Source organism: Bicyclus anynana, chromosome 10 (genome assembly GCF_947172395.1).
Source record: "Bicyclus anynana chromosome 10, ilBicAnyn1.1, whole genome shotgun sequence".
NCBI lineage: Eukaryota > Metazoa > Arthropoda > Insecta > Lepidoptera > Nymphalidae > Bicyclus > Bicyclus anynana.
The window spans coordinates 12,189,036-12,333,214 of NC_069092.1; the positions used below are offsets into that span (position 1 = coordinate 12,189,036).

A 144,179-nucleotide genomic window follows, 5' to 3' on the forward strand; every position below is an offset into this window, starting at 1 on the left:
TACATCCCTTTATGTGGGTTACTAAAATTTATATGTGTACCAAATTTCAACTGGATTGGTCCAGTACATTCGGAGAAAACAGACAGACATTAAAATGTGCGCAAGTGAGATTATAAGGGTTCCGTTATTGTACTACGTACGTTCGGAACCCTAAAAACTTACCCAGAGTACTGCCCTGTGTCCAACTGTCCATCAACTTGACGTGTAGGTGCCTCATTACACCAGCAAGCTCTTCAAACTGGAACACAGCTGGCTTGGTGACAGTACTACAACGAACGATATACGGCTCACTGCTGAGCTCGAGTCTCCTCTCAGAATGAGAGGATTAGGCCAATAGTCCACCACGCTGGCCCACTGCGGATTGGCAGACTTCACACACGCATAGAATTAGGAAATTCTCTGGTGTGCAGGTTTCCTCACGATGTTTTCCTTCACCAATTGAGACACGTGATATTTAATTTCTTAAAATGCACACACCTGAAAAGTTGGAGGTGCATGCCCCGGACCGAATTCGAACCCACACCCTCCGGAATCGGAGGCAGAAGTCATATCCACTGGGCTATCACGGCTCACAGTTAAATGTACCACGTATTAACACGAACAAAGATCCACGCATCCACTAGTTTTTAATATAAAAAATTCACTAGATTTATTTCTTGAAGAAACAGCAAGAAAAGTACCACAAAAAACGGATGATACGCGAGTTTTGAGAACCCTCGAAAAAACTCGACGGATCTCAAATCACAAAGGCCCGTGATTGGATGTAAAGGAATTACAATCTGGCGTTTAGAAAACTTATTCCGTGATTACTTTTAGTTTGTGCGTGGTCCGGGGATTTTGTGGTTTCTCAGAGGGTATTATGTATTCTGGTGAATTTACTACTATTTAATTGTAAGTAATACCGATACCTACGTACGTACGTATAAACGATATCAACTCTAGTATTATTACCATTAACTCATGATGTTTAAAGTGCTTGTAAACTATGTCTAATTGAAATAAATGAACTTTGACTTTGATTAATACGAGACAGTAATATACGGCCAATATGAGAAATATAATTCAGTCAATAAGTTTATTGTAAGTTGTTGCACTGTATGTTTATTACATTATAGCGAACTTAATTAATCATATTTTTATTACAAGTAGGTACTGTTAGGAACAAGTACGGATAAAATAAATTAAACAATCAATATCCCTGTGTAAAAATAAATACCTAAAGCTAAAAATAATTTGCCTTATAGCAAAAAGATGCACTTACAGGAAACCTCGATTTTTTTACAAATAAAGAATAGGTATTAAATAAAAATTCAAAAGTTTTTTCATTACTCATAAATAATTGATAGATTTGTATGGATATTTATAGCTAGCTAATAATAATATTTATAGCAATTCATGTAATCAAATTAATAAAATACTTTTTATCTGTTATCGTTATAATAAAAATGGCGATATCGTATGCAAAGAATGATTCATGTAAATGAATTCAGGAGCAAAATAAATTTTACATGGACCGAGATAGAGAAATTCACCCGGACAACGCTGGTCTTCAGCTATAATTTATATTTCCAACAGAATTCTAAAGGAGACTATTTCTAATTCGACGCGTATTTTTACAAGAGCACCCTTTCCATTAGCGCTTTTCGTTTTATCGCTAGCGATCATGAATAGAGAATAATTTAAAAAGTATCCCATATTGACTGTTCAGAGGCGGCTTTATTAAGGCTAAAAGCATGGAATAACTAAATTTTCATACATTATGCACTACCGGCTTATATTACAGCACTTAAACGTTAACCTATGTTCATTTTTCAGTTCCACTTTTATTTAATAGCCGCTATATTTTGCAAAATATCTCAGCTTTAAAACGTCGGTTTCGTGAGAGCCAAGTATATGTGCTCCCTCTAAGCTCTCTGTAGATTAAATTTTCCTGGATACCGGTAAGTAAATAAAATTCTTACCAAGCGGATAAAATGCAAGGTGGATTATTAACTCTCTATTATTATAAAATTTTTAGGCAAATTATATAGAAATTTAAAACATAAATATTTTTTCTCAAATAAGCTTGGAAATTTTAACATTATTTTGACAACCTTCTCCGACATAAATCGAACTATTGCCGTAGCAGTAGTTGTAATCCATATCTATCGTGTTTAGCGGCCAAATAAATTATTAGGTAAAACATCGATCTCCTATAAAGTGGATGCACAATCAGCGACCAAAAAAAGTCCCCACTCAATGAGTTCCAAACACAACTTCTTGGCACTCAATTCAAGTAGTCGCATTTTGCAAATTCAACCTTAAACTCAATCCTTAAGGTTGAATTTGCTCTGAATTAGGTATTTCATTGAATATTGAACTATATTTAAAGGCCTTTAGGTATAATTTTCTTTACCAACAATTCTAAAACCGTCAAAGCAAAAGTGGCCAGTTTTTAAGTGAAATTTTCTACATGATTGTGCATCCTTTTATTATAATAGGTCAATAATGTAAAATCATATTTGTCGTGTAATTTAAAAATGGAACGATCTTCTACTCCACAACATGACGATCAAAAAGGTAAAGGTGGACAAACGTATATGTGCCTCGGCTTCGCCTCGGCCTACATTTACACGTTCGTCCATAAATGTCTCTCTTACCGGCTGCTGCAGTTATGTACTATTACATTCTACTTATTGGTTGTGGTTTAATTCGTTATTATTATCATCCTCCATATAGGAGAAGGGACATAGGTCCTAAATCCACACAGCTCATTTGCAAATTCCTTAAAAGAAAGAAAACTCAGTACTATTTCTATCTTGTGTTCTAAGCCACAAAGTCCAACTACTGTACGGACTAGGACCTTCAAATCGAAAAAAATACTAATAGAGGTATTAGGAGTCTAAGTAATATAGAATCGCAAAAAATTCAAGAGCGTCTCGAGAAGGGGTTAAAGGAAGTTCGTAAGTGAACGTTTTTCGAGGAAAGTGATACATATTCCCATTTGCCGGTCGCTCCGGAAATGTATAAAAACTGGGAAACGCACTCACAAAAACTACAATATTGAAAGATCCCAACTGTATAACAGGCAGATTTATAGGTATCTTCGGGAATTTTTCCGGAAACTTTTTGTACGTACTCGTTTCTGACTATTATTAATTAAGATACTGTAGTAATTTTATGGCACTATTTCATCATTAACAACCCATGTTCGGTTCACTGTGGAGCACGAGTCTCCTCTCCGAATTAGGTTATACGTGAAAACAATAGGTGCCGACCTCGATCATAAACTTCAGCCAGCTCAGTGATACATAATTATTATTAACTTTATTACAAGTACATACTATCTGTTATTTTTATAACATAGGTACTTTATGATCTAAGAGTCAGAGATTGTTCATTTTATATAAGCTATGGTAGAAGCATGTAATATCGATACGTGTAGATAGCCCATGCTATTCGCGTCAAATGCCGTTTTTCATAAATCCCACAGGAATCATGGATTTTCCAGAATAAAAAAGTTATGTGTAATCCAAAATATAATCTACTTATTTATAGATTCATGCAATTTTAAATTTAAACCAAATTGGCATTTGTTGTGGCAAGTAGTAATAAATATACTTAGACACAAACTTGCGCCTCAATAGCTCAACGGTTAAGCGGTCGGAAAAAAAAACTTTCATTTTTATAATATATCTGATGCCCCGCGGTTTCACCAGTGTAGTTCCCGTACCCATAAGAATACTGGGATCAAATATAGCTTATGATACTTACAAATAACGTGGCTTTCTAGTAGTAAAAGAATTTTCAAAATCGGTTCAGTAGAACCAGAGATTACCTCTTACAACACCACAACTTTACCTTTTTAATATTAGTATGGAAGTTTGATGTGATCTTGGTACAAATAACAGTATAATATAATCCAGTCTATAGCATTATGTGAAGTGGATAAGTAATACCTCTCGAGTTCAAACCCGTGTATCCAAATCACAGGTTCCGGATGCGACAGGCAAATGAAAATGTATCGCCCTGTCGGGAATCGCCCGTAATGCCACGCTGCCTCAATTGATTTCTTTACGCTCCCTTGAGAATTTATATGAGCGAATAATATTTTGGTTAAGCCCTAATCATAAGGAATGGGGGCGTAGGGTTGGGAAAAATATTACCTGAATACACTTAGCCCCAATAAAGTAGATATTCTTATCTAAATATTTTTTGACATTATATTTCAAGAACTATTTGAATAACTAGTATTTAGCAACAATTTTTTATTTAAATGCAGCTCTAGTATTAAGTCCTATTGCAACCATCTGACTCCATCAGCAAACCTGCTTGATTGGTTAAACCACGCTAATAAATTATATGATATTTTTACAGAAGATACGCTAATATTACATGTCCAATTAATATAGATAACAACAGGCTTAGACCTCAGAACCTTCCTCGCAAGACGTTACCCCTCTGTCAAAAGTATAAGATCACAATCTAACGTGTTTATAAAAACTGTTTCTATTGAATCGATGTTTCATTGTTGTAATCGTATTGGTCGTGTAAAGAGCTCCCTAAAAATGCCTATTTGTGTATTTTAATGACATAAAAAACGGCAACAAACGGTATTTTACTAAAAGATGATGTTACCTACGTTTCATTTGTTACATCAAAATTGTGTTAAAACAATATCAAAAAAGAATTGATTCTTCTGGCGGAACAGCAAAACATTCTAATGAAAGGACACAGAATATCCTTATTGGTGTTAAATATTTTCGATGTGTGAGTTTACCTCGCCCTCATAAATTAAGAAAAAAACGACACAAAATTTTGTTGGTGAATTGTTGGGTGCAATGCATTTCCATATATAATTGTAATAAAATAATAATTTGGCAAACTAACAGGCCATGTGGTATGTTTTTTATTAATAGCAGGATGAAAATCCACACCCCTTTCTGTTTCCAGACGCCATTTTACCGGAACACTAAATCACTTGGCGGTACTTTTTTGCCGGTAGGGTGTTAACTAGCCACGGAAGAGGGCTCACACAAGCTAGATCTGGACCAATTAAGAAAAACTCAATCGGCCCAGTCAGGGATCGAACCCAGGACCTCCGTCATGTAAATCCACCGTGCATACCACTTTGTCACGGAGGTCGTCAAAAGTGTCTTACTTATTAGTATATTAACAAGTACGATATAATGTTACCCCAAAATTTTCTGTCAGAAATATAAATTCGTAAAAACGAAATACGAAAGAAAAAAATCAAGACAAATTAGGTACGCGAATGTGTAAATAACACAAGGAAAACAAAAGCCAATACGCAAAATGGCATGTCAAATATTCTCACCTCACAATCTTCACAGCAGAATTCCGTTTGTACAACCTACCTAGTAATAAATCTTATTGTAACACTTTACAAAGCAGGCTTTATGTGTTAAACAATAAAGGTTGTGCTGTGTAGCTGTTTGATGATTTGTTGTTTTGTAGATGGAGTATGCTAACTCATCATATCAGTATACGGCATGGACCTAGTCGCGAGCGGACGTCTACGCCGTAGCGGCTCGTAGCTCTCACCTCGTAGCACGTAGCTGTAAGCTCTACGTAATCCGTATTAACCTTATTTGTAGACAAATTGAATTTAAAAACCACTCCGCTCCTAAAAAGTATTGGGAATTGACGTTTTTGTGTTCTTAAGAGTAAAGTTTGTTAAAAGTTCACCGCAGTGTTATTGAATTTGTTTTGTTTGAAATACCTCAAGAGACTTTAAAAGTTTGAACCAGGCTAAGTTATGCTTATTAATTATTTATATATAGAAGGTCTTGATGGTGAATTTCTGTGCAGCAAATGGTAAGTAGTTATTTGTTGAAATAAGTTATTTACACAATTTAAAATGCTACTGTCTACTTTAATTACATTTTAGAAATTAAAAGTTTAATTTAAAAAATAAAATATTTTTTTAAAATTAGTAAATGGTTGATAAAATAATTGTATTTTGTTTCTAAATCAAACAAAATATAATCTAATTTACATTTAAAGCAGGTTAACGTTAATTAATAACTTTGATGAAACAATAGTTTGCCGATAGTGTTATGATTTTATTGGTTTAATAAGTTATATGTAGATTGTAAAGTTTTGTTTTTAATTTTACCGAAAGTCCACGATTACATTTACGCTAAAAAAAATTTACTAAAATTTTCATATTTGATAAACCGACTCGAAGGAGCCCTTTTTTCTTTTTAAATTCTAGGAATCCTTTCTTTTAGTTAAAAAATAAATAAACTTGAAATTATATTTTGTGTTGAATAGAAAATAATAAAAGATTTTTATCAGAATTTATTACTCTATGCTATTTAATTTTGATTTTTGTTATTCTAATTTTGAAATTACTTCCTAAAATGAGTCATAAATATAGCTACTTTCCGATATTAAAAAAGAAAGACTTAAAAATACCAAAAAACTAATTTAAAATATAAAAAAAAAATATTTGTTAGAAAAAAGAAAAAAATCACGTAGATACAATAAAAAATGTAAAAGAGCAATTAAAGCAAAAGTAAAAAAGTTTACTTAATTTTATTCAAAAGGAGAAATGACTTAATTTCTTTCATAAATGTCTTACAAATTGAAAATTTCGGTTCACATAATAATGATAACATTATTATTTCTGTTAATAAAAACTTTTTCGTTTCATCTCAATTAACATCGTATTAAGTTTTTGATTATACTTACCACCATTGATACAATATAATCTTACGTTTTTTTTAATTTCATTTATTCTTTACAACTTTAGCCCTTGTCTACAATCTCACCTGATGGTAAGTGATGATGCAGTCAGTCTAAGATGGAACCGGGCTAACTTGTTGTGAGGAGGATGAAAATCCACATCCCTTTTGGTTTCTATACGACATCATACCGGAACGCTATATCGCTTGGCGCCGGTAACGTGGTAACTAGCCACGGGTGAAGCCTCCCTGCCAGCCAGACCTGGATCAACTAAGAAAATCTCAATCGGCCCTGCCGGAGATCGAACCCAGGACCTCCATCTTGTAAATCAAAATGGCCACGGAGGCCATCAAAATTAACTAACTTAAAATAAATGAATTTTGACTTTGACTTGGTGATACACATAATATGCCATGGTTTAACCAGAATATGGCCATATAGTTCTATAGTCTATAGTCCATATGGGTATTGTGACCAATGTTCAGCAATTTAGAAATAATTCTACAATTTTTATCAATAATACTATATTTTGTTAATTGTCCCAAGTTAAATAATACTTAAAAAGTTGACAGCAGTGTCACCTCACTGGCCTCACTTCTTATTCTACATAATGTTTAGGTGTAATAGCTTCTGTTATAGGGGTTCGGACTTAAATCGTAGATATGTCTATACGATTCTATTACTTACGAATACCTATTGAGGGAATATTAGTCATATTAAATAATATAATATTATAAACAACTGGCGGACTTTAGTCCGGCCCTGTCTCAAAATCCGTTCTCAGAGGATGTCAGCAAACTACTCGTATAATCTACCTCCTTGCCAAACTTCTTTACACGTTAAGTGGTTTTCGATATATTTTTTTTAAATATGCCTTTGTTATACCTTTGCAGCAAAAATTCAAAATTCAAAATTAATTTATTTCAATTAGGCTTACTTTACAAGCACTTTTGAAATGTGAGGATTATGTCATAATGTAATTTAATCTAATGGTGGCAAATAATAGTCGAAAACTAAACATTAAATTTACGAGGGTTCCGAACGCGCCTTGGTTCGAGAAGAGCCCACAACAAACTCAGCAAAGGCTTATTTTTTTTCTTTACCATCATTTTAAAAACTAAGCACACAGTATAATACAGTTTAACACAAAGCTTTTTTATCAACCACCAGCGTAAGCACTTGGCAAAGATAATAAGACATTAAAGTAATAATAACAAACGAATGGAAAATTCAGAAAGTAACAATGAAATCATTCCCGCGATGAATACAACAATCCCAAACCCCAGTCGTGCTTTAATGAACAGATTGGCTACCGTCTTATTTCCGGGAAAATAGTTTTATAGCACCAAGCGGTACGGTTTTTCTTCCTCTCATTTTCCGGTGTAAGTCGTTAAACTTAACTTATGCTATTTTATCTACTGTAGTTGCAAAAATAACTCAAGTTTATAGTAGCTAAAGTAACTAAAACAATTTAGTTTCATTTGAGACTGTATACCTACAATTTGGAGCTATACAAGTGCAAAATGTAAAAGCAGAAATAATTGAATTTTGATGGAGTATTTGTGTTACAAAAATTGGATTATAAACTCTCACCAACTAGTAGGTACTACAGTTTGGCACTATTCAATGATCGTTTTGGCTCGTGAAATATTGTTAAAATCTAAAATTTTATTAAGAAGTTGCAATACTTCAATTATTTATATTATTTAAAACAACACTACTTCGAGTATATTATTTAATGCAGGTCAGTAAATAATTAAATTTCAATTAGCTTCAGACATATGTCGTAATCGTAAGATAATTTATTTAACTTATAAATTTCAATATTGTTTTATTTAATTAAAGGTCTTTGTATTGTTTTATAAATATTTCAAACGCGAAAGTAAATATAAATATTTTTTTAAATAAATAAAAAAAAAACATTTCATTATATTCAGCAATATCATAAAACCCTTAAGTTGGAAATTCAGTAGGTAGTTGCCAAGATTAGTTATATAGTTATTAAAAAAGATTCAGATTTATTTTATTTTCAAACCTCTTTGGTTTTTCTAAATATCCTGGTATTTTTATCGCATACCCTTACCAATTGCCAGTTTAATGGTATTTAACTTCAACTAAAACCTTCCACTGGAGCAAACTCGTTTTTAGAAAATATAAAAATTTAAATTAGCCACCATTGAAAAATTAACTTAGATATCTGAATCTCGTACAAGAAACATTTTTAATAATATAATTATTATAAAATAATAATTTTATTAATAAATTCGCTTCCGCTGTTCTGTTCTGTTCACTTAGATCTTTTAAACTATTCACTGGCTTTTAATGCAATTTTTAATAATAGATATGCCGTGATTGGTATGCCGTACAATATTCTGTATAGCTTGGTTAATTCCTTCGTAATACTCCCGATGGTCCGCGAGGGCCGGGAGGGGGGTAGTATGCCTCGCGCGCACGGTTTCATACCCGAGCAATCCTTCCCTCTGCCCCGCGTGCAGGACTTCACACCCGCTCAGTCCTTCCCCTCGTCACCCGCATATCATGGCAGTGTTATCAACGAACTTGCCAAGCTATAGTATAGATTATTCATGATAGTACCTACTTAGCACCCGTGCAAAGCTGGCTCGGTTCGCGAGTGTGTAATCTATACTTATAATAAATCTGTAGAGAGGTCTATTCTGTACATGAAATATATTACCAAAATAACTATCAGGGGGTGATTAGTGGTCGATACTGATGCCAAAAATGCAATCAGTAAAATTTTTGTCTGACTGTCTGTTTGTATGTTCTTTATACAAAAACTACTCGACGGATTTTAACGAAACTTGGTACAATTATTCTTCATACTCCTGGGCAGGTTATAGTATACTTTTCATCACGCTACGATCTATAGGAGCAGAGCAGTGAAGGGAAATGTTGAGAAAAAGGGAGAAGTTACTCCATTTTTTAAGCTTCCGTCGCCATAGCATGGTCCCTACCATAGGGGTAGAGTAAGGATAGGGTAGGGGTAGGGTAGGGGTAGGATTGGGGTAGGGTATGGGGCAGGGTAGGGGTAAGGTAGGGGTAGGGTAGGGGTAGGCGTAGTAGTAGAGTTAAAAAATATTGTGTACTCTACCTTAGGATAGTACGTCATTTTATAAAATTGAATTTTGCTATTTCCATTGTGTTCACGCGCGTGTAAAAATATACATTAAATGCACGACGAGTTAGAAGATAATGGAGCGCATAGAAATGCGACACGATTCAACATGTCCTCGTTCCAATACAATGAAATATAGGACACCCGTGGAGATAAAAAATAATATGCTATTTTTACTTATGTATGAATTAACAATTTTAATTAAATACCTAACAATCTTATTGAGTGCAACTTTCATGAAGCTATTTTTTTATATAAACTGTTACTTCCTACAAGTATACAAAGTAAAAATACTAGAAAATTAAATTGAAAAATGAAATAATTCACAATTTATTGTGTGTCACCTTAAAGTATAGACGTTATTTTTTCTTAACACTATTGTTTACGTGGAGTCTCACAGGCTCCAATATGCAGACATTTTTTTTGAAAAAAAACTGATATAAGATCGCTTTCAAACTTATAGAATATTAAAGTAATAGGGGATTTAGCAATAAAATAACGTGCTTATAAAACTTTTACTTCAAAAATTATAGAAATTTTGAAAATCAAAAATGATGGTAGGTACTTTTCAGTCTAAATCTACTTTTTTAGGTATTGAAAACAGTGAAACTTATTTCTATAACAAAATGAGTTTTTTTCTCAAAATATGATATATTTAGCAGAATCCATAAACGTAAATCACCTTTTACTGGTAAAAATTATATATTAAGGTAAATTAACTGGCAGTTAGTGCACAAAGGTTTAGTTGATGGTTTTTACTTACGGGATATTCATCGGAAGATGCAAACTCCTACCTTGTTGGTAGTTTTACAACAAAAAAGCTACTGAGCCGCTCAATCACAAAAAGTGGGGCGAATTAGGTAAAACTAAGAAAACGAAAACATCGAGTAGCCTGTAAGACTCCACATCCATACTTAAAGGTTAAGGTATAGGGTATTGGATTACCACTACCTCAGTGTTCACGTAGTACCTAGTTTTATGATAGTTTAATAAATTTAATATTAGTTACCTAAACTATAAATAAATAACATAAATTATAAGATTTAGAAAATAAACAAATAGGACTAACTCTAGAGCTCATAATACCCAAGCAACCGACAGTTACCTAGTGAGTAATCCTATCATTTGCAGTAATCCATAACTCAAAGCCTACTTTAAACATCCAAGATGTCGTTCGATGCTTTTTATTTTAACACCATTAAATAAATAAATAAGTATATTAGAACAATACACACATCGCCATTTAGTCCTCCGCTGTTCGTCCCATAGGAACGAGAAATTCCTTTTTTTTATCACAGCGAAGCGTGGCCCAGTTTAGCAAATATTACATAAAAAGTTTTGTACTAATTAACGTTCCTTATTACCGTAGTATGTACTAAAAAGATTCCCCATTAGCGCGCTATTCAATCGATAGGTAAAAAAACGTTTTATTATGAGAGTAAAAAAACTTTTCTTCCCGTTGGTTTTACAATTAAAATGAAGATGGTAACAGCTAATTAACATTTCACTGCCGGGGAAAATTTTGCTTCATAACAACTGCAAGGCGGTGGACAGTTGCGTAACATTTTTTATTGTGTTCTTTTGTGTTAATGGCTAATATAAACGTTAGGATTTTCCTATCTACCGTCTTTTTTGTGTATACTTTGTATTTTACGCTCTCATTGTTCCTTTACAGTTAATTAGTTTAGGCAAGCTAAATTTTGTACTAAAATACTTTTCGATACCGAAAGCTTTAATGAATGGTTTATTAGTTTAGGACAGTGAAAGCCTCTAATTGAGCGTTAAGAAACATAATTAAAATATGAATTTACATTTTTATTTTAACCGTAAGTCACTAAATATTAAATGTTTTAGACCTGGTTTAGAATCTTCATCAATGTTATTTGTTAACATTGTTGCTTAAAGCCCTACTACACGGCCAAGTTATAGGCGATATGATATGAAGCTTAAGCCCATCATTCCGCAAAAATGCTCGTTGGCGGTCTAAGGGTATTGTTTTACTTCCCGGTATCGGAACTGAGTACGAATAACTTGACGTGCTCTTCGAGGCGAGTCATGACACCATTGACTTTTCAACTCAAATAAAATAGTCTTAAATTGTTTATTATCGTTCTACTAGATTAGAGAAAAAAAATAATAAAAATTTAATTTTTAAATATTTTTGACAATACGAGCCAAGACCTTTTGTAGGGACTTCCAAACATCACGATACTGAGCCACCTGCATCCAGCGAATCCCTGCGACTCGCTTGATGTCGTCAGTCCACCTGGTGGGGGATCGGCCAATACTGCGCTTACTAGTGCGGGGTCGCCATTCCAGCACTTTGGGACCCCAACGTCCATCGGCTCTTCGCACTATGTGCCCCGCCCATTGCCACTTCAGCTTCGCAACTCGTTGAGCTATGTCGGTGACTTTTACAAACAAATAGGCCAAGTTAAATAAAACCTTTTGAAAAACTGTTCGTATGACAATAAAGTTCAGCTAATGGTCAAGTACAAATGGTCGGTGTCGAGTGACCCCGATATCCGACAAGTTTGTTCAGTTTCATACTTTTGGGTAACGGTCACACACGTCAGCGTAAATCACGTGACGTATGCCCGATTTCTGATAAACCCAATTGGGTTTTCGGATGAAAGCTGACGACCAAGTGCGTATCCGATACAAATATCACAGACTGTACACTTTGTATCGGTTATGGTAAAAAATTACCTTTGTTTTCTCAAAAAAATCATCTTACTCAAGTCCGTATGCTCGTAACTTCGTTAGAATCAAATTATGTTAAATTAATTAAAAACGAAGTCCATACAAAGCTTGGAATTGACTTTGAGATTTGGTCGCTAACTATGGGTCTCATAAAAAGGCTTAGGGTCACATAGCGAGCGATGGAACGAGCTATGTTAGGAGGATCTCTGTGTGATCGAATCAGAAATGAGGAGATCCGCAGAAGAACCAAAGTCACCGACATAGCTCAACGAGTTGCGAAGCTGAATTGGCAACGGGCGGGGCACATAGTTCGAAGAGCCGATGGACGTTGGGGTACCAAAGTGCTGGAATGGTGACTCCGCACTACAAAATGCAGTGCTGGTCGACCCTCCACCAGGTGGACTGACGACATCAAGCGTGTCGCAGGGATTCGCTGGACGCTGGTGGCTCAGTATCGTGATGTTTGGAAGTCCTGCAGTGGACGTCCATCGGCTGATATAATGATGATGATGATGATGATGATGATGATGATGATGATGATGATGATGATGATGATGATGATGATGATGATGATGATGAAGTAAAAACGTCAAATTAGCTTATTATTAGTGATAAACCATTCATTGTTTTGGGATAAAAGTATTGTTTTACTCCGAAGTCCTGTAGAAAACCTCTTGAGTAATAGATGTGAATGTGTGTGTGTGTGTCCATATCGTAAAATATTTGTTTGTATATTATGTCAAATATTTGATAATTCCAATTTATTTAATATTAATTTATTCTGCCTCTAAACTAAAATAACGGTTAAGACGCAAAAACTCGTGACATACTGAAAAAGATAGTTGATTTCGTATTTAAAATATTAGTACATACGAGTACTAATATACGGGTTTGGTCTCAACATCCAAAACAATCAAAGCAATGAAGTGCGAGTATATAAATGAGACTAACCTATGCAGAAAGTTTACACAGTAAAAATTATGTAGTATGATTTCACACTGAAGATAACCCTAACTTTATCTATAAAACCCGTAATCTATTTACACTATATTAAGAGATTTAACCATATTGCTTAAAACAGACCGGATAAAGCAAACACACACTTTTTTTCTCAAACTTTTTACTTTTTACTCAAAACAATAATTGATAAAATATCATTAATATTTTGACTCATCTTTTACTTACTAACAGAGTGCTTCATCCAAATTGCTTTCGAACCTAAAGCTTACAGTATTAGGTCGTTGTGTATAACTTTGCCTAAAGAGTACCAGGTAATTTTTGCCCTAAAATCACTTTAAATATACGATAAATAATGTTGAGGAACTATATGCATTTCAGCCGTTAAATAATAGTTAATATCCACTTTACGTCACGTGGGCTTTCCCTTTGAAAATGCTACAAATTTTACTTGCAGAATACCAAAGTTTTATTAAGAAAATGTTTTCAAAGGCAGCTCTATTTCAACACTGTAACGTTTATATCTCTATGGCATACCTGCAGGCCGGATGTGTGAGCTATTTATAGTGCTAGAGCACTTTGCTAAGTGACCATAGATAGCGGTATCTTGCTTCCAATGAGCCAATTTAGATCGGAAATTCTGTTTTGTTAATGAATGTTATCAATATTGGTAATGTTGGAGTAAGAGCCGTGATAGCCCAGTGGATATGACCCCTGCTTCCGATTCCGGAGGGTGTATTGAGTTTGAATCCAGTGCGGGACATGCACCTCCCACTTTTGTGTGCATTTTAAGAAATTAAATATTACGTGTCCCAAACGGTGAAGGAAAACATCGTGAGGAAATCTACATACCAGAGAATGTTCTTAATTCTCTGCGTGTGTGAAGTCTGCCAATCCGCAGTGGGCCAGCGCGGTGGACTATTGGTCTAACCCCTCTCATTCTTAGAGTAGACTCAAGCTCAGCAGTGAGCCGAATATGGGTTGATAATGATGGAGTAACACAAACGTCAATGTTGAACTGCTTTGGACATTTGAGTGATTTTCAAATGATCAAAGTTGTACTCCAAATCATTATCATCATTATCAGCTTATTTTTAAAGTAGAATAATTACTATACAGTAAAAGAACATTACAAGGCTTCTTCTTTCCTGTAAAATTGACGGCCTCCGTGGCGCAGTGGTATGCGCGGTGGATTTACAAAACGGAGGTCCTGGGTTCGATCCCCGGCTGGGCCGATTGAGGTTTTCTTAATTTGTCCAGGTCTGGCTGGTGGGAGGCTACGGCCGTGGCTAGTTACCACCCTACCGACAAAGACGTACCGCCAAGCGATTTAGCGTTCCGGTACGATGCCGTGTAGAAACCGAAAGGGGTGTGGATTTTCATCCTCCTCCTAACGAGTTAGCCCGATTCCATCTTAGACTGCATCATAACTTACCATCACGTGAGATTGTAGTCAAGGCCTAACTTGTGAAGAATAAAAAAAAAAAAAAAATAGTGGGATATGGAGCTTAAACTCAACGCATTGCTCCAATTCGGGTAAGCGGGTTAGAATGAATATGACTCTAACTATATCACTTTTTAAAGAAATATCAAGTTAAATGTTTTAGATAGTTTGTCATCAAGGTTCGAAGGTTGTAATCAATAAAATATGAGCATTCTTCAGCACTGGTTTGCCGTGATTGCTAATGCAAGAGTTTTATAAATAAAACAAATTGGTACACCGATACAAAATATCCGCTCGTCACGAAGAAATTAGAGCAAGCTGTAACGTTATTAATGAATTTCCGATATTGCTGGCCAGACCCGCGAATATAATATTTCCTACGCCTATAACTTGTCATAGATAACATGAAAAAGATAGACGGAATAGTAACAATCGAAGATTTTAATTTTAACTATTTCATACAAACAAGATACAATACAAAATTATATAAACATCCACAGGCGGCTTTATAGTTGCATTTTAAAGTTGATTTTTTGACAGATAAAACTTAAACCATCAATAATTTACCTAGTAATTTATAGCTTTGACGAAAGAGTTGGCTAAATTATGAAATAATTGAATTTCGCAGCCAACACACGCGAAACAATCATATTATATCATTCATACAGGGCTTTCACTTATTTTGAGAAGAGAGAAAAATCAAGCCCTAAAAACAAATTGTATTTGAAAGCAATATGTTATTGATTTCAATTTGATAAAATAATACCAAAGTATGACAGATATTTAAATGAGTTAATTAATTTGCCACCTTTTTTTACTTTTTAATCTAATGATTTTATTTTTAATTTTTAACTATTAATCACTCACAATTTTTTTTTATAAGAATATTTGCTATATTTATAAATATGACCAATATTCCCATTTTCCTCCAACTAGTCGGGAAAGGCTGTATTAGGAGTGGGTACGACAATAGACCAACGGGGCGGGGATTGAACCACCCCTCGGTGATGAGTCTGACCTTTCTTACCGTTGAGCTATTGAGGCTCTTTACATTACATAAGTTACGGTATTAAAATATAAAAAAACACGCTCCGTGCAGACTCTATTACAGTAATTCAATATAATCCGTGTTTGTCATTTTCTTCAAAATTTATACCATTCTTCTTCCACATAAGCAGAAACTAATATTATCATTAATATTTAAAAGACAAAATGTGAGCCATTTGTTCCGGTTATTTTTGTATTTCTTCCCGTTCAGTTTCTAAAAGTTCTGTCTATTTATTTTTTTAATCTTTGTACGTTTTCTTATTAATGTGTGTGTGTGTATTGCATACCCAACTCTGTTGTCCGAGATTATGAAAGAAAGAAAAGTAAAAGCTTTTCTATGCTTCACAACAATCGAACTATACGATTTCATAACACTATTCTTATATGCATATAAAAATATGATTTTGCGTTAAAAGCTAGTTAAAGTAAGAATTAAAAAAAACTATACTAATAACTATACATATAGTATTAAGTACGTCTACTTGTTAACTAAAGTTACTGCCTCGAAGATACAGTGGTTAGCCTATGCCCTACATGACTTTGAAACACCTGGTCCTACATTAGGTCGGTTAGGTAAGGTATTTCTTTTAATAAAAATATTTATAGATCACTTGTTTATGTTTACAATTTAAAAGTAGTTCATGAAATTGTTATACAGACTGAAAAATTTGATTTTTTTCAAAGAAATTCCCAGATAAAAAACAGAGTCTGAAAATTGGCGCTGCTCATCCTCGTCCCTTGGAGATCACTTTAGTCTGTCGGCCCCTAGTCTTAATTATATTATTAACATCTAAATTGAAGCAACTAGGTGAATCTAAGATCCATGATCCTCTCCGATAAGGACGGCAACTTGGCACTGTAGTGTAATAAGCTGATGAATAACCAGCCGTTGTTCTCAATAGGAAAAAAAACCCCGATTTTTAAACATTCTTCATTGGTGCTCCTCTCCTATTGGTCTTAGCGATAATACATATACATATATAGCCTATAGTTATCCTCGATAATTGGGCTATTTAACACTGAAAGAATTAGTTACATTGGTTCATGCTTTCTGCATACAGCACTCTATTAATTAAACCATTTATCTGTCACTCATAGAGGTAACTGGAACAAATTGTAGTATATACTTACTTTTGACAAAGATGACAATATAATTTACTTTGCGTGGGACAGAGAGCGCTATGTAAAGCAAATATACTTTTTTTTTTACATGAGGGTAGTTGTGTATTTTGCGGGTAGTGTGATATTATAGTGTTAAGTTGTATTATTCGCCTGTCGTGGCTGGTTGCGATGTGTAAATATTGCCTCGAGGCAGAAATTAAATAAAGATATGTTCAATTGTTCAAATCGGGTTAGTAGTTCCTGAGATTAGCGCGTTCAAGCAAACAAACAAACAATCTCCTCAGTTTTATAATATTGGTATAGATATACCTACTGAAGTACAAGATATGTACTTTAACAGTAACAAGATGTTCCACATAAGTGCGGTGAATACGTAACGATCATTGCAGTGCATTACATTAAGACTCACTTTGCGTTTAGGATTGCGTTCAAGATTGTTGCGTTTTATACATCACCAGCAGACGCCTGCGACTTCGTCCGCGTGGAATTCAGTTTTTCACAAATCCCACGGGAACCATGAATTTTCTGGAATAAAAAGTATCCTATGTGTTAATCCAGAGTAAAATCTATTTCCATTCTAAATTTCAGCTAAATCGCTAGTAGCCGCAGCGTAGGAACAAACATACATACACAATAACACACAAACTTTCACCTTTATAACTAGTGTGACAATATTAGTAAGATCACAACATTGTTAGGCTTATTTTAACGAATTGACGTTTATTACGTCATTTGACGTACATCAAGTGGCTTATAGCAGTGGTATTGGCAGATGGTAACGCAATTTCAACGAAATAACTTTAATTTACGACATTTCGTTGAAATAATCATTTTAGATGAACTTTTACTCGAAACGACGACGACTCTAGACGAAATATCACTTGATATAGTGGCCCTTGATTTGAATCTTTCACCAAGGTACATATTGTTAAAATAATACGTTGCTTGCAGTTATCTACCTCTTGCGATAGTTTGCGACCACTATCTCAAATATAACACGTCGTGTCATTGTTACTGTATACTTAGAATACGTAAATGCCATTCTGCACTGACGCCTAGCTTACAATGTCCGGCGTTGTAATCTCACTTGGAATTATACAATGACATAAGACAATGCTCCGTCTGTGTGTTTTCATTACTACTGTTACAGTATGTCATGAAACTAGGATATTCTGTTCCAAAAACTAATCTAATAGAGTCTGGCAAATGAAAGATGATAATGAGTTTTTTATGGATTTTTTTTATGACAACACCAGCTGAATTGTCAAACGTCATGCAATGTCGTCGTTTATAGATTAGTATGAAATTTAATTTTTAATACTTATGTTTATCTAATAAATTTACTCGTCGTTACTCACTATCTTCACCATCATCATATCAGCCGATGTACATCCACTGCAGGACATAGGCCTTCCAAACATCACGATACTGAGCCACCTGCATCCAGCGAATCCCTGCGATTCGCTTGATGTCGTCAGTCCACCTGGCGGGGGGTTGGACTCACTATCTAATACGCATATGATAAAATTACGCGTGTGCTTATGTCCGGTTAAGATAATATAGTCATTTTCTTTTTAACAGAAATACTGGGGTATTTCAATTTAGATAATATTATATGTAACATCCATATTTGGGGTACTTTTTAACCCATGAATCGGCCAGGTTCATGTGTCATCGTACCTCAATCGGACGAATAATATTTTGAATTGTACTATGACAGACAAATTATTAAAGTCGTTTTAAATTTTAAATATATTACATATCAAGACTGGTATTCGCGTTATACCTCAGGGATACCACACTCTGAATTTTTGAATTTGCCGCACTTTCTCATAGTCATCTTTCATTTGCCAGACTCACAAGAATGTCTTACTGCATATTTTGGCACATGACTCTGATTGTCCAATAGATTAGTAATTAGCACACCGATGAAGGACCGAAGGATTATTTTTGATTGATGATTCACTTACTTCTCGTATCCAGGCTGTTCTTGAATATAAATAGTTGGTAATCATTTTGTCATTTGCCATTTATCTGAATCTAAACTTGGAACCACAGAACAGACTGTCCTAAAAGCTAGCTTGAGAACACACAATATAAAATTAAAAATTTGTTGACCTTTTCAAACCGAGACAGTAAAGACTTACTCATTATATTCCATTAAATTAAAAAAAAGAAAGTATAACGGATATACTTTTGTTTCTTTTTTAAGATCAACAATCAAAATTATGTTTAGCAAATACCCTTCCAGAAATTGTACTACCCATGTTTCATAATATTTTCTTAAGAATTATAAAAAAAAATATCATCCACTGAATATGCAGTGTATGTTGTTGCTATATAAAAAATAATAAAGAAATATTAATATTCGTTGTCCCACCACAACATCGCAAAGTATTCAGAATATGAAAGTTTCAAGTCATTTTATTACGCCGGCTATCCTAAGTATTTCTAGCCGCAGAATTATTGGACGCTCGTTCACTAAACAAAAGCTGTTCGCACATTTTGTCCGCAATTGACAGTTTGATCACGTCATGTATTCCATGCGAGCTAAACACGTAGCGCGCTCCAAAATTGAATTTACTCAGATGTAATTCTAAGCAAACGTGGCTCGAACCGTCATGTAGCGTGTCTATTGGATGATTTCATTTGAATTTTTAAATATTAAGTGTGATATAAAACACAATGCTTTGTGACATATTAATCAATGATGATTCCTGTTTGTAGGCTCTTCGTAGGCTGCATCTTTGCTTAACATTATGACTGCAGCCAAGTGGTGGCATGAATAATGTAAGAAAAACATGCTAAATTAAAAAATCATTGATTTAGATAATAATTTCAACTGAAGAATGTAGAAAATCGTCATTAAAAGTTAATTTGTCCTCTAGAATTTTACCCTACACCCTAAAACGACGAGTTCACACCCTCGTAGCTCGTAAGTTGCTAAGATAAATTATACAATAAGACATCAAACGTTGCGGCTTGTTCCGTGAGTCCTTGGCATATGTGCGATCAGCTTTATTATCATAATATTTTCACAATATAATGCATATTTTATCGAGAATCCACAGTAGCTCAATAATATTTCTCGTGAGTGAAAATTCTTCAGTTTTATTATATAAATTTCCAAGTTACAAGAAATTTTCATGAACAAATTTTCATTACATTTATGGAATACAAAATTTTAGGAAAATTTGGTTATTATTAAGATTTTGAAGTACGGAATAGTATTAACGCGAGGACTTAATTACCTTAATTATTAAATAATTTAATTTGAACGGTTGCAAACGTAATATTAATAGAACATGATTAGATTAATAATTTGATTGACATTTTAAGCGCTGCTTGTTTACGAAATGAGTTTATTTATTACTAGCCTCGTGGTTTTACCCGCGTAGTTCTCGTTCCCGAGGGAATAAGGGGATAAAATATAGCCCATGACAATTACAAATAACGTGGCTTTCCAGTGGTAAACAAATTTTCAAAATCAGTTCAGCAAATCCAGAGATTATTCCTACAATACCACAAACTCTATAATATTAGTATAGACTAGCTGACGCCGCGCGGTTTTACCCGCGTAGTTCCCGTTCCCGTAAGAATACGGGGATAATACGAGTATACAGCTTTCCTCAATAAATAGGCTATCTAACACTGAAAGAAATTTTCAAATCGGACTAGTGGATCCTGAGATTAGTGCGTTCAAACAAACAAACTCTTCAGCTTTATAATAATATTAGAATTAGAATAGATATTGGAATACCAAGATAGCGTTGTGCAATTAGAGATAGTATAATTATTTATCCGACTGTTCATTTATGGTGCCCTTCATATTGGCAAGACGATATATTGAGTAGATTTTCCCATTTTCTTGCCGCAACCAATTTCGTCTATACGGGATGATAAAGGCGATTTTATCGTAGGCACGAGTTCTTGAACGTGGAAAATGGTTCTGTATTATATCTCCCAGTGCCGCCTAAGTAGACTATCCCGATTAGACCAAAATTCTGCAACAGCCAGACGTACCTCATTTTAATAATAAGTTTGTAAGCCTACTTAATAAATAATAGGATAATCTATGTCTATCATACTTCTAATGTAATAAAGGGGTAAAGTCTGTGTGTTGTAGGGGATAATCTCTGGATCAACTGAACCGATTTTAGAAAGTCTCTTACCACTAGAAAGTCACATTGTTTGTGTGTCATAGCATATATTTTATTCCCTTATTCTCATGGAAATTGGAACTATTTGGGTGAAGCCGCAGTTAGTCATCAAACAAAAGAGATCATGTCCCTAATCACTACTCACGGCAGCTTTTCAAAAAGATCGTAAATTATTTTTTCAAGAGAACTTTAATTTTATTTATAGCTCTGGTGACTGGAGGAATAAACTTGCTTGATATCTTAGAAATAATATTTCATTTTTCAATTTCTTAATTTTATTTTTTTGACGACTTCAAAAAATTAAGTTATATACTTGGACAATTAATGGTCTCCCTTGAAACTTCATCATCATCATCATTAACCGCCGATCCCGAGCCTAGGCCTCTTACATGGAACTCCAAGCACAAAGGTCTCGAGCCGCTAGCATCCAGCGGCTCTCTTGAAACTAGCTACCTGTCAAAATACCTCACCTTATCTTATCAGCCGATAGACGTCCACTTCTGGACATAGGCCTCTTGCATGGAACTCTAAGCACAACGGTGTCGAGCCGCCAGCATCCAGCGGCTTCCTTCACTTGGTGGACCGAGGATATCAAGCAGAGAGCGGATTGCCAAAATACACCACGGTCACCATACACCATAATTGGCTACCTAACTAACCTATAATAGGAGAGTAGGCTGAGAAACTTAGAGCCTTTTTAAAATGAGTTATGTCTAGCGACCGCAGGCTCTTGGTCTATATCATTCAACCTAATGGCCCGTCTTAATGTTGATATTATATTTGTGATAGTGGCTCCTTTGTCTGTCTCTGTAACAAACGGAAAAATTTTGCTGATGACGTCATTATGAAACCGAGGAAAATTGCGCGCAGTCGAGAATATATTTAAATGAGTCCACTGATTGCTATATGAAAATAATAGGTATTCAAACAAAAGATAGAATATGATCTTTCTTATTCTTTTTTGTCACTGATTTTTGTTGTGAACTTTTCTTCTTACTTGCTGTAAATAATTTCTAAGTAAATACAATCTTGTACATTGATTAAGTGGAAATTCAAGTAATAATACTTGATAAAGTTAATTATTTAAGTAAATTCAAAAAAATATGCCATTGTTTTAATCATAGTACCTAACAATGTAGGCGTAACCTTTGGCGTTTAATTTCCATAGTTAACATTTAAGAAATTTACCTGCAATCACATTTTAAATCCAAAAACAAAATGGAGTTTTTGATGATGATTAAAGTTCTATACTTTATCAGGCGTTCTCCTTTACTCTTTCATTGAACATACATGACCTATAAAAAGACTGTTGGAAATGCTTGAACGCTTAATCGCAAATTGTAGGATTTATATTTAACTTGAAGAGTCAATTAAAATATTCGGCACTTAATAATTTATCAATTGTTTGATTACAGATTCGCAATGCAGCAAAGGGGATTTAAAAATATGAAGGTAATTATTTTATACAGCAAAAACTTTTATACGATTTTTACTTCCGTTGTCATTTTATACATAAAAAGTTAAAATAAATTGTTTCTGTATTTTACAATAAAAGTTCATTTAATTAATACATTTTGCAATCAGTTTATCATTTCAAAATGCACGTACTACGTGATGTTAAAAGAACAACAATTTATCACTATGAAATAATGTAAACATCATTCAGAAAAATAAATGGTTGTATAACTTTAGTATGTGTCATACGATTTCAATCGTTATGCTTGATAAATATAAAGGTAAGTTTTCCGTGTACTGTATATTTTTGACATACACGCTTCCATACTAGGTGGTATTGACATATTAACGGGTGGATATCCGTAGATAAGGTAGAAATAAACGTTTTACTTATATAACGAAAGTCTGTCACAGCCAGACGTTCCTCATTTTGGGAAGGCATTACAGATAAGTATCGCAAGTAAGCCAAATATGGATTCACAGTGGTTGCTTTTGAAGGTCGCAGGTTTAAAGGGTCCAGCAGGCTGATTCGCTTACTTTGACGTGTGTTAGTTGACAAAAACAAAATTAAGATTCTATGTAAGAAATGTCATACTGTGGCTACTGTGAACTCGTCGTGGATATCATACAGTAGGTAGATGACATTTCTCATCTAATCTGATGTTTATTGTAATAGGGTGTTAATAAAGACTTAATTAGTGAATAGGCCAGCTGACCCTCAAGTGTCATCTTCTAAATATATACGCGAAAGGTACTCATCCCGAAATATTGAAAACTGATTGAAAGTTGAAATTTGGCACAGAGACAGTTTATAGTTAAAAGACATCCACTAGATGTCATGTCCTCAATCGCCAGACATCACTTAATTTCGAGGCAGCCCTTCGAAAATAACAGTGAAAGATTAAATTTAAGAGAACTTTAAGGGTCTCTAGTAAAGAGTTGCCACGAATCTAAGGGTCTGGTAACAAGAAGACTGATTCCTCGTGATATACTGGTAGACTGTGTTAATCCAGAGTAAAATCTAATTCCATTCCAAATTTCAGCCAAATCGGTTTGCAAGCCGCAGCGTAAAGGAGGAACAAACATACTTACACACACACTAACTTTCGCCTTTATAATATTAGTGTGAAGTGTGATAGTGTTATGTAATAGTATCAATTTTAGACTGGTTTAATTTCAGTTTGATTGACAGTCGCATAATCAAGATAATATAGACAAGTGCCTGCATTATAAAATGCACGATTTAAACAAAATACACACATTTCAAAAATACTACTGTGAATTGTAATGATTTTTGTTGATTTTGATTTATTAAAAAATACAGGATTTTTCTTAATTTTGTTTTTTTCTGTAACGTGCTGGCCCAAAATGGTCGGTCTCCTTTCATTCGTTATATGAGGTATGTGTGGCTGTGACAGGCTCAAGCACATAACAAGATATCGCGTTCTGGCGCGCTGTATTTTAAAATGGTTCTGTAAAGGAAGCCGCGGAAATGTATTTCGAACTGAACCGATATATTATGTGACACGCCCAATATGTATGTGACACAATTTATTGTTGTAAGATTGTATTATTAATGTAGGTACTTGTAATATGTTAAAATATATAGCTGTGACAGATTTTTCTCCTGCATAATGCAGTTTTTAAATTTCGATTTGAACAGTGAAATTTTATTTTTGCGAGTGTATCCTTTTGTCTTTCCATCCTGACAACATCGGTATTGAGCCGATTGATATCGGCTTAGAGCGATGTTTGGAAGACCCTACAAAAGGTATATCTCCTGCAGTGCACGTCCATCGTATATTCTGATGATGATGGTGATGATGGCGATGATATTGACGGTGATGATGATGATGATGATGATGATGATGATGATGATGATGATGATGATGATGATAATGATTTGTTTATTCTTATTTGGCTTTCTAAAAGGTTTTGATTTAGTTTTCTTTATTTATTTCAAACCTTTACTACTCCACTACAGTTTATGGTACCTTAGCGATGTCGCACGTAGATTCTCTTACAGATTCGATCAACAACTTGATCGTGACCTGTCGATAGTGAATGTCGATACCCATGCATTTTTAAATTTTAGAAGCGTTAGCGTTTGTATAAATAGAATCGACGTACCTACCACATGGCAACAGGCCCAGTTCCCTTTAGAGAGATAGAATATAAGTAGAAAATCAAATTTTTTTGATGCTTTGTAGTGCAAAAGTTTGCATTGTTCTAGAGTTTTAGCGCTAGAGTAAAGCGCTTGACTGCTGACACAATGTCACCAGATGTTAAACGTTGAAGCTGTGACACGAGTTTACCTTGAAGGTGCCTAATATTTATCATAGCTATAAAAATCTACGATATAAAAATTAGTCGGGTTTTCCTTCCTGACGCTATAACTCCAGAACGCACGAACCGATTTCCACGGTTTGGCATTCGTTGGAAAGGTCTCAGGCTCCGTGAGGTTTATAGCAAAGAAAATTCAGGAAAAAGTTGGGGTAGGATAGGGGTAGGGTAGGGGTAGAGTTGGGTAGTGGTAGTTGAAAGTTTACATCGAGTTTCACGCGGACGAAGTCGCGGGCGTCCGCTAGTATTATATATAAATTATATAATATTTTATCATAGCTATAAAAATATTATATCTATTGACGGTTTAATGACCTCTTTGGCATATTAGGTAGTTTTGGCATATTATTATGAACATCATAATAAATTTCTAATATAATAACTGGTTAATAGGATATTTAAAAACCCTGCAACGGGAACTGTCTTGTTTACAATCTTTGAATAGTGTTTTGTATTTTATTAAAAAACCAAAAAGTGTAAATAAATAAATGAGAGAACAATAAAAGTTCCCAAGGTTACAATTCAACCGTGTGCCAGAAACCTCCTCACAATTACTAATGTTCACATTAACAACTATGTAATTATTTTGTTAAAATGTGTTCTTTGTCATAAAGCAAATTAACATGCGTCCCTCTTTACTGAAATGACAGTGTCAAGTTTTTGAACTAATGCCTGAAAAAAAATTTGATAACTTGTTTTCTGAATGCGTATTTTTTTAACTTATAATAATCCATATTCATAAAAGTATAGAAATATTTCATTTTTTTAAATGAGTTGCTCGTTAAATTTTCTTAAATACATAATTTCGTCATTTATTAACCAATTTTTAAAATTATTTTTTTGTTAGAAAGAATATACATTCAGATTGGTCGTCTCATATCATTTTCATGAAAATCGGTTAAGTGATTTTGTGTTCAAATCAAAATAACTGAAATACGTCTTTGAAGTCGGGTCCATTTTTTGTATTAAAATATTTGATAGGATCCGCTATGGTGACTTATGTGCGAGTGTTCTTAGACACGTTTGAGCCGTTTAAAAGTTGTGGGGGGGTGAAAGTGGGAAAGAATAACCGAATGTATGCAAATATACTCGAGCGGGGTCTAAAATGAAAGCGCACTGAAAGAGAATATTGATGATTTGATCGAGAGTGTAACTAATAATTTCATGACTTTCGAGGATTTTTAAAAAATTTCAACTTACTTATTTATTTTGTTGTCTTCTGTGTATTTGTGTGTGTGTGTGTGTGTGTGTGTGTCCGATACAATGACTTTCTTTCTTTACCAGCCAGGGCCAGTTTTCCCTCTAAGAGAGAGGACATAAAGACCCACCACGCTTTTCGAAAGCGGGTTGGTGGGCAACACTAACTGTACTCTACTATAGTAATGTTAATTAGTAGAACCTATTAAGTAAGCAAAGCAGTTACAAATAATACATTTTAGACACATTAATAATACATTTTACACCTCAACCGAGCCTGTTTTGAAAATTGTTCCCGTTGAATTTTGCTAAAATGTATGAAACTCGTGACTTGTTTTGAAAGTGTTTGTTTAGGCACCTACTTACCTCTTGTTTGGCTGGTTAGATGTAAAACGGCGAAATGTTTAAGTGTTCAAAACTAATTTCGGCTAAAAGGTTTTCGTGGTCACTTTCAAAGTACAGTGTTATCTTTTATATTAAAACGGCTAGTTTAGAATGTTATACCGTGTAATTATGTGCCTACTAATTCACATACTCGTACCTAGTGCAGGTTTATTACTTTATTTGACGACAAAATCTCTGTGAGTTGAGATACAACATGTTTTAAAAGTTTTGTAGTAAATCTCATACATAAAAGATATAGTTTAGTTTTTATTTTATTTTATGTTTTAAATCTTTTGTTTTTTTTTTAAATCTTTATTGAGGATCTTTATCACAGAGTAATCTTGACGCTTCATAATTCAATCAATAAATAAAAATTTTAAACTATAACTAAACACACTTAAACATACAATCCAATTAAAAAATATTATATGATAGATAATAAAGTGTAGGTACATACATCATATAAAAAGAGAGAGCCTCAATAGCTCAACGGTAAGAGCATTTTAGCATACCATTTCTTAATTCATCATCATCATCATCATCATGTCAGCCGATGGACGTCCAATGCAGGACATAGCCTTTTGTAGGGACTTCCAAACATCACGATACTGAGCCGCCTGCATCCAGCGAATATCTGCGACTCGCTTGATGTCGTCAGTCCACCTGGTGGGGGGTCAACCAACACTGCGCTTTCTAGTGCGGGTGGCCATTCAAGGACCTTGGGATCCCAACGGCCATCGGCTCTTCGAACTATGTGCCCCGCCCATTGCCACTTGAGCTTTGCGAGACGTTGAGCTATTTCGGTGACTTTAGTTCTTCCGCGGATCTCCTCATTTCTGACTTGATCACGCAGAGATACTCCTAGCATAGCTCATTCCATCGCCCGCTGTGTGACTCTGAGCCTTCTTATGAGGCCCATGGTTAGTGACCAAGCCTCGGAACCATAGGTCATCACTGGCACTGTTCGAAGACTTTTGTCTTCAGGCACTGAGTAATTTAGGCTGAAAAGATATTGCGAAGTTTCCCGAAATTTCTTAATTTTATTTAAACATTTCTTAATTATAATTCCTAATTATACAAGTGTTTATTCATTTCTAGTATTTACGTGTTTATGGTTTTATTATTTCTATATAGGATGTTCTGTGAAACAAATTCAATGAAAAATATATAAACAAACCTAAGGATCCATTAGAGCATCTACTATTCAAATATCATTATTTGTATAATCAATTTGACTAGGTATTTGCACAAAGAGCGCTCAAGTTACGTTGTACAGCGGTAAACACACTTTGGAATTTGGCATCGCAATTTTATTTGAGAAAAAAATATCCAAAGCATTTTGTAGGTAAATCATTCGCCAAGATATATATCCCCAGTAATATAATTAACACGATTGGGTGTAAAAATGTCTAAATAAATATATAAAATTAGGAAATTTACCAATTTTCGTTTAAATATAAATTAAACTCGGTATAAATTAACTTTGAGCGATTCTTTTCGCATTACAATCTGAAGAAAGAATCAAAGTCAATTAAAATAAAAACGAATTCCACCCGGGTTATTCTAAATATTTTTTAGATAGATAAAGTGGTTCGAATCCGGTTCAGGGCATGCACCTCCAAGTTTTCAGTTGTGTGAAATTAAATATCACGTGTCTCAAACGGTGAAGGAAAACATCGTGAGGAAACCTGCATACCAGATAATTTTCCTAAGAGTCTGCGTGTGTGAAGTCTGCCACCGCATCCGCATCCGCAATCCGCATTGGGACCACGTGGTGGATTATTGGGCTAACCCCTCTCATTCTAAGAGGAGACTCGAGCTCAGCAGTAAGCCGAATATGGGTTGATAGCGAACGAAATAAAGTAACTTTTACTTAAGTATATAAAACCTCAAGAAGATATCTTCAGTCGCAATCTTTCAATTTAGATCGACAGGCCCGATTCCTCTTCGTTTATTTGTCAATCTCAATATAGAGGCGACATTAATATTTGAATCGAGATGAGATGAATCTTCGCGTTTAATATTTCTTATTATTTGTATTGCCTTCAGTTTTAATACATTTCAAATATTAAAAGGCATTGGTGTTATTAACTGTCCCATGGTAGTGTTTGTTTAACTACAAATTATGCGGCACAGAATTTGAATCCTGTGATGAAGCAAACGAAAAAGTTTTAATGTATTATATGGGATGAAGCAAACGAAAGTTTTAACTTATTCTTAAAAAAAAACAGGTGCAACTTATAATTGGGAAGTCCATGGTGTTGGTATCTGTATCATTCTCTAATGTTTTTATAGGTCGATAGTTTGAGTTTTGATTTTCATTAGTCCCTTTCTCTGTCTTACACCATACCATAGAGGAAAATAGAGACGAATTCAATGGGTTTCCATTTAACATCAGGTAGTTCTGCTGTCTGTTAGTAATAACAAAAAAATACTGGTCATGTGGCGCTAGATCTACTAAATTCAATTAAACTATTACTAATTATGATGTTTCATCATCACCGAAACGTCTCCGAGAACTTTAAAAAAGCGTTACGTTGGCACTTCAGGTTTGAAACACATATAGCGCACTTTACACTAGCCACAAACGGTCATTTATTCTCACGTTTCTGTAGCACCCACGACTATAATTTATCGTGTGTTGGTCACTGCGTACACGACTTGTATAGTATGCCGTGTACTGCCGTTTGCTTTTCAGAAACCTGAGAACAATTGACCGTCAATGGCAACCTTTAGGTTTAAACACTGTTTACTGAAGGCTGAACAAATTCTCTATAGTTTCATGACTTGACCATGACCTAACGCTGCAGGGAGGTCGGCTTACTGTTGAAATTTGCTTATACCCACTTTTAATGGCTTTTTTATAGTTATAGTTGTAGTAAGTAGCATATTAGTAGTATTATAAAGGTGTTGTCGGAACAGAGAACCTATTTGGTAATCTCGGTTGAGTATTCGATATAGAGAAGCTATAAACGTATAGGTAATAATAGATCGGTATAGTATGTTTGTTTGTATGTATAGGTACAATTTTTGTATGGATGGATACAAAAAATCCAAAAATATTTTAAAGCCAAGGAAGGAAGTAAAATGAAGTAGATACAATGAACAATTTATACCAAATATTCATGGCGGAAAAAAGAACAAACATTAACTATTTTTTAAAGAATTTAAACTATCGTGAGTGTTATTCATATTAAATGATTATGAAACACGGCTAAAACTCACGTGATATTACGTCGGAGTATCTTGCATCGCGGCACGATCCTAACTGCGAAGCGGCTGCGCGACGCGCTGCTGCACGCATTGCGCGCGCGGAGAGGGGTTGAGTGGTGGGGAGTGAAGGTTCCGTTACACTCTCCGACGGTTCATTAATGTCATCTTCATTAGACTCGTCTTCTTGTAAGCAAACCGAACTAATGCTATCTTGTTCCAAGTTTGTTGTATGTGACAATGAAAGAAATAGCGGTTTCCACGCTGTGGGCAGCAACCATCCATGATCCCGATTAAAAGAACCAGCTCATGACTAAGGGCCCCGTATGGGTTCGAAACTAGTCGGGCATACTCCGACGTAATATCACGTGAGTTTTAGCCGTGTTTCATAATCATTTAATATTTTTTAAAGAATTTATTTTTACTGTTAAACGTTTACGTTTGTTGTTACCACTATCACTAAACAGTTTTATAAGCGCTTTTCTAATGATCTACGTATAGAAAGTATTAAACCAAATTACGAGTTACGTTAGTAATATACCCAGTTAACCAGATATTTCTGACTTTAAATCGGATTGGAATTGATCACTATATTATAATGTAAGGGAAAATATCTGGAAGAAGCCCCACTAGCTCAAATCAAGTCATTCGAAGCGAACGCAACGCGACACCACTCCTAATCCTCTTATCCATATACAAGATACGGCCTTTTTACGTAGAGCTTATATTTATACTTAATATTATCAACCTTATTCCATTGAAATAAGGTATAAGGTTCTGGCAAATGTTAAGCGATATTCTTGTAGAAAATTTTATATGGGATCTGTTTCGACTGATACGCCTCTTGATGCGTCTGGCGTTCAATGTTCACGGATCATTGAGTCTCTTCATAAACAGAGCCAAGATTCGGCTTATCATATCGCATACGTACTCATTGTATATAATCGGCATACCTATTAGGTTTGTGTAACAATATTGCACAATTATATTATTGTGATGGTTCCGAGACTTGGTCACTGATTATGGACCTGTGACTATGCTTATGAAGCAAGCTCAGAGGACGATGGAACGAGGTACCCTCGGATTAACTCTGCGTGATCGAATCAGAAGTGAGGAAGAACAAAAGTCACCGACATAGCTCAACGAGTTGCGAAGCTGAAGTGGCAATGAGCGGGGCACATAGTTCGAAGAACCGATGGACGTTGGGGTTCTAAGGTGCTGGAACACGCACTAGAAAACGCAGTGTAGGTCGACCCCCCACCAGATGGACTGATGACATCAAGCGAGCCGCAGGGATTCAATGGATGCAGGCGGCTCAGGAAGAAACTTATATTCTCCTACCTACCTGTTATATTCTCACCCCGGAGTTGGGAAGTTGACAATGGTTACAGCCCCGCGCGCACGACTTCACATCCGCGCAGTCTTACGCCGTCTCCCGCATATCATGGGCGTGTCATCAACGAATTGCCAACCTATAAGAAGGGAAGTCTGGCCCCGTAGTCGGAAGTTAAATAGACTGATAATGATTGTATAACTGTACTTGTTATTTATTAGCGTGTATACAGTAGTTCATCTTTTACTATAAGTTCGCACTCTCACCTTTAGCCTCACAAACTTCCTGAAGGGCTTTCGCATGACCGGAGTTTACCTACCGTGTTATTGAAGCTATAACTTAACCCGAAATGACAGGGCTAAAGTCATACCCTCATTATCCGCAGGAGGTCTGTGAAATGGATGAAACTATTTTTCTATACCCATAAATCTTTACTGTAAAGATGAGATGCGGACCGGATTTATAATAATTGTTCAGATCTTATGTATAACTCCGTTTGCGTCTATTTCTGATTTTTCAGATTCAGATCTTCTTGGTATAAAACTTAAAATTATTTTGTTTAAGTCTTTTCTTAATCAAACTTCATGAAATGATTTGTTAATATTAAACTGTTCCTTTATTAATACAAACAGACAGAAAAAGAATTATAAAAATTGTTTTCTGTTGCATTTTTGGTAACATTAGGCAACGTATATTTGCTTTTATTTTCCTAATAAACTATTTACACCGTATATCAGATTTGCAAATACATTAAGTATTTTGAATAACATGTTGTTTTAATAATTTTGGAAAGCTTATTGATCAAAGATAAGATAAGATAAGACACTAATAGATTCAATATATCGTCGTCGTCATCAACCCATATTCGGCTCACTGCTGAGCTCGAGTCTCCTCTCAAAATGAGAGGGGTTAGGCCAATAGTCCACCACGCTGGCCCAATGCAGATTGGCAGACTTCACACACGCAGAGAATTAATATAATTCTCTGGTATGCAGGTTTCCTCACAATGTTTTCCTTCACCGATTGAGACACGTGATATTTAATTTCTTAAAATGCACACAACTGAAAAGTTGGAGCTGCATGCCCCGGACCGGATTCGAACCCACACTCTCCGGAATCGAGGCAGAGGTCATATCCACTGGGCTATGACGGCTCTATTCAATATATAATTATATAAAAAACACCAGTAATGTATTAAACTTGTTAGCAAAACAATTACTAAACATTTCTAATAGAATTTTAGGAAACTCAGTTCAGAAACAAAACTTATTCAATTTGTTTTGTTCCACGTCGAATAGGTATAAGACAAAAGTATTTGACAGACAAAGTTTATTTTGTTTCTCGGTGAAAAAGTCCAACTTTTACAATCAAATAGGAGCTACTTTGCTAATAAATTGGAACTATACTTAATTAAATTTACAACGTGCAAAGTTTCGTATCGATTATTCCTTTCAACTAAAAGGACTTAACGTAATTTTCGAATTACCTTGTACTGTTACGGTGCTATGTGTATTTTGTATATTATGGATCAATTAACTACCTAAGCAAATAATGGACAAAATTGGACGCAATATGGTTTAGAAATAAATTATTGTCTGGTACTCTTCCTCTTCCTTTCCTTAACTTCTTAGTTAAATGAAGTAGGTAGTCAAAATCATCAATTTATACCGGAAAAGTCATTGTCATCAACTAGTAATCAGTAGCGTAGCGTGCTTTGAAGGGGCCCTGTATCAATTAGTTGGGGAGCCCAAATGAAGGGTAAAGATTTCTCACAAAAGAAACGAAAATTCTCGCTAAAAATAAACATGACTTATGTAGAATGTTTCCAACTTTTGGGCTCTCGTTTAATCAGGATAAAAAACTGTAGATTACCTACATTTTATTAATTTTGCATCCACACGTAAGGGGCCCTTGTAGTCCAGGGGCCCCATATCATTGATACGGCGGTAGCTACGCCCCTTCTAGTAATGTAACAAAAATAAACGGAGAAGTTACAAGTACATGGGGATTAATATCTCTGCCTCATTTAGATAGGCGTATGAAAGTGCACTGTCGGATAAGTTCCTAGTGCAACCTAAAAGTCCTTGCTATGTAAAAGGCAATGGATTTATATCAAAGTCAGATAACCCAACTGCTTGTTCCAACAATTATTACAAAAGTATGACGACGCAATAAATGCACCTTTTTGGTTTAAGTTGAAAATGATGTAAAAGAGGTTTCCTTGTAAGATCAACCTTCATACATCTGCTTTATTGAATAAAATAAGTTGCTTAGCAAAATATCTCAATAGGGTTGTCCTTTTTTATTCTCTACAAGTTAGCCCTTGACTACAGTCTCACCTGATGGTAAGTGATGATGCAATCTAAGATGGAAGTGGGATAACAATATGTTAGGACTGTAACATGTTCTACACGACATCGTACCGGAACGCTAAATCGCTTGGTGGTACGTCTTTGTCGGTAGGGTGGTAACTAGCCACTGCCGAAGCCTTCCATCAGCCAGACCTAGGTCAATTAAGAAAACCTCAATCGGCTCAGCCAGGGATCGAACCACTGCGCCATGGAGGCCGTCAAAATATCAAAATCGTCTTTAGTCAGCGCAAATGGCAGCGAAGACGTTTCATAAGTCGAGCCGTCATGCACGCAGTGACCAATACACGATCAGATATAGTCGTGGGTGCTGCAGAAACGTGAGAATAATTGATCGTCAATGGCGTGTATTTGGGATTTTATTCCGTTAAATACCCTGATATTCAAGTTTAGATAGTCAAGTGAAGTTAAACGGGCTAGCATCTAAACAACGAGACATGGTCTCTCTCGTACTTGGGTAGCAATTAAACTTACCTTTAGAGCTGAGATGTTAGTGGTTATAATTAAACAGTGAGATATATTAATGCGTTACTCAAGGTAGAATGAGCCGATTATGTTAATATCGAGTGAGCTGTGTAACCCACAGCGTATTAATCATCTATAACGACCTGTATGTATGAATTTATTATAATCTATATTTTTTATATACCTACTATATAGGTGTAAAAGAATTTATTTATTGATTCTATAATAGGTACTACAATTTGTAGAGTTCTTTCAATAGCGTCCCATCAGTGGTGGAAACGTTACTTGCCGATTATAAAGTTTACATACAATCTACATAAAGAAGTAGTAGTAGTAGTGCTTCCACTAAAGGTGGAAGCACTATTTACCACACTACTCGTTCTAATGGTAAGAGATTTGATTATTAATGATATTGAAACTAGAGTTGGGTGCTTTTCGCCGAGCGACATCCGATAGCGTAAGTTAATCTACCGTTAGCGCCATCTAGTTTTGGCGGAGTGAATTAATCTTGTTACAAAGGTCAAAAAGTATTTATAAATGACTGTGTTGTAGCTTTAAAGTTATTGTTTTGTTTTAAAATGAAACTATATTTTTAATGGCTTGTAAAATTAGTCCACAATTTCTTTTTTATTTGTATAGTAGAAAAAGAATTTTGAAAAGTAATTGGCGAAATGTTTTGTGACGTAACATTAGATAAAGTCGTAGACCATTAAATGGTACAAGCTTCGTGTAATTTGGATAGTTTACAGATAAAAAGCGATGATATTTCGATTTTCCTGAATTCGGTAATGATGGGTTGGTTCTCCGTACTTATTAAATTCCCTATTTTTATGTTACAAAATTAAGTGAGAAGTGCTACTACGCAGTAAATGACTACATAATATATGATAAAGGAAATCAAAAAATAAAATCGGTCGTCCTACCACTCACTCGACAACTAAAACTACGCCCAAATTGTGGATGCTCAGTTGGATGGCTTGTGTATAATCCTACTTAATATTATAAACGCGAAAGTTTGTATGGATGTTTGGATGTTTGTTACTCTTTAACGCCGCTACTACTGAAGCGATTTGGCTAAAATTGGGAATGGAAATGGATTTTACTCTGGATTAACACAAAGGCTAGTTTTTATCCCGAAAAAATCCATGGTTTCCCGAGATTTGCGAAAACTGATGATTTTAATGATATGAATGTTTGTTACTCTTTCACGCCTCGACTACTTAACCGAATTAGCTGAATTTTGTTATTGAGATATATTATACCATGGCTACACATACACATAGGCTACTTTATCCTGGAAAAATCCATGTTTCCCGAGGGATTTGTGAAAAACTAAATTCCACGCGGACGAAGTCGCGAGCGTCCGCTAGAATTATATAATGTAAAATATTTGGTATTGCTTGAATAATAAATGAAATGAAATGAAGTATCAACCTTCACTGTAGTGGTAGGGTAGGGTAAGACTAGGGGTAGGGTATATAAAAAAGCATCGATACCTCCATAACAATTAAACAAATCTTGATGAAAATTCGATAGTGGGATTTACTTAATGAAACCATAGAACATAGCTAGTAAAGTTAACCTACTAAAGTTCCACGCGGTTGTAGTCACAGGCGGAAACTACAGATGCGTAAACATGCTTACCCCGAGATGCTTAGCCTGAGGGCAGCAACTAGAAACCGCACAAAGATTATGGCTTTAAGATTTTTATTATGTCAACGAGATCCTCTGACGTTGTTATAATTTGCATAGTCCTTTTAATTAAGTAAGCTGGCGGTGTCTAGTTATTCTAAAGAAAAAGTTTTAAGACTCTTGTGGCGTAGTTTTTAAATAATTTTTTATGTATACTAAATAAGGCTGATAGTGTTAATATTAACATCTTGTAAAATAAAGGATTTTCAAAATTTTAAATTTACTGAAATCCTCATTGATCAATTTTTCCATCAACAAATCAACGATCGATTGATTTGAGTAAAATGTCCATGATAGTCACAAAAGATAACTACTTCATTCGCCCAGTGGTTAGTATATGTGTGACTTCGGATCACGAGGTCCTGAGTTCGAATCCTGAGTCGGGTTATGTTATACTGAGCTTTCCTTTCTTCAACGAAATTTTAATTAAAGATCAGTCCGGAGTTGAAGAGTTGGTGGTGTGATATTACTTCCCTGTGTCTATGCGAGCACGTTAGAACACGAGCACCGTCGAGCCCTGTATTCATAGTTATTAAATATATAGTGGTCGTTAAATTAATTTAACACCCTAAGCCCTTCAACTAGCATTGGAGCAGCGTGGTAGGTCTAACTCCATATACCCTTCCATACGATTGGAGGCTTAACCCTGCTGTAGGTCGTTAAAAAAAGCTGACAATGGTGATGATTTGAAAAAAAAAACCGTTTATTTAACATAGGCTTAGTTAACAAGCAATTTGAAACTTCAGGTCTGTCCGTTTGTATTGACGTATCACAGTAGGTACAACCGGTTCGAAATTCGGGAACTGTTGATAAGAGCCGGCAACAAACTCAACAGTTGCTCTTTGAAAATTACAATTTCTTTTATTAAACTATTGCATAGCTTCTATCGCGGGCCTTGAGCGCGGGGACCGAATCCAGAAATTCCGTAACGAAAAAACCTCACGCTCCCCACTCCGACGAGCACGGAGGTGTGGCTTGAAGTCGTGCATCGTCTAACGTCATTTCAGTTCGGTTTTATGTGAAGACTGATCAAATGGCCTTCAAGCATCTTTAACATTAACGAATTTATCAATTTTGTAGTAAAATAACAAGACCGTTTTCAAACGGCATTATTTAAGTGCTATCTTTGAAAAATCAGAAAAATTAAATATATAGCAGCGACAAATAAGACATTATAGAATATATTTGCAGTACGAATGGCTCTCAGCAGCGTCAACAGCAGTACTGGCGCGCGGCCAAATGTGGAACACTCTTTAGTCCGACATAAATAATCGCAATTGTCAACATTACAACACTGTACTCTGTAATGTTCTTGTGAATGATATATTATGGGCTCGTATAAACGCTAACTCGTTTCAAAATGAACGTTTTAAAACAATATTAATCATAGAGCCAGTGACAGTCAGACTTACCTAATTTAAAATGTTCCAAAACTATATGATATCTTAAAGCGTAACATCACCAATCACGAAATATCAAACACCGCGCGCTTGACGTTCGAAGATGAAATTAAGCTACGAGGTAGTTTAGTTAGTTGACGTTCACTAAGAACGGATTTTGCGAAGGGGCCGGATTAAAGAGTTCTAAGGGCGAACGAAGACGCGAGCGTATTTTTGTATCTTCCGACATAAATAATAGCAATTGTCAACATAACAAAACTGTAGTCTGTAATGTTCTTGTGAATGATATATTATGGGCTCGTATAAACGCTAACTCGTTCCGAAATGAACGTTTTAAAACAATATTAATCATAGAATGTAAGCCTGTGATAGCTAGACATACCTTTTAAGAAAGAAGAAACCCAGTCTCAATACAAACTCGGGCCCAAATTATACAAATGATACAGAGCTGAAAATTTGACCATATTGGGGATAATTAGGACAAATAAGGAGGACTCATGGTGCCAAATTTTAATTTTATTTGCCTAATCAGTTAAATTACTTGTTACATGTAGGCAATAATTCGAATCCCTTTATCATACAATTCATTGAATTATCTGTGTCTAACTGACAGACTAACAGTTTTAAGGATATGACAGTATAGTCCTTTTCATGAAAGAAGTCCCCAGACGCGGCGCTAATGTCTTAATGCGCCATTGTAATTTGGTAATGGCGATCTAATTGTCATTTGAGTAAGGCGATGTCCATTTTAGTTCAGGTTTTAGCTGACGCATATCTGGCAATCGCAAGCTCTCGGTCCATCATGTTGAAATTACATTTTTGTTCCACCGCTCTAAATAGGGAAACAATTTTAGTTTAAACTCTCGTGAGTGCTTTTATAATGAAATAAGTCATGTGAACTGAAACGTTACAAGTTACAAATTATAACGAGAATTTGGTGGGATATCCTTGAGTAGATCTGAATTCTTCCGGTGTACTTTATCATGAGCTTGTTCTTTGCGTTTTATATCTTGTAAGTCTCATTTCGATTTATCTTGGCTGATCTTGAGAAACTATTAATTACGATTCCACGATAGGGTCCGTCAAGAAGTAGATTTAAATTTTATTTTTATTAAAGCTGGCATAATAGATTCGCCGCCATTATGATTATCTTTTCTGGAACCAAACCAAAGCTTTGATGATCGCAAAAAAGAAAATACGATGAAAAACGATGTAGTGGTTTATGTTTTGAATCGTACACCGAGATAAAAAAATGTTAGGCTGGACTAGTTTAAGTTATAGAACCACAAACATGATAATAATAATAATATTATGCTCCCGACCGACTTTCCGGTCACGGTGGCTAATCTCATGGTGAGACTAACCATGTACGCAGGAGATATTATAGTGCACAAGTGTGTGCGCAAGCACAGGTGCACTCTCTCTTCCCTCACTCTCGAAATCCGATGGGACGGCAGACCGACACGACCGGTGAGAGATCAGGCACAGGACCGACTTTACGTGCTTTCCGAGGCACGGGGGCGTACTAACACCGCCAATGTCCCAACTCCAGGCTGTTATTAAGATTTTTGTTGTAAAAAAATCACAATAATCCCTTTTTTTTGTTGGCCTGACCCGGGATTCGAACCCTGGACCTCATTGTCCGTAGCTGAACCAGCTAACCACGGGACCAATGAGGCAGAGGACCACGAACATAACTGGCCCGGTGAGGGTGTCACTGTTGTCGCGCTTTAAGTATTCAGACCAATTACCATAGGACCTACCTTGCTAGACGTTACCCCTCTGTCAAAAGTAAATGATCACGATCTAACGTGTTTATCAAAATGGCGACCGCCGCGACGTTTGTTCGTATTCTTTGCGTTAGTTCCAGTTTTGGCCACCGAGTCAGAGAAGGTTGTGGCTTATACAAAATACAAAAACATATCGTCAAAGCACTTTTGCATTCAAATGATGCAAGCATGTCGCGTCATTCAGTAACGTGACAATGATGACAAGTAGGAGAACGTCAACCGCTGCATGAAAATGAAGTGTAGAACGTTGACCCGTCCAAGTACCTATACCGCTATATAACAACGACACGTAGAGCTGTGTTGTTCAGCTTAAGCGTTAGCATTTTCAATGATCTCTGGATCGTTTTATAAACCTAAGAGTTTTTTAATGTAGCCATACGGTTAAGATTCGGAAAGATAGGAGGATCACCAAACCACTAAGACTTATGAGGTGTCTTGTCCTTCCAATCTTTTTCTACGGTGTGGAAACGTGGTCCTTGTGTCTACAAGATCGATGTCCTGGACATGTGGTGTACGAACCAAAGATAAAAGAAAGACTTTCGTCTACTGTGCTTTTACGGATTTTTAAGTACTTAGGCCACATTTTTGGAAATAAGGGTTCAATTGAAGTTGGTAGTGCAGGGCCAAGTCGAAGGCAAAAGATCCAGAGGCAGATCCAACCCATTGGACAGATTTTGTCAGACATGCAATACAATCATCCATGGAGAAGTATTCACATAACGCAGCCAATAGCCAAAAGTGGAGCATTGCACATAAAGCGTCGATCATCGATATTCAACCGAATACAGAAATCGCAATTTTCATATTATATGTTCGTATCGCAAATTACTGTACGAAAAATTTTAGCTAGCTTTCTTAAGTCAAATGTAAGCCACGCGTATAGAATATGTGGCAGAAAAGTCTATAAGATAAGCTTATGTTAGAGTTTCATTTTTATTTTCGGGCGGTCCGGTATACGGATTATTTGTAGCGGATTTTCCTTCCTTATTCTAAGTTGTTTATGTTTTCTTAGAAGATTTTTGCCTCTAGGATTTCACTATAAAACTATACTCCTACTTACAATATAATATTATATATAACTAAATATATACTACATTTTTAGCATTTTTGTTAGTTATGTTTGTAACTTGAAGGAAAAGTGTAAAAGGGAAAATTTTAAAATATTTCATAATCGAAAACATTGATAAGAAAATTAGTTAAAAAAATTAATTAAAATAATGCACATATGTTTTAAATCCCGTACTTAAAAGCTTTAGAAGTGAAATTTCATAAAATATTGTGAGCATTGCCCTTTACATATATTTCAATGCTCCTTGATCTGTCTATGTAATGGAAGTTCCTACGATAGGCCTATGTCCTGTAGTGGACGTCCATCGGCTGATATGATGATGGTGATGATACTAAGAAATTAAATTAAGATAATTAAATTAATAATAAAGATATAAAGAAATTAAATATCACGTGTCTCAAACGGTGAAGGAAAACATCGTGCATACCAGAGAATATTCTTAATTCTCTGCGTGTGTGAAGTCTGCCAATCCGCATTGGGCCAGCGTGGATTATTGGCCTAATCCCTCTCATTCTGAGAGGAGACTCGAGCTCAGCAGTGAGCCGAATATGGGTTGATAACGACGAGTGAATTAGCCTGCTGGTAGGTTTCCAACATTTAATTATATATGCCTGAAATATTCGTCGATTAAATTACCTTTTCAAATTCAACTAGTAGATATTGGTTGACATAACCAGTAAGTAGGTATGCATGATCAAGTTTCCAAACACGGGTCCCGAGTGGTTTCAGAGCTAGTCAGAACACACGTGAAACTAACGTACCTGCAGCAATGTAACTGTTATTATAAATTTGAAACTTTGGATGGATGGAAGTTTGTTACTCAATTATAGCTCAAACGCAAAACGATTTTTTAGGTTTGCTTTATGTAACTTTTCTGATCACCATTACTTTGTGTTTACATTTTGTGACAATTCAAAATAGACATAATTAATGTCTCTTAAATTAAATCAAACGAAGCTAAAGTGGCAATGGGCGGGGCACATAGTTCGAAGAGCCTATGGACGTTGGGGTCCCAAAGTGCTCAAATGGCGACCCCGCACTAGTTAGCGCAGTGCGGGTTGACCCCCCAACCAGGTGGACTGACGACATCAAGCGAGTCGCAGGGATTCGCTCAGTATCGTGATGTTTGGAAGTCCCTACAAAAGGCCTAATGTCCTGCAGTGGACATCCATCGGCTGGTATGATGATGATGATGATAATGATGATGATGATGAAATTAAATCAAAATTGACGTTGACTTTGAAAAGCTGAACGGAATTACAGATGTGAAAAAGAGATTAAAATCTATAGTCTAGAATAGTAATATGTTATTTTTTTATCTTATACTTCCATGTGACAAGATTTAAACGGGTGAAACCCGGGCACAACTAGGATATTTCAATGCTTTTGTGAGTTAGAAACAGTGGTAAGTGGTTAATGGATTCACGCAAATGGAAGCGACGAAATCGTTTGAAACAGATCGACAGACAAATGACAATGGAAATGCATTAAAATTTTCACATTTTCACTTTTTTGTTCATACGCAGTGAACAGTGCATATCTATTCAGTTTTTGGTGCTGCAACAAGCTTTTGTCCAAGCGTAGATTTATTATAACGTTTTGCATATAAAACGCCACATGTAAATATTATAAATGTGAATGTAAATTTGTTTGATGCTCTTTTTTTCTCTTTTTGTTTAAACAACTTTAACGAAACAAGCTCTTGACTGTTATTTTGTCAGATACTAACCGACGCCCCGCAATTTTTACCGCGTAGTTCCCGTTCTCGTGGAAATACGAGGATGAAACGTCGCTTACGACATTCATAAATAACGTAGCTTTGTATTGTTAATGTTTTTTAAAAAAAGGTTCAGTGGATCGGGAGATTAACACACAATGTGAGATGATTGCAAAAACGAAAACACGATGAAAAATCGGCCAAGTGCGTTTCGAGCCACGAGCAATTTAGAGTTCCATGCATTAAATGAGCGCTTCAAGGCCTAATAATGCAAAAATACTGATAACAATACGCACTATCTCTATGACACACTATGGGAAAAACTAATAAAAAAAAATCATCCCCACTTTACATGTAGGGGTGGGTACCCTAAAAAAATATTTTTCAAGATTTTATTTTACGACTTTGTTCACGTTTTTAAAGTCATGCTCAAGCTAATTTCTAGCTTTCTGGTAGACAGACGGACATGGCTAAACTATAAGAGTTCCTTGTGGATTACGGAACCCTAAAAACATCGTTTTAGTGTTAAATAAATAGAATATTAGCTGGCCTATTCACTATTTTGGTCTTTCATCAACCACCCATATTTGGCTCACTGCTGAGCTCGTGTCTCCTCTCAGAATGAGTGGGGTAAGGGGTATTGGCAGACTTCACACACTCAGAGAGTTAAGAAAATTATCTGGTATGCAAGTTTCCTCACGATGTTTTTCCTTCACCGTTTGAGACACGTGATATTTAATTTCTTAAACTAAACATCAAAACTAATTAAAATAAACATCATATCAATTTAGAAATGTCATCTACCTACTGTATGATATCCACCAGTAGGCACCGGATGACTTTTTGTTACATAGAATCTCAATTTCCTATATTACGTAAGCTAACATATTACGTCTAAGTTAGTGAATTTCCTATATTACGTAAGCTAACATATTACGTCTAAGTTAGTGAATTTAGCCTGCAGGCCATAACAGACAATTTTCGTACGCACATCTCATTCAGCCGGTAATGATTTTTCATTTTGAAACTTTTCACAATAAACATTAACGCGGTGTGGAAATTAATTGAAATTTTATCAACTTCAATTTTCGGTGCAAACAAAGTAATTAATATTGCGAAAACAGGAAAAAGTTTATCATGAAAATGTATGTTTGTAATAAATTAATATTTTATAAATACTTACATACATACAGCCTTCATGTGTTCTGACTAGTTGTTTAGTTTATGATTACGAGTACAAATAAAATAAAACCTTGCTTGGCAACTTCGTTCGTAACACTCCCGAGCCGGGGGCCGTGTGGCGATGAGTGAAAAATCTACGACTGATGCACCTCACTTCCCCGCTCGCACGATTTCACACCCGTGCCCGCATATCATGGGAGTGTCATCAACAGACTTCCCAGACTAAAAGTTGAGTGAGTGAGAGAGTGAGAGAGTGAGAGAGTGCTTGAAATAAATAAACTGAATTTCAACTGACGGATTAATAAAAAGAAAATGCAAAAACAACATGGAAGACTTCGTTTCATCCGAAATTGCAAACCGAACTATCCTGTAGGTACTTCTAAACCATTTGATAACGTGTTATCCTCAGAGCCTATGAGGGTCAGATATTTGTCACTTTATAAAAGCTGAAAGTTTATCAGCTCATGCTCCTACCAAAATGTAAGAAGAAGAAGAAAAACTTTATTGCACACAAAACAAATTATTACATTACAAAAGAAAACAATAAGAAAAAAAAATTAAGTAAAACGTAACTGAGTAGGTACACAAATACGGTTAGACAAATACGGTTTTTGGACCACGGTGTTTTTATATGTAAGTTTTCAAGTGTCTAAATCCCCAACCACCCAAGTTTTAACCCAAAATTTGTATATTTTCTTCAAAATAATAAGAATAATTTTGTCCACAGTCGCCACTCATTTAGCTTCGTGGCAACCCTTCATAAAACACTTTTGAAGATCTTTACGGGTACCTAGCGAAGGGTTGCTCTAAAGCTAAGTAAATGACGACTGGGGATAGGTATTCTCAAAATATAAAACAAAATGTGTTTTATTCCTATAAAATTCTGTCTGTACTGGAAGTCTGGACTCTTGAAACCTGCTACCTTTTAAAGCATGGCCCTAGCACTATAATAGCCTACAGTATTTACCTGTGATATAGAAGCGTAACCAAACGACAGTGGTTACAGTTACAGTGGACCTATTCATTTTTTTGGTTTTATTATGAACATATTAAAAAAAAACATCAAATCAATTGAGAAATGTCATCTACCTACATGATACCAGTAGGCACCGGATGACATTTGTCTCTTATAATCTCATTTTCCTATAAGTCAACTGGCACAAGTCAAAGATAGTGAGTTAGCCTGCAGATTTATAAAATGAGGCAGGTCGGACTGCTACAGGCGCTCGTTCTAGTTTGAAAACGTGTAACAAACGTCGGTCACGGCGAGTTGGCAACAAATGGACTCTCTACGCAAGTAAATGACGAGGAAATTCACGATGAATTCAGGTCTCTTGTCATGCTAATGGGCAGGTAGTGAAACGTTTGCGATAGCTACGTTTGCAGAAATATGACTTGAAAGACTTTAGGACTTAAGCAAAAAAGAAATATACTTTGTGACAGTTTTTTAGACTTTGTAAGTTCTTGGAATTAATTTATATACGTCTCCCAATTTAAATGCTTCCCTAAGTTGAAACTTGGCTTTTCGAGGGTTCCTTACGTAGACTCCGTGCTACGAAAAAAGTCTCACGGCTAAAACCTGAACTAAAATTGACAGCGCCTTACTCTAATGCCATTATGATGGCCATTACCAAATGAGAATGAGCGTCATAGCGCCACGTCTACGGGACTTGTTTCGTGGCGCGGAGTATAGGATCATTATAATTAATCCAATCGAATTGCGCAGTTTTTGCTGAACTTTTCCCGAAATTTACCCCCTGTTTTTATTATGATTGAATTAGAAAAGTGTGGTCTATAATGATGTAACCTGCCTGTAAGTGTAAAGATCACCCTTTAAGAACATTTATCGCAGCTTTGTCAAGAAGCTAAGAGTTAACTGAAAATATCTCTAAACTTCGTGATATCACGTACAATAAGCGTAGAATATATCAAAAAATTACGTTTAAGACTGCTAGTCCACCGTAGCGGAGCGAAGCAGCGGAACCGAGAAACAGAGAAATATTAACCAATAGGATTGCACAAAATCTCCGCTTCTCTTAAGTGGACAGGGATTATCCTCCTGTAAGAGGAGCGGGGTTAAATTAATTAAATTTTTACATTATTTAATTAACATAGTCTGCAACTCCGCTCCGCACCCTCGCTCCACTCCGGTAAACAGCACGCAACTCCATTCCGCATTAGTCCGTTTCTCCATTATGCTCCCTCGCTCTTCTCTGATGGACAGGCAGCCTTATATTTTAACACTTGACGGTTTGGACCGTTAAAACATGCTTTCTTTTAAGCTACCACGGTACAAACTTAAATATTGGCTACCGTTCTTACCTATAGTAAGAACTTGACATACTTTCAACCTTCATATCATTCTAGTAGTAATAGTCTCTGCATTAAATCGCGGACGGATGGAGAGACAGACATGGCGAAATTACAAGGGTTTCTTGGGGACTACGGAACCCCAATGAGGTACGTCTGGTTATCGCAAGATTTTCTTCTAGTAGAACAACGTTTAACGTCGATTAATTTGACAAGTAATTTTTAGGCGCCTTTTCCTCACGAACGACTCGCGCCTGTATTAGCATAACAAGTCTTGAATTTACCATGAGTTTCTCCGTCGTTTAACTGCGTAGAATGCTCATTTGTTAGCAACTCGTTCTCAACTACCTTTGTTACACGCTCCGAACGACTTTAGTGGTGCAAAGTTAGTTTTACAGTTCAGAGAGTTGACTACGGATGGAAGGACGTCTTTGTTACGTACCTACTTTTTTCCGTCTTTTTGAGTTACTTTTATGTTGCCAGTTTCGAACTTTCGACGTTTAAGTTTTGGTCTTTGAAATGTTTTGTTACTTTGCACGCCTCAAAGACTCTGTGCTATAATGCTTACTTACATTGTTGTGGTATTATTGTTGTGGTGTATAGTGAATAGCATCACAAATCAAATAAATTGTGTTTTTATTGATAGCTTAGAATCAGATCTTATCTTTTATTTCGATGGTATAAGTAAGTATACTGCGTTCCCATACCTACTGCCAAAAGATAAATGATTGTATGATTAGTAGTATTTAGGTATACCAACATTCATTATCATCATCATCACCATATCAGCTGATGGATGTCTACTGCAGGACATAGACTTTTTGTAAGGACTTCCAAACATCACGATACTGAGCCACCTGCATCCAGCGAATCCCTGCGACTCGCTTGATGTCGTCAGTCCATCTGGTGGCGAGTCGGCCAACACTGCGCTTACTAGTGCGGGGTTACCATTCCAGCACTTTGGGACCCCAACGTCCATCGGCTCTTCGAACTATATGCCCCGCCCATTCAACTTCGCAACTCGTTGAGCTATGTCGGTGACTTTGGTTCTTCTGCGGATCTCCTCATTTCTGATTCGATCACGCAAAGATACTCCTAACATAGCTAGTTCCATCGCCCACTGTGTGACTCTGAGCCTTCTTATGAGGCCCATAGTTAGCGACCAAGTCTCGGAACCATAGATAGATCATCACTGGCAACACGCACTGTTCGAAGACTTTTGTCTTCAGGCACTGAGGAATTTCGGACGAAAACCAACAACAAACATTAGCAGACACAAAATATGAGGTAGGTACTTATAAAAACTGTACCTCCATATACGTTTTAATAAATTGAAACCTAGTGGTGGTACATCGAATAAAATTAGTAGGTAAGTAATTAAAGAGGCTAAAGTTCTACCTACATTTAGGCATACTCACATTTAGTATTTGCAATTTAATTAATCCGCGTGTCAGCTTACTCAAATATTTACCAACGTTATTACCAAATCTATAATTAATATCGAATTGTATTACTACTGTCGTCAATTAGCAAATGGATTGTTTATTCAATTTAATTTAACCGCCATGGTATAGCGTCACAAACTACTTACGAGGTTTTGGGTTTGATTTTTAGCGCTTATTAACATATCCATTGTAATAATACGTTTGTAGTGTTTGTATCTACTAAATAGATACCTACATTAATACATACACTATCTCATGTACATTGGTAGTGGGGGCATGGGACCAGGGTTCTTAACTTAGGTTTTCCCCCCAGATTTAGGGGGCAAATAAGTGAGATGGGATTTTTTTAGGGGTCTGAAATTTTTAGGGATATTTTCAGGGATTTTTTAATATGTATTTTTAAATTTTTAATATTAATATTTCTTTCTTGACCTAGCGACTTAGAACGACGTTTTACGTAATTCTACAACCTGTGGCAAATGGCTGTAATTTTTATCCAATAAAAAAAATGTTAAATTCATTCAATGTCGACATTGTATGCTTTCAAAAAATCTCAATCTTCAGATGAAGACGTAATATTTTATACATATTAAATAACGACTTTTGAAACATATTACAGCATATTATTTTCTTAATCATTATAAATTTATATTTTTTAGGGAGACAACTCAATAACTAAGGCGATTTTAGGGATTTTTGACTTTAGTGATAAATATTTTTACAATTGGTAACACTGCATGAAACAGTCTATTACCGGCGCTTGACCGGAATGGTCGTGTGCGGTCTGCTTGCCATACCAGTGTAGGAATAAGCTAGTGTATGTAATATTGTAGGTGTCTATTTAGTAGACACAAACACTACAATGTTCATGTGTCTATCTATCTGTTTGATATATTTTACGATTAAACGTCCGAAAAGATGTATTTTCAACCCAGATATTCACAGTTTAAAGAATGTGAAAATCATCATGTAAGCTACCTTCGCTCCTTTGAGCATGTTAAGCTATCAAATCCCTATCATCAACCGATAGGATACTAATTACACATTCAAATATAGCATCCTAAACTTGCCAATTATTTAAAACTAGTGGACACCCGTGACTTCTTCTGCCCTCCTTAATTCGGCCCTGTCGCAAATCACGTTCTTAGCAGACATCCACTAACTATAAACTACCTCCCTGCCAATTTTCATATGTGTACGTCAAACGGTTTCCGATATTTCGTTATAAACTCGTATGTGTAGATAATCCAAAGAACGTCATTGGTTATCTTAAAGTAAAGAGAGTCGTTCTAAGCAACTGCGTTATTTCGTAGGTGATATCATCTTCCATTACAACCAGGCTTAATTGCGAATTAAATAAAAGTAAAAAAAAACCTCCACAAACAAAAGCAAAAACAATCTTTTATTAAAAAGTTAATTAAAACAAGCGACCTTTTCATTAGTTAATTTAGATCCGTAAAAACAAATTACCTAAATAAAAAAAGCGAGAAAAGTCCCGATTAAAATTTTACCTATTACGTCACTTTGATGTCTTGTCTTACGGGCTACTAATTACAAATGGAGTCGATAGGAATTTCCCGTAGACCGGCGACAAATAAAAAACCGCCTTTGATAAAGACAAAGTTAAACTCGGGATCAAGTCGAGCCGACGGATCGGTTTCAATGTTTCAATGTTTGTCCCCGGTCGTTTTAGGGTTTTCTGTAAAAACAGAAGGTTATGAGTTTATTGGGTAAACTCGGAGGGATTTGGGCCTTGTTGCTCGGTCTGTTGTATATTCAAAGTTATAGAAACAATATGATATTTGCAATGAAAAACAAATAGTTTATTTAAGCTATTTGCATGACTTTGAGCGTGGTGACCGAATCAAGAATTTCCGTTACGAAAATAAACCTAACACCCAAGCCATGCATCAAGTTTACACATTTCGACGTTGTCATATCGACTCAACTGGACAAGTGGTAAGGGGCTAACTTATTAAACCACAGTTCGATTCCAGCTCAACGTAATGAGGTTTTTTATTATTTCTTTATTCTTCTATTTTTCATTTTTTAAAACTTTTTAAAGAAAAAAAATCTTAACTGAAATAAATAAATAATTGCACAAGTTGATAAAATATTATATCTAATAGCTTTACCGCGACAGTCTTCGAGTAGACTTGCGCTTGACTATAATCTTGCCTGGTGGAAAGCAATGATGAGGTCTAGGTTGGAGCGCGCTTGCCTAGAAAATGCCTAGTCTTGAAGGTGAAAACACAGACGGCGGAAGAGCATTTCTCATCTTCTTAAAAACGTCTATGGAATACGTTTTGTGCAAGTCTACAGACTGCACATCAACAACAAAAGGATGCCAATTTGTACGATGTATTGCGCTTGACTAAAATCATGCCTGGTGGAAAGCAATGAAATGAGGTCTGGGTAGGAGTGCCTAGAAAATAGCCTTGAAGGTGCACATGTCAAGAAACACAGAAGGCAGAAGGGCATTCCACATGTTCGCTGTTCATAAAAACGTTTTGGGCGAGTTTATTTTATTCGGAAAAACAACGGCTGATTACACAAGTCAATATTTAGGCACGTAACAGATAGCTATTATATTATAGACAAACAAACAAACAATAATCTTCCCTCTTAATAATATTAGTATAAACAAGCGCTATTGATATATAACAAATAATAGTTCTACCTCCTTCTATAATAATAAAGAATTAAGGATTACGTTGAACGTAATCCAATAAGAACCTTCATGACATCCTAATTGAGTTAGGAGTGGGTGGCTGACGCGACGTATATGCTAATCTTTTTACGGGACATCATGACTGCGTTGTATAGTTTTATGGCCATTAGGCAGACGCTTTTACTGTAATACCTACTCTTGAAATTGCACTAAAATGGGTTTAGTGATATTGTTAAGTGACCGAAGGAGGGTAATGTTTTTCAAGCGTATCAATAGTTTATACACATGTAGTTGTGTGAATGTTACGAGTATTCTTACATCATTATCAACCCATATTTGGCTCACTGCTGAGCTCGAGTCTCCTCTCAGAATGAGAGGGGTTAGACCAATGGTCCACTACGCTGGCCCAATGCGGATTGGCAGATTTCACACACGCAGAGAATTAAGAAAATTCTCTGGTATGCAGATTTCCTCACGATGTTTTCTTTCACCGTTTGAGACACGTGATATTTAATTTCTTAAAATGCACACAACTGAAAAGTAGGAGGTGCATGTTCCGGACCGAATTCGAACACACACCCTCCGGAATCGGAGACAGAGATCATATCTACTGGGCTATCACGGCTCTGTTATTCTTACGATGCGCTAATACGGGAAGTTTAAAAGCAATTTATTGCCTGGCAACAACTGGATCAATGTGGAGCTATCAGTGGAGCAATTTCTTTAAAACTCAGCAATTATTTCTATAATATTCTGAAGGCCGCGTGGCACAAAGGGTTGTACTGCTTTCTGCATCCATGGCGGTAAATTTTAAAATGATGGTGTGATGAGCATGGATGTTTACCCGTGTTTAGGTGGTTTTATGTATAAACCCTGCAAAAGAGTACGGTTAGCCCTCATCCCCACGAGAATTTGTTTAATTGACATTAAAAATGCGTTCAAATACAACAAATGCATTCCCAAGTATAGGTTGACACGACAGCGTTTTTAAAACACGACGCTTTTTTCGAGCAGTGTTGTATTTCAAATTTTGGGCGTTGGAAATAGTTGTACTAGGGCTTGCTTTGAAGGTAGTTTCTCTGCGTGATCGAATCAGGAATGAGGAGATCCGCAGACGAACCAAATTTACTGATATAGCTCAGCGAGTCGCGAAGCTCAAGTGGCAATGGGCAGGCTACATAGTTCGAAGAGCCGATGGACGTTGGGGTCCCAAGGTACTAGAATGGTCCTCGTACCGGCAAGTGCAGTGTTGGTCGACCCTCCACTAGGTGGACCGAGGATATCAAGCGGGTTGTAGGGAGCCGCTGAAAGCTGGTGGCTCGAGATAGTTGTGCTTGGAGGTCCATGCAAGAGGCCTACGTCCAGCTGTGGACGTCTTTCGGTTGATAAGGTAAGGTAATGTTGAGGGTAGTTAGAGTTTAAGATATTGTCAATAAATATTGATTTAATATTGTTTCAAACTGCTCCGTACACATATCGTTCATTCATGCCTATCACAGACATTCGCTCTATTATATGCAATTTTAAAGTGACAAATGAAATTGAGCAAAAAATTAATAAAAAGCCTTTATAAAACGTTAAATAACACAATCAATTTTCGTCTTTTCCAGACGTCGACGGCTCTGATCCTCCTCCTTCACTTATCTGTGCACACGGTCGATGAGGGCCACGCCATAAATCCCAGTGAGTATCTCCTGACACCATCTATTTATACTTACCTTAAGATAGGATAATAAAAATCCATTTAAGCGTGTTTTTTTAACCTGCTGAAAGAGAGTTATGTTTTTTGAATGTCTATGTCTTTTATTTGGTAGTAGGCATCGGCCGTTGCTGGTTACTACTTGACGAAAAGACGTAGCTTCCGTTCCAGTATGATGCTGCGTATCATAGGTATGGGTAGAATAAAACTTGTACGCTTGTGGGGTGCACCTCATATAGGCATCTAAGTTATGCTACCCCTACGGGTGATGTATATGATGCATGATGATTAGATCCAATACGCTACTACAATGTAAAAAACATACTTTAAATCACACTAATATTATAAAGTCGAAAGCTTGTGTGTAAGTAAGGCTACTTTTCATCCCGGAAAAATCCATGGTTCCCGAGGGATTTGTGAAAAACTGAAATCCACGCGGGCGAAGTCGCGGGCGTCCGCTAGTATAATAATAATTTAAAATATTTTATTTTCTTTCGTTTCTTTTGCCGGCCTCCGTGGCGCAGTGGTAAACGCGGTGGATTTACAAGACGAAGGTCCTGGGTTCGATCCCCGATGGAGATTTTCTTAATTGGTCCAGGTCTGGCTGGTGGGAGGCTTCACCCGTGGCTAGTTACCACCCTACTGACAAAGACGTACCGCCAAGCAATTTAGCGTTCCGGTACCATGTCGAGTAGAATTCACACAAGGTGTGGATTTTCATACTCCTCCTAACAAGTTAGCCCGCTTCCATCTTAGATTGCATCATCACTTTCCATCAGGTGAGATTGCAGTCAAGGGCTAACGTGTAAAGAATAATAATAATAGAAAAAAAAATCCTGTATCCATATTTTTATTCTTTGGGCCATAAGCTCTTGGGTCAGTCACTTGTAAAGTGTGGATCACTTTTTCAGATATCACATTAATAAAATATAGGAAGGTTCATCCAAAGCTCTCAGGGAAAACAACGTGTAGTATATATTATGTACACGATCGCATGAATTTTTCTTTTTGTATGTTTTCCATATTTTTCCTTGTTTCACATTACGTTTAGGGACTACGAAAACAAATACGGACCCAAGGTAATTTTTATTCCGCTTTTCCATTAATATACCTATTTTTGTTACGGCTCATGAAGTTAATAACATGGCAAAAGTTAAATAAAGTTAATACGATGAAGTTGACTTTTGTAACCTTTATAAATATGTGTATGTTAACTTAATATAGTTTCATCATCATCATCATATCAGCCGATGGACGTCCACTGGACATAGGCCTTTTGTAGAGACTTCCAAACATCACGATACTGAGCCACCTGCATCCAGCGAATCCCTGCGACTCGCTTGATGTCGTCAGTCCACCTGGTGGGGGGTCGACCAACACTGCGCTTACTAGTTCGGGGTCGTTATTCCAGCACTTCCATATTGACCAACCTGCATGCGCAGCGTGGTCAGTATCGGGCAAAACTTTGTATGGACCGATTATAGTTTCAACACATTTATTGAACACGCCGTAAAATGCAATTCTATGGCCTCGTATGCCTGAGGCACTAGTGTTGAGCCTCATGTGCCTGTTTCACTGGCAACCATACTCTTTAGTCAGTGTTCTGCTTGGCGGCAGAAATATCTTTGGCAGTAGTTTCACAAACGAGCACTTTCACGAAGAGCACAGATCAAAATAATAAAAGTTTATTAAAATAGCGTTTTTACTGTTCCGGTAACTAGAAGTATGTCTGCTGCCAAGCAGCATTGCTGTTCTCAGACTGAAAGGTTTTAGATTGCCGATATATTTTGCAAAAATGGCCCTAAATCTATCTATACTAATATTAAAAGCTGAAGAGTTTGTTTGTTTGAACGCGCTAATCTCAGGAACTACTGATCCGATTTGAAAAAATCTTTCGGTGTTAGATAGCTTATTTATGGAGGAAGGTTGTAGGCTATATTTTATCTCCATATTTTGACAGGGAAGGGAACCACGCGGGTAAAACCGTGCGGCGTCAGCTAGTGCACTGTATACTCCTTTAACCGCGCAAAGCCGGAGCGGGTAGCTAGTTGTTCATATACGATACATTGTCGCTTTGTTGTCACTCGTTCTTTGGAATCTGCCTTGTAACGAGAAACTGCGGTAAAAAATAATAATAATAAAAGCCTTTATTTACTGTTATTTTTTTTACATAATATCATTGACACTGATTGTATTTTCTTCAGCCTGCCCTCGGGCATAGGCCTCCTTCAGACACTTCCATAGTACTGTCTCTTGCTTTTCTTCTCCATGTGCCTTCTGCTGTCTGTCTGAGGTCGTCCTGCTGGGGCGACCTCTTTTTCTTTTTCCTGTCCTAGGATACCACTCGGTCACATCCCTGGTCCACTTATCTCTTTTATCACGCAAGTGTCCTGTCCGCTTTCACTTCAGCTTCTTAATTGTTACTGACACATCTCTAACCTGGTTTCAGATAGTGGTGAGTCTAACTTTGTCTTGCTTTTTCACACGCTTATATTACCTAGTAAGAACATCTTGGAATCTTAATTTGACCCACTTCCTGGTCTTTGATTAGGATGAAATTTTGCACACGCTCTGAGTTTTGATGACAATACATGACTAGCTAAAAACGTCATTACAAATCCAATATGGCGGACGTCCAAGATGGTGGACATGCTATTTGAAATGCACCCCCATGATATCAAATGAAAGGGTTTGCTGTTATAAATAGGAAAAAAATCCATTTGAATTTTTAGTGCTTGCTAAAAGCGTGTTTTTTAAACTATTTTATTTTTGTTGAACCATGCTTCTTTTCCTTCGAAATCTTCGTATACCTACACATAAATATAACGTAGGTACCTTCATAAATTGTTCCCGTGGCTCAGTCATCAGGCGGCGAGTCGGAACACCGTGGGGTTTTAGTTGGTTGAAGTCCGACATAACCTTCTTGCCTCCCCGTGGCGAGAAGGTATCCATGAGGATTTCCCCACGTAAAAAAAAAAAAAGGTACCTTCATAAATACGGATCATATTTAGCACCACCCATCTAAAAGTCGGCAAAAAGGTAATAATAAAATTGAACAGCCCTAAACACTGGGATTGCCATTAGTCCTCCATTCAATAAAGAACTTGTTCTGAGCGATTTGTTAGAACCAATCTCCGCCGGAGCTGGGATATCTTTGAAATATTTCAGCTTTTATCTCCCACCATTTCCTCTCATTGTTTCAAATAAATTAATAATGGAAGGGGCGAGTGATGAGCGGGATAGGCAGCGATTTGATTATTATTAATGGTGTTTAATGTACCAACTCTTCCGTAACGAATCTATTCTGTTATATAGAGTAAAAAGTTGAACTTTTGTTGAATGTTTAAAGTTCTCACCCAAGTTTAATGTTTTCGTTAATAGCGAGGCCTTTTAGGGATGATGATCTCCTAGTACGACTGCGTTGACATCTTTTTTATGGGCCAAGAGCCTGTGGACTGACGACATCAAGCGAATCGCAGGTATTCGCTGGATGCAGGCGGCTCAGTATCGTGATGTTTGAAGTCCCTACAAAAGGCCTATGTCATGTCGTGGACGAAATTCCAAGCATAGCTCGCTCCATCGCCCGCTGAGTGACTTTGAGCCTTCTAATAAGGCCCATCATAGCAGCCTCATGTACCTACATGTAATTACTCTGGCAGCTACTGAGCTTACACCAAATGTATGCTGCTCAACAGCAGTAAGCTAAAAAAAGATCATTCAACAAATGTAACAATGAGAAACGAAATCGTAAAACCAATAAATAGTGGATATATAATAACGACCGATTTACGAGCGTATAAAGTAAAAACGGCGTTCGAAATGTGTCCATTCACATTCTAGGGACCAATATAATACTTTGACAGGAGAAAAAGCTTTTATCGAATATCAAATGGCATCGCATCCAAGCATGTTATCATGCGGATTCCGCTTTAAAAATTCCGTGCTAAAATTTTCATTTTACGCGACGCGAGATTACCCGAAGAACTGGCGCATTCGCAAAAGATTTCCATATAAAATATTCATCAGGGTGGGCCGTGTCGCAGTCGGGCCATTCCCTATCTTTTTTGTGTTGCTTTATTTGTTTGAGTGTTAACGTTATGATTATGAGTGCCATTATGCTTTGGATTCGCCCCAGTTGTGTTTTATTGTCGTATTTTCATTTACAATCATTTCCAGTGTTGATTACGCTTTTGTTGTGTGTGATTAAGTTGATTTATGCTCCGTTCGGGCATCAGAAAACCTTTTTGTGTCGAAAATTAGTACTATCAATTCTTGATTGGTCTCATTTATTTAATAATCAAGAGACGTGATAGCCCAGTGGATTTCCTGTAGGTTCGAATCCGGTCCGGGGCATGCACCTCCAACTTTTCAGTTATGTGCTTTTTAGGAATTAAATATCACTTGTCTCAAACGGTGAATGAAAAACATTGTGAGGGAACCTGCACACCAGAGAATTTAATTTAAACTAAATTCCTAATTCTCTGCGTGTGTGAAGTCTGCCAATCTGTTTTGGGCCAGCGTGGTGGACTAGCCTAACCCCTCTCATTCTGAGAGAAGATTCGAGCTCAACAGTGAGTCGAATATGGTTTGTTAATGATGATGAATGCTATAATGAACAAGTAGAAATAGTGTTTCTTAATATACTAGATAGGTAGGTAATACTTTACTATCAAAACTTTTGAGGGGGCGATAAAGAATACCAAAAATACGGCCTATTAAGTTTTGGTGAGATAAATAAACAAAATTATCTTATTATCTACTATCTACAACATATAAAAATTATAAGAAAATGTTTAAAAATGTTGTAGGAAAATGTTTACAAAATCTTGGGTCACCTGACGCATGGATTTGATCAGTGTATTATTTACATACGAAATATGTTTTCAAGCATTTTAGTAAAATCAGCTTCCATCAACCTGCCTTTTTTCACTCACTCACTCACTACCACAGAAACCTTTAAAAAAATCAAAATCGAAATTTATTTATTTCATGGAGGCTTTTACAAGCACTTTTGAAAGGTTAAGTTTCACTATTAGTAAATACTATACCAAAGGTTACTAAAGGTTATTAGGTTCGGAAGGCAAGTTTTGAATCTGGAAAGAGCCGGCAAATATCAATCTTAATAACAAAACACTGTTAAAACGTACTTTCTTGGTCATACAAACAGGTAAATCTGAAGTTTAATGGTTGAAGTGTGTTTGACCACCTCCGTGGTGCAGCGGTATGCGCGGTGGATTTAGAAGACTGAGGTCCTGAGTTCGATCCCCGGCTGGGCCGATTGAGGGTTTCTTAATTGGTCCAGGTTTGGCAAATTAGGTTTAGCGTTCCGGCACGATGTCGTGTAGAAACCAAAAGGGTTCGCCCCCTCCATCTTATATTGCATCATCACTTTCCATCAGGTGAAATGTGGTAGTCAAGGGCTAACTTGTAAAGAATAAAAAAAAAGTGTACCAATAATACAGTTCATACTTCGAATTATTACACTAGCAAACGCCGCGCGGTTTCACCCGCGTGGTTCCTGTTCCTATTGGAATACGAGGATAATATATACCCTATAGCCTTCCTCGATAAATGGGCTATCTAACACTGAATTAATTTTTCAAATCGGACCAGTAGTTCCTGCGATTAGCGCGTTCAATCAAACAAACAAACAATCTCTTCAGCTTTATAATATTAGTATAGATTAGTCTGTATTAGTGTGCGCAGCGTAGGACGCCCTCCATTACTAACAGTACAGTTCATAGTTCGGATATTAGAATTTAAACTATCGTGAGTGTTATTCATATTAATTGATTATGAAACACGACTTATTTAATTTTTTCTAGTTAACTAATCGGGCATACTCCGACCTAATATCACGTGAGTTTTAGCCGTGTTTCATAATCAATTAATAGTTCGGATTAAACATTTTTTTTTTACTAGTTAGCCTTTGACCACGATCTCACCTGTTGGTAAGTGATGATCTAAGATGGTAGCGGGCTAACTTGTCAGGAGTAGGGAGACAATCCACACCCCTTTCGGTTTCTACACGGCATCGCTCCACGCTAAATCGCTCGATGGTACGTCTGCCGGTAGGGCGGTAACTAGCCACGGCCGAAGTCTCCCACCAGCCGAAAATTTCATGTATCTCGCAGGTTGTTCATGCATACGCTTCACGTCTACCCACGGCAAGGAACGCGGCACCTTCAGCAGCCCAGACTACCCGCGCCCGTATCCACGCAGCGCCTGCCTGCTCTACACCTTCCTCGCCGAGCCACACCAGATCGTCGAGCTTGTGTTCACCGACTTCGACATTTACAAGGAACATTTGGAGTAAGTTATTTTTATTCTCATTTATTTATTTATACTTTATGCCTCTGCCTGACCTCTGCCTCCGATTCCGGAAGGTGTGGGTGGGAATCCGGTACGGGACATGCACCTCCAACTTTACAGTTGTGTGCATTTTAAGAAATTAAATATCACATGTCTCAAACGGTGAAGGAAAACATCGTGAGGAAACCTGCATACCAGAGAATTTTCTCAATTCTCTGCGTGTGTGAAGTCTGCCAATCCGCATTGGGTGTGGTGGAATATTGGCCTAACCCCTCTCATTCTGAGAGTAGATTCGAGCTCAGCAGTTTGCTGAATATGGGTTGACGATGATGATTTTTCTTTATACATTTTAAAAATGTTAAAAAAATACAAAATATAATTCAAAACATTATAAAAAAACTAACCTTTAATTGTTACGTTTTAGGGCATTTGCCCAATCGGTGGTACCACAAGACGACACAATCCTTAATTCAACATAGTGAGGGCACCCTGCCTCCACTGTAGTTGAGCTGGTGAGTTGTAATCGCGTCTTTGAAATGGATAGTCGTCTTCCATTTGTTAAATAGTGTAATAGTGATTCAGAAGTTAAGTGGGTGAGCTATTCGTATAGTCTGACCATTGCATTGTTAGTTAATTAGCCGGGAGCCAACGAGCGGAGAATGGGGAGTATTAGTATACTGTAAAAGACGTCTTCAACCCAACTGGATCGGTTACAAGTCCGACATCGGCTGTTGGCTGACTACTTGCTATAAGATAGTTAATCCTGGTTTACATGCGATAGTATCAGCGCTGTACTGTAACTGTATTAATTAGTTAATTCCAGTAATAATTAATAGTGTTATTTTGTGTATCTACCATCCTTGACACGTAAAGCTTAGAACCTGCTCTGAGACTACGGCTTCTCCGTTATCAGAAGTACAATTCAGTATGCTCCTTCGATAAACACACTAATTTTAAACACTTGAGAAAAACAGTTACTTCAAAATCACAAACAGACGTCCCAATTTTATTTATATAGATTGATGAACATTTGTATTTCTGAGCAAGTTAACTTTCGATAACGTAGCAAACGTCACAGATATAACGTTTATTGCCGTAGGGCGACGTAAGCAGTAAAATCTCATGGGGTGTCGTAAAATCGGACGTCTCCATTCTAACTACACAAATACACGGCGATCGGGTGTTTGTTCGCTATTAAATGGCCATGACTTTTCTGTCCCATCGTTAAAAATGGCCATGAAAATACTCTCCGGACAGTGGATTTATTATTTGTGAGTGATTTTGTGCAGCTTCGTACGATTAACTTTATACCTCTAGCCTGTAAATTAAACGTTGCGTGCATGAAGTTTTTAATTAGGGTAAACACTATACTTACTAATCACAATTTGTATTAGCTTATTATCGTTCACGCCCCCATAACTATAGAATGGCTGAATCAATTTTCACTAGCTTAAAACACAATTGAATAAACAATCTTTCAAACAAAAGCAAATACTGTTCGAGAGTCAAGGGTTCGTAGTCAGACAAACACTTTAAACACTCCTCGTTTTACCGGTTTGGTAAAAATAAACTTAAAATTGAATTAAATTGCAATGTTCACATAAAATTGTCATAAACACACTAATAAGTATACGTAGATATTTCTATAAATATTTTATTTTTATAAATAGACAAACTTAAAAACTGAATTAAATCTCAATGTACATTTCCAGTTGTCATAAATACACTCTCACTAAATAAAGGTAGCTGTTTCATTGCGTAAATAAATAGGAAAATAAACTAAAAATTGAATAAAATTTCAATGTTATACGAGAATTTCATTTCTCGTAAACACACGTAATATGTAAATTATTGTGTTATTTGTATCTCGTTATGTCAAAATAACCAGATGAGTGGCACTAAAATCTGCATTACTCTCGGTCCACAATTTTGTCACATTTGTACCCATAAAGCAGTCGATGTAAATGGCCGGAGGCAGCTATTGTGAGCGCAATAAACTTCATTCGACTATAAAAGCCTTTTACGTGCTTTACGTTTGGAGGTCGTTTCACACTCGCAATCACTGGACGCGGCTGTTTTACATCGAAAGGGAATATCTTAGCACTCACAGTCTTTATAGTTTGTTTTAGTAGTTCCACTGTTGTAGCAATAAAAATCGGGGTTTATTTATGTGTAAACAACAAACTCAACTTCCATTCGCTGTAAGCAATGCTTCTCGGTAGTTTTTTGAAAATAATTTAGTACTTGTTGAGTAGTGTAATTACAGTTTTTAGGATGTAGGACATTGAGGGTGATTGCACTATCAAATTAATGTTAGGACGTATTCAAATGTTTAAAGGTACATTGCAAGCAAAGCAGTTAAAAATAATATTTCCGAGATATATTATGATAAAAATATACGCTATCGGTGGCAATAGCTAGTTTAAAATAAGCTCATGTAGTATTATCCGGACGCCGCGTTTTGTTTTCATTGTGAATTATCTTTCGGGCCGAGTATAGACAAGCGAAACGAACGCGGGTGAAAATAGCATTTTGTATATATTGTAAAATTTTGTAAAAGGCCACTTTGTATATCCGCTTGGATACCCGTTCTAGCATAGGATACGAATTTCAACGATATTGTAATAACCCGCGAATAGTATTGAATACGATGTTCGAACGCTACGTTTTATAACATCACTATGAAACAACTCTAAGGTCGAGAATAGACAAGCGAAACGTACGCGGGTGAAAATCGCTGGTTGGTCACTTTGTTTGCCCGTTCGACACAGTGCATGACATACGAGTTCTAACGATACTGTAATAACTGGAGAATGGTATTAAACAAAGTTAAGTGGTGTTCATACGCAGCGTTTTATAACCTCACTATGAAACAACTCTAAGGCCGAGAATAGACAAGCGAAACGAACGCGGGTGAAAATCGCAGGAAAGCCACTTTGTATGCTCGTTCGACACAGTGCATGGTATACGAGTTCTGTTGATACCGTATTAACCGGAGAATGATATTGAACAAACATAAGTGGTGTTCATACGCAGCGTTTTATAACCTCACTATGAAACAACTCTAAGGTTGAGAATAGACAAGCGAAACGAAAGCGAGTGAAAATCGCAGGAAAGGCACTTTGTATGCCCGTTCGACACAGTACATGGCATACGAGTTCTGTTGATACCGTATTAACCGGAGAATGGCATTAAACAAATTTATGTGGTGATAGAACGCCGCGTTTTATAATCTCACTATGATACAACTCTAAGGTTGAGAATAGACAAGCGAAACGAACGCGGGTGAAAATCGCAGGAAGGGCACTTTGTATCCCCGCTTTAGATGCCCGGTCAACAGAGCATGGCAAACGATTGCATGGGATACGGGTTCGGACAAAACTGTAATAGCCGGAGAATGCCGTTGATTGCAACTGAGAATGTCTTTGTGAATCGTTTAAAAAAAAGGAGTTTATTTAACTCTTTGACAATTTCGATCGGAAATATTTTAAGTGACTTTCACCTAATTGATATTGGAGTACCAGAGTAGGTAATATAAGTAACAAGTATATAATAAATCTATGTTTAATTATTACTTTTTAATTTTTTTTTTAATAGACATAAGTTTGAGCGTTGCTGTTTTAATCTATATTAATATTATTTGTAGGGGGTAATTTTGAGCCCATTTCTGAACTGATCACATTTATCACTAAAAAGCCCCCTTATCAGCGAGAGTCATAGGCTATACTTTATCTTCGTATTCCTACGAAAACGGCAACTACACTGGTGAAACCGCGGTGCATCGGATAGTATATATATAGTATGTAACTATCAGTTTTCCATTAAAATATCATTTTTTATACTAACATTTAATGGACTCATCTGATGGTGAACCATCCCTTAACGCATGCAATTAGTACATCTTACAAAGTGCCGCTATGATAATGCCAATACTGGGCTTAAACATTTCAACTTGTCAGTTCAGTCAGTCAGCTCAGTTTGTGTTTAGTGCCTAAAATTATAAATTTGGATTTATTAGGATCAGTTCAGTCAGTCAGCTCAGTTTGTGGTTAGTGCCTAAAATTATAAATTTGGATTTATTAGGATTTAGATTCAGGGAATTTATATCTGACCAATTAGCTATGTTCTCTAAGTCCTGACGGATGTTAGCTATCGCCTCTGGTGTATTTTGAGGCCAAAATGAGTAATATAGCTGATCGGCATAACAGCTCATCGGCATAACAGTGGTAATTGCACCACTCACGTATCTATTGACGTATATATTAATAATTTATACATATTCATATACAGTACTGGTTTCAATTTGTTTCCATACATATTCTTACACTTGTGTGTTCGTAGCTCCTCCAAGTCCTCTCCGGGGATACTACGCGAACAGATTTCTCATGAATATCATAACACACATCAAATATTTAAACATAGCCGAAACTCTATGTATATCCACGTATTATGTTATTTTATTTCTTGGAAACACCCATTGGGAATTGCAAATTAAGTAATAACTCTTGGCTTTATGTTTACCATTACACTTAAGTACATTAATTTTGTGGATATTATATTACATTCTTTTGCGGATTTGTATTTTACCTTGAAAATATAAATTATATTTTCCTGTTCCCTTTCAATTTCTCGGAAAAACTCTGTTAGGAGTGGGTACGACAATAAACCAGCGGGCGGGAATCGAACCAATTACCTCTCGGTGTTGAGTCTGACTGCTTAATCGGAGCTTTCGAAGCTTTAAACTCTTCTAAATAGGTACATCGATTTAGAATTTATCAGGATAATGTTTTTAAAATAATAAAAAGAGAAAACGTGATAGCCCAGTGGATATGACCTCTGCCTTCGACTTGGAGAGCGTAGGTTCGAATTCGGTCCGGGGCATGCTCTTTTAAGAAATTAAATATCACGTGTCTTATACGGTGAAGAAAATAAACATCGTGAAGAAACCTGCATACCTGAGATTTTAACCAACGTGTTGGACTAAGGCCTACTGAGGTTCCTCTCATACTGAGAAGAAACTCGTGCTCGACAGGGAGCCGCAATTGGGTTGTTAATGATATAATATAGAATAAAAATACGATATATAGAATAAAATACGATATATATTATATAGAATAAGAATACGATTTTATATCTGCAATATTCGACTCGAACGCCCCTCGATACGTGGTCATTATTAATCAATCAATCCGAGTCTACGCAAAAACTGAGACGGCGCAACACCCACACTCAGAATACAGAAAAACACCAGAAGCCACGTTTAGATGTCATTATATAGCGCGCAGTGTGTCCAAAAATTGTAGCAACATCCCGCACTCTTCGCACTTCCCACCCGCGTAATGTTGCTAGTACATGACGCTGTTAAATTTTTCCCTATTTTGTAGTAAAAGTTTATAATGTTAGAAGGAAAACAATAAGTGTACAGTTCATCACATTAAATGTTAACTTATATGTTAAATAAATAAAACAGTAGGACCGGTTTTCTAGTGATTGCTAAGAGTCAGCAAGAAAATGAACTCTTGCTTGGAAAATTAATATAATTATTATTTATCTATACCTTATAAAATTTTTAAAGCTTTAAGATTATTTTACACTTTCTTTATCTGCGCTGATTACCGCAATTTTATTTCAACTTACTTGCCAAAACCTATGCCTACCTATTTAGTTGATTAATATTTTCCTTGAATAGAAATTAAAAGTAGGGAAAATCATAACCATTACATTGGCAACACTTACAAAATGGAGGCATCCGTTTCTATGACAACTAAATTTACGTAAAAATTATTCATTATTATATCATAAGAATATTTATTTGTGCTACTTACACGTGAAATGTGATCCTATCCAGTTTCTTTTTTTTTTACCAACGGCATTTTTACACGAAGGAATAGCACAAGATGGCTTAATTTAATTAAATTTGTCACCTGTATAGCACGTCAAACAACACGACAAACACAGAGTGAGTAATCGCTTGGTTGTGTACTAACCCATAAAATGAGTAGTTTAAATGGCTTCACTTCTTTGCGCTATCACCCCTTCTGGTGTTTTTCTGTATTCTGAGCACCCACACATCCGGGAAATAGCGCCGTGGCATACACGCCCGCCCGACCGTTTGGGTCTCCCACGGGAAATCCTCTTGGAAAGAAGAAACCAAGTGATTCCAAATTAGAAGACAGCACGAAACACAGAAATGAAGAATAAAAAACCCTACCAATGGGCTATCCAAGGACCGCTCTACATTAGTAAAAGTGCGAAAGAAATCGCACCCGACCCGACCCGTGCGGATCCAAGAGAAGAAGTATGAGGAATATTCGACTACTCATTAAAATACATCGTCATTATCAGATATAGAGCGTATTGATGGTACCTTTCTGCTCTTATTCTTATGCGATTCGGCGGGCTTATGGCGATAATATTTAAAACTTTCACGAACTCCATCGGTTGGTAACTAGAACCGACGGCTTAACGTGTTTTCTGAAGCACTAGGGTCAGATCATCATGGCTTTCCAACTACGGGCTGAGAATTTATACTAAGAATTTTTTGACAGAAAGAAAAGCTCAATTTATTATAGCCAAATCCAAGACTTGAACCCAGGACTTCATCATCCAAAACCACATAGTACAACCACAAAAACAACTAGGCAGTCAATAATAATAATAAATAGGTTAGCTTTTTACGTATCACCGAGTCGTACGGTAACATGGAAGCCAATTGACTTCCATTTTCATGCACGAGGCAAATTAATCATACAAGTAAAAATCACCTGCTAGATTTATTCCAGTCCATAAAAAAATATTGGAAATATTTCAACCGAGTTTTATAAATAAACCTCAAAGAGAAAATGTACAGGTTGATAAAGGTCCTTACACATCTGACGACTTTAAGAAACCAGCTAAAAACCAACAAGTTTTTTTTATTATATTTTTTTTATACATTTAACTGTATAAAGAGTTACACATTTATACTAACTATAGTACTGTAACAAAAACTTCTCTGAACTATAAGAGCTTGTAAGAATCAGTTTTATAGTTCTCTTTTTTATTGGTTTGCTAAACTGGCACAATGACTTAACCTAACATATATTAAAAATAGCTTCTATTCATCCTCATGTAATCGTGCCTACTTGAAGCAAACAACTTGCTTACAATTGGGTACATAACACAAAATATTAACATACTCTAAAAAAAAAACCAAAAAGGCAAAAAGACATGTTCCTAAAAACATCTTATTAGTATCAACTCGTGGTATTTTAACTTCAACAATGTACATCGTTTTCCTAGCATTCAGACTAAACTGAAACCTACCTAACAATAATAAGCACCGACAATGTCTTTGAATTAATTTATACTTAGTGATTAAAATAGAGAAAAGCATGTTTCAATTATATAAGCACGTAGAAAAGATGAGTGAAAGGACACAAACAGGATTTTAAGGCGAATGTGAAAAGAATTCTTAAATTGGAAAGTCCCAGACAAAACTAAATAAACCAAATCTAGGGCATTTTCTTTATAGACCATGTCAAGAGATTGACGAGTTTGTATGAAATTATTGATGAAAGAAGCAAGAGAGATATGCAAGAATCATACAATTGAAAGGGTTTCCATCTACCCCTACGAGAATGGAGTGTATACGTCATAAATTGCAATGGCGAGTTTTTCAGGATTTGAGCATCATACAATGATGATAATCGGGGTTCTGTTTAATGGCTATTATACGTACTGATCGTGTAGAGCTTGCATTCACGCTTTAGCCATTATACAGCTTATAAAAGCTGTTACAGCCATTGTTATCCTTTAGCTATTGTGAAAAACAATATATTATTTGTACGAACCAACTGCCTCACAGTGAATGGCTTGCTTATTCAGTAAAATTACTCATTTTTTAAAGCTTCATAGTCCTCTAGCGTTTCTTCCATTGATTCGAATAATATAAAATCCTAAATTATTAGGTAAGTTATTATAGCTTAGCAAGTTCATTGATGACACTCCCATTATATGCGGGCGACGGGAGGGTGGGATTACACGGGTGTGAAGTCGTGCGTGCGGGGCAGAAGCTAGAAGTGAGGTGCATCAGTCGTGGGTTGTGCTGTTATCGCTACCCGCCTCCCGGCCCCCGCGGGCCATTGGGAGTGTTACGAACGAATTTTTCAAGCTATAGTTAGTATCATGATGCTATCTTTTTTTTTTTTTTTCTTTTTATTATTCTTTACAAGTTAGCCCTTGACTACAATCTCACCTGATGGTAAGTGATGATGCAGTCTAAGATGGAAGCGGGTTAACTTGTTAGGAGTAGGATGAAAATCCACACCCCTTTCGGTTTCTACACGGCTTCGAACCGTGTAGAAACCGAAAGTATCTAGTGTTTAATAAATTGTAATTAGCATGTGAAAGTTTGTACACTAAAATATTAACTTGATATTAAATTAAGTTCAAAGATGCTGCAAATATTGGGAGTTGTCATAATAGTAAGGTAATAAATAGACACCTAAGTCGGATGTTCTTAAGTCTGATTTACGTATTCATTGGGCAGGTAAGTTTAACCCTCAATAATTTAACGGTTTAAGGACGTAGTGAAATATAAATGGTAATAAGTTCAAACTTGATTTGTTATAGACTATATTTGATGTAGTTTTAGTTCACTTTTATGTCAGTGTTCGCTTACATCAGTTTTATGTCAGTGTTTGCTTACATCAGTTTTATGTCAGTGTTCGACAAACGTAGGTACATATTTTGCATCGTATAAAATATGCACGTATGTCTAACTTGTTTAGTTTAGGATGGTTTAACATAAAAACTAATTTAGTTTGTTTATTTAGGTACAATCATAAATTTTGTCAGTATCATAATCATGAGAAATAAATTTGTCGGCAGAAAAAAATAATAATGTCTGTTTTCTGACATCCTCATTATCTTGATGATTGGTTATCATTCACTAATCAGTTTACCATTAATTTCACGCATATGATATTTGGGAAACCAGCTTCGAATAATTCTAATGTAAGAGGGTTTTTGAAGGGTCAGATAAAGAAATACTACCTCCCAGACAAATTTCATATTTATTAACCGACTGCAAAAAAAGGAAGAGGTTCTCTTCCTTTAATGTTTCTTACCTCAAAACTTCGTCTTTTTTTATGAAAGATCATTTGGTCCCATTTCATTTTCATGGAAATTGGTTTAGTAATTTTGTGGTAAAATCAAAATAACTGAAAAACGTCTTTGATGTCGGTTCTATTTTAATGTTTAAAAGATTATATTATAGGTCAAGCAGTTTTCAATATTTAGTGTTGACCTTTCGCTTATATACATCAGGTTATTGCTGTTTAATGTAGCTGCACCTTTAGACGTTCCTGTTTATAAAACGTTCCTTTACAATACATTATATCGCGCGTTTCGCTGACGTTCTGGAACTAATCGTGTGGAACTAACAAACGGTATAGCGCGAAGGTGTGCCTTTTCTATTTAAAAGCGTTGCTGCAAAAAGATCGACTACCTCGTTGGTCTGTTGACAGCATATAGCGAACCAGGGTTCCAGACGCGGGCTGAAAATGAGCTATTGGCATTTTCTTTCTGAAAAAGTCTCAGTAGAAAACTAGAAAGTTTTCGTAACCTACGTAGTAGTTTGTAAGGTGTAGGCATTACTTGAGAGCTGAAGAGCTGTGATAGCCCAGTGGATATGACCGACCTCCGATTCAGGAGGATGTGAGTTCGAATCCGGCCCGGGGCATGTACCTCCAACTTTTCAGTTGTGTGCATTTTAAGAAATTAAATATCACGTGTCTCAAACGGTGAAGGAAAAACATCGTGAGGAAACCTGCATACTAGAGAATTTTCTAAATTCAGCGTGGTGGACTAAGGCCTAACCCCTCTGATTCTGAGAGGAGACTCGAGCTCAGCTGTGAGCCGAATATGGGTTGATAATAATGAGGCAATACTTTACCGTACGACACACAATCTTGCAATAATTGGTACAGAATTAAAAATAATCCCTGTAATTGATTATGAAACACGGCTTAAACTCACGTGATACAAGGTCGGAGTATGCCTGACTAGTTTCGAATCCATACGGGGCTCTTAGTCATGAACTGGTTTTTGCAACGCGGCGCGATCTAAACGTTTCGATCGCCGCGTTCGATTGTTGGTTCGTTGGGTTCGAAACTAGTTGTTGATTCGTTACTAAACTAGTCGTCGGTTCGTTGATCGTTGGGTTCGAAACTACTATACGTACCTTGTACGTGAGTTTTAGCCGTGTTTCATAGTCAATTAATATGAATAAAAGACAGTTTAAATTCTAAAATAATCCCTGTAAATGCATACAAGTAACTACTTTGCATGAGCGTGATAATTTTAGGTTCCAGTAGAGATTGACGATTAGTTTCTTTGCTAAAGCCAAACTCAATATTTATCAACAAACCCCAAATCGTAATTGACTTTAAAAACATCAAAATACAAAATATGAAGTAAGGCGTAACGTAAGTAAATAACTTTACGGCGTAATTTTCCTTACAAGGTCAAAAAACATACCGTTGGTCGTTTTCGCAACGCTAAAGGCTCTTAGTTTAGTGGTTTTTTTATCCTCAACGCTGTAAAAATGGTGACGACTTTGGAACAACGCAAAATAAAACACAATAAAACATCCCTCGGACAGTTTAAGTCCACTAACGCAGCAGTAAATTCGGCCGCATAAAACACAGAAGGTAGTTTTGTGTTCTAAAAACCAGCTACTGCTTAAAATATTATAAAAGCTGTAATATGAATATTGTTATACAAGTAATTATGTATTTTTTATTTGAAGCTTTATCTTGTAGGTTTGATGGCAGGTAAAAAAAAATACGTTATGTGTATGTATGTGTTTTTAACCTCACACGCAAAAAGAGTGTTATAAGTTTGAACACTGTATGAGGCACCACAGGTCTTAGACGAATGAACCGGATTGTATGTGTTTTTTTTTCATCTCTTTTATTAAATTCGTTTCAGCCACTTATGGGGATGAAAACTAGATTATCCTATGAAAGAAAAAAAATTGACAAAATTGGTAAAATTATCAATGTTTTTCTAATTGTCATAATTGGTCAGATTGATAAAATTGGTCAAATTGTCAAAATTAAACGCAGTACATTGTCTAAATGACTGGTTTGCTAATAACTACGAGTAAATGTAAAATTGAATAATCATCTATATCATCACAATACCGTTTATAGTTTTCTGTTGTAGTGATTACATATTGTTATTTCATTTATCTTAAGGGCAGACATTGCCTTCTTAATTAGACATTTATAATAATTTTAGTATGAATTAACCAGGGTACATTGCAGCAATATTTATTATAATATACCCCTTTGCCCTCAAAATAAACAATGCTCGGGATGGGAAGGTCTAAATCCGGGTGAGGCAAGAATCCTTTAGACGGTATAGTTCCCGTCCTCTTGTAACTAATTAAGCTGTTGTATAATTCATGGTACCTTCAATTTAAATAAGTTATGTAACATTCTAATTAGGCGAACTAATAAAACTTTGGATGCAAAAGATAGCATTATATTTGGCCATCTTGTAAAAAATTTTACAGTGAAATTTCTTGCTCAACTTCTATTTGGAAAAGTAAGTACACCCCAGTGACTTCGAGAGAACGATAAGCTGTCGATCCCGGTTTATTAATCATCGATAACAACCCATTCGGCTTACTGTGGAGCACGAGTCTACTCTCGGAATGAGAGAGGTTAAGCTAATAGTCCAACACGCTGGCCTTATGCGTATAGGCAGACTTCACACTAGTAGAGAATTAAGAAAATTTTTAGATATCCAGGTTTCCTCAAATTTTGTTCTTCACCGTTTGAGACACGTAAAATTAAAGTTCTTAAAATGCTCATAATTAACGAATCTACAGCCTCAGAAACGAAGGCAGACATCATATCCTCTGGGCTATTACGGCTCTGAACTGAACATAAATTGTTAATACCTTAAGCTTAAGCCATAACAGAATACATATGTACCAATCCGTATATGTCATTTAATGAGAGAGACCTAAAGCAATGACCATGTAGTTAACCTTTAAAAAGGTTGATAGCGTTGATGAATGTTTACAATTTAACAATAAATGTTAATGAAAAGTAAAACAAATGTAAACAAAGCTTGTTTAGTGTTTTAGGAAGTGTATTTTTCATTGCAACCGAAATGAGAGCAATAAATTCCAGCCCGTGACAGTTATAGATGACAGCGTAATAACACGACTCACCAGGCATTCTAATTGAAACCAAAAAACTACGCCGCAGGACATATAGCTTGCGATAGCCAGACCTCCCACATTTCATTAAGGCTGAAAATTTGTCAGCCTTTGCTCATAACACATTTTATGAAGGCTGAAAATTTATCAGACTATAATCATACCTCATTTTATGAAGGCTGAATGTTTGTTAGTTTATGCACATACCTCATTTTATGAAGGCTGAATGTTTGTTAGTTTATGCATATACCTCATTTTATGAAGGCTGAATGTTTGTTAGTCTATGCTTATGCCTCATTTTGTGAAAGCTGAATGTTTGTTAGTCTATGCTTTATGCCTCATTTTATGATGGCTGAATGTTTGTTAGTCTATGCACATACCTCATTATCTGAAGGCTGAATGTTTGTATACCTATAATCATTCCTCATTTTATAAGGCTGAAAATTTGTCCGCTTACGCTCATAGCTCATTTTGACAGCCTCCGTGGCGCAGTAGTATGTGCGGTACATTTACAATACGGAGGTCCTGGGTTCGATCCCCGGCTGGAACGATTGAGGTTTTCTTTATTGGTTCGGGTCTGGCTGGTACTTGAACCGTCCGGAACCCTCGTAACAGCATTACTTGACGTTTCAAATTTATTGTAAACTAAGCCTAATTGAAATAAAGAATTTTGACTCTGACTTTGACTTATTCCGTAGAAAAAATTTAATTAAATACTTGGGAAATTTTGAGGATCTGGAGTTGATACCTTCCAAAGCAACCACGGTTCAAACTCCATAATTGGCCTGTGTGCTTATCTAAGGTAGTAGCATGGGTTGACAAACTATGTAGCCCTTCATAAAAATAAGTAAGTCTGGATGACATCGGCTCTCAGTTTGTGGTGTAGCCAGTGGTCGTAAATTCGAACCACGATTGTTCGAATTCAAAACCATTTTCATTTGTTTTATTTTTGCATGGTTAAACGTTTCGTTACTCAAGGACCTATTGGACCAAACTTCAACTTTCTTTGACTTTAGGAAGTATATTAACTGTTTTGTTAGATTACAAACTTTAACCCCTACTTTAAGTATGTAAGGCAAAATGTACATTTTTTTAAAGTTATGTGTGTGCTAGGATAAATTTCAGTTTTCTATGACTTCTGGAAGTACCTATAAGGCTTTTTACTTAATAATAAAATATAAAGTATATAAGTTGTACACTTGAAACTTATTACCTACGAGTATACTAATATTATAAAGCTGAAGACTTTGTTTATTAGAACGTGCTAATCTCAGGAACCACATGTCCGATTTGAAAAACATCTTTCAGTGTTAGATAGCCCATTTATCGAGGAAGGCTACAGGCTTTGTTTTATCCCCATATTCCCACGGGAACGGGAACCACACGGTTGAAACCGCGCGGTGTGTACTACTGTGTAATATATATGTATAAATAATTAATAAATTGTCAAATTAATAAATCGATTTAAGAAAAATATATATATATACTAGCAGACGCCAAGTGGTATCACCCACGTAGTTCCCGTTCCCGTAGAACTAAGAGGATGAAATATAGCCTATAGCACCCGGGAATAGAACAAAACATCTAATATTTCCTCTTTATAATATTACTATTCAAAAAACTCATATACGAGTACAATATAAAACGAATTGTTTTTTTTTTTTATTCTTTACAAGTTAGCCCTTGACTACAATCTCACCTGATGGTAAGTGATGATGCAATTTAAGATGGAAGTGGACTAACTTGTTAGGAGGAGGACGAAAATCCACACCCCTTTCGGTTTCTACACGGCATCCTACCGGAACGCTAAATCGCTTGGCGGTACGTCTTTGCCGGTAGGGTGGTAACCAGCCACGGCTGAAGCCTCCCACCAGTCAGACCTGGACAAATTAAGAAAACCTCAATCGGCCGGCCGGGGATCTAACCCAGGACCTCCGTCTTGTAAATCCACCGCGCATACCACTGCGCCACGGAGGCCGTCAAAACGAAATATACAACGAATACAGACATACATAACGAAAAATAAAATAGCGATTTTATATTTATCATGAAACTACGCAAACAGTTTGATTAGAACACACAGAACCATCTAATCAAACACAACACGTATGGGATAGAAATCTGCAATCAAAAATTCTACTCTCGTAAAAAATTCCGAAACGAGCCCAGTTTCGTTTGCGAGTATACACGACTGAAATTGGTATAACTTTAAAATTGACCGCTCTAACAAAATTTGATACGAATTTTGTGGAAAAAAAGTGGTTTACCAAAATAAATACGTTAGTTCAAAGCCATAGAACATCCCAGTTTGAAAAAGTTGTTTAGTCGGAAATTTTTTTTTTTAATTTGGCACTATTGGTCTGATACAACTTACAATTGAAACAGAAAACTCTTTGATTAAAGAAAAATTATAACACAATTATTTTATTTGCGACTAAACATCAAGTAACTTTTGTTTTTGTTTTTGTTTTTGTGTTTTTCAAAATTCTTTATTAAACAGAAATATATACAAGCATGTTTTTATATAAGTAACATACAGTCAACATAACACTAAATTACTAACTAAGGCTAACTTATACCTATTTTAGTTAACGGTTATGTACTTAAAACTATTTAAATTTTAACATGAAACAAACGTAATAAAAATTAAATGGTATATTTGGTAATATGTCCGCTATTTACTAGAAAAAAATTGTAAAAGGAAGGTAACTGTTTCTTTTACAGTTCTTGTTTTTTTTTAATTAAGCATGATGGAAGTCAAATTTGAATTTAATAATTTAAATCACCCCAACCTCTGGACGACGTGGTAGTTAAATTTCTAAAACATACCATTACCTAACAGCATGAATTCTTGAATGTCTAAAATAACAACTCCATTATTTCGCTTGTGGACTTTGTGCGCCAGGAAGGCGTACGTATATTGACTTAAATAACAAAATTTAATTGAGCTGAAACCCAAAGTTTACAGTAGTAAAATGGGCGAGATCCTTACACCAGTAGGTGAACGAACTGGCGAAGAACAAAGAAAATTCTCTGATTACTTAGTGACAAATGTGAATAATACACATACTAATATTTATCTAGAAATAAGAAAATTAATGTAGGATTGGAAAACGGAACGTAGCATGGAGAGAGCGAGCAAGTGTGTGTGTGTGAAAGGGATGCAAAAGAGGTTTGGAAGATGGCGGATTACAAGTGAACGACGACAGAGTGCTGTGCATAATTAAAATTAAAATAAAGTGCCTAAGACGAAGATATATCCCGTATTTCTTTTAACCAATATCCCACATTAATTATAATATTTTTAACTGAATATGATTAAATTAGGATAGCGATTTGCGCGAGTTACTTTTCATTTTTCAATTATACAATATCCGGATTATGTAAGTAGGTATAATGGTAACCTTCTACTGCAAATATAATTAAAAAATAAGTCAAAGGGTCTAAATTAAAAAAAAAAACTATAAATTATTTAGTAACCATCATCATCATTATCAACTCATATTCGGCTCACTGTTAAGCTTGAGTCTCCTCAGAATGAGAGGGGTTAGGCCAATAGTCCACCCCGCTGACCAAATGTGGATTGGCAGACTTCACACAAACAAAGATTAAGAAAGTTCTCTGGTATTATGCAGGTTTCCTCACGATGTTTTTCCTTCATCGTTTGAGACACGTGATATTTAATTTTTTTTAATGCACACAACTGAAAAGTTGGAGGTGCATGCCTCGGACCGGATTCAAACTTACAACCTCCAGAATTGGAGGCAGAGGACATATCCACTGGGCTATCACGGCTCTTACTTTCTCTTATTAGTAACCATAACCAGCAGATTTCCCGTGGTTTCACTAGCGTAGTTCCCGTAACTGTGGGAATTCGAGCTTATAATATAGCATATGTATGACACTCACGAATAACGTCGCTTTCTATTGGTAAAGAAATTTCATAATCGTTTCAATAGATCTTGTGATTACCTCCAACAATCTCTCAAACTCTCAAAGTTTAAGACGAGTACATTAGTATTGCTAAAGCATTAGCTTTAATGTTTACTGTGTTATAGATTAAGTATGCCTAGTGAGAACACGCCTTTATGTTTTATGTAATACACAGTTTTACGATTAGACCAAAAACAACAAATCCATTTATCATTCCATCTCCCTAGACTCAGTATCGAAATAACCAATATATTGTATTTGTTTCTAGAAATTTTCATCTATTTTTCAGCCTCGTCGCCTACACATTTTCGTGCTCGATTTCTGTAAGTCCCGGAGACTTTTAGTGTTGTTTTATTACTGTTTAAGGCCATCAGTTGCGCTCTTTTTCTGATACGTTGTTTTCGACAAAGGCCTAATAGCATTAAGTAAATGTAGTTTGCAAGAGTATCGAACTTAGAAGCGTTGTGGTTATATACCGTTGAATTGTTTTGTGGCGATTTGTGCTACAACTTTGCTTATTGATTTATTGGACTGTTATTTTATAGTTTCCTCCAAATTAGGCCTTCTTTGATCTTAAAACTATAACTTGAGCTGTCATGGCAACTAATGGCCACGCAGGGTCACTTAAGGTGATAATATATGACTGAAACGATCGCTATCGGAGGATCCGAATGTGCTAACGCCCTAAAGTAATGTAACCTTTTGACTGGAGGCTTTGGCTGTGGCTAGTTACCATTCTACCGATAAAGACGTACCGCCAAGCGATTTACCATTCCGGTACGCCGTGTAAAAACTGAAAGGGGTGTGGATTTTCATCCTCCTCCTAACAAGTTAGTCCGCTTCCATCTTAGATTACATCATCACTTACTATCAGGACCTACTACTACTGCAAAAATTCTCGGAATATTAAATGGCATGCTAAAAGACGCAATGATTTATAGACCCAGGAATTGTAGCCAAACTACCATTGGGACAACGAGACAATCAAAAGCATGTTACTTAGTCATTTTAATATCATAAATTGAAATTATGATATCGTGATATCACAAGCGTCAGCTTTTAGCGATGTCTGTTCTGTGATCTTTACCTACTGGTAGATAAATCATGAAAAGATGACCTCTGCCATGAAAAATAAATCCCTGTAAGTGTATGAGGGCAGGCTTTGTGACCGTCGTCACTTTTGACCGCACACTTATACACTTCTACAGCCTCGAGGGCTTTCGGTACTTTAAGATCTACTTTGGAAGGATTAAATAAATTTAATCCTTCCTTATGAAATAATTTAATTAATTGTTTCATAGTCAATTAATATGAATAAAAGACAGTTTAAATTCTAAAATAATCCCTGTAAATGCATACAAGTAACTACTTTGCATGAGCGTGATAATTTTAGGTTCCAGTAGAGATTGACGATTAGTTTCTTTGCTAAAGCCAAACTCAATATTTATCAACAAACCCCAAATCGTAATTGACTTTAAAAACATCAAAATACAAAATATGAAGTAAGGCGTAACGTAAGTAAATAACTTTACGGCGTAATTTTCCTTACAAGGTCAAAAAACATACCGTTGGTCGTTTTCGCAACGCTAAAGGCTCTTAGTTTAGTGGTTTTTTTATCCTCAACGCTGTAAAAATGGTGACGACTTTGGAACAACGCAAAATAAAACACAATAAAACATCCCTCGGACAGTTTAAGTCCACTAACGCAGCAGTAAATTCGGCCGCATAAAACACAGAAGGTAGTTTTGTGTTCTAAAAACCAGCTACTGCTTAAAATATTATAAAAGCTGTAATATGAATATTGTTATACAAGTAATTATGTATTTTTTATTTGAAGCTTTATCTTGTAGGTTTGATGGCAGGTAAAAAAAAATACGTTATGTGTATGTATGTGTTTTTAACCTCACACGCAAAAAGAGTGTTATAAGTTTGAACACTGTATGAGGCACCACAGGTCTTAGACGAATGAACCGGATTGTATGTGTTTTTTTTTCATCTCTTTTATTAAATTCGTTTCAGCCACTTATGGGGATGAAAACTAGATTATCCTATGAAAGAAAAAAAATTGACAAAATTGGTAAAATTATCAATGTTTTTCTAATTGTCATAATTGGTCAGATTGATAAAATTGGTCAAATTGTCAAAATTAAACGCAGTACATTGTCTAAATGACTGGTTTGCTAATAACTACGAGTAAATGTAAAATTGAATAATCATCTATATCATCACAATACCGTTTATAGTTTTCTGTTGTAGTGATTACATATTGTTATTTCATTTATCTTAAGGGCAGACATTGCCTTCTTAATTAGACATTTATAATAATTTTAGTATGAATTAACCAGGGTACATTGCAGCAATATTTATTATAATATACCCCTTTGCCCTCAAAATAAACAATGCTCGGGATGGGAAGGTCTAAATCCGGGTGAGGCAAGAATCCTTTAGACGGTATAGTTCCCGTCCTCTTGTAACTAATTAAGCTGTTGTATAATTCATGGTACCTTCAATTTAAATAAGTTATGTAACATTCTAATTAGGCGAACTAATAAAACTTTGGATGCAAAAGATAGCATTATATTTGGCCATCTTGTAAAAAATTTTACAGTGAAATTTCTTGCTCAACTTCTATTTGGAAAAGTAAGTACACCCCAGTGACTTCGAGAGAACGATAAGCTGTCGATCCCGGTTTATTAATCATCGATAACAACCCATTCGGCTTACTGTGGAGCACGAGTCTACTCTCGGAATGAGAGAGGTTAAGCTAATAGTCCAACACGCTGGCCTTATGCGTATAGGCAGACTTCACACTAGTAGAGAATTAAGAAAATTTTTAGATATCCAGGTTTCCTCAAATTTTGTTCTTCACCGTTTGAGACACGTAAAATTAAAGTTCTTAAAATGCTCATAATTAACGAATCTACAGCCTCAGAAACGAAGGCAGACATCATATCCTCTGGGCTATTACGGCTCTGAACTGAACATAAATTGTTAATACCTTAAGCTTAAGCCATAACAGAATACATATGTACCAATCCGTATATGTCATTTAATGAGAGAGACCTAAAGCAATGACCATGTAGTTAACCTTTAAAAAGGTTGATAGCGTTGATGAATGTTTACAATTTAACAATAAATGTTAATGAAAAGTAAAACAAATGTAAACAAAGCTTGTTTAGTGTTTTAGGAAGTGTATTTTTCATTGCAACCGAAATGAGAGCAATAAATTCCAGCCCGTGACAGTTATAGATGACAGCGTAATAACACGACTCACCAGGCATTCTAATTGAAACCAAAAAACTACGCCGCAGGACATATAGCTTGCGATAGCCAGACCTCCCACATTTCATTAAGGCTGAAAATTTGTCAGCCTTTGCTCATAACACATTTTATGAAGGCTGAAAATTTATCAGACTATAATCATACCTCATTTTATGAAGGCTGAATGTTTGTTAGTTTATGCACATACCTCATTTTATGAAGGCTGAATGTTTGTTAGTTTATGCATATACCTCATTTTATGAAGGCTGAATGTTTGTTAGTCTATGCTTATGCCTCATTTTGTGAAAGCTGAATGTTTGTTAGTCTATGCTTTATGCCTCATTTTATGATGGCTGAATGTTTGTTAGTCTATGCACATACCTCATTATCTGAAGGCTGAATGTTTGTATACCTATAATCATTCCTCATTTTATAAGGCTGAAAATTTGTCCGCTTACGCTCATAGCTCATTTTGACAGCCTCCGTGGCGCAGTAGTATGTGCGGTACATTTACAATACGGAGGTCCTGGGTTCGATCCCCGGCTGGAACGATTGAGGTTTTCTTTATTGGTTCGGGTCTGGCTGGTACTTGAACCGTCCGGAACCCTCGTAACAGCATTACTTGACGTTTCAAATTTATTGTAAACTAAGCCTAATTGAAATAAAGAATTTTGACTCTGACTTTGACTTATTCCGTAGAAAAAATTTAATTAAATACTTGGGAAATTTTGAGGATCTGGAGTTGATACCTTCCAAAGCAACCACGGTTCAAACTCCATAATTGGCCTGTGTGCTTATCTAAGGTAGTAGCATGGGTTGACAAACTATGTAGCCCTTCATAAAAATAAGTAAGTCTGGATGACATCGGCTCTCAGTTTGTGGTGTAGCCAGTGGTCGTAAATTCGAACCACGATTGTTCGAATTCAAAACCATTTTCATTTGTTTTATTTTTGCATGGTTAAACGTTTCGTTACTCAAGGACCTATTGGACCAAACTTCAACTTTCTTTGACTTTAGGAAGTATATTAACTGTTTTGTTAGATTACAAACTTTAACCCCTACTTTAAGTATGTAAGGCAAAATGTACATTTTTTTAAAGTTATGTGTGTGCTAGGATAAATTTCAGTTTTCTATGACTTCTGGAAGTACCTATAAGGCTTTTTACTTAATAATAAAATATAAAGTATATAAGTTGTACACTTGAAACTTATTACCTACGAGTATACTAATATTATAAAGCTGAAGACTTTGTTTATTAGAACGTGCTAATCTCAGGAACCACATGTCCGATTTGAAAAACATCTTTCAGTGTTAGATAGCCCATTTATCGAGGAAGGCTACAGGCTTTGTTTTATCCCCATATTCCCACGGGAACGGGAACCACACGGTTGAAACCGCGCGGTGTGTACTACTGTGTAATATATATGTATAAATAATTAATAAATTGTCAAATTAATAAATCGATTTAAGAAAAATATATATATATACTAGCAGACGCCAAGTGGTATCACCCACGTAGTTCCCGTTCCCGTAGAACTAAGAGGATGAAATATAGCCTATAGCACCCGGGAATAGAACAAAACATCTAATATTTCCTCTTTATAATATTACTATTCAAAAAACTCATATACGAGTACAATATAAAACGAATTGTTTTTTTTTTTTATTCTTTACAAGTTAGCCCTTGACTACAATCTCACCTGATGGTAAGTGATGATGCAATTTAAGATGGAAGTGGACTAACTTGTTAGGAGGAGGACGAAAATCCACACCCCTTTCGGTTTCTACACGGCATCCTACCGGAACGCTAAATCGCTTGGCGGTACGTCTTTGCCGGTAGGGTGGTAACCAGCCACGGCTGAAGCCTCCCACCAGTCAGACCTGGACAAATTAAGAAAACCTCAATCGGCCGGCCGGGGATCTAACCCAGGACCTCCGTCTTGTAAATCCACCGCGCATACCACTGCGCCACGGAGGCCGTCAAAACGAAATATACAACGAATACAGACATACATAACGAAAAATAAAATAGCGATTTTATATTTATCATGAAACTACGCAAACAGTTTGATTAGAACACACAGAACCATCTAATCAAACACAACACGTATGGGATAGAAATCTGCAATCAAAAATTCTACTCTCGTAAAAAATTCCGAAACGAGCCCAGTTTCGTTTGCGAGTATACACGACTGAAATTGGTATAACTTTAAAATTGACCGCTCTAACAAAATTTGATACGAATTTTGTGGAAAAAAAGTGGTTTACCAAAATAAATACGTTAGTTCAAAGCCATAGAACATCCCAGTTTGAAAAAGTTGTTTAGTCGGAAATTTTTTTTTTTAATTTGGCACTATTGGTCTGATACAACTTACAATTGAAACAGAAAACTCTTTGATTAAAGAAAAATTATAACACAATTATTTTATTTGCGACTAAACATCAAGTAACTTTTGTTTTTGTTTTTGTTTTTGTGTTTTTCAAAATTCTTTATTAAACAGAAATATATACAAGCATGTTTTTATATAAGTAACATACAGTCAACATAACACTAAATTACTAACTAAGGCTAACTTATACCTATTTTAGTTAACGGTTATGTACTTAAAACTATTTAAATTTTAACATGAAACAAACGTAATAAAAATTAAATGGTATATTTGGTAATATGTCCGCTATTTACTAGAAAAAAATTGTAAAAGGAAGGTAACTGTTTCTTTTACAGTTCTTGTTTTTTTTTAATTAAGCATGATGGAAGTCAAATTTGAATTTAATAATTTAAATCACCCCAACCTCTGGACGACGTGGTAGTTAAATTTCTAAAACATACCATTACCTAACAGCATGAATTCTTGAATGTCTAAAATAACAACTCCATTATTTCGCTTGTGGACTTTGTGCGCCAGGAAGGCGTACGTATATTGACTTAAATAACAAAATTTAATTGAGCTGAAACCCAAAGTTTACAGTAGTAAAATGGGCGAGATCCTTACACCAGTAGGTGAACGAACTGGCGAAGAACAAAGAAAATTCTCTGATTACTTAGTGACAAATGTGAATAATACACATACTAATATTTATCTAGAAATAAGAAAATTAATGTAGGATTGGAAAACGGAACGTAGCATGGAGAGAGCGAGCAAGTGTGTGTGTGTGAAAGGGATGCAAAAGAGGTTTGGAAGATGGCGGATTACAAGTGAACGACGACAGAGTGCTGTGCATAATTAAAATTAAAATAAAGTGCCTAAGACGAAGATATATCCCGTATTTCTTTTAACCAATATCCCACATTAATTATAATATTTTTAACTGAATATGATTAAATTAGGATAGCGATTTGCGCGAGTTACTTTTCATTTTTCAATTATACAATATCCGGATTATGTAAGTAGGTATAATGGTAACCTTCTACTGCAAATATAATTAAAAAATAAGTCAAAGGGTCTAAATTAAAAAAAAAAACTATAAATTATTTAGTAACCATCATCATCATTATCAACTCATATTCGGCTCACTGTTAAGCTTGAGTCTCCTCAGAATGAGAGGGGTTAGGCCAATAGTCCACCCCGCTGACCAAATGTGGATTGGCAGACTTCACACAAACAAAGATTAAGAAAGTTCTCTGGTATTATGCAGGTTTCCTCACGATGTTTTTCCTTCATCGTTTGAGACACGTGATATTTAATTTTTTTTAATGCACACAACTGAAAAGTTGGAGGTGCATGCCTCGGACCGGATTCAAACTTACAACCTCCAGAATTGGAGGCAGAGGACATATCCACTGGGCTATCACGGCTCTTACTTTCTCTTATTAGTAACCATAACCAGCAGATTTCCCGTGGTTTCACTAGCGTAGTTCCCGTAACTGTGGGAATTCGAGCTTATAATATAGCATATGTATGACACTCACGAATAACGTCGCTTTCTATTGGTAAAGAAATTTCATAATCGTTTCAATAGATCTTGTGATTACCTCCAACAATCTCTCAAACTCTCAAAGTTTAAGACGAGTACATTAGTATTGCTAAAGCATTAGCTTTAATGTTTACTGTGTTATAGATTAAGTATGCCTAGTGAGAACACGCCTTTATGTTTTATGTAATACACAGTTTTACGATTAGACCAAAAACAACAAATCCATTTATCATTCCATCTCCCTAGACTCAGTATCGAAATAACCAATATATTGTATTTGTTTCTAGAAATTTTCATCTATTTTTCAGCCTCGTCGCCTACACATTTTCGTGCTCGATTTCTGTAAGTCCCGGAGACTTTTAGTGTTGTTTTATTACTGTTTAAGGCCATCAGTTGCGCTCTTTTTCTGATACGTTGTTTTCGACAAAGGCCTAATAGCATTAAGTAAATGTAGTTTGCAAGAGTATCGAACTTAGAAGCGTTGTGGTTATATACCGTTGAATTGTTTTGTGGCGATTTGTGCTACAACTTTGCTTATTGATTTATTGGACTGTTATTTTATAGTTTCCTCCAAATTAGGCCTTCTTTGATCTTAAAACTATAACTTGAGCTGTCATGGCAACTAATGGCCACGCAGGGTCACTTAAGGTGATAATATATGACTGAAACGATCGCTATCGGAGGATCCGAATGTGCTAACGCCCTAAAGTAATGTAACCTTTTGACTGGAGGCTTTGGCTGTGGCTAGTTACCATTCTACCGATAAAGACGTACCGCCAAGCGATTTACCATTCCGGTACGCCGTGTAAAAACTGAAAGGGGTGTGGATTTTCATCCTCCTCCTAACAAGTTAGTCCGCTTCCATCTTAGATTACATCATCACTTACTATCAGGACCTACTACTACTGCAAAAATTCTCGGAATATTAAATGGCATGCTAAAAGACGCAATGATTTATAGACCCAGGAATTGTAGCCAAACTACCATTGGGACAACGAGACAATCAAAAGCATGTTACTTAGTCATTTTAATATCATAAATTGAAATTATGATATCGTGATATCACAAGCGTCAGCTTTTAGCGATGTCTGTTCTGTGATCTTTACCTACTGGTAGATAAATCATGAAAAGATGACCTCTGCCATGAAAAATAAATCCCTGTAAGTGTATGAGGGCAGGCTTTGTGACCGTCGTCACTTTTGACCGCACACTTATACACTTCTACAGCCTCGAGGGCTTTCGGTACTTTAAGATCTACTTTGGAAGGATTAAATAAAACTAGTGGTCGTCCACTGTTCTGATATGAAATGAAAATAAACTTTATTGTACACCACAAATAAACATACAATACAGTAAATACAACAAAAAAAATTATAAAAAAAAATGGCAGAACAGGCGTCCATATCGCTAAAACGCGATCTCTTCTAGACAACCTAACGAAGAAACTAATACTTAAAATTAATTCTGAATTATTTTGTTTAAAACTTTTTACACAAAACTTCTTTTCCCGAAAGTCGTAACTTTAAAGGTATTCAATAACTAGCAGACGCCCGCGACTTCGTCCGCGTGAAAATCGATGTACATTTTTGACCCCGTCGCCCCTTTTATTTATATTTCCGTCTGTTTTATATATAAAAATTACAAAACCACAACCGTCACGGTCGGAGGCTGGATCATAAACTCCCGGCCGAAGGCCGGGCCACAATACAGTGCGTGGCCGAAGACCACGCGTTCCGTTTTTTGTGCATTGGTAAAATGCCCAGCCGTAGCCACGATCAGAGGCTATATTACAAACCCCCGGCCAAAGGCCGCGCTTTTTTTTGTTTGGGTAAAATGCCCAGCCGTAGTCACGGTCGAAGGCTGTACCATAAACTCCCGGCCGAAGGCTGGGCCACAATACAGTGCGTGGGCGAAGACCGCGCGTTCCGTTTTTTGTGCATCGGTAAAATGTCCAGCCGTAGCCTCGATCAGAGGCCATATTACAAACCCCCGGCCAAAGGCCGCGCTTTTTTTTGTTTGGGTAAAATGCCCAGCCGTAGTCACGGTCGAAGGCTGTATCATAAACTCCTGGTCGAAGGCCGGGTTACAATACAGTGCGCGGCCTAAGGCCGCGCGTTCCGTTTTTTGTGCATCGCTAAAATGCCCAGCCGTAGCCACGATCAGAGGCCATATTACAAACCCACGGCCGAAGGCCGCGCTTTTTTTTGTTTGGATAAAATACCCAGCCATAGTCACGGTCGAAGGCTGTATCACAAACTCCCGGCCGAAGGCCGCGCGTTCCGTTTATTGTGCTTGGGTAAAATGCCCAGCCGTAGTCACGGTCAAAGGCTGTATCATAAGCTCCCGGCCGAAGGCCGGGCTACAATAAAATGTGCGGCCGAAGGCCACGCTTTCTGTTTTTTGTGCTTGGGTAAAATGTCTAGCCGTAGTCACGATCGAAGGCCATATTACAAAACCCCGGCCGAAGGCCGCGCTTTGTTTTGCTTGGGTAAAATACCCAGCCGTAGTCACGGTCGAAGGCTGTATCATAACTCCCGGCCGAAGGGCACGCGTTCCGTTTTTTGTGTTTGGGTAAAATACCCAGCCGTAGTCACGGCCGAAGGCTGTATCATAAACTCCCGTCCGAAGGCCGCGCGTTCCGTTTTTTGTGTTTGGGTAAAATCCCCAGCCGTAGTCACGGTTGAAGGCTGTATCACAAACTCCCGGTCGAAGGCCGGGCTACAATAAAGTGCGCGGCCGAAGGCCGCACGTTCTGATTTTTGTGCATCGGTAAAATGCCCAGCCGTAGCCACGATCAGAGGCCATATTACAAAGCCCCGGCCGAAGGCCGCGCTTTTTATTTGCTTGGGTAAAATACCCAGCCGTAGTCACGGTCGAAGGCTGTATCATAACTCCCGGCCGAAGGCCGCGCGTTCCGTTTTTTGTATTTGGGTAAAATGCCCAGCCGTAGTTACGGTCGAAGGCTGTATCACAAACTCCCGGTCGAAGGCCGGGCTACAATAAAGTGCGCGGCCGAAGGCCGCACGTTCTGTTTTTTGTGCATCGGTAAAATGCCCAGCCGTAGCCACGATCAGAGGCCATATTACAAACCCCCGGCCGAAGGCCGCGCTTTTTTTTGCTTGGGTAAAATACCCAGCCGTAGTCACGGTCGAAGGCTGTATCATAACTCCCGGCCGAAGGCCACGCGTTCCGTTTTTTGTGTTTGGGTAAAATACCCAGCCGTAGTCACGGCCGAAGGCTGTATCATAAACTCCCGGCCAAAGGCCGCACGTTCCGTTTTTTGTGTTTGGGTAAAATTCCCAGCCGTAGTTACGGTCGAAGGCTGTATCACAAACTCCCGGTCGAAGGCCGGGCTAGAATACGGTGCGCGGCCGAAGGCCGCGCGTTCCGTTTTTTGTGCATCGGTAAAATGCCCAGCGGTAGCCACGATCAGAGGCCATATTACAAACCCCCGGCCGAAGGCCGCGCTTTTTTTTGTTTGGGTCCAGGAAAAGAGGAGGACTTTTCGTACAAACTTTCATCCCCTTCTGATTTTATTTTCGCCGCATTATGTTCTCAAACCGTGCTAAGTTTCATTTGAATTCATTCAGTAATTTCAGTGTGATGCCCGGTCAACAAAAAATACGGACAGACAGACAAATAATCGAAAAAAAATGTTTTTCAATTCAGTATCGATTAAATTAATCAAAAAGTTCTGTAATTTGACCTGTTACAGTTTTATTATAAGTATAGAGTATAGGTAAGTATTTAATCGCTATTGCGCCAAATTCGTGCTCTTTTTATAGTAATAAATCTTGCATAACATTATACGATAAAAAAGTAGACAATGTGACTATTTAAAACACAAAAAGGATTATTCAGTTTGAACCTGAACTTTTAAGTAGTTCCTGGGATTAATTTCGGGCGTTCAACCAAATAAACAAACAAATTGGTCAGTTGAGTATAGAATATGTGCCTCAATATCGATATTACACAGTTTTAGTGGAAAACTCGTTTCTCCAAATAACGCCTGCGAATCAATTTGAGCAATCCGGTTTTTTCAAGATAACTTTTTTCCTATCTGTCCGATTTTAATGAAACAAACCCTATATGTTGCCCTGAACTTTGCTTAATCTATTTGTGGAATCCGCGTCAAAATCCGTTCAGCAGAACCAGAGAATAGCGCGAACATACAGACAGAAGGACAGACAGACAGACAGACAGACAGACAGACAGACAGACAGACAGACAGACAGACAGACAGACAGATAGGCAGACAGACAGACAGACGCTAATAAAGAAAAACTTGGATAAGGTTGAAAAGGTTTATTGTAAGTAAAGTTAGGTCCGATGACAAATTGGCAAGCTACAACCGTCGCGTGCGCGTGTTGGTTGAGAGTGACGTCATTTCACGGTCGAGTGAATGACGCTGCTGTATTTGCAACCCCTTGGCCTTTTGAATAGCAATGACAATGCTTGAGGGACTTAGCAGACTTTTGGGAAGGCGCGAACACACGCCATGTACACCTTGGGTTACATTATTGGAGTTTCAGGAAGGATCCCTAATTTTTTTGAAAATAAAAAATAGCCTATAGCCTTCCTCGATAAATGGGCTATCTATCACTGAAAGTATTTTTCAAATCGGACCAGTAGTTCCTGAGATTAGCGCGTTCAATCAAACAAACAAACAAACAAACAAACTCTTCCGCTTTATAATATTAGTATAGATAACAAGCACACGCAAAACAGAAGAAAGAAAATAAGTTCATTACAGTATTTTTAACTTATTTTAATAATAATAAATAAATAAATGTCAATAATACAAGTCAACAACAACAACGATCATGTTTTGCGGTGCATATTTTTAAAGAATGTTTACTTTACTTGTGATCCTACAGCTGGTGGTATTTACCAGGCTAACTAAAATATTAACATTTTGTATTAATATTATTATTATAAGGAGGTATTTATATGAAATTGTTATAAATACGATTGAGATAACTTGAGTTCAGTTTTTTATTAACAGCGTGAACGGCGTCACGCTGCTAGTTGCGTCACGAAAGTTTTTTAACAGACTTTACAAAAGCGTTAAAATATAGAATGAAGTTAAATGAAGGCTTAATTCCAACGCCCAAAATAGTAAATGTAACACTGCCCGAAAAAAGCGACGTCGTTTAATAACTCAATCGTGTGAACATGTAGGATTTCGTGGGAATGCATTTGTTGTATTTAAACGCTTTTTTAACGTCCGTTAAAAAATCTCTCGTGCGAATGAGGGCTTAGTGATTTTGTGCGATAATGTTTTGTGTTGTAATTATTGATAATAAATTGTTTAGTGTGAGCATGGAGAACATGACGAGCAAGGGAGGTGAGATTAGATGCATTCTGAAAGGGTCATTCTGATCCTTTCACAAGTCACAAGTCGTGGGACTTGCTCGAGGTGTTTCCTCTACCAAAACATGGTACAATCACTGTTGTTGCTACCCGTCACTTTGACGTTTAGGCATTGCCAGTATTTCTATCGGACTTTTTTTATTTTTTACTAAGTAACTACAAGTTAGCCCTTGACTACAATCTCACCTGATGGTAAGTGATGATGCAATCTAAGATGGAAGCGGGCTAACTTGTTAGGAGTAGGATGAAATCACACTCCTTTCGGCAAAATAGCTTGGCGGTACGTCTTTGCCGGTAGGATGGTAACTAGCCACGGCCGGAGCATTCCACCAGCCAGACCTGGACCCATTAAGAAAACTTCAATCGGCCCAGCCGGGGATCGAACCCAGGACCTCTGTAAATCCACCGCGCATAGCACTGTGCCACGGAGGCCGTCAAAATATTTTTTTTCCAATTAATAGAATTTTTACTTTCTGTAGTTGACAACATTAATATTGAAATCAAACATAAAGTTAAAGAATGAAAAATAATATACAACTAACCTTCCATTTAGCAGAACGAAGATTCAGTTTCAGAACGAGCTAACAAAAAATTCACTTACAAATTCCGGACACCATTAAATTAAGTGCAGACAAAGAACACTTTATTAAACAACCCGGAATACAGATACCGCTGTTCCTGAGCAATAAAAGTCGCAAAAACTCCAAACAGTGCTCGAGCCTTACTCCTTGTGTGACTATAATTCACAACAAAGTGCCGGCCACTCCATACACCTACGAATTTTTCGTTTTAAAAAGTAGCCAACACATCGTTAATACGAGTATTCGGGTATACAGATATTTTTCGATGCTTTGTACGCTCAGACCAATTATAGAAGGACCTGTATGGCACTCATAGTCACGAACAAAATTGTCTGTCATTTTTTGAGGAAAACGAGCTTAGATTTGGTATATATCTTATACTAAACTAGAAATTTTTGGCCGTTTTTTACACAATTCAATTACAAAAAAAAAGGTATTTTTACGGAGTTCTTCAACCGACGAACATGATTACAACTATTTAACATCGGTTTTTATAGAGACAGTTTTTACAGATATACTTTGACAAAAAAGAAACGTCTAGCGAGGCGGGTCCTATACAATAATTGGTCTGAGTTTGTACGCGACTACTCTCAAAAATTACAAATGTTTGCACAAAGAGACTTTATATTATGCAGTTATGGTGACAATCTCTTGTAGTCTCTTTTTTATTATTTAGGAGCAATTTTTTTTTTCAATACAACAATAAAGGTAATATACATTAACTTGTTGTATGGAAATCACCTATTAGGATTATTAGCAAGGTGGCAACAAACAGAGCATCTGTTGAATCAGGTAGTATTTTTCCGGCGCGGCGTCACTATTCCAGTAGGTACCTGATCACAACGTCTATTGAACTTCATATCCGCCTATTGCCACTACAGCCTTGCGACTCATTGAGCTACCTCGATGACTTTGGTTCTGCGGATCTCCTCGTCTGATTCGATCACGTAGAGATACTCCGACAAAGCTCGCTCCATCGCGCGCTAAGTAACTCTGAGCCTGTTAAAATTACTTTTAATCTAAGCAGGAATAGCGAGGATCCTGAGATACAGGTTTATCAAGCTTAAATCAGGGTCCTCAGCACTTATTATTCTCAAAGGACTTATTTTAACAATAAATTTTATTAAATTTCATAATTAGCGACCAAGTCTAGTCGTGGATAGCCCAGTGGAAATGATCTCTGCCTCCAATTCCGGAGTGTGTGGGTTCGAATCCGGTCCGGGGCATGCACCTCCAACTTTTCAGTTATGTGCATTTTAAGAAATTAAATATCACGTGTCCCAAACGGTAAAGGAAAACAACGTGAGGAAATCTGCATACCTACCAGAGAATTTTCTAAATTCTCTGCGTGTGTGAACTCTGCCAATCCGCATTGCGCCAGCGTGGTGGACTATTGGCCTAACCCCTAAGGCCTAAGAGCATTCTGAAAGGCGACTCGAGGTCAGCAGTGAGTAGAATATGTTATGAATGAATGAATGTCCAAGTCTATGATCCGTAAATCGTCACTAGCAATACACACTGTTAGTATACTATATTATACTAGTAGTTAAGTTGTCTTTTCTTTTTATTGACAGTTGCACACGCGGTGACTACCTCAAAGTCTACTCCGAAGGCGGTGTCCATGGGCCGGGGCCGCCTGGCATCAACGAATACTCCTCCTGGTCGTCGATACTATGCGGGAACAGAGCAGATGCACCCCCCGCATTGTATTCCCATGGACCAGTGATGGTGCTGGAGGTGAAGAGCGGAGACAAGCCGTCCAACGCGACGGGCTTTATCGGAACATACAGGTTTATAGATAGGCGTGAGTACTTCTTTATTATAACTTTACTAGTTGACCCGGAAAACTTTGTTTTGCCTTGTAAATTACGTACCCGATGCCCGCTACTTCATCCGCGAGAGGCTAGGGCTGCCTGGCACCAACGAATACTCCTTCTGGTCCAATATACTCTGTGCATGGGATGGTACGTCGCTACCAATGGCCAGCCAACGCACTCCTATCGTAAAACCGGTAGACTTTTTACCAGATCGCTAGGAATTATGTCTGGTGGTAGGCAATTCAGACGTGGCTACTTACCACATTACCAGATAAAACGTACTGCCAAGCGATTTAGCGTTCCGGTACGATACGACGTAGAGACATCAGAGGTTTGGGTAGAATAAACTCTTACAAATAAATCCGCTTCCATCTTCGTTTGCATTGCCATTGAATATCAGGTAAGATCGCAGTGAAGAGCTGTGTTATATGAAAAAAAAAAACTTTTGAATATTTTAAATTATACATATTGATATTACACTATTCTATACGTCGAATCCAATTATAAATTTATTTTTCTATATTTTTTTTCGATACTACATACACCAAGTCCTATGTTGTCTTATAAGTTGGTGTACATAGAAGTATCTCTGATCATCATGATGATGACATTTTATATTAAAAATGTTTACAGGTAATTTTGAAACGGACGGCGTGAAGGTAAGCGACGCACAGTGCGACTATGTGTTCGCGTCGCAGACGGACCGGCCGGCGCACGGGCGACTCTACAGCCCGCGATACCCTTCCAGTTACCCCACTAATGTGCGGTGCAATTATCATTTCCACGCAAGGTGAGCTGTGAGATACCCTCCACATAGATGCACATACATACACAGTGTATCCACAGAACATAAGTTCACGTCGCTGACAGACCGAGCGGCGCACGGGTGACTCTACAGCCCGCGATACTCTACCAGCTACTTTACAAACGTGCGGTGCAATTATAATTTCCACGAAAGGTGAGCTATGAGCTACCCTCCACATAGACGCACATACACACACAGTGTATCCACAGAACATAAGTTCACGTCACTGACAGACCGAGCGGCGCACGGGTGACTCTACAGCCCGCGATACTCTACCAGCTACTTTACAAACGTGCGGTGCAATTATCATTTCCACGCAAGGTGAGCTGTGAGATATCCTCCACATAGACGCACATACATACACAGTGTATCCACAGAACATAAGTTCACGTCGCTGACAGATCGAGCGGCGCACGGGCGACTCTACAGCCCGAGATACCTTTCCAGTTACCCCACCAACGTGCGGTGCAATTATCATTTCCACGCAAGGTGAGCTGTAAAATACCCTCCACATAGACGCACATACACACACAGTGCGACTATATGTTCGCGACGCAGCTTGACCGTCCGGCGCACGGGTGACCTTACAGTCCACGATACCCTTCCATCCACCCTAAGTGCGGTGCAATTATCATTTCCACGCAAGGTGAGCCATGAGCTACACTCCACATAGACTTACACAAATACACAGCGCGACTATGTGTTGGCATCGCAGAGGGATCGGCCGGTGCACGGGCGACTCTACAGCCCGCGATACCCTTCCATCTACCCTAAGTGCGGTGCAATTATCATTTCCACGTTAGGTGATCTATGAGCTACTCTACTCATAGACGCACATACACATACACAGCGCAACTATGGCATCGCGGAGGGATCGGCCGGCGCACGGATAACTCTACAGCCCGCGATACCCTTCCACTTACCCCATCAACGTGCGGTGCAATTATCATTTCCACGCAAGGTGAACTATGAACTACCCACCACATAGACGCACATTTACACAGTGTATCCACAGAACATAAGTTCACGTCGCTGACAGACCGAGCGGCGCACGGGCGACTCTACAGTCCACGATACCCTTCTAGCTGCTGCTGCTACCCCACCAACAATGCAAGTGCAATTTCATTTCCACGCGAAGTGAGCATGAACTGAACTGAACTGAATGCATTATTCAACGTGGACGAAGGCATACACGCACAGTCAAATGCACAAACGGTTATGTATTAGCGCTGCAGACCGACTAGCGCATACGCACACAAACCCACAATCATCATCATTAACAACCGATGGATGATGACTTCCAAACACAACGGTCTCGAGCCGCAAGCATCGGCAAGCCCCAAGCAGTTATTTAATATTTTTTTTATTAAACGATATTTTCCATTAGCTAATTTTAATTTTTGCTGGCAACTCCTAATTTTCGTTTCCTAATAACCTAATTACCAACAGTTATGAAAATTAAATGAGTTTATATATCAATGTTCCACCTTAATATTCAAATTACATTTTTGCCGCTAAAATTATCAAAGAACATCCTGGATTTCTGTTTATTTATGTAAATAAACGCAGCCGGGCACACATTAATTTCCACGTTCATAACATTTGGTTAGAATTACACCCGCGTAGCTAAATTGGATGCATCAACCGTGCTTAATTATTATAAACCGCGTAAAACAGACGCTAAATTACGAAGTTCGCTCAAGACTTTAGTGGTACTAGAGCTTTTTGGTGACACCGTACTACCGTTTTTATTACTGCCACCATGCAGCATTGTGTTCTGGCTTGAAAGGGGTTGTTGTTAGAGAAATTACAGGCAATTCAGGAATAACATCTACGCCTTATGTTGATGGATGCAGAGATCTGTTTTGTTTTTTTTTCTGATTGTGTAAGTGCCGTAGGCTCCTTAATGAGACCTCAGCGGCGTCACCGAGGGGTTTGGGCGAGCACAGAAGCATCGCCTGATGGGGCCCGAAGACAGACGAAGAGTAGGTGGGTGGAACGACTCTCTAACGTCTTCTCTATGACGCGAACCTCAGCTTAAGGGGCCGTTCGAGATTTGTTCTTTGCTTTTTCTGCAAAGTGTTGCTCTGTTTACATAGTTTTTTAAAGTAAGCCTGTGCCTGAATATTCAATTCGAAATCAAATTCAAATTCGTTTATTTCTATGAATCACTTTTCTAATGAAAAAAAAATCTAAATTGGTTTTTTATTAGAATGGTCAATATAAAATTACTGGTGCTTTGCCGAGTTACGATTAGCTTGTTTTTAATTTAAAAAGTTATAGGCCAGAATTTCTTTCAAAATGGCGTACCATAATTAGGTATGTCTAGCTGCGCCTATAGCATATAGTCAGTGTTTTTTTGCTATCGGTGTATCTAGAAACTAATACCTGCCTACAGACTACATGTTTACCTATAGACTTCATACAGTCAAGTGGTTGTAAATAAAAATAGTGTCGTTTTTACCATGATATTTATAAGAACCTTATTTGTAACATATCAAAGAGTTCCCGAGAGTCGAGCTTTGCAACACATTTAGAGGATACATACATTTTTATTTATATTAGGTATGATGATTAACTTAATATTATATTTCATAGAAATTACCATTTGAAATGGTAAGTTGAGAAACAAATTTAGTTTACAATTTGTAGTGGTTGGCCGATGAAAGCAATTTAGCTACGGGGTGTAGCTCTGACCAAATGTTATAAACACGGCTAATGAAAGTCTCGCTGTGTCTATATTTGCATAAATAAACTGAAATTTATATTATAAATTTGAATTATTTTCGGGCTTTATTTTAACCTAATTAGTTTGTTTATTAATAGGTTATTTATTAAGCCCACCAATTTTGGGAAAAAACACGCATTGGAGGAGCGTGGTGGATCTAAGCTAACCCTGATAATATCATAAACGCGAAAGATTTTATGAATGTTAGTTTGGATGTTTGTTACTCTTTAACGCCGCTACTACTGAAGCGATTTGGCTGAAATTTGGAATGTAAATAGATTTTACTCTAGATTTACACATAGGCTACTTTTTATCCCGAAAAACGAAACGTTACTTATACAAAACTTATGACTAATTAAACATAATATGCATTAAGATTAATATACTACATCCCCACTTCTAGGCTAACTCACAACATGCGTTTAAATCTAAACAATTATTATTTTACCATTAAAAAAACTATATCTGCGAGTACCTACCAACTTAAAACAAATTTAAATCGTTTTAGATTTAAATTCAGTATAATTGAAACCTAAAACGATTTATATACAGATTTAAATGTATATCGTCATCAACCCATATTCGGCTCACTGCTGAGCTCGAGTCTCCTCTCAGAATGAGAGGGGTTAGGCCAATAGTCCACCACGCTGGCCCAATGCGGATTGGCAGACTTCACATACCAGAGAATTAAGATAATTCTCTGGTATGCAGGTTTCCTCACGATGTTTTCCTTCACCGATTGAGACACGTGATATTTAATTTCTTAAAATGCACACAACTGAAAAGTTGGAGGTGCATGCCCCGGACCGGATTCGAACCCACACCCTCCGGAATCGGAGGCAGAGGTCATATCCACTGGGCTATCACAGCTCTAAATGTATATACTATATTTTATATTAAAGATACTTGTAAGTTAAGACTAAATCATTCAGATTTTACCTAACCATTTCATATAAATCTTTTGTTACAGAAAACACGAAAGGATCAAATTAGTGTTTGAAGAATCCTATTTGCAGAAAGGAGATGAAAGGTGTTATTTTCATAATCTTTTATGTTATATTTTTATTCAATGGATCTGTAATTCTGTATCAAGTATTTTGTAAACTTTTGTTTACTCCGACGTTTTGTCACGTGAATTTTAGCCGACTTTCATAATAAATTGAATATGCAATTTCGAAAAGGGCACATGTCTGACAAAAAAAAAACTAATTAATTTCCTAACTAGTGTATAATTTCTAAAAGTGACTATTCTGTTACATTTTGGTAATAATTAGCCTTCGAAAATTACTAAAATTGTTTATTTTAAAATTAATCTACACATGTTATTAGATATTTTATAATTTAAACCATCCATATCCATATCCAACCAACCATATAATTTAAATTATTTAAGCCATCGTAAGTGTTATTCCTATTAATTGATTATGTAACACGGCTATTACTCACGTGATACAACGTCGGAGTATGCCCGTGTAGTTCCGAACCCATACGAGGCCCTTAGTCATGGTTCTTTCAGAATATCCGAGATGTGCCCTTCTCGAAATTGCACATTCAATTAAATTCTCATTACATATAACAATAACAGTTCTATTATTTATATTTTCTAATATATCTTGTTTTGCCGGACCTTTTGCGTATATTTCTCCTATAGCCGTTGAAAATACTGTTTATTTTGCGCTCTTCCGCGATCATATTCAACACTCCCCACATTACCATATTTACATTTCACTGAAGATCCTTACGCTTACATTTTCTTTTGTCGATCGGAAGATCGAGGGACAAAATGAAATCTTTATTTTCTTTTACACGAGTTCGTGTTTTGATGATCTGTTTTCGCAAAACGTTTAAGCTTTTGATGTAGTAAGGTTGAAGGTAAGTTAACACAAGCATAACCGAAACGCACTGTTAATAAAGAAGAAAGAAAGTGCAGAATAAAGTAGTCGTCGCAATCCTCAAAGAAGAGTTTGACATCATACAAAATATAAAGAAAAATGAGCGTATTGGCGTTTATGGCAAGCGCACCAAAGACTGTATGGTGCCACATATATTGAAAAATTTGCCAGGACTGGACTGGACTAACAAATTGTTCAATATTAACTTAACCAAAAAAAAATTGGTAAAATATGTAAAGGGTGCATCTCGAGCGGGAGGGGAGGGTTCGCAGATGCACTTCGCTAGGGGACAGACTTAGGCATTATAAAGTATGGTGCCTAATTGTTTCCCTTATGTGGTAAGTTTATTTTATATAATAAATTAACATAATTGTGAACTCGCCGTCCTCACAAAAACGTCAAGTTTATGAGGATGGCTATTTATGTACTTAATTATATAACACTTTTTGTATTTTGTACAATAAAAAAAAAATTAAAAAAAAAAAATTGGTATATAATAATACAGGAGAATGCCTATGACAGCAAATCCGTTTACCAAAATTTATGAACAACTTTCCCCTGGACATTCGCTATCGCTCTTTCAATTTTACATATGTGATTGTGACCTAATCTCTACAACGGTGTGTTGGTAATCGGGTTCCTATACCGCATGTCTTCTCTTGGACAGCATCCTCACGTATCGTTAACATTGATTCTTTTTACAGTTGTTTGAACCGAGCTGATATTATAAAAGTTTTCGACGGAAGAATCACCACGGCTCCGGTAATTGCAATACTCTGCAACGAAATTGTAGGTGAGGATATCTCTTTCAGTATAATATAAAACACGAAGATTGTGAAGAATATGACGGTTAGATAGAAGACATCCAAACCTGTTACATCAGTAATAGCTAGACTAGAAGGATAGCTGAAAAAAAATACACGCAATAAAAGTTACTATCGAATCACGGCTCTTCACTTTCATCTCATGGCACAAACTGTCACTCATGTTGCAATGGCACTCGACACTGGTATAAATAACTATTCAATGATACGGGGCCCTCGGACCTCTTACGTGTAAAAGCAAAAATTAGGAAAATTTTATCACTTAATTTCTTGCTTAACAGTGTATTAAAATGTTGGAAACAGCCTACATCGATTAAGTTATTTTCAAATTTAGTTTAAGCGAGCATTTTTGTTGCTTCTGTAAAAAATCTTTACACTTCATTATTTGGGCCCCTCATCAAATTTTGATACAGGGCCCTCCGAGGCACGCTACGCCACTGTCTCTGAGCAGCCGGACTTTTTTTAAAATAATGAACTAGGAAACAAAAAATACCTAACAAGTAAATGCGCAACCGGCAAGCTGCCGCTAAAAAAGTATACCAGGCAAAAATATAATTTGACACTGTAAAATTATACACACGTAACAAATAAAAGTAATATAAAACAACATAATTATACAAACTATTAAGAAAATCGATTGTTACTAACAGGAACACATAATAAAAATATTATGTAGAGATAACTACCTAATTATGATTTTAAAATGGATTGGTTTACGCAAGTATAATTTTAACTAATGTCAATAATTATATAGGTACGGATTTTTATAATTATTTTTCCTTATAATCGTGATACGAGAGTAAATGTTTGCATTCCCCGCTCCAAACATTTGTATAGGCTTGAAACCCTTTCTGTATTCCCGTACAAGTAATACCCAAGTACATCTATAAGCAGGTAGTATTGTTACCTTTGGGTTTGTTTAACCATTTGGTTAGGTATTTTTAAACATCCTGAAAATACTCCGTACTATTCAATCTATCTATCGCGTTAATCACTAAAGTGGATTGCAGGGGCGTAATTACCGTCATATCATATCACCATATCAATGATACACCCCTGGACTACTGAGGCCCCTTACGTGTTAAAGTAAAAATTAATTAAAGTACAATGTACAGAAACCCACTTAGTCAGAAACCCACTTAGTGCTTCCCGAAAAAAAAGAACAAAATGTAATCCTTATCCCCACCTTGTACATACAATGTATTATGTGCCCCTATACTACATTACATTGTAAAATGAGTTTGACGGCCTCCGTGGCACAGTGGTATGTGCAGTGGACTTATTGCATCATCACTTACCATCAGGTGAGATTGTAGTCAAGGGCTACTTGTAAAAAGTAAAAAAAAGTAACAAAATTATTTTTGTAACACTAAGTTACATCTTGTGTAATATGTTATATAGTGTTTTTTGGGTCCGAGTGGGAAATTGGGAATTTTTTGGGAGATTTGCCGCTTGTCCCTGGGCTTTGGCTCGTCGATTGGGCTCCCCTGCTAATTTTAATACTGGGCCCCTACAAGGCACGCTTCGCTACAACTGGATTGTAAGAAATATTTTCAATATGATGTTCAGATCCATGGTTTATGCTTTTAAGAGAGAAGCGAGAAGTAATAGATATAATGATATTTTTCCTGTCAACAGACATAAATGTACAATATAGTTAAATGAAGGTAAAAAGGAAATTCCCGTCAATTTTCGACGTATAAATTGGTAAAGGGTTGCCACTAGTTAATATAAAGGTAAAAGGAAAAAATAAATTAAATTAACCCACATTTTCGAGGATGGATCTTTCGTAACAAGATATTTTGTCAGACATGCCACTGAAAGGACTTATTTTAAAAGGAAGATTCATGGAACTCTGTAAGGGCTTACTCTGTAAGTACTTCTCTTGAAGTTAAAAACAATTTTACCCGTTCTTTATGCATTCAGTTAAAAGTAGGTAGTTGTAAAAAAAAATTAAGAATGCAAGGGTAAGGAAAATCCTAAAACTTGTTACAATTTGTGTGTAGGTACATGTTCTAACACACAGATCTTCGAAATTTTATAAAAACTGAAAGTTTGTGAGCTAAATGTTTCCGAATATATAATAATTTATTTATTTTGCTATTATCCGCGAAACGAACGTCGAATCCAAGCGACAACTTCACCCAGGTCCAACAAAATACTCATTACGTACGTTTCACCCCGAAACCGGAGCATCCTCAGGAGATGTTGACTCTACAACGTGCAATTGGGTGACGACCTCGGTGACGTTGTCGCATGGGTTCGTCGTTCGTTTCGCGGATAAATAAATAAATAAATAAATTATTATATATTTATTATGAACTTCCGCAAAGTAATGCCTGCTCTTATCCAATACTGAATGTTATACTGAATATCAAATGGAGGTAAAGTTGTGGTGGCTTTAAGTAACAGCAGGTTCTAAGAGAAATATATATTTAAAAAATTCGAGTTTTGGTGACCACTTCATTAACATCCAATATAGCAGTTTTGTAATATACATAAAATTTAAACGATACAAAAGAGCATGTTAAAATTAATTACCTATTTTAAATAAGTAGGTACTTATCAAAAAAGGCAATTATTTTCAACGTTTCTGATTTCGAATAAAGTCGTAATTCATTTATGGGATTTTGTTACTATGATATATTATTATCATATTATTATTGAAATTCATAAAATTGAGATAGCTTGAGCTAATATCTGCTTTACCATATTGGTAGTTCTAGTATGATGATTTAACAACCATGATGTTGGTAACTTTTACCTGTGTTAGGATTAAGCAAACTGGATTCATAATTATATTACATTTTTATTTTCATGCTGGCAACTTTGTTTTTAAATGATCTCTCAGTTGTCATTCTGTGATTGGTTGACGCCGGTTGAAGTAAAATGGCGGGAACCAATCAGATTTATTTTATCCAAGCTTGAAAACTACAACTTGACAGGAGACATTATTGTTTTCATGTTGGCGGTCGATTATTCTCTGTTGAGCGAATCACGAGTTAAGTCGAGTAGAATTGAAACAGTTTTTATAACCAACATCTTTGAAAAGAGCTACTGTAGAGTTTCTTATCGATTCTTCTCTGCAATGTCTGCAATTCCGAATCGAAAGTAGTTTCACCACCAATAGAAATATCATAAAGTAATTGAAATAAAAGAAGGTATTCAAACAATCAAGAAGTTATTATTACCTGAATCCTGAGTACGTCTACACCTGTAATTGACATAAAAATATAGGTAATAACTATAAAATTGTAAATTACGGGGAAAGAAAATAATCAAGAGTCATTAAACTAATTTAGAAGCTTTACATAATAGCTTTACAGTTAATGTGTTCGAACCGTCCACTTTTCAACGTTTTGTGTGTACAACGTACAATGTTGTGTAATTCTTCATGGGTTACTTGGGATAGGCAGGGAGAGAGACTTGAGTGGAAAAGGTAAGTGTTAGTTAACTGTCAAGGGATTCCTTAACCCTACATACAACGATCACAAGTTCCTGACTCCACTCAAGGTCATTCTCTACCATTCTAGGGTTTGTTTTGATTACAGTTTGATTTGTTAATTAAGTGACAAATATCGTGAATCCTAACCTTTATTCGATATTGGTTTCTTATTTCTGTAATCCACTTCTGAGTCTGTTAAAAGTATAGTCTATGTAAAGTGCATTTACTTTTTAGGTTATGAAATTCTTTCAACGGGGCCAGATCTATTGGTCCAATTTACGGCCAACTCCGAAACATCGGGCCAGGGGTTCAAAGCGAGCTACCAATTCCTTATGGACGATCATTCTATCGCAGGTTTAGTAAGCATTTTCTGTAATGTTATTCTACTAAAAAAATAAAAAATTTTACATACTTGTATGTGTACTGCATTTATTTATTCTTTCTTTTAGTATTCTATAAAAATTTAAATATATAAGATAGGAATAAATGGTAATTGTAAATCTCAATTTAAAAAAAAAGTTAAGACATTTGATTTATTTATTTGGCTCTGACATGAATTAGAGTCATAGGCTGATCTATGATTATAAGATTATTGAGCTAAATTGAGAAGTTGGTGCTACCATCCAAGTTACCGTGATCTATGGTAAGCAATCAGTTGTCTTTATCATTAACATTATCATCTGATAGTGATTGTAATAGAACAAACATTATATTATGAATGTAATCCTACCGAACTGTATTAACGTTCCTAATCCCTTTCCCTGTAGCATGGTGCGGGTGACAGAAAATTGCAGAAAATTGCCCTGAAAAACTAAAATTTAATAAAAAAAATTAAACCGACTTCAAAAACATAAAACGTACCGACTAAACTAAAAAGCGAAAAATAACATCATATTATTCCTGCTGCTTTGCTGGTAATTGCCTGTTGATCAATTTGGAGGCGGGGCTAACCTGATGATGTATTAATTAAAGCCATGTAAAGATATCATAAGGTTATTATAGGTTTTTCAGTATTCTTTCAGAAACGGCTTAAAATTAACACGTCACGGGCTAGCACCTCCTTCAAATTGATCAGCAGGTAATAAACAGCAAAGCAGCATAGACTCGAATTGGGAACTTCTCCTTTTTTTGAAGTTGGTTAAAAATATTTTGATGGTAGAAACTCATATTTCAAACAAAATCAACTGATCTTGCTTAGCTCAGTTGATTTTGTTTGTTTTTTTTTTTTTTAATATACCATTGTTTATTGTTTTATTTTATTTTTAGATCTCGACGGTGGTAAGAAGTCAAGTACAGGCGATGGATCACCTGCTATGGGTCCGGCAGTCAGCGCAGCGAGTAAGTTACCTACTACTTAAAGTTCGTGCGCTGTAGCATGGTGCGGGTGACAGATTCTTGAAAGTTCACGATATTAGTCCGTATTATGAACGTAATACAGGCAACTGTCACCCGCACCATGCTACAGTGCACGAACTGTACATAAAATATGTGTAGTTTTCAATACAAATTATTAAACTTTAAACTACTAGTAAACCTAGCAGCATTTATGGCTGGTGGGAGGCTTCGGCCATGGCTCTTTTTTCTAATGTTTGTTACCCCATAACATTGTCATTTACTAACCAATTTTGAAAATCCTTTTTTGGTTTGAAAGTGTATACTTCCAGATTGGTCCCATTTCATTTTCCAGATTTTATGTTAAAATCAAAATAACCGAAATTCGTCTTTGAAGTCGGTTCCATTTTGACGTGACAACGTCTTATAATTCGATGGAGCCGGATGCAAACTTGAAAAACGATGACGAAGATTAATTATTAAACAGTATTTTACAAAAACGAAAAGTATTTTATTTATTTACTTCTTATGACGTTGTCACGTTCAACTATCGACAGTAAACCGACTTTACAGACAACTGATTTTTTTTTAATTTAAAAAGATTTTCACATCAATTTTCACTAACCCACTTTACCCGCCATACGTAGTCGATAATAACGCTAAGGATACGCTCGTAAAGTATAATCCGCCATCTTAGAGGTCCATTCGTTTCAGCTTCATACTGCGATTAAGTATTCAGCTCCGATAAGAGCGAGCCGTAGTGGAGTATTTATACGCACGGCAGTGCATTACCAAGTTCGGTAGAATAGATTAATTGAATGACTAGCTTCATTGATCTCTTATAACTTAAAAAGCATAGAGAATGTATGTTTGAATAGTTGAATAAAAATATTAAAATGCCTTCTGATTCTTAAGTTCTAAAAATATATCTCGCCGTACGGTCTGATTCAGTATTCTCGTGGCGTTCGAACCGTCCACATTTTTTGCTGTGTAATTCTATATGGGTTACTTGGGCTAGGCCACAAGCCTTTGGGACTAGGGATTCTCTGCCATTCTAGGGTCTTATTTTGTTTACATTTTGATTCAATTAAGTTGTCCTGACAAATATTGTGAAAACCTTTGTTAGACATTGGTTTTCTTATTTTAATTGTAATCCACTTCTGAGTCTGCTAAAACACGTTATAATTGAATTTTGTAATTGAAGAACTTCTTACATTTTTGTAGCTATTTTTTATTAGTACTTTTAGATTTAATAATTTCGCTGAATAAGATGACATAAATTGGGCAAATGACCATAGCGCACACAGAAAGAAATATTAAAACTTGTAAAAAGCTTGTAAGAAATAAAATACCTTTGCCCGCAAAATTACATTTTTCAATCAAGCTGCTCTGCTATGCTGTTCATCTAGGTAGGAATATTATGCATCCTTTGATGTGCCAATAAATAAGTTCATAAAATTCTCTCTAAAGGAAATTGACCTTACCTTTAAGATGAAGTTCACCAACGAACGTCTTATATTAAAATTTTTTTTTTTGTTAAATCATTAAATGTTTATATTAGAGTTTGTGCACCTAGGAAATGAATTTTACGTTTGTGCATCAAACGTGAACAGAATAATTATTTCAGTTACATTTTCAGTTGTAAAAAAATCACCTATAATTAAATATTATTTTTTAATTTGTACTGTAACTATAACTAAAGTAACTACAATTATTATTTATACTATTATTGTAACTAATATTAATACACAAAAACACATATTTAAGGAATAATGATAGATAACATCAAAGTAGATATGTATGGGAAAATGGGATTTCGACTTACAAATAAAAGTAAATAATAAACATAGTTACACAATATACGAGTCACTAATTATTATAAGCCCCAAAAAAAGCGTATAGTCATATTAAATATAGTATAAAAGTTGTTACTAACCAGATGTTTTTTTTTTAAAGTTGATCGTCTCATCGAGATGAAGCTACTCATACAAAAATAGCTTGTTAGTAATCAGGTGTAAAATGTTCTAGGGATCCCTGACTGTATGTTATGTTTACTAAGATAACGAATTTTATCATACAAATAAATAGACAACATATAACGTACTAGCAGACGCCCGCGACTTCAGCCGCGTAAAATTCGATGTCAACTTTACTACTACCCCTACCCCTACCCTACCTCTACCCCAACCCTACCCCTACCCTACCCAACCCCTACCTCTACCCTATATAGCGGAATTTCTGCGTCTCTTAGAAATTTTGTATTATCTCCGAAACTATTTAAGCAATTAACATACTGTAAAGGGCAAATCTTATCTCCATAATATCCTTGTGATTAATAAATAATTTATTTTAATAAGGATTAAAGTGTAGTTGTATAAATAAAGACGTAAACCTAAGACGTAAACCTAAAAATTATTAATTTTATATAAAATTAATAATTTTTAAAACACAAAAATATCTGCTAATATATAGAAGATAGATATATGGTGTCGTGGACTTTTTTGTAGTTTAACTTTTAAAGATACATAAAGTCTCTGTACATGTAATTTCAATTTTACACGATAGTTAAGGCAGCGCATGCGAATAAATCTGTTTAAGAGGATTCTCGGTCCGACCTGTATGACAAAAACTGTGATAACTCGGCTAATATATATGATACCTATATAAAATAACCTAACCTAACCTAACCTATAGCACTACCCGATAATGTAGCATTCTATTGGTGAAAGAATTTTTGAAATCGGACCAGTAGTTCCGAAGATTACCCCATTTAAAGAATGTTACAAACTTACAAACTTTACCTCTTTATAGTATTAGTATAGATAAATACTCAGACAGCGAAAAACAACCATGCTCATCACATAAACATTTTCCAACTACAAGGTAATTGTACGAAATCTACCAAAACATCTAGTAGGTATACGTTAACCAAATGAGGCTAATTTATATGCACCCTTTGACATCACTAAAAATACGTTCATAAAACTTTAATCCTCTTCCAGCGTCATCCTGCGATCAAGTATTCAGGTCTGATAAGAGCCGTAGTGGGAAGTTGACCTCGCCCCAGTACCCGTCGCCGTATCCTCCCAAAACGCAATGTCATTACGACATTCTGGCGCGCGGGAGGGAGCGTGTGCGATTAGTGTTCGACGACTTCAGCCTCCAGAGGGTCACCGGCAGCATTATCGAGTGAGTTGTCAACGCTTTGTATTTTGTTACGCATGACTTTTATATTAATATTTCGTTTGGCTGTTCTTTTTTCTGTCTTTAAGCTTTTATTATACAAAGTCATAATTAAACCGGTATGGACGTACGGAGTGCAACTTTGGGGTACAGCATCAAACTAGAATTTAGAAATTCTGCAACGGTTCCAGTCAAAAATGCAAGATTACCAATGCTCCTTGTACTTCAAAAATGATCGCCTGCATCGTGAACTAAAAATTAAGACTATAAAGACAGAAGTTTCACACTCACTGAAAACATACCAAAAGCGTATTCGTAAACATCCAAATCAACTTGCAAGGAACCTAATGATGAAGAAACCTGGTACAACTTTCAAAAAGCTCAAGAGACGAGCACCACAAGATGTCATGAAATAGACACTACATTATTATATATGGGCAAATCACTGGATTTTGCACCTAACACGCCATAATATAAATACTTAAAATCCCGCTGAATGTCTCAATACAGATTGCAGGAATATTGAGAGACTAAAAAATAAAAAAAAATCACACCTAATTATCAATGGTAAAGTTTGTGGTATGGTAAGAAGTATAATCACTGGATCTACTGAACCGATTTTGATTTTCTTTGCCTTTTTACTACAATCTCACCTGATAGGTGCGTGCGTTCTTGCGCTACGATGTCGTGAGTTGCCGCAACGCATGTGTGCAATGCGTTGATCAGTTGCGATGACGCAAAGCAAACGCGAACGCACTAATGAGGCATCTCCCACCTGAAAGAGCGTTCACACTGTCAGTATTACTCACCAATGAACCTTTACAACACGTAGGTATTACCACTACACTCAAAACCAAACAGACTTCCTGGAATCGAAACTGCAAACCGATTGCAAGCTGACAGGTGCAGATTACACATATCTGTAATTTGGATACCCAAGCGGATTGCAATTCTATTTCAATCGTTTTGTACTAGGAACCCAGTACTAGTAAAGGCTATGACACAAATAGTGGGATTCAGATCTATAACCTTTTTGATTTAAAAACATCGCGTATCCTTCCAACTACGTATCCTCTTATAGTAGGCCGCGCACGTATGCAATATAGCAATATTGATTATTTCAAAAAGGACGCAAAACGTAATTTGTTTTAGTACAATACAGATTAATGGAATATTTCAATCAAATTAATGTTATTTATATCCAAGATACTCTCGGTAATCCAGCACTATAACAACGATCTGCTTCCTAACATAAATAACTGTATATTCTAGTGCATTTCATTTCTTGAGAAGTACCACTCTACTAGCAAAGATGGCGAAGTGGTTTTGTATCCCGGCAAGATCGTACGAATCGAAACCGAACAAGATAATCGAATAACACGTTCCAAATGATCGCGCTATTATCTTTGACTGCATCTGTAGTTAACATCATATCGGTTGTGATTGCAACCACAACAGTCAATAGATATAAATTAACTTGAAATGTCGGTCTGTGATTTCAAAATAACTGTTTATTCAAGCGCTTTTTAAGACACTAAAACATAATTTCTTTGAATGGCTGCATCACCGAATTTCACTTGAACGAAGTCGTCCCACTAGACTTTCAATGAAAATATAATAGTACAGTCAAGCAATCTGAACACCAGACTCCTCTTGGAATGAGAGGGGTTAGGCCAATAGTCAACCACGCTAACCCAATACTGATTGACAGACTTCCACACGTAGAGAATTAAGAAAATGTTCAGTTATGCAGCTATCCTCGCAATGTTTTTCCTTCAGTGTTTGAGACACGCGATATTTAAATTCTTAAAATGCACACAACTGAAAAGTTGGAGGTGTAACCCCGGACCGGATTCAAACCTACGCCCTCCGGGATCGGAGGTGATGTCATATCTACTGGCCTATCACAGCTTTAACCCACATTATCTAACTCCAAATAATAAGTCCCTCTGAATATAATATTATGATCATCAGTGCATATCACTTTGGGTCCCTGAAGCAGAAAATCTATGCATGGATATTGTATTATCCACTGTATCTCCAATACATAATTATTACATAATGCTGTGGACCAATGATCGATATATCCGGGAGTATGTATTCATAATTAGTTAGCCAGGAGAGTATATAGGCACTGGGACTTAGATTTTGGATTCAGTTGTAGTTAGTTTGATAGAACTTTTAACGATCTATTTTGTGCACTGCCAACAGTCTCGAACGAGCTGCCCAATTATAATAGTATGAAAAAAATCTGTATTTTTCGACTATAGGTATTTCATTCCTCGCGGTACGGGAATACAAAATCATGATTGCAACTGAAAAATTTTCAATAACCAGTTTTGGAATTACTACCTACAATTCTCTTTGTAATATTATTTTAGAAGTAGTTACTAGTGGATGTTTATCTTAAGTGGAAGTCCAACGTCAAATATATACCTTCTAGAACATAGTTGGCAAGAAGAAATTTGGAAGGCCAAACAAAAGATGGTTGGAGTGTGTGAAAGAGGTTAGGTTTAGGTTAGGTTACAGGAGGTTAGGTTACAGAATTAGATGATAAGATGACGAATAATAGAACCAAATGAAAGAGATTGACATAATTTGCCAACCTTAAGTGGCACAGAGACAAAGAGAATATAATGATTGGTAATCATGAACATTTGCCAACCTTAAGTGGCATAGAGACAAAAAGAGTATGGTGATTGTTAATCATGATCATTTGTCAACCTTAAGTGTATAGAGACAAAGATAACATAATGACGTGTAATCATGAACATATTGCCGACCAATAGTGGCACAGAGACAAAGAAAATATGATGATTGGTAATCATGAACATTTGCCGACCTTAAGTGGCATAGAGAGAAAGAAAATATGATTATTGGAAATCATAAACTTCCACAAACGGTTAAATACAAATATTTTCCAGCTTCCAGCTTCTGTTTTCCTTATCACTTACAATATGGGTATCTATATTTAAAATACAGATACCCATGTTGTAGGTGGCTTGTAGGCAAACTCTTGACTTGATTAGCATCTTCAAGGCGAGCGCGTTTCACTGTAGGCTGCATAATCGCTTACCACCAGGCATAATTGCAGCCAAACGCTGGCTTAAAATACTGTAAAAAAACATTAATAACTACAATTTCTTAATTTTAGTCCAGTTCTACATCAATGTAGTCTATTAAAAATGTTAGCTCAAAGTTCTTCCATCCATAAACATTTTCGTATAACACAAAAAACAGCTAAACGCATAATAACGAGTTTTGTATCACCGCTAAGCTGCACGCTGCGGTCCAAAATTAAAGTTGTTGCGAAACTCATTTTGTGGTAACCGCGGGTTTGGACACGACTTAGGGATGTGTGGTCATGTGGTTTTGGTTTCAGGGTTATGTGTACTGATATAATAGCATTCACAGCTACTGGTGTTAAGTTTCGAACTATAAAATCCTGGAGTTTTATTAACAGACGTTAAGAAAGCGTTCGACACACGACAACGTTTTTAAAACACAACGATCTTTTTCGAGCAATGATACATTTTCAATTTTGGGTATTAGAAATAGACATTCATTTAACTTTATACTATATTTAAATGCTTTTTTGACGGTATCTTCGCCTGCCCGCGGTTAACTAACAAAACGTGATAGCCCTGTTCTATTAGTACCTCTGCCTTCGATTCGGAGGTTGTGGATTCGTCTGGTCCAGGGCATGCACCTCCAACTTTTCAGTTGTGTGCATTTTAAGAAATTTAAGGAAAACATCGTGAGTAAACCTGCATACCAGAGAATTTTCTTAATTCTCTGCTTTTGTGAAGTCTGTCAATTCGCATTGGCCCAACGTGGTGGCTATACTATTGGCCTAACCCCTCTCACTCTGAGAAAACAAATCTACGTGTGTTTGAATTGCGTGAAGATAAATAATTATTTAGATCACACAACTCTTTCCCCACAGCTAAGCGAATAATACTCAGCGCACAGAGTGTGAACGACTCCGTTCATGCGGGATGTGTTTTCGTTTAGAATCTCTCGGTTTCTCGAAGCTATTGAACTACATAACTGTTGATTTACCAAACTCACTAACTACCGTCTGTGACTGGCACTAACTCTACCTCAATAAGTGTGAACTACTGCTCAATTATATCCAGCTATTTAGTCACAAACCATTGTTACGTTTATTAGTTCTCTAAAATTATTCGCCATCATTCATTCCAGCACCTTGGGACCCCAACGTTCATCGACTCTTCGAATGGCCTGCCCATTGCCACTTCAGCTTCACGACTCGCTGAGCTATATTAGTGACTTTGGTTTTTCTGCGGATCTCCTCATTTCTGATTAGATCACGCAGAGAAACTGCAAGCATAACTCGCTCCATCGCCCGCAGAGTCACTTTGAGCCTTCTAATAAGGTCCATGGTTAGCGACCAAGTCTCAGATCAGGAGATCATCACTGGCAACACGCAATGTTCGAAAACTTTCGTCTTCAGGCCAGTCTACAAGCCTTTTTTAGAGACCCACTACAGCACGGCTATTCTCTAACGATGTTTTATATAACTCGCAAGTGCCAGTTTCAAATTCACCGCTATCTTTCTCATTCTATAGTATCGTGTTAAACAGAGAGAGATAAAGGTGAATTTGAAACTCGCACGTGGTGTAGGTCGTTAAAATAGGCTCATAATAGTGATGTGAAACTATCGATATAACTAGGCTCTATAACGACTACATCACTAGCATTAGATCTACCTCAACGGGTTACAGTAACGTATTCCAGCCAATGCATTCACTCTGCGTTGAATTGTAAATGATGTTTGACTGACCGCGTGAACAAGTTTAACAATGAATTGTGTTCGGATCGAGGTAAGCGCATCGTAATAAATGGATTCACCGCAATGCATTCGACAGGCGGCGTCAGTGAATTTATCGCATGGTTAATGTGAAATTGTACCTTATAATATAGCATTCATGGAGGAAATTGGGAGATGAGGCGTGCTATTTCATGATCATAATAATCTAGCCCATTTTAATGTGCGCCATATTATAAATATACGCTTTAAACTTGGACGGACGGGCTATATGAGATACTAGCTGACGCCGCTTTTCACTCACATGGTTCTCGTTCCCGTAGGAATACAGGGATAATATATTTAGCCTATAACCTTCCTCGATAAATGGGCTATTTAACACTGAAAGAACTTTTCAAATCGGACCAGTTTCTGAAATTAGCGCGTTCAAAACAAAGTTTTTCTTTCTTTTAAGAATTAAGTTAAAATTCTCGAGAACTTGGTGGTGTTATACCCCCGTGCTTCGGAGAGCACGTTAAGTCGTCGGTCCTGTTCATGATAATTAACATCTGATAGTGATCATTTATTTCATTTTTATCTTCATCTCGTGGATTAGCGTGGTGGGCTTAAGCTCCATATCCTCCTATAAGCAGAGAGTCCTAGCCCTGTTAGTGGGCCTTTAAAATAGATGCGGGGGTTTATCAAAAATCTTCCAACTTTGAGTCATCATCATCATTATCAACCCATATTCGGCTCACTGCTGACCACGAATCTCCTTTCATAATGAAAGGGGTTAAGCCATAGTCTACGCTGGCCCAATGCAGGTTGGCAGACTTCTCACACGTAGAGAATTAAGAAAAATCTCAGGTATGCAGGTTTCCTCACGTTGTTTTTCCTTCACAGTTTGAGACACGTGATATTTAATTTATTAAACTCCGGGACACTAATTTCTCGGAAGAAAGAAACGCTCAATATTTAAAAGGACACAGGAATCAAACCTTGGCCCTCATAGTCCAAAGCTACATAGGCTAACCACTGAATCAGCAAGGTAGTCAGCGTCAACCATAGATGATTAATTTATATTTGTAGGGAATAGTTACAAGCACTTAGGAAAGAACTTCGTAAAGAACACTCCATACTTTTCCGCTAAGGGGTATGGCTGACCCACTATAAAAGTTGTTTTGTGTGGAAACCACTTAAAGGGATTTTAGGTCAAGCCATTTTTCATGTGGCCGAAATTAACCCTAATGATGGCCAACAAAATGGTTCTACCTGCCCTTTTTCATCGCTTATTATATTTTCACTTTATACGTACGTACTTACTTGTTTGTTTATTTGAGTTTTTGTTGTGTAGATTTTTAACAAACAACCAGCTATCATACTTGGTCGTTTCTTTCGAAGGTGTTCTTTAGAATAATATATAGATCCATATCTATATTTTCAAACGCAAATCTAAAACAGTTTTCTCCCTAATTTAGTCTAATTAACCTATTTATTATTCTTTTAATTCTTTTTATGTATCTATTCGAGTACTAAATTACGCATGTTGAGGTAACCTATAAGTGGGTCTATGACACAACAACTTCACTAATCTATGTTTTTGTAAAACTCAATTTTAATTGTCATAACCTGTTGGTACCCTATAAAAATAAATAAATAAATAAATAATTACGATAGTAATATGTAGATAACACCTTCGAAAAAACGACTCGTAATTATAACAGAACTTCAGTTCAGGTAAATGCGTATATAGAAGGTGTGTAAAGGGGTATGTAAATACCTCGTCGATCCAGTTTTTAGCTTCTAATCTAAATCTATACTAATATTATAAAGCTGAAGAGTTCGTTTGTTTGTTTGATTGAACGCGCTAATGTCAGGAACTACTGGTCCGATTTAAAAAAATCTTTGAGTGTTAGATAGCCCATTTATCGAGGATGGCTATATGCTATATATCCTTATATTCCTGCGGGAACGGGATACACGCGGGTGAAAATGCGCGGCGTCAGCTAATTCACTATATTTGACGTATGCTAGTAGACATACGAAATTGTGATTCTATGTAAAAATGTCACCCGGTGCTTACTGGTGGATATCACCTTGGATATCACACAGTAGGTAAATGACATTTTGTCAATTGATTTATATTAATAGGTTGAATAAAGACGAAAATAGTGAATAGGCCACCTGGATGGGCTATGAAAAATATTGAGCTTTTCTTTCTTCCACGAAATTGGTAGCAGACAATGTTGGGATGGTGGTATGCCTGTGCCTCAGAGAGCACATCAAGTCATCCCAGACATGAGCCTTACAATACCATCACCCATAAACATTGGAGCACAGAGTTCACCTAGTTTGGGGATGTCGGTTCACTAAGTTGATATGTGTGCTATGACCTTTTTTATCGATGGGAAATGCTTTTACTCATCCAACCGGAAACTGACTTAGACAGAAACTATGCAGTTTACCCCTGGGTACTCGCTAGTTTATTAAAATACCTCCTAAACTCAGCGGCGCCGCGTCCTATTTGGTATGCGAAAGGATCGCAAAGACAGGCACTTTCACATCCCGACGCGCTTGTCGGTCACTCAGTGGTGTCTACAAGGGAGGGTGTCATTATCAACCCATATTCGGTACATTGCTGAGCATATACATAGCCTTTAACCTTACTCGATAAATGGGCTATCTAACACTAAAACAACTTTTCAAATCGGAGCAGTAGTTTCTGAAATTAGCGCCTTCAACCAAATAAAGCTTTTATTTCTTGTATGAATTCAGCTAAAATTCTTGAGAACTTGGTGATGTTAAACCTCCGTGCTTCGAAGAGCACGTTAAGTCGTCGGTCCCGTTCATGATAATTAACAACTGATAGTGATCGTTTATTTCATTTTTACCCTTATCTCGTGGATTGGCGTGGTGGGCTTAAGCTCCATATCCTCCTATAAGCAGAGAGTCCTAGCCCTGTAGTGGGCCTTTAAAATAGGTGTCAGTGCGGGGGTGTAACAACAATCTCCCAACTCTGGGTCATCATAATCATTATCAACCCATATTCGGCTCACTGCTGAGCATGACCCTCCTTTTATAATGAGAGGGATTAGGCCATAGTCCACCACGCTGGCCCACTGCGGATTTTCAGACTTCACACATAAAAAAGTTCAGTTTTTTTGTGTCTAAACTGAAAATTAACCCTAATGACTACAAATGAAACGCTTTCCCTGCCCTGTCCGTTCAACGCACGCCATTCCCTCTTTTTTATTAATACAATAATGTGGGACCGTTTTAAATTAAGCACAATGTTAATGCCAACGTTTCCAAGTAAAATATTATTACCGAAGTTACACAGTCACGCAAAAGTACGATAATGTTATTTGTCGTGTGAATAACAAATGTATGTTTGCTCACACAAGATTACAGTGAATTCCCATTGTTCTAATTGAAATAGATTCAAATTTGTAATAGAATTATACACTCGTGACGTGATTAGAAGCTAAATTAGGAGGATTGATTTAATTTATTATATTAAAAACATAATACTCAGTGTAATGTTTGCGTATACTCTGGTGATCACTCGGTTAATCACTTCAACTCGGTTGAACACTGTCTACTTAGTACATCATGGTACGTACTACTGTAGCACCCAAGTGCAAACTAACTCCTTTCTATCCGAGTCCAGTATTTATAGACTAATCTGTTGACAGCCTAAGCTGTTGATATATACCTACTACACTCTGCATAAGCTGGAGGGCGATAGTGTCTAACACTGAGGTTCTTGCCAGAATGCAAAAGAAGACCGGGCTTATTAAAACCATCAAGCAGCGGAAGATTTCGTACCTCGGACATATTTTGCGACAGGATATCTGTTTGCTTCAAATCATTATGATAGACAAGATTGCAAGCAAAAGAGTTGGAAGAAGGAGAAGTCCTGGCTACGAAACTTAGGGGAGTGGACTGCCATAAAAATAGTCGAAGAACTTTTGCGCCTAGCCGATGACAAGGAGAAATTTAGGAAGCTGACCGTCGACCTCCATTGGAGAGGCACTAAAGAAGAAGATTTTAAAACACGGCTAAAACTCTCGTGATACAATGTCGGAGTATGCCCGACTAATTTCGAACACATAAGTTGAAATCGTTGCGGGGTCCCTTACCCATATAATATGAATAACACTCAATAAAGTTTAAAATTTAAACAAATACATCAATATGTTTTAATTAATATTACTGTTTTAGTAGTTCTTTCGATAGAGCTCATCCCCGAAAGTGATAATTTTTTTAATATTTTGTAGTCCCTTTACCAAAAAAATTTTTTAGCAACCACTCTTATATAGGTGATTAATAATCTTGTTTCTGTTTTGCTGACACCTCTTCAAACTTCTACAACCCAAAACCAAATCATCCTCCAAAAATAGAATATCTGTAATACAAACAACATTTTTTTGTATTAAAGAATAATCTATAATTCAAAAATAAAACATTATTTCTTTTATCATTGTGCTTATCTAAAAAAAAAGTGAAAGAGGCGTTTCTAAATTACCTTTAATTCTTTCAAGTGATCTGAACATTGATATTAAACACCGTAGATATTCACGTAGAACCACTATAGATTTGTGTCTTTATACAGTCACTGAATTAGTTAGTTGTGTTAATTAGTCTGTTGATTACAAGATAATAATCTTAATACAGCGCAAACTCATCTTAACGAATCTCGACTAGTAATTTTTTTCGTAAATAAGAGTTTTGTTGTACAGTGGTATTAAGGAAAATTACAAACAAACTTGACTTTCTAAAACGACGATTTTATACAGTCACTGAACTGAATTAGTTAGTAGTGTTAGATAGTTCGTCTTTTGATTACAAGATAATAATATTAATGCAGCGGAAACTCATCTTAACGAATTTGGACTAGTATTTTTTTTCGTAATTAAGAGTTTTGTTGTATAGTGCTATTAAGGAAAATTACAAACAAACTTGACTTTCTAAATCGACGATCTAATAGTTGACTTAGAAGTCAATAAAGTATATGTGAGTAGTGGTCCGTTGTAAGTTAAAAGATTTATGATTTTGATATTTAAAAACGCTGTAAATTTTAAATTGGTAATCAGTGCGGTTATCTACTTAAAATTTACAACAAATTGAGGCTGTAAATGCTCACAGTACGTTTATTTTTATTTGGACCATCGGTGTGTCAATATATCAAATATCAAATGCCTTTTACTCGTTTATAATAACTTCTTATGGGAGAGTAAACCGCTTCGTAACGTAACGCGTTACGGTGCCACTTTGTCAGGATTCCCTTTCTCTCAGGTATAAGGCAGCAGGTTTAAGTTATCACTTCCGTCGAGTGGACATTTTTTTTACAGAGTCTTCACATAAGTTTCTTTATTTTTTTTTCATTTTTGAGGGTATGCGATGGTTGTTTTCTGTATCTACATACTCATCTGTATCATCATCATTATTATCAACAAATATTCGGCTCACTTGAGCTGGAGTCTCCTCTCAGAATAAGAGGGGTTTTGCCTATAGTTCACCACGCTGGCCCAATGCCATTTGTGCCGTTTGTGAAACGTGACATTTAATTTCTTAACTCATCTGTATAAGTAGTTAATATTCTTGGTAAAAAATAATATCAATGGCAACTAAATAAGAAGTTTTTGTTACAGCTGCGAGAGTATGGACTCGCTGGACGTGTTTTTGTATGTCGATGGCCGTCTGGAGAAAATGGGCTCGTATTGTGGCAATGACGTACCGAAGCCTATCATGTCAAACGGACCCAAGCTATCGATCGAGTTCAGGGGCATATACTCATCCCGATACAGTAGAGGGTTTAAAATATCCTATTACTTCGTTGAAGGTAATATTTTACAGCAATAACTGAAAAATCAAACATAACCATCCATCAAGTGACAGTAAGACAAAAAACATCGTCTACAAATAGAGCAACACTTCGCAAGCCTCATTTGCCTGTAATTCACTTCATTCGTTCAAATACCGGAAATACTGCTCTTTAGACCGGAATACATCAAAAATTCTGCTTGGCGGCAAAAAAACGCATGGCATTAGTACTTTCCCGGATTAGCTCCACTTAGAAGTCTACTGAAAATCTGTTGAAAAAAAGACAGTTATTAAACCTTATGCTACTCATAATATAGTTATCCTTATTTCGGCAGCTAAGCCAGCAAGACTTTTACTTAAAAATTTCTGATTTGACTGATTTCTTAATTGATATCTGACTGTCTTGTTGGTACATTAGTTAGCCAATGTTAATTATGCCTGGTTGACGGCGAGGCGATACGGTTACGATCACTTTGCTATGTATCAGAGATGGTGCTGTATATGAAAAAAGATTTTCCCGCTTTCCTGTTGAATTTTTTCCTGAATTTTCTTTGCTATAAACCTCACGGAGCCCGAGACCTTTCCAAGGAATGGTTGGCTGGAGTTATAGCGTCAGGAAGGAAAACCCGACTTATTTTTATACAGTAGATAGTTGCACGTTGATGAAGTTGCAGTTGTTCACTAGTTTGTAATACAAGTATGGATTTAACAGATTACGCTATTGCAACGGGAAAGCAGCTTCCAGAGTATCCTTGCGCCTTCGTGTACAACAGCACGGAGCGGCGCAAGGGCGTGATGACGTCACCCAACCACCCCGGCCTCTACCCCCGGGACACGGAGTGCAATTACTTCTTCTACGGGCGCAAGAACGAGCGAGTGCACTTGCACTTTACTCACTTCGACGTGGAGGGTGTTGTGCCGTAAGTACGGGAATTCGTTCACAGATCTTTCCGAAAAAGGATTGAATAAAAAAAAAAATAAAGTTGTGCCACATAGTACAATCATTAGAAGCCTATTTTAACGTCCTACTACAAGGTCAGGCCATCCCCCTCCTTATACAGGGTGCTCGGGAGTATTTCCGGGAGATTCTGGTAGCTAACTGGGTTACCGGGTAACGAAAATTTCTGAGCGTCGGAACGAAATAATGTACCATGCAATTCGTAGGACATGGTGGTTGTTAAATTGTACTTATACAGGGTGCTCAAGAGTATCTTTGCGAGATTCTGGTAGCTAACTGGGTTACCGGGTAACGAAAATTTCTGAGCGTCGGAACGAGATAATGTACCACGCAATTCGTAGAACATGGCTGTTAAGTTGTATAACTATTAATTGCTATTGCATCCGTTGGATCAAAATAGAAGGCACCAGACAAAGATTCTTATCCTTTAATATAATAAAATAGCTATCCTTATAAATTTTATTATTTAAAAAAACTTCTTGCAATAACATGTAGGTTTTCGCTATTATTTTAATCCTATTTGTTTACTTACTTATACGTTCATAATCAGAAAGTACGTGATTGAAATTTTTAATTAAATTTCGTTGAGCCAACATGGCTGGAAGAGGAGGTAAACAAATTATTCTTTGTTATTAACTCGAGATTAATCTTTTGTTATTGTGATGAGAGTACTGTTTTCATTAATTAATTAATACAATATTTTGAAAAATAAGTGTTCGATAGCGAAAATTTTAACAATATTTTGCTGCAGAAATCGCACTAACATTTTATAGGCGAAAGTTTGCGTTTTTTTTTTAATTCTTTATGAGTTAGCCCTTGACTAAAATCTCACCTGATAGTAAGTGATGATGCAAACTAAGATGGAAGCAGGCTAACTTGTTAGGAGTAGGAAGACAATCCACACCACTTTCGGTTTCTACACGGCATCCCATCCCATCCATAACTAGCCACGGCCAAAGCCTCCCACCACCAGCTAGACCAATTAAGAAAACCTCAATCGGCCCAGCCGGGGATCGAACCCAGGACCTCCGTCTTGTAAATCCACCGCGCATATACCACTGCGGCACGGAGGCCGTCGACTTTAATATTATAAGCCATACTATTCTCCTATTATAGATGCGAAGCTGTATCCGCGAGTGACTACGTGCAATTCTCAAGTCAAATGATTGACACACGTAGCCGGAGGTACTGCGGGCAACTGCGCGAACTTCAGATCGCTTCGGAAAGCAATTTCCTGAGGGTCACCTTCCGGTCCAACGACAGGCTAGATGGCACTGGGTTCAGAGCTGAATACATATTTCTGAAGGACACAGAAATGCAGAGAGCTAGGACTGATGCAAATGGTAAGGAAAATTGTATCTAAACTGAGAAAAATAAGCTACTTAAATGAGCTTTATTTTACAACGCCTTTTTTAACTCTCGGGCGAATGAGCCCGAATTGTCTCTGGTTTGTTAATATTTTTAAATATGACAGGATATGATATGTTGGGAAAACGGGAGAAGTTACTCCATTTTTACAGCGATACTACTGTAAGGGCTGGATTAAAGAGGTCTAAGGGAGAACAAAGTCGCGGGCATCCACTACTCTAAATGTTTTTTTAAATTCTAACCAGTTACTTAGCGCTTTCAACATATTCGTCAGCTTTACTTTACTTTAGTAAGTAGGTACATGTAGATCTGCTTGATGCCAGCGACTTTTTCCGCGTGACTTTTACTTTCCCTGCGGGAAAGTTTCTACAGCGGGAAAGTTAAATCCTGTGTCTGTTTTCAAAAAAAAAACTCCTTTTTTTAATATTTATTCATCAACAAACTTTGTGTAACAACAATAGTTCAAAATATTTTTTAATAAGAGCAAATCTTGCCGTACGTGCCTAGCCATGCCACACTAAACTCCGGTGTTTTCTAAAATAGCAAAGCAAATGTTTGGCGATAACGAAAATTTAACTGTAGGCATTCATCGGGTGGGAAAATTATTCGTTGAACTCTGTTCAGCGTCATGGAAGAAAAATTGGAATGGTGCCAAAGGAAATATTTCATTCTGTACTTACCTTTCACATTTGCCATTCCAGTACTTATACATCCATTTAGTTCTTTTGGCGTCGTTTTGTTGACAACGCCACAAAATGTGTTTGTCGGACTTCATTTTATTTGTCGAAATAATTTTAATTAAAACTAGTGCCTAAAATATTAGGCTTTTTTTTAATAAAATGGATAAATGGTTCCATACTTTTTATTATTACGAGCTATGTTAGGAGTATCTCTGTGTGATCGAATCAGAAATGAGGAGATCCGCAGAAGAACCAAAGTCACCGACATAGCTCAACGAGTTGCGAAGCTGAAGTGGCAATGGGCGGGGCACATAGTTCGAAGAGCCGATGGACGTTGGGATCCAAAAGTGCTGGAATGGCGACCCCGCACTAGTAAGCGCAGTGTTGACCGACCCCTCACGAGGTGGACTGATGCCATCACGCTTGATGTCGTGATGTTTGCATCGTGATGTTTGGAAGTCCTTATAAAAGGCCTATGTCCTGCAGTGGACGTCCATCGGCTGATATGATGATGATGATGATACTTTTTATTTGTTCGTGGTCAGTTTTAACTGTAGAGTTATTCCTAATAATTTTGATTGACATTTCTATTAGATTAAACTGTACAGTTAAAACTGAAACTGCAGCGCGGTTAAGAAATTATTTTTTTTTCCAGATGCATCTTCACACCATTTGACAAGATGTTGGCAATTTATCAGCATACTACTGGTAATAGCGACGTTGTAAAAATCCCATAAAATGTTAATAAAATAATAAAGACTATATGTTTTGTAGTGTGATTGTTTCATTTTGACTCTACGATCATTTATTTAAATGCAAGCAAATGCTCGCAACTTCGTTCGTTTGGAATTCAGTTTTTCACAAATCCTGCAGGAACTATGGATTTTTTCGAAATAAAAGGTAGTGTATATGTTCTAATCTTTATACTTTATTGTATATGTATATATTTGATACTGTACGGGCCTAGTCCTGGACTAGCTATTTAAGCAAGTGCTTAGCGCTTAGTGCTTAGGGCATCTAGAGGGCACCTGAGACAACCGAGAAAATAAAAGGAATTTTTTTTAATTAATTCTCTTTAGTTCACTAAGGATAGAGGGACCCACAGAGGAAGATTGCTTAGGACATCAAGTAACCTTAATCACCTTTTTTATCACTATTTTATTATTAACTAGCGGACGCCCGCGACTTCGTCCGCGTGGAATTCAGCTTTTCACAAATCCCGCGGGAATTGTGGATTTTTCCGGGATGAAAGTAGCCTATGTGTTAATCCAAAGTGAAATCTATTTTAATTCCAAATTTCAGCTAAATCGCTTCAGTAGCCGCAGCGTAAAAGAGGAAAAAACTTTCGCCTTTATAATATTAGTGGGTGTGATGTGATTATTATATAGTAACACTTCTTCTTGTTGTTTCCGCTCGCGTCACCACATGACTCCGAGGAAGACCAGCGCTGCGCTGGTGGATCCATCACTAGCTAAACATAGCTAAATATATAGTAGTTGTGGTGCATTTTGGTACCACACACATCATCTTTAGCTTTTTTTCTTTTAAACATTTTTTTTACTGTCTTCTGTTTATTATGTGTGTATATTTGGCTGGTGGGAGGCTTCGGCCGTGGCTAGTTACCACCCTACCGACAAAGACGTACCGCCAAGCGATTTAGCGTTCCGGTACGATGTCGTGTAGAAACCGAAAGGAGTGTGGATTTTCATCCTCCTCCTAACAAGTTAGCCCGCTTCCATCTTAGACTGCATCATCATCACTTACCATCAGGTGAGATTGTAGTCAAGGTCAAAAAAAGAAAAAAACATATTTTCAGCGGCTCCCTGCAACCCGCTTGATCTCCGCTCCTCGGTAAAAAAGAACACAGACACACACAACATAGCTGGCGAGTGAGTCTGTGTGTATTATATTTTTTTCTATCTTTTTTCCGGCACTGTACATCCTGGGTAAAGTTTTCATACATAAGTGGTGGTAAACTTCTGAAAATTAAATACAACAAATTTGAAATCACTCGTGTTTAATCCTGCATAATGCCGCTAAAACCACACGCCGGCCCGCATCGAACTTAACGGTCCAAATTAACCTTTCGACCCCTATAAAAGCACCCTTCCACCCTTATTCGAAAACTAACAGAGTTATCATGGGCTTTGTAAAAGTTTACACTCTTAAGCTAAGGGTAGGTACCTCTATCTATCTCTACCTATCATATCGTATCTGCATATACCTACTCGTACATGCAGATACGATATGATATGATTGGTTGAAAATTAATACAACGTTTAAAGCCATATTAAAACCGAGAACATCAGCTACATAAATATACTATACTATGCACAAAAATTAAGGGAGCAGAAAAAAAATCCAAATTTTTGGGGGATTTTCAACAGGCTGTAACTTATACAAAAATGGTCGTACAGCAAAAAAATAAAAAGCAAATTGTAGCCTTAAGTGTTTAATTTTTGGATCTGAGTTTGAAAATTTTTTTTTGAAAATATTTTTCGAGTAATCATAAGAAAACCACCGAAAAAAAAATTTTTTCATTTTTGATAAAAATTATGACATTTTCAGAGCGAAATTCTTGCTCCTTTAATTTTTTCAAAAATTCGATCAAGTGGGAAAAAAAAACGGTTGGCTGGATTGAATTGAAACTTTGTAGGGTTTTTGTGGGTATATTGAACAGTAAAAGACACACTTAAAGTCAGTGGTTTCCGCAATATTTTTGATTGGGCGCTTGATTTTCCAAAAAACGACAAAAAGCTCTTTTTTGGATGCTTTTTCAAATTCATGTAATGATTGAAAAAAATTTTTTTTTTCAAAATTCAATTGCCAATCCTTGTAGAAAATTTATTCAAGTTTTTAAAACCAACTTCAAAATTTCTGTGCGATCATTGGTTGCTGAGATATTGGTAACCAAAGACAAAATGATCTTTTTCCATTCAAACATCGATATCTCAGCGAGAAATGCTCGTATCGAGATTTAAAAAAACGAAATTAAATCTGAATAAACAAGCTATCCGGTCCATATGGAGGTTGAGTCGAAAAAATTGTTTCCACGTCCGTAGATTAAAAAAAAAACCAAAAAAATTTCGAAAATTTTTTTTTCGGTGGTTTTCTTATGATTACTCGAAAAATATTTTCAAAAATAAATTTTCAAACTCAGATCCAAAAATTATACACTTAGAGCTACAATTTGCTTTTTATTTTTTTTGCTGTACGACCATTTTTGTATAAGTTACAGCCTGTTGAAAATCCCCCAAAAATATGGATTTTTTTTCTGCTCCCTTAATTTTTGTGCATAGTATATATACAAACATCTATATCTATACTAATATTATAAAGAGGTAAAGTTTGTAAGTTTGTAAGTTTGTCACATTTTTTAAATGGGGTAATCTTCGGAACTACTGGTCCGATTTTAAAAATTCTTTCTCCAGTAGAATGCTACATTATCGGGGAGTGCTATAGGCTATATTTTATATTTGTATCATATATATTAGCCGAGTTATCACAGTTTTTGTCATACAGGTCGGACTGAAAATCCTCTTAAACAGACTTATTCGCATGCGCCTTAACTATTGTGTAAAATTGAAATTAATGTATGGAGACTTTATGTATCTTTAAAAGTTCTACAAAAAAGTCCGCGACACCATATATCTATCTTCTATATATTAGCAGATATAGTACCTTTTGTGTTTTAAAAATTATTAATTTTATATACTTAGGTTTACGTCATTATTTATACAACTAAACTTTAATCCTTATTAAAATAAATTATTTAATAATCACAAAGATATTATGGAGATAAGATTTGCGCTTTACAGTATGTTAATTACTTAAATAGTTTCGGAGATAATACAAAATTTCTAAAAGACGCAGAAATTCCGCTATATGACGCCCAGCGCTTTCATTTACGTAGTTCCCGTTCCCGTATGAATATGGGGATCAAACATAGTCTATGACACTCGCAAATATCGTAGCTTTCTATTGGTAAAACAATTTTCCAAATCGGTCCAGTAGATCCAGAGATTACCTCCTACAACCACACGAACTTTACCTCTTTTATTATTAGCATGGAAGTCTCTATTTCTCTTGGTCATACCACCACTCTCGAAAGACTGGACCGTTTGCAAAGGGTAAGAGTAAGATAGAGAAGTTACAGGGTAGGGAAGCGTAGGGGTAGTGTTGGGGTAGGGTAGGTTTAGGGCCGGGTTTAGGGTAGTGGTAGGGTAGAGGTACAGGTAGGATAGGGAAGTGGTAGGGTAGGGGTAGGGTAGGCGTGAGATAGGGGTACGGGTGGGATAGGGGTAGGAAAGGGATAGGGTACGGGGAGGGTAGGGGTAGGATGGGGGTAGGGTGTAGGTAAGGTAGGGGTAGGGTAGGAGTAGGTTTGGGGTAAGGTAGGGGTAGGGTAGGAGTAGGTTTGGGGTAGGGTAGGGGTAGGGTGGGGGTAGGGGTAGGGTAGGGTAGGGGTAGGGTAGGGTAGGGGTAGGGTAGATGTAGGGGTTGGGTAGAGTTGGGGTAGTGGTAGGGTAGGGGTAGGTTAGGGGTAGTAGTAAAGTTGACATCGAAATTTACGCGGACGAAGTCGCGGGCGTCCGCTAGTTATACATAAATAAATGGACTATTTTATAAACACAAAAACAAATTTTCATATCTAAAATTACAAATCTTGACGGCCTCCATGGCGCAGTGGTATGCGCGGTGGATTTTGAAAACGGAGGTCCTGGGTTCGATCCCCGGCTGGGCCGGTTTTCTTAATTGGTCCAGGTCTGGCTGGTGGGAGGCTTCGGCCGTGGCTAGTTACCACTCTACTAGCAAAGACGTATCGCCAAGCGATTTAGAGTTCCGGTATGAGGCCGTGTAGAAACCGAAAGAAGTGTGGACTTTCATCTCCTCCTAACAAGTTAGCCCGCTTCCATCTTAGATTGCATCATAACTTACCATCAGGTAAGATTGTAGTCAAGAGCTAACTTGTAAAGAATAAAAAAAAAATACAAATAAACAAACTAAAACTTTTATAAATATAAATAAACAGTACACACATCACTATCTAGTCCTATTAAGATTGTGGATTTTATCATATACCTATATTTATATACTACATATAAATACTTGTATATTAATACACCCAGACACTGAAAAACACCCATGCTCATCACACAAAAATATTCCAGTTGTGTGATCGAACCCACAGTGGATGCAGAAAGCATGGTCACTGTCTACTACACCACGCGGAAATAGTAAAGATTTCACAGCATTATCGACTACTAACTAACTAACTATAGTTACGTACTAGGTACCTACTATAAAGTCTATTTGATGGCAACTCGTCGATTCTCTCATGTGAAAGTTTAATTTCCTGGCAGCTCCAATGGACTTCTTTGTTTAATCTGCTCTTGGTAACGATGCTTTAGATACTATTTACTACATGTTACTTCCATTAACTTGTAGAAGAGTATAGAAACAGGCCCTGTATAATATAATAGCCATGTAGCAAGTCGATTATTTCTACAATCGCAAACTCTTCGAAAATGAAAAATGTATGGAAATGACATTTGATATCGACAGCAGGCTAATTCACTATCTTTAATGTATGCTAGTTGACGTATACGAAATTGTGATTATTTTTTTATTCTTTACAAGTTAGCCCTTGACAACAATCTCACCTGATGGTAAGTGATGGTGCTATCTAAGATGGAAGCGGACTAACTTGTTAGGAGGAGGATGAAAATCCACACCCTTTGCAGTTTCTACACGACATCGTACCGAACGCTAAATCGCTTGGCGGTACATCTTTGTCGGTAGGGTGGTGACTAGCCACAGCCGTAGCCTCCCACCAGCCAGACCTGGTTTTGGATTAACTAAATCTCAATTTAGGCAGCCGGGGATCGAACCCAGGACCTCCGTCATGTAAATCCACTGCGCATACCACTGCGCCACGGAGGCCGTCGAAACCTGATTCTATTTAACAAATGTCATCCGGTGCCTACTGGTGGATATCTTATAGTATGTAAATGACATTTTGTCAATTGATTTGTTGTTTATTTTAATATGTTGTTAACTTTGCCGCGCGTGGTTAGAAGGTAAGGGGGCAAAGAAATGCGTGTTTATCGATCACCATTTAATATTACAAAACAGATGTGTTCTCGAGTTATTTGTGATGACGTGTGCTCGCCACATGTCGACTTACAATTTGGCACGTTGTCCAGTTGTTGATAATATGGATAAGCTAGAAATAATAAGACCAAAATAGTGAATTGGCAAGCGTGATCAAGGATTCGGATCTGTCATTCCTATACATTGAATTACCTAGTCTTCGAAGAGAATCGACGAGCCATGTGGCTACAGATTTTGGTTGGTTCATATATCATGTGTGTTTGTTACGCTCTTCATTATTATCATGCGAAATTGCTTATCTTGTGATTTATATATGACTCGCAGGTACTATCACTTTTACACAGTTACAAACAAACGCCTACGACTTAGTCCACCCTTAGACATCCTTAATCAGGGCTTGTCGAAATACTGCTCTTAGCGGACATCTACTAACTATAAACTACCTCCTTTCTAAAATTCATCTTTCTACGCTATGCGGGTTTCGAGATTTCTTGATGTAGTAGTATATATTTAGAAGATAGATGTATTCCTACATTAATACATCATAGGTAAATACTAATTATATACGTACCGACATGTAAGCATCTATAGAACTAGATTAAGCTTTTATCTTACTTTGGCACCATTTTCTAATACGGGTATGGACACATTGTTAAATGGAAGCGATTCTAATAAACCACTATTTTAAAGTGTTTTCTTAATTCTCTTCATGTGTGAAGTCCTCATTTGTCCATCATGGTGGACTATTAGCCTAAGCCTTCTCATTATGAGAGGAGACTCATGCTCAACAGTAAGCTGAATATGGGTTGTTGGTGTTGATTTTACAGTGCAATATAAATTAGGTACCTACCCTTCTGCCTTGCCGTATGCCGCGTAAAAACTGTCAGAGATGTGGGTATAATGACTAGTGTTATTTAATTACCTCTTTCAAGTACACATATTACTATCTTAGACTAATTATCGACCCAGATGAGATAGCAGTCAAGTTACTTTTTAACCGATTTCCAAAAAGGAGGATTATCTATGTTCGGCTGGTTGTATGTTTGTAACATCGCATGTGCTACCTTCTGATCAGTTTGAAGGCGGTCCAGTGTCGTGTTTTGATAAAAGCCGTTTCTGAAAGTACCGAATGTTATTTTTCGCTTTTTAGTAAAGTGGGTAGGTTCAGTTTTGTATTGTAAGTCGGTTGAAGTATTTATTAAAATTTTTCGTTGAAAACAAACCGCATCAGAATTAGTTCACCGTTTTAAAGCTACGATGCCACATACAGACACAGACAGACACACATCGCAGTCAAACTTCTTGTTTTTATTTAGCAGCCTTTTACCATCGGGGGTGAAATAAAGGTTTGCTATTTTTTTAATTCTTTTAAAAAATTAGAGGTCTATAATTTATTACCACGCTACCTCCTATGTCTATGTAATGAGTGTAACATGTGGCACAGTCTCTCGTATCACTGTAAAACCGCTCCATTAGCATCATACTAATTGTCTTCAAAATAGTTAGAAGTGATACTGACTAGGAAGATTTACATAATCTACTATATAAAAATAAGTCGGGTTTTCCTTCCTGACGCTATAACTCCAGAACGCGCGAACCGATTTCCACGGTTTTGCATTCGTTGGAAAGGTCTCGAGCTCCGTGAGGTTTATAGCAAGAGGTTTATATAAAAAAAATTTCAGGAAAATGTAGGCGTAGGGTAGGGATAGGGTAGGGGTAGGATAGGGTAGGGTAGGGGTTGGGTAGGGGTAGAGTTGGGTAGGGGTAGTTGAAAGTTTACATCGAGTTTCACGCGGACGAAGTCGCGGGCGTCCGCTAGTATTCTAGTAAAATACCTTTTAAAGTGTCATGTTCTACTCGAAGATTATATTAGACAATTTTTCATTAAAGACATTGGTATCCATACTACTACTATAAAGCTGAAGAGTTTATTTGTTTCAGTGAACGCGCTAATTTCAGAAAGTACTGGTCTGATTTGAAAAATTCTTTCAGTGTTAGATAGCCCATTTATTATTGAGAAAGGCTAAAAGACTATATATTACACCCGTATTCCTACGGTAACTGGAACCACGCGGGGAAAACCGCGTGGCGTCAGCTAGTAATGATTAATATCACGCAGAGAAACTCCAAGCATAGCTCGCTCCATCGCCCGCTGACACAACAACTACAAACTGATGATAAATTATAACTTGATGATGATGATGTAGTACCAGTAGCTTCTGCTCATTGTCCGTTAATTTAACTCAATGTTGATTTTATCAACGTTTCAGAAACTTTTTTCTTGACAATAATAACTCAATTTACACTCCACGAAGTTTCCAACAGGTCAGTGATGTTTCACATTAGCGTTGTAAAGACGCTCGTTTTTGGAAGCTTGTATACGCCTATTGCCAAACGCACAACACTTAGGAGTATTGGTGCGATTATCTCTACAATAGTATCCTGTACCCGTGTTGATAGTTGATATTACTGTCTAAGCATTACGAGAGCAGGCAAGCCGACGAGGAATTATGGATTTACTCGAGCGTGTTATGTAAGCATAAGGGTAAGTAGTAAGGCAACCTTGCATGCTGTTGAGTACATTCAACAAGTTTGAACCCTCAATATTGGTGGGTATGCTTATGGCAACAAAAATAAAATACTCAACTATTGGTTCATAGCTAAAATTTTCGAAATGCACACTATTTCGAAAATCTGACAATTGATTGTAACATGCAAATGAGAGGGTTACTAATGAATCTTGGGTAACACAATAAAACCCTAGTATTTCCGTTCTCGAGCCACGAGTCCGGGCAATTATTTTTTTTATTTTGATGAAAATAATTTCTTAAATAAAAATTGTTCTAATGAGAATAGTCTTTAAAGTCTGTAGCTTTTTTCCCCACCGCTGAAATCTAAAGTATAACTACCTACTATAAACATTTATTATTCCTATCATCTACCAAATCTAATAGATCCCCGCCAAGCTGGAGGCAATACACTTTTGGCTCTGGGCTCCCCTACCATTATCGGTTAGAGCGAAAATTTGTCGGTTTAGTGGTAAGGGCCCGTAGTTTCCTCCTTTACGGTACTGACGATGACATGGCGATCGACAACGCTCCCCAGGCAACACAAACACAAGACAAACAGGTCTCCGATATCTGACGGACGTTGGCAGAGAATGACCTTGAGTGACGTCACGCACTTGTGAACGATGTGTGTAGGGTTAAAGGCACCTTTGACTGTTAACAAACACTCCCCTTTTCCACTCAAGTCACTCTCCCCGCCTATCCCAAGTAACCCATAAAGAATTACACAACAAGAGATGTGGACGGCTCGAACGCTACGAGCAAACTGAAGCCGTCCGTACTGCAAGTCGTTGCAACGCGGCGACAACATAGTATCGTATAGTAGAGAGTTCTTCTCATCTCTTCCGCTTCTGCCTTCATCAGGCTATGGTTCTGAGCTCGCCCAGAACACCCCTGAAGCCGCTGAGGTCTCATTTGGCAGCTAAAGGCACTAACACAATTAGTAAAGAAACCGCAGTTTTATGGTTTTGTGATCCGTGTGATGTAGCCAATACGAAACGACATTATTTTAAACGCGCAGAAAAAGACGCTTGTCTGAAACCGCACTAAAGTGATTCCTTCATTAGAAACACAAGATTGCGTTTCGCTACGTAATTGTAGCGGAAAATGGGGATTCGTTACATTCCTGAGCTGTATTTTAATTTGGTATCCCTTGGCATCATGCCTTCACCTTTACTAATGAATCTTAGTATTTAGTATTTCAGTACTTATTCTGACTTATTCCATGACAAGCTAGCCCTTGAATATCTAATCTGATGTTTAGTGAAGATGCAGTCATCGATGGAAGCTAGCTTAGCTTAGCTATTTTTTACGCGGCATAGTACCGGAACTCTAAATAGCTTGGCGTTACGTTTTTGCCCTAGGATGATACCTAACTAGCCACGGCCTATACCTACCACCAGATGAGACCTGAGCCAATTTAGAAAATATGAAATCCAAAGTTGACCTGTTCTGACCTGTCTCTCAGGACATGTTCAGAACCTGTGCCAGAATCGTCAATACTAAAGTTCATAAGCTTTAGGGCAGATGGCAACGTGGCATTGCATTTTTTTAACAGACCACCTGGGCGAAGCCCCGGGTGGAGGGTTTTTACGCTAAAATTACCAACAATATTTTATACTATAGATATCGTCGTCATCAACCCATATTCGGCTCACTGCTGAGCTCGAGTCTCCTCAGAATGAGAGGCGTTAGGCCAATAGTCCACCACGCTGGTCCAATGCGGATTGGCAGACTTCACACACGCAGAGAATTGAGAAAATTCTCTGGTATGCAGGTTTCCTCACGATGTTTTCCTTTACCGTTTGAGTCACGTGATATTTAATTTCTTAAAATGCACACAACTGAAAAGTTGGAGGTGCATGCCCCGGACCGGATTCGAACCCACACCCTCCGGAATCGGAGGCAGAGGTCATATCCACTGGGCTATCACGGCTACTACTATAGATATGTTACCTACAAAATCAACACAAAAAGTGATCCGAATTTTGCTACTCCACTGAGCGGGGGCGGTACTAAGTAAAGTATATCGTCGTTGAAGCGTACACAAGGTCAGTTTTGTGTTTATTACTATTATATTATATTTATGTATGGCCCGTGTGCGGCGACACTTAGTGACATGTCTATACTAATATTATAAAGCTGAAGAGTTTGTTTGTTTGAACGCGCTTATCTCAGGAACTACTGGTCCGATTTGAAAAAAGCCCATTTATCGAGGAAGGTTACAGGCTATATATTATCCCCGTATACCTACGGGTACGGAGACCACGCGGGCGAAACCGCGAGGCGTCAGCTAGTCTCTATTATAAAATCTTTGTAACAGTGTTACATTATTCCTGCCATACATACGAGCATATAGAGGCTGAGTGCGACAGGACCACGATCATGTGATGAATATTTTAGATGACCCAAGCATGGGTCGCCAACTTTTCTCATTTTTGTTTAATACTTGCTAATGCAATAGAAATGTTGTCCAATTATTAAACAAACTAGCTGACGCCCGCGACTTCGTCCGCGTGGAATTTAGTTTTTCACAAATCCCTCGGGAACCATGGATTTTTCCGGGATAAAAAGTAGCCTATGTGTTAATCATAGCTATAATATATCTTGAGCTGTGATAGCCCAGTGGATATGACCTCTGCCTCCGATTCCGGAGGGTGTGGGTTCGAATCCGGTCCGGGCTTAGACCATTAATAAATGCCCCGGGCGGGCATGCACCTCCAACTTTTCAGTTGTGTGCATTTTTCTCAGACTTACCGAATATATAAGTACCTACTTATAAAATGTCATCAAAATGCCATGAGTTTTGACGGCCTTCGTGGCCCATTGGTATGCGCAGTGGTTTTACTAGACGAACGTCCTGGGTTCGATCCCTGGCTGGACCGATTGAGATTTTTTTAATTGATCCAGGTTTGGTCAGGCTGGTGGTGGGCGGCTTCGGCCGTGGCTAGTTACCACCCTACCGGCAAAGACGTAACGCCAAGCAATTTAGCGTTCCGGCGCGATATCGTGTAGAAACCGAAAGGGGTGGTGGATTTTCATCCTCCTAACAACTTAGCCCGCTTCCATCTTAGATTGCATCATCACTTACCATCAGGTTAGATTGTAGTCAAGGGCTAAATTAGCTCTCGTTCTCAATAGCTCAACGCTAAAAGCGGTCGGATCCATCAGCGAGGGGTGATAGTTCGATCCCCACCCCGTTGGTCTATCGTCGTACCCACTCCTACTACACAGTCTTTCCCGACTAGTGGGAGGGGAAAGGGAATATTGGTTATATTTAAAAGAGAAATTTCCTGCCAAATCAAAAAAATCATTTAATCAAATTAAAAAGGCATGATTTTTCATAATAAATTTATTTATATTATTTTTTGTTTGTGAATACATTACTACTTAAAAATAAGTATTAAACTCAGTTAATTGAATATTTGCACTATAAGTTTCAGAATAATTTACTCCGATTTTTTTTTATTTGGCGGGTGATTTCAGTCACTAAAATAATAAACTGCGCCATCTAACAGCTCCACAATGAACCATTATGAATTAGAAGGAAGTTCTTTGTATTGTTACTAGATGGCGCTTATCAGTTTGTAGTAGAAAATACTTATAGCAGTGAACCAGAATAATATGGATTTATGTAATAACAATATAATTATACTAAAATGTTTATTCTCGACTATGCTACTGATGAGAGTTTTAAATATTTTTTTTACAGTTAACAACAGTATTTAATATTTATTGTCGAATGGAGTGAAGGTAACTCGTCCCTCGATGGTTAGAATATTATGTCAACCCGCCTTGACGTAGTTTTTACAAATATGTATAGATGGCGCTGCACAGTAATTTGCGAAGTTATTTCAAAGTTACCTATGTTAAAGTTAAAATGATAGTGTAAATAAAATAATCAAAGTTTAAAAATTATACTTAAAACAAGTTAAAATTATATTAATATTTAAAGTAATCATTGAGTTAATATCATTGTACAAGTAATTTAACCAATTAAAGCGAAGCCGTGATAGCCCAGTGGAGTGGACCTTTGCCTTTGATTAGGAGGGCGTAATGTACAGAATAAAAAAAAGCATTGTAAAGAACAAAAAACAGCATGTTATTATCTGACAGTGATTGTAACACAGTCATCATCAACGAGATGATGTTATTTAACCTCAATAGCTCAACGGCAAAAGCTTTTAGACTCATCACCGAGGGGTGGTAGTTCGATCCCCTCCCCGTTGGTCTATTGTCGTACCCACTCCTAGTCTTTCCCGACTAGTTGGAGGGGACTGCGAATATTGGTCGTATTATAAAAAATATGGCATATATTCTTTTTAACAAAAAAAAAGAACAATTAACGTTATTTTGTTGAATACCATTTGCTTTGCTAGTAAGAGCTGCATATAACTGCTATTTGATGTAAAAATTTAGTAACGTTTATTACACCAATAGCTACATTATCAGCAAGTAACATAGACAATATATTTTTATCTTCGTAATCCCATGAGACAGATAGATAGAGCCTCGATAGCCCAATGGATATTGTGGGTGGATTATGGTGAATGGATATGAATGGATTCCGGAGGGTGTGGGTTTGAATCCGGTCGGTGCATGCACCTCCAACTTTTCAGTTATGTGCATTAAAAGATATTAAATATCACGTGTCTCAAACGGTGAAGGAAAAACATCGTGAGGAAACCTGAGTACCTAATAGAGAATTTTCTTAATTCTGTGCGTGTGTGAAGTTTGGGCCAGCGTGGTGGATTATTGGCCTAACATCTCTCATTCTGAGAGGAGACTCGAGCTCAGCAGTGAGTATAATATGGGTGATTCCCATGAGAACGGGAACTAAACTGGTTTTCGTTGACTAAAGATAATTTATATCTGCCAAAAAAATGTAAGCAGCATGTTGCGTCCCTGTTGGCTTACAACTTAAATAAGTCAGTTACAAATGTTGTAACGCAGTCTATTGACACTAATTCGACTTGTAAAAATAGTTCTTCTGTTTCTATTGACCAGAGTACGAGTGATAGTACTGTCTCAAATGTTAATTTTTATATAAACGATCCAGTTACAAGTAGTGTAACTCAGTCTATTGACATCTCTACAAACTGTAGTAATAGTACAAATATTTCTATATATGACTGCAGTACCAATCCTAGTACTGTTACAATTAAAAATTCTTTAAACTAGAAAATATGACAACGGAGGTGCACTGTAACTTTAACATTGTTCACCAAAATATACAGAGCATCAACGGCAAGGAATTAGAAGTTGAACTATTTGTAGAGAAATTCAATATACACATCTTATGTATTACGGAACACTGGCTCACAAAGTCACAACTATCAGTACTTGATATTAAAAATTTTTCATTGTCAAGTGTATTCTCCAGAAGGGCTGGACATGGTGGCTCTTTAATACTTTTACTTAATAACCTAAAATACAAGGATAGAAAAGACATAGTTAGTCTTTCTGTGGAATGCATTGTTGAACTATCTTGCGTGGAGTTGGAACGAATTGTTATAGTATGCGTGTACCGACCCCCTCCTGCTGACTTTGATCAATTTGAAGAGGTAATGGAGGATGTAATGAGACGTTTGTGCACATCTTCCAAACAAATACTGATTTGTGGCGATTTTAATGTTGATATTCTAACAGAAAACTCAAAGTCTGTTAGATTTCTTAACTTATTCAAATGTTTTGATTTGACTCATGCTTTTAATGAACCTACTAGGATAACGGCTACTTCAGGGACATGTCTGGATAATATATTTTACAATTGTGTGATTGAAAAAAAGATGATAATAAATAAATTAGGCTCTGATCACAGTGGTCAAATAATAACTATTTTAAACAATAAATCCAATAGCAACCAATGGTTCAAGTATAGGCCGATAACTGAAGGTAAATTAGAGCGATTTAAAAGCATAATTTCTTCAAAAATTCCAAGTCTTTCATTTGAAAATAGTCACCCAGACAGGCTATTTGGTACGCTGTTCAAGACAATAGACAAAGAGTTTTGTAAAATTTTTAACTTTAAACGTATTAATGTTACTCAAAAATTAAAGTTTAGCGAATGGGCTACTGTAGGCATTTACAAAAGTAGAGACAGATTGTACGAGTTGTACGAGGAGAAACAGTATAATCAAACGCGAACATATTTAGAACATGTAAAAAACTATTCAAAAATTTTCAAACGTGTTTGTATTCTTGCAAAATCATTACACATCAAAGATAGAATAATAAAATCTGAAAACAAGGTACAAACAACCTGGAACATAATTAATAAAGAATCAGGCAAAATTAGACCACGTGATATGAGTTTTGAATTAATTGTCAATGATAAAAAGATAAACACCGATAACGAGGTTGTTAATGCCTTTGAAGACTTTTTCCAGAATGTTCCTATCTTGTTAACAGATTCACTGGACTCTTCTGCTACGGAAGCCCAGAGGATATTAAGAGGCCATGTTAAAGAGTGCAACGTTCTTTTTGAATTTCATCATATAACTGTATCAGACATTAAAAAAACTTTTAAACTGTTAAAATTAAAAAGAACTGGAGACATGTGGGGCATGTCAGTGAAAGTAATATCTAACATCATTGATGTCATTGCTCCCCACTTAGCTATTATTTTTAATGAATGCGTGGATTTGGGTATCTTTCCGAACCTAATGAAACATGGCAAACTGTTACCACTTTTTAAATCAGGTGACAAAACTGATGTTAATAATTATAGACCAATTACAATACTGCCAACACTTAGTAAGGTTTTTGAAAAAATCATTTTAAATCAACTTTTAAGTCATTTTAATTTAAATAATTTATTTCACCCTGAACAGTATGGTTTTACTAAAGGTCGCAGTACAACTGATGCAGGTGCTAAACTTTTAAAACATATATATGATGCATGGGAAAATGCTAAGAATGCTATTGGTGTATTTTGTGATTTGTCCAAAGCATTCGATTGTGTTGACCATAACATTCTTTTACTTAAGTTAAGCCACTATGGCATAAAAAGTGTTGCACTCGATCTCATCGCCTCTTATCTTAGTGATAGAACACAAAAGGTATGCATAAATGATTCAAAGTCTCGCGGTTTTTCTAACACAATGGGCGTCCCACAGGGTTCAATTCTGGGTCCTTTTCTATTCCTAGTGTACATAAACGATTTACCACACCATGTTAGCGGCATCTGTGAGATAGTACTGTTTGCTGACGACACATCCCTAATTTTTAAGAGTGACAGAAGTAAAGATAATTCCGACGATGTAAACCGTGCCATATCGCATGTGTCGCATTGGTTCACTGTTAACAACTTACTTTTAAATGCAAAGAAAACTAAATGTATTGAGTTTTCATTACCAAATGTTATAAAATTAGATAAGTCTATAATGATCAATGGTGAAACACTAGAAATAGAGAATTCCACAGTTTTCCTGGGAGTGACCTTGGATTCTAAACTTCAGTGGGGTGCTCATATAGAAAAACTGTCAGGTAAACTCAGCTCAGCTGCTTTTGCAGTGAGAAAAATAAGACAGTTTACTGATGTTGATACAGCTAGACTTGTTTATTTTGCGTACTTTCACAGCGTAATGTCTTACGGTATTTTGTTGTGGGGCAAGGCTGCTGATATACATTCTATATTTGTACTTTAAAAAAGAGCAATTCGAGCAATATATCAACTAAAATCACGCGAGTCCCTTCGTCAAAAGTTTAAAGAAATAGGCATTTTAACAGTAGCCTGTCAGTATATATATAACAGTATAGTTTATGTGAGACAAAATATTAATTTGTACAAACGAAAAGGAGATCTAAACCCACGTCTTACTAGACACGGGCATAAGTTAGTTATTTCTGCATATCGTCTCCAAAGAGTTAAAAAATCTTTTGTGGGTTTGGGTGTACTCTTCTATAACAAGATCCCCAAGACTGTGATGGACTTGCCAATGCACAACTTTAAGCAATGTGTTAAAAAACATTTACTTAGTCAAGGTTACTACACTATTGATGAGTTCCTTAACGACAAAGGTGCTTGGAGGCCATTGGATCAGCTTCCACCTTCACACAGGAAATAAAACTATAAGAAATTGTAATTTAATTGTTATCAAATGTAAATTGTAATACTGTATGACTTTTTCAAAAGAGCAACTGTTGAGTTTCTTGCCGGTATCTTCTCAGCAGAACCTGCCTTCCGAACCGGTGGTAGAATCTTTACAAATAGTCAACTGACGTGTCAAAAGTGCTTGTAAACTGAGCCTACTTGAAATAAATGAATTTTGAATTTTGAATTTTGAATTTTGGTAAAATCAGATGTCTGCTGTACGGCTATTCTCTAACGATGTTTTGTATAACTCGTTTCGAATTCACCGCTATCTTTCTCATTCTATAGTATCGTGTAAGACAGAGAGAGATATAGGTAAATTCGAAATTCGCACTAGCGAGTTGTAAAAATATCATTACAGTATAGCCTGTATACTGTAACGATTACGATACGATTCTGTTCTGACGCGTCACGACACGACACGTCAGATAAATGTAAACCTGGCTTGAAATAACTGAAAGACACAACTTATCCGTTATAAATTTACTCGTCAGAAAAACATAGGGCAACAAATTCAAAGTAAACTTGTACTGTTTCCTCGGAGGTAGTAGCTCTGTCTTGAATATTTTTTAAATAAACATCAGTGATAGGAAGTCGCCTTGTTGTGGCATCTGTTAAGTATATATCTGTACACAGCCATTGGTCATCGTCGTCCTGTGAAATATAATAATTTGACGTATTAAATATTTATATTTTGTTAGTTACCTTTGCAACAGTGCTCGATAAATCTCGTAACAAATTCTGATTTCTGTTAAATCAGCATTGCTGAGTTCCAGTAGCGTGCTAGGTTTTTAACTAGGGTATGCACTACAGGTATAAATAGGAATGATTACCGTTTTTTTTAAATGCATACTAATTTAGAGTATTTTATACTAATTTAGGCAACCTATTTGTAATGCGTCACTGTGAACATTATCTATCATTTATTTCATAGCATAAATGATTATCAGATGAGGGAATATATTCAGGAATGCCGGATTTTAGGCCATAAGCGCTAGCATAATGGACCGAGATCCGTATATTACCAGCAATGTGTATAATCCGGCATTGTAATGCCTAGGCAATGTATAAAATACCTAAAACCTGTAGGCAATGTATGAAATATTTTATTGATTGACAATACCTCTAAATTATATTATTATAAATCTAAGAAATTAAATACCACGTGTCTCAAACGGTGAAGGAAAAACATCGTGAGGAAACCTGCATAATAGAGAATTTTCTTAATTTTCTACGTGTGTGTAATGAAGTCTGCCAATCCGCATTGGGCCAGCGTGGTGGACTACTTATTGGCCAAATAATATAATTATACTAGCTGATGCCGCGCGGTTTCACCCGCGTGGTTCCCGTTCCCGTAGGAATACGGGGATAATATATACCCTTCCTCGATAAGTGCGCTATCTAACACTGGAAGAACTATTCAAATCGGACCAGTAGTTCCCGAGATTAGCGCGTTCAAGCAAACAAACAAACTTCAGCTTTATAATATAACGAGTAGTAAAGATACATAATTTTTTACAATTTTATAAACGGATGTCAAGGAGACGCGTGGCTTTTTTTTTTTTTTCATGCCACCACGGTCCTTGTAAAGACTCACTCTGTATCATGTTTACTCTATGATTGAAACGAAACAATCGAAATTTCGAGATTGCGTAGTATATATTTGTTACAGTCAGTTTCTTCATGTAAAGCTAAAGTAACAGTAAAAGTAGTAAGTAGTAAAGAAGACTTTATTTTTCAGTGAATAAGACCGTCACTTTTGATTTATGACGTTACTTTGACTGTTACTTGCGATGAAGAAACTGGCCGTTAGTGTCGATTTTCGAATGTACTCTTACCCAGCAATTCTCAGTCTCGTCGATACCGTAAAACAAAGACGTTTGTTCTGTGGGCTCCGTTCCTATCAGGCGGTCAGTCCATGATAGAAGCTGTAGATCTTCAGCTTTCGGATTCCTATCTTTATCTATTTTGTAGTAGTACCGTATCGTGTGTTTCACTTTTGATGAAACCATTAAAAGATAAGATAATTGGAACGCATCAATCTGAAATAATAGATTTTTAATATGTATTTATAGTTAATTAATCACTTTTTTGACACTATTCTACAGTCTACACACACTCTCTATTTAATTTAATACATAAATAATACATTTTGACAATCTATATTCTATATCTATATATATCTATATCACAATAAAACTGGTCAAATTCTATACATTAATTCACAATTTGAGATTTTACTTATACCATTTGTAACACCAAACATTACCATGGCATAAGGTACTACTAGCGCCATCTAGAACTTATAATAAAACTGTAACAGGTACATTTTGTATATTGAAGATATTTTGAAAATTTTTGTCGGGGGGCATTATACATATAATCTATACTGAAGCTAAAAATATTTATTTTCGATTTTTTGTCTGTCTGTCCGTTTTTTTTTTTTTTGTTATTCAGGGCATCATGCTGAAACTATTGAATGAATTCAAATAAAACTTTTCCTCGGTTTGTTTAGTTTTTCGACAGCTTCGTCATTGGTTTTAAAATAGTATTATCCGCGCATTATTTGAGAAAAGTACCATACAAGCCGAAACTAGGCATTGATGGACTTACGTATCTCGGCTTCGCCTCGGCCCACATTCACACGTTTATCCATCAATGCCTCTCTTGCCGCTCGCTGCAGTACTTTACCTACCTATCTAAACTGGATTCTGTAATCATCAGAGGGCCTAGTGGCAGTTTGATACTGTTACTATCGCGTTAGCGTAAACGCGAATTACTAAGGAATTGAAACAGCGCCATCTCGTGGCACAACTGTTTCGATTCTCTAAAAATTCGCGTTTACGTCAACGCGATAGTAACAATATGAAAATATTGAAAACTCCCACTAGGCACACAGATCTAAATAAAATAGCGAAAAGCAGAATAACGACGAACGAATTAAAACTTTATAATTTTCTTGTATAAGTACTTACATTAGCGTAAAGTGAAGATATATTAAATTTATGTTGACTCAGCCAATATTTGGTGGTATTTAATGTTATTGCCGATCTAATAACGGTTTCTTTATCCACAGTATTTACATTTACAATGCAAGTTCCTTTATCGATACAATCCACTTCGAAGGGATCTGCTCGATTAATGTAAAAAATTCCTGAGGACCAAATATTAAATAATGACACAAATAATAATAGTAGATTGTTATACAAGGGGCTAAAACGACCCATTATATACGAGGTATTTAACGGCTCGTGCCGTTAAATAGAAACCGAGATTATAATGGGTTTAGCCCCGCGTGTTACACCATACTTTTCACTACGATTGCGAGAAAATAAAATAATTCAGTACAGTATTCAATGTTAAAATTATTTTTACAGACGCAATTCAATAAAAATCAAATAAAAAAAAAATTACGCACCCCACAGACAAGTAAGCTGCATTTCGTTCGAATTTCAAATATTTTGTTATATTCCCGAAAAAAAAGAAAAATTCGTTAATACTTGGACAATGAGCTTTTTTCCTCTAAAGATTTAAAAAATCCGCATCAATAGTAATCAACAGTCAATATTCATTTATTTCAATGAGACTTAGTTTACCGTAATACGTCAGAGGTTTCCAAACGCGCTTTGGTCCCTTGGTAATCGGTGGGTCTAAATTAGTGGCCTTCGTTACCACCTACTATCCAAAACCACTATAAAGTAAGCTCCATAGCAGACTACCGTCCCTATTTCTGTAACTTCTAACATGATGTTTCATTTGTGTGTAGGTCACAACAGTGACATTATACTGTATAGACTGCAGTTACGTTAATGCCCAATCTTAGACCATTTATGTCGTCTCGATATGTCATGGTGAGAACCTTAAGTAAAAAATAAATTTTAGTATGCGTTTTACCATCGCTAATCCCAGGCTCACTACAAAACTTCGCTGGATTTTCTTTTGTTCCCAATAAATGATTTTCAGTTTCACCCTCTATGATACCTTGAAAAAAAAAGTGAAAATGTGTAATTAATTCCAATATTTTATGCTTTTTTTCAAAATAAAGGTGAAGAATACTTTAATAATAAGTTAATGAAGTATGACATCATCAGAGTGCCTAGTGGGAGTTCGCAATGTTTTTGTACTGTGACGCGTAAACGTAAACGCGAATTTCTAAGGAATTTAAACAGTTATGCAGTAGTGCCACTAGTTGGCGCTGTTTCAATTTTCTACTCCAGTCTGAGAATATTTACCGAAAATTACACATAATAACCCTGGTGTGTAGTATATAATAGCTCAGTTACACTCGCGCCTAGTACATCGTCTCGTAACTCGCCTCGCGTGCCTGTTCTGTGTGCCTAGTGGGAGTTTTCAATATTTTCATGCTGTTACTATCGCGTTGACGTAAACGCGAATTTATAAGGAATTTAAACAGTTATGCAGTAGTGCCACTAGATGGCGCTGTTTCAATTACTTAGAAATTCGCGTTTACGTTAACGTGATAGTAACAGTATCAAAGTGCCACTAGGCCCTCAGAACGCGAGCGACGCGAGTGGCGAGACGAACTACGAGCGCACTGTTTACACTCTCGCCTCGTGCTTCGCCTCGCAGCTTGCCTCTCGTAAATGAGGTATAATAATAATTATGGTGTTACCAGTTGGACGCTTCTCTGGTTTTTTTGCTCCAGGTACATGGTCTGCGTCTACTGCACATTCAGTTTGTTCCTGTAAATTAGTTATTTTTATTGCATCAACATGACCTACGTTGTCATTGTAAGATAGTTGTACCGGTATGCTTTTTAACCAACTTCTAAAAGGATTCTCAATTCGACGTTTTTTCAATTACATACATTTTGTGTAATATGTAATTTTTTTGGTTGGGAACTATGACATAAGTAGTCTTCTACTGATCGCTGTGAATGTGGTAGCAACAAAAGCATAACAAAACTTATAGATCTTTAAATTCTATAGTTTGCGTTACGCTGCCTACCCGGCTCGATGCTTTTTTTTTTTTAATGTAATGCATCTTTGAAATCAGTTTACTTTATTGGGTTAAAATATGGTGTATCTGAGTTAAATCCATAAATACTTATTCATCTATTTTCAAAAAGTATTCTTTGAGCTACGAAATCAGGGAACAAAATTACGTTTTGTATTTTACTCGTACCATAGAAAGTTAATTTAAAATTTTAAATGTATGTAATAAAGTACATAATACAAGATAATATTTTTATTTTTCAATAACTTTTAAATATTTCACAATATTCGTAAATCGTGCATATTGGTTTACTGATGTTTTGTACTAAGAACCTACGTAAGGCATTCCCCTTGATCATCTTCGACAATATTAATATTAATTTGACTTACCAAGCTCATTTTAAACAGTACTGAAACAAAAACAATGTATTTTATTTAAATACTTATTTGCTGGTTTATTACTATATTAAAAATCGTTATGTAACTATAGGTCGCGGCCTGTAATTTGAATTTTGCGAAATAGCAAAACGTTAATAACATTACAGTCACGTACGTTAATTCTTTGTAGAGCCGTGATAGCCCATTCCGGAGGGTATTGGTTCGATTCCGGTCTGGGGCATGCACCTCCAACTTTTCAGTTGTGTGCATTTTAAGAAATTAAATATTACGTGTCTCAAACGGTGAAGGAAAACATCGTGAGGAAACCTGCACACCAGAGAATTTCTTAATTCTCTGCGTGTGTGAAGTCTGCCAATCCGCATTGAGCCAGCGTGGTGGACTATTGGCCTAACCCCTCTTATTCTGAGAGGAGACTCGAGCTCAGTAGTGATATATATGGGTTGATGACGACGACGTCAATTCTTTGACTATTTAATTTTGTTGAAGTCTAAAATATGTTTTAGTATTATTATTTGTCTATGTCCTCTGTCTGTGTTTTTCTCTTTGTGTGTTATCTGTCATTGTAAAACGTCAAAGTTGACGAAGTTGAGAGAGTCAAATTAATTCTTGTCTCGTTTATTACAAAGCAATTTTTCTTTACGGATATGTGTTTAATTTATCAATACTAAGTAAAGCAAACAAATTTTTATTAAAACAAAATCAAACGACCATAATCAACTTTAACTTAATAGTTAAACGCACCCCAACTCTTAGTCCTCATTTGCACGAGAGCTTTTTAAAGCACGTCAAGAAAGCGTTCAAATGTAGTATGAAGTTAAATGAAGGTCTATTTTCAACTCTCAAAATTGAAAATGCAACACTGCTCTAAAAAGACTGCTCAAGACTGTGATGGACCTGCCAATGCATAGCTTTAAACAATGTATTAAAAACATTTACTTAGTCGAGGTTACTACAACATTGATGAGTTCCTTAAAGATAAAAGCGCTTAGAGGCCATTGGATCATCTTCTACCTTCACACAAAAAGGAAAACTATAAGAAAATGTAATGTTAACATCAATTGTAAATTATAATACTGTATGATTTTTTAAAAAGAGCAACTGTTGAGTTTCTTGCCAGTTTCTTCTCAGCAGAACCTGCCTTCCGAACCGGTGGTAGAATCTTTACAAATAGTCAACTGACGTGTCAAAAGTGCTTGTAAACTGAGCCTACTTGAAATTTTTGATTTTTTTTTAAAAAGCGTTGGGTTTTAAGAACGCTGCCGTGTGAGTAAATACTCGGTAACGCATTAATGAAAAAACGTTCAAATATGACAAACGCGTTAAAATATAACAAATGCCTTCATGCGAATGAGGGCTTCACAACACGCAGAAGTAGGTACCTACGTTTAATAACCCTTTGTTCCATTTTTTTTTTATTATAATATAGCAATATAGCACGCTTTAAAGTCTTAAAGCTTTTTTATTTTCTAGTCAGCGCATTTCTGAGCATACATTCAACACTCTTACAATAAACAATTAATACATAGTAATAACGATGAACTTACAAGTTCCATTTGTATGGGATAAATTTATTATCTGAAACAAAATAACATTCATAAACAAATAACAGCTTCACTTGTAGTTACAATGTATGTAAGAAAATCTTGAAATCTCAATGTGACCCACTTCCCGGTCTTCGATTAGGATGAAATTTTGTACACGTTCTGAGTTCTGATGACGATACATGACTAGCTAAGAAACGTCATTACAAATCCAATATGGCGGCCTCCCCAATCACTTGTAACTATGTAAGAAAATCAAATCTTGGAATTTCTTAATTTTAATTTGACCCACTTCCCAATCTTCGATTAGGATTAAATTTTGCACACGCTCAAAGTTCTGATGACAATGCATGACTAGCTAAGGACCGTCATTACAAATCTGATATGGCGGCCTCCCCAAGATGGCGGACTGGCTGTTTGAAATCCACCCCCCTGGTATGGATATCAAGTAAAAGGGTTTGCTGTCAGGAATACAAAAAAAATAGTCCCGAGACTTAAATCCTATATTTTTAGTGCATGCTAAAAGCGTGTTTTAGTTTTTCAAACTATTCAAAGTTACTCTGTATTTACTTGTGACATATGAAATATATGAAATATTATGAGGCAATATTTAATTCACCACCAATAAATATAAAATAATCAAAATATCACCTGCGGTTCCTTGGGTGGTTCTACGGGTAGTTCACCTAAAATAAATTTAATACAATATTATTTATATTAAAAAGTTAAGGTTTGGTACAACGAATGTCGTTGGTTTTAACATTCACCCTATCTCCGCCATATTATTATTCCCAGGTAATTCCGAGGAAAATGTACGTTTAAAAACTTGCATGATTGAGTATTATAATACGTTTAAAACTTGCATGGTTGAGGGTCTAATCTGCTTCAAAAGCCACCACAGTTCAAACCCCAAATATATCCTATTTTTTTTAGTATGGCTTTTTGCATATAGCCAGTCCTCAAGTACAAATGTATTAATTACAGCAAAATAAATAATTTGCCGTAATTAGGTACATTTAGGCGAAATTGGTACAGACCAATTTCCATATAGGCAAATATAGTCTATTGTCCATCGTTGTTCGCCTTACTAAAAACATGTCATTCTTTAGTAAGGCGAAGGCAACCCAAAACTCTTGATAGAGTCACTTAAATCACTCTTGCTTAACCTCCACTTCACCTGTGCGACTTTACAGAAATATAAATACTATAAAGGCGAAAGTTTGTGTGTAAGTATGTTTGTTCCTCCCTCACGCTGCAGCTATTGAAGCGATTTGGAATGGAAATAGATCTTAATCTGGATTAACACGTAGGCTACTATTCATCCCGGAAAAATCCATGGTTCCCGCGGGATTCGTGAAAAATTGAATTCCACGCGGACAAAGTCGCGGGCGTCAGCTAGTATTAGTAGTAAAACTCTCAAATGCAGCAAATAAATAAAAATAAAACAAGAGCTTTCCCGCAAATTCCAAGAATTTTCCCGAAAACTCTACCGCTTCCTTACTTATCTATGGAGTAGCATAGGCTGATATCCTTTCTTCCTTACTTCCCATCCTTTATAAAATAAGGTATGTCTGGCTACCGTAGGCCTTAATTTAATTAAGAATTATGAAATGGTAGTAGAATAACGGCTCAAGTACAGTAATAGCCCAATGGATATGACCTCTTCCTCCGATTCCGGAGGGTGTGCGATCGTATCCGGTTCGGATCATCCAGCTTTTCAGTTGTATGCATTATAAGAAATTAAATATCACGCGTCTCAAAGCAAAGGAAAAACAGAGTGAGGAATCCTGCATACCAGAGAATTTTCTTAATTCTCTGCGTGTGTTAAGTCTGGCAATCTGCATTGGGTCAGCGTGGTGGGCTATTGGCCTAATCCCTCTCATTTTGAGAGGAGACTCGAGCTCAGCAGTGAGCCGAATATGGGTTGATAATGATGATGATGATGAGTAGAAAAACTTGTATGTAACTCACCTTCTTCTGTTTTAGTGAATCGACAGAAAACAAAAAGCACAACAAGTACGAATACTAATAAATTATGTCCAGACGACGACATATTTGTTAACATACTAGTAATAATATTACATTAACTGTCCACAACTACTGCTTTGGCAGTTATAAATAATTAACCTCAAATCCCCAACATAACAAGGAAAATGTTTAGGAAAACCGCATGGATTTAAAATTGAACTATTTTAACCGCCATCGATATTAACCGCTTTAAAAATAAATTCGTGGACAGAGTTTTGAGCCAATTTAGAAGATTTAATGAAACTTCAATAAAATCTTGCGAGAAAATCTAATTAATCACTGAAAACACTATTGCTCACCTCCATTTCACTTGTGTAGCTTCATATAACTATCTATATATACTTATAATAAATCTGTAGAGAGGTAAATTCTGTACATGAAATATATTTCCAAAGTAATAACTATCAAGGGGTAATTAGTGATCGATAATGCCAAAAATGCAATCAGTAAAATTTTTGTCTGTCTGTATGTTCGTTATAGAAACAAAAACTACTCTACGGATTTTAATGAAACTCGTACAGTTTATTCTTCATACTCCTGGGCAGGTTATAGTATACTTTTCATCACGCTACGATCAATAGGAGCAGAGCAGTAAAGGGAAATGTAGGGAAAACGGGAGAAGTTACTCCATTTTTACAGCGATACTAGGTACTGCAAGTGCTAGATTAAAGAGGTCTAAGGGCGGTCGAAGTTGTAGGCGTCCGCTAGTATTGAATAAAATTCATATAACTTATTGCAATAAATCTCTAGAATACTATATACGATTTTTCGGCCAAAAATCCAAAGCGCGGTAACTTTACAGAATACAGGGAAAACCCAGAAAACGATCAGGATAAGTGTTGAAGCCCGAAGTAGATATAGTCTAAGGCAATTAGTCCACGCGCCTCGAGTCAACTTGATGGATAGTACGGCCTGTCTCCTGGCAAGTATATACTATCCATCAACTTGACGTGATCCTCACTGAGAGCTATCAACTGCTTAGGTAATATATATCTCAATTAATACTGTGAAGCACTCACAATCAAGAGTGCGTCTAATCTTAATCCATACTCAGAGGCACAATTATCCGCCCACTTTAATATACTCGCGTCATATTAAAGTGGGCGGATAATTGTGCCTCTGCATTCATTCATCACGAAATCCCCAAAAACCGCTGCATTCATGGCCTGCTGGAACTGGAAAATATCTGTGTGATGAGCATTGGTGTTTCTCAATGTCTGGGTGTATTTATACATAACTAGCAGACGCTCGCGACTTCGTCCGCCCTTAGACCGGCTTTATCCGACCCTGTCGTAAAATTCATTCTTATTGGACGTCTACTATCCACATGCATCGGGCTATGCATCGGAGCGCCGTCCGTCCCAGTCAGTCAGTTATCATTAACTGAGAGTGGTCGTTAAAGAAATATTAACTTCTTAAACTCGCCAACCGATATAAGACCAGCGTGGTGAGAGTACGTTTCATATTCACTCTCTTATAGGAGGAAAGAGGAATTGATATTACTCTCGTTATATGAACGTTTTCGTCAGTTAAGACAATTTAATATCCAAAAAAACTTTATTTCAAAGCAAATACCAGCTGCAAACAATTTAACAGAACTAACGGCCCTTTCATAAAAACAACCGTTTTAAGCCAGACTCACGTCTTACGAGCTGCAGGCTTAAGATATAATTTTCAGCTTCCTTAATTGCTTGTCTGTATAAATGCTGAAAGAAGCCTTTTTATCTACCCACTCTATCTTGTTAAGAGAAAAATTTATTATGAGATTGCAGTTCATACTCTGAGAAAGGCGCTGACAAATATTATTACGGAAAGGTAAGTAAAAAATGCTTCAAATTCAAATTAGCGTACTTAGTTCTGATACTACATCGTCGTCATCAACCCATATTCGGCTCACTGCTGAGCTCGAGTCTCCTCTCAGAATGAGAGGGGTAAGGCCAATAGTCCACCACGCTGGCCCAATGCGGATTGGCAGACTTCACATACGCTTTTCCTCACGATGTTTTAGTTCACCGCTTGAGACACGTGATATATAATTTCTTAAAATGCATACAACTGAAAAGTTGGAGGTGCATGCCCCGGACCGGATTCTAACCCACACCCTCAGGAATCGGAGGCAGAGGTCATATCCACTGGGCTATAACGGCTCTTCTCATACAACATATATGTTTATAATTATAATTTAAGTACCTACGTGTTGTTTTCATATTGAATTTCATAGTAAAATTTTTGGTTGTTTGAAAGCCATCCTAATCCTAATTCCTACTAA

At 36.7% G+C, this 144,179-nt stretch overlaps 2 protein-coding genes across 3 annotated transcripts; one reads left to right on the top strand and one right to left on the bottom strand.

Moving 5' to 3' along the window:
• Positions 1 to 5,497: 5,497 nt before the first annotated feature.
• On the top strand, positions 5,498 to 116,984 carry LOC112046654 (suppressor of lurcher protein 1-like). The gene is made up of 15 exons (XM_052883896.1): positions 5,498 to 5,817; positions 22,675 to 22,711; positions 50,902 to 50,974; positions 57,125 to 57,302; positions 88,157 to 88,386; positions 89,033 to 89,189; positions 92,903 to 92,962; positions 94,529 to 94,617; positions 98,328 to 98,447; positions 99,360 to 99,431; positions 102,428 to 102,614; positions 113,034 to 113,224; positions 113,918 to 114,125; positions 115,280 to 115,506; positions 116,867 to 116,984. The coding sequence occupies exons 2-15, from the start codon at positions 22,682 to 22,684 to the stop codon at positions 116,935 to 116,937; spliced, it is 1,893 nt and encodes a 630-aa protein (XP_052739856.1). The 5' UTR covers positions 5,498 to 5,817; positions 22,675 to 22,681; the 3' UTR covers positions 116,938 to 116,984.
• A 16,471-nt stretch (positions 116,985 to 133,455) lies between these two features.
• LOC112046659 (uncharacterized) lies at positions 133,456 to 142,005 on the bottom strand. Of its 2 annotated transcripts, XM_024083370.2 has the most exons (9): positions 141,854 to 141,999; positions 140,534 to 140,568; positions 139,886 to 139,916; positions 138,333 to 138,352; positions 137,621 to 137,690; positions 136,882 to 136,968; positions 135,963 to 136,141; positions 134,826 to 135,029; positions 133,456 to 133,641 (listed from the first exon to the last, which is right to left on the bottom strand). In XM_024083370.2, the coding sequence occupies exons 1-9, from the start codon at positions 141,945 to 141,947 to the stop codon at positions 133,471 to 133,473; spliced, it is 891 nt and encodes a 296-aa protein (XP_023939138.1). In that variant the 5' UTR covers positions 141,948 to 141,999; the 3' UTR covers positions 133,456 to 133,470. The 2 variants fall into 2 exon arrangements, with proteins under 2 accessions (XP_023939138.1, XP_052739826.1); XM_052883866.1 differs by lacking the exons at positions 133,456 to 133,641; positions 135,963 to 136,141 and having other exon boundaries at positions 134,890 to 135,029; positions 141,854 to 142,005.
• Between the last annotated feature and the right edge of the window lie 2,174 nt (positions 142,006 to 144,179).

Bases quoted from the DNA above. Each gene is read 5' to 3' on its own strand.
- LOC112046659 (XM_024083370.2), bottom strand. From the start codon at position 141,947: ATGTTAACAAATATGTCGTCGTCTGGACATAATTTATTAGTATTCGTA. The intron at 138,353-139,885 runs GTAAGTTCATCG...TTTTTGTTTCAG, and splicing joins ATCCCATACAAATGGAACTT to TACTGTTTAAAATGAGCTTG. The intron at 137,691-138,332 runs GTAAGTCAAATT...ACTAATTTACAG, and splicing joins TACTGTTTAAAATGAGCTTG to GAACAAACTGAATGTGCAGT.
- LOC112046654 (XM_052883896.1), top strand. From the start codon at position 22,682: ATGCAGCAAAGGGGATTTAAAAATATGAAG. The intron at 92,963-94,528 runs GTGTTATTTTCA...TTCTTTTTACAG, and splicing joins TTGCAGAAAGGAGATGAAAG to TTGTTTGAACCGAGCTGATA. The intron at 94,618-98,327 runs GTGAGGATATCT...TTTACTTTTTAG, and splicing joins ACTCTGCAACGAAATTGTAG to GTTATGAAATTCTTTCAACG.